The sequence below is a fragment of the Rhinoderma darwinii genome, chromosome 2, assembly GCF_050947455.1.
Source record: "Rhinoderma darwinii isolate aRhiDar2 chromosome 2, aRhiDar2.hap1, whole genome shotgun sequence".
Lineage (NCBI taxonomy): Eukaryota > Metazoa > Chordata > Amphibia > Anura > Rhinodermatidae > Rhinoderma > Rhinoderma darwinii.
Window position 1 is genome coordinate 375,706,015 of NC_134688.1, and position 122,974 is coordinate 375,828,988.

The window sequence follows — 122,974 nt, forward strand, 5'->3', positions numbered from 1 at the left end:
CGCGTCATCATTATAGGAACAGCTCCAGCACCTTCTGGAAGAATTCACGAGGTTTGAACGGCACCTTATCCAAACGTAGTAAGTTATACCCACCAGATCCACGCCGCTTGTCCGTATCCGTTCATGCCAAACAATGTTAACTATGGCGTGGTGTCACACTGTATCATCTGCTGTGCCCACTCCGATGCGTCAGAGGAGGGAGAGGCGGAGGCAAGAATTTACAGCATGGCTGTTTGTCATGGTGACGGTGTTAGCGCCGATGCTGTCATGCGTCCCCTCTGACAGTAAAGAACAAGTATATCAGGCTGAAATTCTATAAATAAATGAGTCACAAATACTAAATAAATAAATATCTCAAAGAGACGGGGCTGAGATAGATTAATCAATCAATTTCATAAATAAGTTGCGATAAATATGTTCACAAGGCTAGGGCTACATGCAGCTTTGGCCACAACACAGGTCGCATGACCTGAGAGTGCTGTGTCGCCCCCTAGCACTCCAGCTAGGTAAAATTAGTGCTTTAGTGCCATCTAATGGAGAAACATTAAAATTACATATCTGAAAAAAGTGCTTGAACCAATCTTTATAATATAATAGCTTGGTCATCAACAAGGCAACTATGGAGATTGGTTCAAGCACTTTTTATCAATTACAGCACATGTATTTATTTTTTGTTCCAACTCCCTTTATCGTCAGCACTCCACTTTATTATTCCGTTTTCCATGTAGCTATATACATGGTCGATGTAGATTGAATCTGGATCCTTAATAACTAGCATCCATTAGAAATGTAGTTTTAAGGTTTCTCCATTAGGTGGCACTTTCAGCTGGAGTACGATGGCATAATGACAGTTGCAAGAAAAATTACGTCAACCCTTTGGAATTACCTGGATTTCTGCATTGATTACTATAAAATGTGGTCTGATTGTTATCTAAGTCACAATTATAGAAACACGCAATCTAACTAAACTAATAACACAAACACTTGTACTGTTCATGGTTTTTATTAAACACATTGTGTAAACATCCACAGTGCATGGAGAAAAAGTAAGTGAACCCTTAAATGTAATAACCTGTAGTTCCCCCGATCCCCTCCACCAAATGTTTCCTGTAGCTGCAAATAAGATTTGTACGACGTTGAGGAGGAACTTTTTTGTACTTGCATTGTTATGAACTCCTTTACAGGTGTTGGAAGCCAACAATTTTTTTAAATAATATGTCTATTGTCAATGGAAGTATCTACACTGTATATAGTGAACATGCTGCTCTATTTAATGTGCAGAGTATCTATATACAGATAATGCTGAGTATTTATACCGTTGCGCCCTCCACACTGCCTAATGTGTTTGAGTTTATCAATATTTCTGTGATATCTTGTGTGCACAGCCCTCTTCAGGTCACGCAACAGCATCTCAATAGGGGTAAGGTCAAGACTCTGACTTGGCCATTCTAAAACATAAATCTTATGTATTACAACTTATTTATTTACAAAAAATTCTCAGCCCCTGTCACTTTGAGCGATTTATTTCTTCATTTATTAATTTATTTTGTATTTATTAATCCCGTTTAGTTCAGACGGCTATACTTGTTTTTTTACCGCTAGATGGTGCTTGTCATCATTGGATCTAAAACCGTCACCAATGTACAAAGCGTTATTGTAGCATTGGAGTGGACGTGGCAGACGCTACGGTGTACCATGGCACAGGTTGACATTGTTTGGCCCCAATGTATACTGACAAGCGGCATGGATCTGGTGTATATAACTTACTAGGTATTGATTGAATAGGGCCATATATTTAAAGGGGTTGTCCACTACCAAACAACTGATGTTCTATCCACCGGATAGGTCATCAGTATATCATTGGTGCGGGTCTGATACCTGAACCCCGCACCAGATGTTATAGCACATTACGCAATGTACGGAGACAGAAGCAGTTGGCTCCGTACATTGCATTGGTGCCGAACTGCAGCTCTGCTCCTATTCTACAGCTCGGCCAATATTCCATGACCGGAGCTATCTGCTTTCGGCATGGACGTCCGGTGCCCAGAGGCAGCCGGAGCGGCTTAACGGTGTGGGGTCTAGGTGTCAGACCCCCAAAGATCATCTACTGATAACCTATCCGGTGGATAGGTCATCAATTGTCCGGTAGTGGACAACCCCTTAAAGGAGTATAATACTTTTGATAAAGCCATAGGCGAAACATCAAGAGCTCGACGAGTCTCTAAGCTGTAGTGTAATATGTAGTTGGAATTAAGTCTAATAAATATATATTTTGTTTTATTATTTGTTCTCCTTTAAAAATACATTGTATAGTTATCATTCAAAGAAAAAAAACTTTTCAATTTTGCAGCAAATCTACTAACTCTCTTGATTTTCTGGAGAAGAACTTGTGGACTTTCACCCTCTTGTCGTTGTTACATGATGGCAATCGCTGTGGCTGATACAATGGTCCTCATCCATATTGTTATTCTTGAGCTAATCCTTAGGTACCACACTCTTGAGCCCTTCTGGAATAGAGAGCCGTGGTGCATGATCCGGGATGTGCTAAGTTATGGCGCGTACAACGCTTCTGTCTGGCTGGTTGTCTGCTTTACCATTGAACGATTTGTCGCAATCCGAGCTGTCTATGTCAAACCCAAGATGTGTACTAGAACATACACGCTCTACATGATAGGGACTGTCTTTTTCTGCAGTCATTTGCTATCTATACCATATTTTTGGTCAAATCAGTCAATGCCACTGAATGGGACTAATGGATCTATATGTGTTTACAATGCACAGTTGCCAAAGCTGTATGTGGATGGTTTGGTATGGTTTCAGAACACTTTTGTATACATCATACCATTTATTATCATCTTTACTCTCAATGGGTTCATTTTAAAGCAGATCTGCCAAAGCAACAAAGTGCACAGTGAAACGCAGCAAACCCGCAATCGTTTTACAGCATTTGTTATGGTGAAGAAGCAGCGGCTTAAATCAATGGTGCTATTAGTGACCGTTTCAATGACCTTTTCCTATTTGTGCACCACACGCTTTGTGACCCAAATCATTATCAAAACAATGCACTATAAAATAGATAGAGAAGACTACAACAAAAGCATTAACATTGCTGCAGACATCGGCACCATGCTTGACCTTACCAATACGGCAGTAAACATGTATCTGTATGCTTGTACACAGTCCAGATTTCGTAAGGAGTTTATACAACTATTCAAATCTTTAATAATCCCTTGCCAACATGAGCAATTACAAACTAATATTCCTGTCATATCTCATATGCTTTCCTAGAACCAGATGCCAAATCTGGGGCATCCACAAGATGCAAAGCGGCCTCTAACTTCTAATATTTCCACACAAATCCTCCATCTTTCTGCAGTCTCTTACATGAGGCACGTCCTACCATAAGTAGAAGTCATTTGAAGACTTGAATGGTCTTTTGTGAAAAGTTCACCAACTGGTGTTATTCTAGAGAGTTTCTCTAGATGCAATGATTAAAGTGTTCCTCCAGCAGGAAATTAAAAATGTTGCGATTCTATAGAATTCTCATGGGTGGTAAGTGTATGAAGAATTGTTCTCCAAAGTCCCGCGGTTTCTTCTCCATATCAGTCAATGCCTATGAATTTAAGACAATGAAGTGTGTATCAAACTTAGGGTATGTGCACACGAGAACTGTCTTTTACGTCTGAAAAGACAGACTGTTTTCAGGAGAAAACAGCTGCGTCGTTTCAGACGTAAAAGCTCCTCCTCGCATTATGCGAGGCGTCTTTGACGGCCGAACATTTGAGCTGCTCTTCATTGAATGCAATGAAGAACGGCTCAAATTACGTTGCAAAGAAGTGTCCTGCACTTCTTTGACGAGGCAGTCATTTTACGCGTCGTCGTTTGACAGCTGTCAAACAATGACGCGTAAATGACAGGTCGTCGGCACAGTACGTCGGCAAACCCATTCAAATGAATGGGCAGATGTTTGCCGACGTATTGTAGCCGTATTTTCAGACGAAAAACGAGGCATAATTTGCCTCGTTTACGTCTGAAAATAGGTCGTGTGAACCCAGCCTTAATATCTCAGCTGCAGCCTTGGTCTACCAGTTTCTTTGTCAGCCCTACAAGCCTGAGTGATTTTTTTTTAGCATGTCCCTTGGGCTTTCCTATGTCTGTAACTCAGTTGGTGCCCTCCCAATGTTACCCCCTTCTGTTTCCTGTGGGTAGAGAATGCTCACCCAGCACAAATGGTCACCTTCCAACACAAAGGAGTGAAGAAAACCATCGAGGAGGAAGGTCCTGGCAGGGCTGTACTTAGATATTATGTCTACAGAAATCAGTAGAGCTTACAGAAAAAAAAAGAAAAAAAAAACAACACTAAAAAACACCAGTGAGAGACAGATTTGCTTTAAAAAAAAATACCCAAAAATATAAACCTTCTGGGGTTTTTAGTATTCTTTTTATTGGAAGTCCACTTTTAAGAACCAGGCTATTATATGCCCTATTGTATACGCTACATCAGTGGTCCCCAACTTTTATATCTTTTGAGGCACATTCCATTTTTCAGTGATGGCCGAGAGCCACATTTAAGTAAAATATGTTAACATGTTAAACATAGAGAAACACAAAATCATAATATTTCAATTTGAAATTTAACATACTGGTATTCCACCACCCAACTTGGCACTTTTCTGGGGATAGGATATGTCTGTAATATTGTTAATGTGGATATCATACTGTAGCAAGAGCATATGGTTATAACTCAAAGTTCCTATGGTGAGCCACACAGCAGGGGGTTGCGAGCCACTGGTTGGGGACCACTGCCCTACATTATGTAATTTCACAGCTGCCTGCGGGTTGTTTGAGATCCCCTGTCGTCACATAACCCACTGGTGAGGGGTGTTGTTTCTGAATTCAGTTACGACGGTCACCTCAGTAAAAAAAGACTGACGGCATGTTCTTCGGGCAGGCAGTGCTGGGCAACAGTGATTAAATGGTGCGATATACTGACTTTGGTTGTGCACAGCTTCATTAGCAACTGTTGAGTTATAGTCACAATTATGCAGCTTGCAAGTCACTGGGTGTTTTTTTTTTTTTTTTATATTTTCTTGTATGGCCTTTGCATGTACATGTGGCAATCTCATGAATAAAAGTATTCTCATGGACTGTGATGGTACCCCAACAGTTCTATGTATCCCTTTGGTGTCCGCAGCAGATGGGGAACCTCAAACAGCCCAAAAGAAGCTGTGAAATAAAAGTCACAATAATAAGCGTAGATAATAAATTTCCCAGTCAATCATTTGTGACATATAGGATGGAGTAAAACTCTTATATGAGGGATATGCATTATTCCATATTTCTATGAATACATATATTATTTTCATTTTAATACACAATTCTGTATTATATGCTGTTAACTAGGAACTTAGGCAACTTTTTGTTGCTACATATCTATGTCCTCATTGCTCAGAGTTGCAATTGCATCAGTTTAGCAATTTGTTTAGCTTATTATGTTTCTTCATATTGTGTTGTCAGTTTTGATGGTAACCAGATGAAACTTGTACACAATATCCGTGTCTTAAAATTGTGCTGTAATAAACTGCTTTTACAATGCATGAAAATCCACACTTATACTACACACTAAGGCTCCATGCACACAACCGTAGAATTCGTCTGCAATTACGGACCTATTCATTTCTATTGACCACGGACACCTTCCCGTATATTCACGGGAGTGTTTTCGGGCCATAGAAAGCCGCCGCAAAAGATAGGACATGTCCTATGTTTTGCTTTATACGGACCGTGCTCCCATACTTTGTATGGTAGCACGGGCCGAAAATGCGGGTGGCTGTCCGCGGCCGTCGACCATGCCCGCAATCATGGGCAGTGATTACCGGCACGGCCGTGTGCATGAGGCCTTACAGTCATGCAGTAGAATAGCCCATTTCCATGTTAGTGCTATGCTGAAACATCAAAGATGCAAAGACATATTAACACAGATAAAAGATGGTTAGAAATTAACTATTATACCATGTGTGTATTTGAGGAAGGATTTACTTGTATTGGATCAAAACATATATATTTAATCAAGTCTTTATTTTAATTGACTTTTGCCATACTCAGACAATTTTTCTCATTATAAAAGATTGAAAAGGATACAGATGCAAAATGTAAATATTTGCTTCGATTCAATTGCAAATTTTAAATATTGAATATGAATTTCTGTTGTAGTTCAATAAAAGGCAAGTTGAATTTATACAGAAAATCACTGTTGTCACTGTCATGTGTTTCTTATTCTTTATGTTGTGTTGTGCTTATTTACCATTATTGTAGCTGTTGTATGGCCAGGTAATGACATACATACCTGATAAGAATGATTTTGATTTCATTGTTATTGATCAGTGGCCAAATTTTGCCTTTTTGACCAGGTTGCAGGGCTGGAATAGAGAGAAGGAAAAGAGGCAATGGCCCAGTGGCCTCCACGACCTAGCGCGGCCATCTCCCTGTTCCCTCCAGCGCTTCGTAGATGAGAAATGGTCGTTTGAAACGTGTTTAAGTGTACCTCTAATCATATGGATTGGGGTTCCGTTCTTGTCCTAAGCTCTCATGCCGCATCTGCCTACATTGCTAACTAGACTATATCCGTTGTCTGAGCATTCATGTTTGTTTCCATACACATTTCCTCGATGAGTTATCAGCCTCCACTAAACAACGAGAGAGGAGGTGGGAGAACAGAGGTGTCACTTAGGTAAGTATATATCAAAAGTTTTAATTTTTTTGCATTTTGACCTCAAATAAGCACCTTTCAAGTTCCTGGCGCATCCCTTTAAAGAGGTTATCTAATGTAAACAACCCCTTCTCTAAAAAAAAAAAAAAGCCACCTAGGCGATCAGTTGATCGCCATGTGTCCAGTCACTGGTACCTCCAGTAATTAGCTGATATTGTTGGATGCAGTTTCATATTGCCACACATTTCCATTCTGATGAATTGGCAATCATGTAATATATGGATATATGGTTGGGTTAAGTTTGCCGGAGCAGGAGCTGCTCCTATTCAGTAGTTCTCTGCACTGGCTAATAAAAAGCTATCCTGAGAAAAGGCATCCCACGCCTTGACGTCCAGAGCATATGGGCAGTGGTTGTCCTAATGGGATCACCCCTTTAAGTTAGGGTCCATTTTCCATTTCCGCTGGTAAACAAGAGCCAGTCGCTGATAGGGCATGCCAATCAGTGCTTATTCAGCTACTTTACATGGAGCAATCATTGTACTGTATCAAGATTTTTTTATCCCTATACAGTTTGCATCATTGTCGGTAGCACATTCCCTGTTTACACGGGGAGATGTGCTGCTGACAACGATTATTTTTAGTGATGCATAAAATATGCGATCAGCTGAGCCCTTTTACATGATTGATGATCTGCAATGAGCGTTCCATTCCCCCCGATGATTGGGCCATGTAAAAGGGCCTGTAGAATGGGACACCACTGTATTTTTTTGCCCAGGGGTCTCTACCAACCGCTCTGTGCATATAAACTTATACAGCTACTATTGAATTTATTGGAAGCTGTAAAAATATCTATATTTTTTTTCTCCTTAAAGGGAAGGTGTCGTGAATTGATTTATTTATTTATTTATCATATTGCTTTTAATATAATATTTTAAATGTTTTTATTTAATTGTGTTCTCATGTTTTACTTTTTAATGTTTTCTGACTTTTACTTCTCTATGGGGGCTGCCATTTTTTTTCATCTCTGTATGTGTCGATTAACAACACAAACAGAGATGGAATACGGCACATACAACCCCATAGAGTATGCGAACGGGAGCCGTTCCATTCTCAGTTGCGTGCGTGCATGCGCCGCTCCCACACAGACCAAAACGAAGCTCGTTCGTAGAGCAAAATCCGGCGCCATTTTCATGTGGACCGGAAGCCACTGCCGGACAGTAAGATGACGACTTCCGGCCGTGGATTCCGGCCATATGTTCAACGAATTGAAGGCGCAAGGAAGAGGAGCGTAGGACAGCGGAGGCGGCAGGAGCAGGTAACTTATATTCGTGTATGTTTGTGTGTATTATGTTCGTGTGTATTATGTTCGTGTATGTTCGTGTGATACTGTCTGCTGAGCCCTGTATCTAATCCTCCTACACTGTGCAGTCGCTCAGAAAATGGCGGCACACAGTGTAGGAGGTTTGAAGACATTCAAACCCTTCCTTCTCCTGGCACTAGCCAGAAGAAGGGAGGGGAATTGTGTGAGGACACTAGAGGAGAGTGTGTTCACCCCAAATTTGCAGCATACATCAATGAGGTTGCTTTACCACAGTAACCATGCTGCAATTTTGGGAACTGCTCCCTCTAGTGGCCAGCACATGGAAATGTTATAAATTAGAATCTAATTTATAATATTTCCTGACTTGTGTAAAAATTAAAACAATGTGTAATCACTCAAATACTAATTGTTTAACTGAAAAAAAAAATTCTAGCGACACATTCCCTTTAAATTACTGTTTATTTTATAAAAGTTACAAAACATCTTGAACAGATCCAAATACCAAACAGTATCTACTGTACAAACATAAAAAGATAACATTGTGACATTATATCCCTTATCCAAGAAATCCCACCCCCATACTCGACCCCATAAGGAAGTGACAAAACGAGGGAGAGAGAATCTCGATTTGATTTTAATAGAGTGCTAGTTTCTCATTGACTTAAACAGAAGAACATGAATTATTTTATGTGGTAATGGTTGGTTCTCACTATCAATCATCCAAAATTAAGTTCATTCCCCAGCAAATCCTGGTAAATATATTTTATCGATTGTATTTTGTATATACAATAGCTCAGGGCGATTTCAAGTACCTGGAAACCCGCCTCTGAGCAATTCACGAAAAGCAGATAAATGATCAAATGTTTTCTGCCACCAATAGGGGGAACTCACTGTATATAGATTTATTATACTGTACATTACCTAGTGGTTGCTGCAGGCACACTCGATTTTATTATAAGAAACCTTTGGCACTCCAGCTCTTGGTAAACTACAATTCCCACAATACCCTGATAGCCTTTGGCTGCCAGGGCATGCTGGGAGTTGTAGTTTCACAACAGCTGGAGTGCCAAAGATTGCTGACCTCTTTTTTTTTTCGTTTATGGCTGTGTGAGGAGAAGCAGAGCTCTGACCCTTATAAAGAATTTTAGACCTATATAGATTAAATATAATTAAATTATAGGTAAATTCACTAGCCTGAAACTACCTTCACTAACCCCTACACTATCCCAAACCACATATTAGGTGAATACCAGGGTTACCAATTGTCCATAAATTCCTAGACAGTTTGTATAATGGGATGAGGGGAATTTTGCCATCTCCACCATGGATAAATTTCCTTGGAAACCCCTTTAATAATATTAATTTCCTGTTTGTTGCTGAGTTTCAAGGTTCGGTAGTTCTGGCTGGTAAATTAGAACTGTCCCGGAAAAAAGGGCACATTTCAGAGCTGTACTAAGACTCATACCCCATAATGCCACAGTAAAATCCAGAACCTCTATATTTTCTCATGCAATTAACAACTGTGGCTCTTCTACCCAAATATGAATTGAAACATTGCGGAAAAACAGCTTCCGTGTATAAATCATCTTTGGGACCATGACGTTTTGTGTCCTATTCTGAATTCAGACTTATCTTAGCTCGGCCTGGTCTTCCACTTGGGCTAAATTTCCCAATACTCCCAAAAGGCCAGAGGCAGGCAGGGGTTTTAGAAAGTGCCACCTTCAACCCCCAATTGGAGTTCCCTAGATAGATGTCCAATAAACTAATTTTCAGCTGGCATCTATGAGCCCTGGTTCAACTAGTCACATTCAGATAGTGTCCAATTGATTTCTAGATAGAAAGTTTAAAACAAAGTTGTTGTTTTTTTACATTTTCCCCCCTCCATCCATGGCACCCTAGGCAGCCACCTACTCTTTCTACCCCTCGTCCCAGCCCTGGACCACTGTGACTAGTTTCACGCCTAAATATGATGTCATGTCATTAAATGTTACAAAACATCCTGAATGTAGTACAAACAAGTAATCTAATTCACACTCTGGACATTATATTATTACATTTTATATTTCTTTACAAGAATCGGAGGCCACTAAATGAGCCAAATTATTTTTTTTATGTCTTCATACTAAATTTCCTATGTTTTTGAAATGTATGCCTGTGATGAATAGTTCGTCTGCGCTGCCATTGGCGAATAGAATTCTGGGCCTCCACACTAAGCTGCCGTGACACTGTGTTAAAGCTGCTAATATGATACAATGCTCCAAACAGCGTAGTCAGATAGTAACCACCTGAGAAAAGAAAGAAGAAAACATTATTCCTACATTATCCTTTATAGAAATCTATATAGTCTTTACTTCACAGGATGGCAATTGAGTAGAAGCATGCATAAATATTCAGAGTAAGGGTATGTTTTTTTTACGCGGCCGTTTTTAAAAATGGAGAGTAAAAAAACGCCCTGTAAAAAAGAGGTCCTTGTCGCTTCTTGATCCATTTTTGGATCCGTTTTTCATTGAGTCAATAGAAAAACAGCTAAAAAAACGGCCATAAAAAACGCATCACAATACACTTGATGCTTAAAAAAAACGACTGAAAATCAGAGGCAGTTTTCCCTTGAAAACAGCTCTGTATTTTACAGCCGTTTTTTGTTTGCCGTGTGAACATACCCTTTCAGGCGATAATACTGCTTCATATGTTGGCCGCATGATATAGGGAAGCTGGGCTGGTGGGGGGATTTGCAATGCAGAATAAGTCTGTATTAAAAGCTGTAAATATGCTTGTATCAGCACATTGAGTCTCGAAGCTGTATCACATGGATATTGAGAAGGGTACGACAGGTCTCTAGCTCATGAGCTGAACGTTTAACGTGATTATTTACAGTTTATAATACAGATTAGGCTCTGTTCACACTACTGTCAGATATTTCAGTCAGAACCTCCAGTTTTGTCAGATTTGACAAGAAGAATAGCGCTGCATGCAAAACATGTAAAAACAACAAACATCACGACGGACCCAATTGTAAGTCAATGCAGTCCATCGCGCCGTGGTTCTGCCATACAAAGGATCCAGCAATGTGTTGTGGTTTCTGTTATAAACTGACAAAAGTGTAAACAGAGCCTTATAGCTGTATTGTTCTCAAATTATTCCCTCCTGCCCAGTTTTCCTTTTTTTATTAAAAAGGTTTTCCTACTAAGCACATTTATCACCTATAGGTGATAAATGTACGATCACTAGGGGCCTCACCAAAGGGACCCACAATGATCGCTAGATCAGGGGGCCTGACTGCCCGACCGCATGTACACTGCTGCTCCCGCCGAGTGTACCTGTGGATAGGTGAAAAATGTGCTTAGTGGGAAAACCCCTTTAACATTCTTTCTACAGATAGGACAACATTGTTTTTAGCATCTCGCTAAACCATGTGATCCTGCTGGGCCAATCAGCTGAGTGAGATGTTCAATTAACAAATAAGGCACAATTGTCGGTGCCCTAAACAGGAGTTTTGGGGTCTGTTCAGCATGTGCAGGAGAACCCGTTTGGGTTTTTAAGGTCACCTGTTATTTGGCCGTAAATTAAGTCAGCCAACAGGTATCTGCATTAGACATGAGATCTTAACAAGAGACAGTCAAAATCAGAGGGTTGTCTTATGTCCATGGCCAGAGGCTTTGTCACTACATTATAAGTTCCCTATCTCCTACATAAGGAGATGAGACCTACAATGTAGGTGATAGCAGTGCTTTTTATTTAGAAAAACGATCTATTTTTACCATGTTAGGTGCGATTTTAGCTTTATGCTAATTTATTTCTTAATACCCAACTGGGCGTGTTTTTAATTTAGACCAAGTGGGCGTTGTACAGAGGAGTGTATGACGTTGACCAATCAGTGACCAATCAGCGTCATGCACTTCTCCCCATTCATTTAGTCAGCGCATAGTGACACTGCGTTTTTCAATATGTGCTGTCTTATACTGACATATTAACGTTACTGAAGTGTTTAGACAGTGAATAGACATTCCTTCCAGCCAGGACAGGATGTCTATTCACAATCCCGATATTTTGTTAACGTTTCTGTGGTACTTACAGCAGAGCAAGCGTAATCTCGCGAGATCTCGCTGTAAATGACAGTTTACAGCGAGATTACGCTTTGCTCTGCTGAAAGTACTACAGAAACGTTAACAAAGTGCCGGGATTGTGAATAGACATCCCATCCTGGGTGAAAGGAATGTCTATTCACGGTCCAAACACTTCAGTAATGTTAATATGTCAGTATAAGACAGCACATAGTTAATAACGCAGTGTCACTATGTGCTGACTAAATGAATGGAGAGACGTGCATGACGCTGATTGGTCACTGATTGGTCAGCGTCATACACTTCTCTCCACAACACCCACTTGGTCTAAAGTAAAAACACGCCCACTTGGGCATTAAGAAATGAATTAGCATAAAGCTAAGATCGCTCCTAACGTGGTAAAAATAGAATGTTTTACTAAATATAAAGCACTGCTGTCACCTACATTATAGCGCCGATCTCCTTATGTTGGAGATTGGGCACTTATAATGTGGTGACAGAGCCTCTTTAAGCAGTGGCGTAACTACCGCCGTAGCAGCCGTAGCTATGGCTACTACAGCGTGACGCTACTTAACACTACGGCAGAGCAGGGAGGTATCTCCCCGCTCTGCCATTAAACAAAAGACATGTATCCCCTATCCACAGGATAGGGGATACATGTGTGATCGCTGGCAGAGATAGGGAGAACAGGGGACTGAAAGTCCCCTGAAGTTCTCCATCACAAACCTCGGACTTCCGGGGTCTGTATCGGCAGCTCCGTAGAAATTAATGGAGCGCCGGTCGCGCTTGTGCGCATGCGTGACCATTTTTATTGAGCTGCGCAGACGCCGGAAGTCAGAGGTTAGTCATGGAGAACTTCAGAGGACTTTCGGTCCCCCGTTCTCCTTATCGCTGCCAGCGATCATACATGTATCCCCTATCCTGTGGATAGGGGATGCATGGCGTTACCTACAGGGGGGGGGACTCTGCATGGCGTTACCTACAGGGGGGGACTCTGCATGGCGTTACCTACAGGAGGGGGGGGACTCTGCATGGCGTTACCTACAGGGAGGGACGACTCTGCATGGCGTTACCTACAGGGGGGGGGACTCTGCATGGCATTACCTACAGGGGGGGGACTCTGCATGCCTTTACCTACAGGGGGGGCTCTGCATGCCGTTACCTACAGGGGGGGGGACTCTGCATGCCGTTACCTACAGAGGGGGGACTCTGTATGGCGTTACCTACAGGGGTGGACTCTGCATGCCGTTACCTACAAGGGGGGGGGGACTCTGCATGGTGTTACCTACAGGGGGGGGACTCTGCATGGTGTTACCTACAGGGGGGGGACTCTGCATGGTGTTACCTACAGGGGGGGGACTCTGCATGGTGTTACCTACAGGGGGGGGACTCTGCATGGCATTACCTACAGGGGGGGGACTCTGCATGGCATTACCTACAGGGGGGGACTCTGCATGGCATTACCTACAGGGGAGGGGACTCTGCATGGCATTACCTACAGGGGAGGACTCTGCATGGCATTACCTACAGGGGGGGACTCTGCATGGCATTACCTACAGGGGGGGACTCTGCATGGCGTTACCTACAGGGGCTGTATGGCGTTACCTACAGGGGGGGGACTCTGCATGGTGTTACCTACAGGGGGGGACTCTGCATGGCGTTACCTACAGGGGGGGACTCTGCATGGCGTTACCTACAGGGGGGGGGGACTCTGCATGGCGTTACCTACAGGGGGGGGGACTCTGCATGGCGTTACCTACAGGGGGGGGGGACTCTGCATGGCGTTACCTACAGGGGGGGACTCTGCATGGCGTTACCTACAGGGGGGACTCTGCATGGCGTTACCTACAGGGGGGGACTCTGCATGGCGTTACCTACAGGGGGGGGGACTCTGCTTGGCGTTACCTATGGGGGGGGGACTCTGTATGGCATTACCTACAGGGGGGGGACTCTGCATGCCGTTACCTACAGGGGGGGCTGTTTGGCGTTATCTACGAGGGGGCTGTAAAAAAGGCACTATCTACAAGGGGGGGTTGTGTGACACCCAGGGGAGGGGGGGCCCCAGTCAAAAGTTTTCTATGGGGCCCAGTCTTTCCTAGTTACGCCCCTGTCTTTAAGGTTAATCAATTGCAAGATTATTATTTGCTCTGGGAAGGAAAGCTTTGCTATGGACTATCCACCATCATCTGACATACCTTCTCCTTGAAGCTGAGTAGGATCCAGGAGTTCCATCATGTACTCCACATCTAGCTGTACAGCAGTGAGGTCACAACCCAACAAAATATGGATGAGAACTGGTAAGAAGTCATCAGCACCAAAGGCTTCTAGAGAATGCAAATATGACACTTTATCAAAATAGTCACTAAAGTTTGTGGAAATGCATGTACACAGAAAATAAGATTTTGCCACTTTTCGTGGTTTTTACGTCCACACAATACACATTGCAGCACAGATACCTTTCTTTCCACTGGTGGTCTCCATTGCCTCATAAATGAGTTTGCACACTTTCAGCAAGAATCGTATCTTCTTCTCTGGGGAATAGGCCATGTGCATGAGGGACAACTTCTGTTGAATCTTCTCCATAGTACTGGACCCAGGTAATCCCGCACGTGGTCTCTGTTCTTTAAGACTGCTGGCCTTCATCTTCTTTTGGTTATCTAGCAACTTGGCCAAGGAACCATCTCTGTTGTGCATCTCCAGGAGTTGTGAGTAGATTACATTTTTCAGAGGTTTCAGCAGACACTTGTATAGTGATGTTTCGATGATAAAAGCTAAAATAAATAAATATTTCATTGGTAATTTAGATAAAAAATAAAAACTGTCAATAACAAAGTACGTTTCTCCTCAGAAGCTTCTGCCAAAGTGACAACCAACATAATAGTAGATCTAATCACTTTTGGAAAAAATGGTGGCCACTATGGGATAGAAAACTGGCAATATTTTTGTAAGGTAAAAATCTTTGGCTGTCTCCTTCATATCTTAATTACTTATGTATGTCCATTTTGACATTTTGGGTGGGACTTCTCTTTACATAAACGTTTATAGTGTATTCTAAACATGCTATATAACTGGAAGACTAGATGATTTGTGGTAGCATCTGTATCTACAGGGAATACGCGCATTGCTGATATGAAACCCTTTATCACCGAGACTGTATGAACTTAATTTATGACACAGATAGCAGATTGAGGAAGGATGAGGAGAGAGACAATGAGACAGGTGCAGTAGAATATAGAATAACATAGCTTGAGTGACAGGAAGAATAATCATGCTCTGATATTTATGTACTTCCCATTATATTCCATCAATGTGCCTTATTTTTGTTGCAGTGAAAGAGAAACCTCCAGCATGGCAATGAACGTTTATGCCCTAACCTAACTCTTATTATAACGCTTCGATCTCTTTTTTTTTTGTTCAAAAAAAGATCTAAGCTGTTAATCTGAATGTTGTAACCCAGTTTACAGCTGCCAAATAGCTTGTGGAAATCACACTGGTCTGCCATAGCAAGAAGCAAAGGGCAGTGTAATGTAGCTTGGATGAAGGAGTAGCTGTGAGGAGGGAGATAGATGTCTGTATGTCAATCCAGGCCCGGCTCCAGGTCTATGTGGGCCCTTGGGCGACACAGACATAGTGGGCCCATTTGTGGGGGAAATCAAGGCGGAAATAAAACGCAGAAAACAGCAGTGCCCCCATATAGAAGTTAGGCGATGTTTATGGCCCATATAGAAGTTAGACAATCAGTTTGTGCCCCCATATATTAAGTGCCCTCTGTAGGTAGTGCCACACAGCCTCCCTCGTAGGTAGTGCCACACAGCCAGCCTCGTAGGTAGTGCCACACAGCCCCCTGCAGGTAGTGCCACATAACCCCCCTCGTAGGTAGTGCCACACGGCTCCCCTCCTAGGTAGTGCCACACAACACCCCCACATAGTGCCACACGGCCCCCTTGCCAGGTAGTGCCACACAGCTCCCCTCCCAGGTAGTGCCACACAGCTCCCCTCCCAGGTAGTGCCACACAGCCCCCCTCCTGGGTAGTGCCACACAGCCCCCCTCCCGGGCAGTGCCACAGAGCCCGCTTCCCTGGTAGTGCCACACAGCCCCCTCCCTGTAGGTAGCACCATTGGGGCACCCTCTAGGAGTGGGATCCCCAGCCAGAGCGTTGGCCGGGGATTCTGCTTCAGGAGGATCCCCTGATGTCACTGTCCATATATGGATAGTGGCATCAGGGACTCCTCCCGAAGCAGAATCCCCAGCCAGGGCATCGGTAACGCTCTGGGGGGATTGCGCTCCTAGACAGGGGCTCCCTCTAGGAGCGAAATCCCCGGCAAGAGCATCGGCAACGCTCTGGCAGGGGATTCCACTTTTGGAGGAGCCATGACGGCAGCAACAGCCGCTGGCGGCCGAGTGGGCCACCTCAAGGGTAGTGGGCTCGGCACTTGCCCAGGTTAGCTGGGTGCTGATGCTGGCCATGGTCAATAGCCATAAATTATCTGCAGGTGATAAGAAGGGGCTTAAAGAGGCTCTGTCACCAGATTTTGCAACCCCTATCTCCTATTGCAGCAGATCGGCGCTGCAATGTAGATAAGAGTAACGTTTTTTTTGTTTTTTTTAAAAACTAGCATTTTTCGCCAAGTTATGACCATTTTTATATTTATGCAAATGAGGCTTTCTAAAGTACAACTGGGCGTGTTCGAAGTTAAAGTACAACTGGGCGTGTATTGTGTATGTACATCTGGGCGTTTTTACTTCTATTACTAGCTGGGCGTTGTGAATAGAAGTTTATGATGCTGACGAATCAGCATCATCCACTTCTCTTCACAACGCCCAGCTTCTGGCAGTGCACAGACACATAGCGTGTTCTCGAGAGATCACGCTGTGACGTCACTCACTTCCTGCCCCAGGTCCTGCATCGTGTCGGACAAGCGAGGACACATCGGCACCAGAGGCTACAGTTGATTCTGCAGCAACATCAGCGTTTGCAGGTAAGTAGCTACATCGACTTACCCGCAAACGCCGATGCTGCTGCAGAATCAAATGTAGCCTCTGGTGCCGATGTGTCCTCGCTCGTCCGACACGATGCAGGACCTGGGGCAGGAAGTGAGTGACGTCACAGCGTGATCTCTCGAGAACACGCTGTGTCTGTGCACTGCCAGAAGCTGGGTGTTAACGAAGAGAAGTGGATGATGCTGATTCGTCAGCATCATACACTTCTATTCACAACGCCCAGCTAGTAAAATAAGTAAAAACGCCCCGATGTACATACACAATACACGCCCAGTTGTACTTTAACTTTAAACACGCCCAGTTGTACTTTAGAAAGCCTCATATGCATAAATATAAAAATGGTCATAACTTGCCCAAAAATGCTCGTTTAAAAAAAACAAAAAACGTTACTCTTATCTACATTGCAGCGCCGATCTGCTGCAATAGGAGATAGGGGTTGCAAAATCTGGTGACAGAGCCTCTTTAAAGCAATTGTGGAAATTTGAATGGAGATCTGCTGTTGTCACCTGATGCATGCAAGGATGTTGCTATGCCACGGTCTAGGCATATTCCAGTGGATAACCCATTATGCAGAAAGCCAGAATAAACTGCATTAGGATCAGCCCATCGGCGCCCACCAGTGACCTAACAAAGGCCCGCAGCTCTGCCATTTGTACACTTCTATTAGGACATACCAGAGTATAACACTGAAAAGCAATAATGATTTGGAATACTGAATATTTCAAAGCATTGTAAATGCGATTAACTGACCGCAGCTTTAAGTCCAATAGTGGGACTGATAAAAAAACGTGGAAAAAAAATTCCAAAAGAAAAAAATAAAATAACCTTTTTTTTTTTACTAAAAATGCATTTAAAATAATGAAACATAAAAAAAAAAACCATATATGGCGCAATCTTAACAATTTGTAAAACATACATAACATGTAGTTTATACCGCATGGTTATGGTGACGGAAAAGAAAAAAATTTATGACTCTAGGAATGTGGCGAAACAAAACAGATCTTAAAATATGCTTTCAGTGTGCAAAAGTAGCAAAACTTAAAAAATATGCAGATTTAGTAATGCCATAAAATATGTTATTTATACCGCACAGTAAGCAGCACGGAAAAAATCCACCAAAGCAAAAAAGTGATTTATAGTTACTTTTACTGAGATTATATGAAGTTTAACCCTATATTGTATATGATATTTATATGAGAACAGCATGCATTTTCGAGTGCTTTAAGGTGTTTCTATATACATTTTAAGATGTCTAGAATGAGAACGGAAGTCTCAGTTTGCATTGTTAAACCACATTATTTCTGAGAAAGATCCTCCTAACTTTACACGTAGAATTCTCTACAACTAACCAGAGCAAACATTTATTGTACTTGTGAAATGGTATTTATAGATCACTCATAGACAATACATTCTAGTCAAAGCTAAAAGGAGAATGGGAAGAACGTATGTATTACCGGATTTCTGTGCTGCAATGCAACAGTGTTATCCACCCTAGCACTGCAGTGCCACTGATACCTCTTAATAAATTTGGCACATTTTGAACTCTCTAAAAGGCAAAAAATATTTATTCGCCTGTTAGGAGCAGACATAGTTTTGTGCCATGTTTCCTTACCCCTATTAATAAATATAGCCTAAACGATGTCTCCTAGGAGACCCCACCTACTAGAGATGTTGCAAAAATTCACAAGAACCTGTACTCTGCTGATGGCGCCAGGAAGGAAACTGAGGGATTTTGATTTCTGTAAAAGACTTAAAGAGACTCTGTCACCACATTATAAGTGCCCTGTCTCCGACATAAGGAGATCAGTGCTGTAATGTAGATTACAGCAGTGCTTTTTATGTAGAAAAACGATCTATTTTTACCACGTTATTAGGGATTTTAGATTTATGCTAATTACTTTCTTAATACCCAACTGGGTGTGTTTTTACGATTGACCAAGTGGGCGTTGTAAAGAGAAGTAGTAAACCTACATGAAGAACACCATGAAGATTATCCCCCGGATACATTTATTATAGTCACAAATATGACTTAATACATAATAGTTTATGGGGAATGAGGCATGGTAATAACGGTGAACCCGCTGAATAAATGACAAAACCTAAAGTTCGGAGTCTGACACACCAAAATAATTTAAAACAAAAGTATCTTTATTAAATACATCTAAAAAATATAACATGAATTAAAAACAGAGATGAATTCCACAGTGCAGAAAGACAACCAGATCACAAGTATGTAATATATCCAAATATATGGGTAATAGGCGACACTGTTAAGATACAGAAATGCAAAGATACATCAGTGTTATATTACATTTATATGATGTGCATATTCTGTTACATAGCCAGCATGAAAGAATAATAAATAGCAGCAGAAAAAAGGGGCTATTCAGCAGCAGGACAGCTCTGTATATCTATCTACACAAACAAGGTAGAATCAGAATAGATGTAAATTACAGCGTGTATTGCAATGTAAGTACCCCTGATAAGAGCCAGACAAAGAAACCAGTATTCATACTATGCACACAAAATACGCGCACAAAATATATGGCTCAGCTAGACCCCATAAATAAAGAGCACAAAACAAAATCAGAGCTGTGGCTGCGTTGTCAGCCACAAATGCAAACAGCCACTGCCCATTGTATTAATCTAAATGCAAGACTCATAATGCTGAAGGTAGACATATGCTGGAAACGGAGCTCATACCCATTTGAACAGGTCACTGGCGTCACCCCGACGCGCGTTTCGGCCCGGAAGCCTTCGTCTGGGGGTGGTCAGACGAAGGCTTCCGGGCCGAAACGCGCGTCGGGGTGACGCCAGTGACGGTGACCTGTTCAAATGGGTATGAGCTCCGTTTCCAGCATATGTCTACCTTCAGCATTATGAGTCTTGCATTTAGATTAATACAATGGGCAGTGGCTGTTTGCATTTGTGGCTGACAACGCAGCCACAGCTCTGATTTTGTTTTGTGCTCTTTATTTATGGGGTCTAGCTGAGCCATATATTTTGTGCGCGTATTTTGTGTGCATAGTATGAATACTGGTTTCTTTGTCTGGCTCTTATCAGGGGTACTTACATTGCAATACACGCTGTAATTTACATCTATTCTGATTCTACCTTGTTTGTGTAGATAGATATACAGAGCTGTCCTGCTGCTGAATAGCCCCTTTTTTCTGCTGCTATTTATTATTCTTTCATGCTGGCTATGTAACAGAATATGCACATCATATAAATGTAATATAACACTGATGTATCTTTGCATTTCTGTATCTTAACAGTGTCGCCTATTACCCATATATTTGGATATATTACATACTTGTGATCTGGTTGTCTTTCTGCACTGTGGAATTCATCTCTGTTTTTAATTCATGTTATATTTTTTAGATGTATTTAATAAAGATACTTTTGTTTTAAATTATTTTGGTGTGGCAGACTCTGAACTTTAGGTTTTGTTGTAAAGAGAAGTGTATGACGCTGACCAATCAGCGTCATACACTTCTCTCCATTCATGTACTCAGCACATAGTGATCTTGCGAGATCATGATGTGCTGTCACTTACTCACACATTAACTTTACTGAAGTGCCTTGAGAGTGAATAGACATCGCTTCCAGCCAGGACACGATGTCTATTCCCAATCCCGACACTTCGGTAACCTTTGTGTGTCACTTACTCACACAGCACATCGAGATCACGCTGTGCTGTCATTTACAGCGTGATCTCGCAAGATCACGCTTGCTGTCATTAAGTCCCACACAAACATTACCGAAGTGTCGGGATTTTGAAGAGACATCGCGTCCTGGCTGGAGGTGATGTCTATTCACTCTCAAGACACTTCAGTAAAGCGTGAGTAAGTGACAGCGCATTGTGATCTCGCAAGATCACTATGTGTTGAGTACATGTTTGGAGAGAAGTGTATGACGCTGATTGGTCAGCATCATACACTCCTCTGTACAACGCCCACTTGGTCAAAAGCTAAAAAACGCCCAGTTGAGCATTAAGAAAATCATTAGCATAAATCTAAAATAGGTCATAACTTGGTCAAAATTGATCGTTTGTCTAAATAAAAACCACTGTTGTTATCTAGATTACAGCGCCGATCACATTATGTAGAAGATAGGGCACTTATAATGTAACGTTTCTGTGGTACTTACAGGAGAGCAAGCGTAATCTCGCTGTAACCTTTACAGCATGATCTCGCGAAATTACGCTTGCTCTCCTGTAAGTACCACAGAAACGTTACCAAAGTGTTGGGATTGCGAATAGATATCCCGTCCTGGCTGGAAGGAATGTCTATTCACTGTCTAAACACTTCAGTAATGTTAATGTGTGAGTACATGATAGCACATAATGATCTAGCAGGATCCCTATGCGCTGAGGAAATGAATGGAAAGAAGTGGATGACGGTGATTGGTCACTGATTGGTCAGCGTCATACACTCCTCTGTACAACGCCCACTTGGTCTAAAGTAAAAACACGCCCAGTTGTTCATTAAGAAACTAATTAGCATAAAGCTAAAATAGCTAATAACGTGTATTTTTCTAAATAAAAAGCACTGCTGTGACCTACATTATAGCTCCCATCTCCTTATGTAGGAGGTAGGGCACTTATAATGTGGTAACAGAGTCTCTTTAAGAGGAATTTACTAAGACAAAATTCAGTTTAAGACGCCTGTCGTGTGCTGGAGGTTGGCGCATCTTTGGCTGTCTGTGCGCCAGAAATTTAAATCTACTCCTGCTATGAGTACACATAATTTGTGCCATAATTTACCCCAATTTCTGACGTAAGTGATGGTAAGTCAGTCTGCTGAGGCCACGACCCTCTTGCTAAACTCCACCCACATTTCTCACTACTTTTAAAATGTAGCAAGAGGTGTGAAAATTCACAAATTACAGCACAAATTTGGTGAGCGCCATAAAAGTGGCGGAAAGCCTATGATAAATTCCCCCCATACTGTGTAACTTGTTTTTTAGCATTCTTTTTTTTTACTTCTTGGCTTTAATAAGTGGCCGGATTTTCCAAAAATAGTTATAGATAGTTGCTATTGAAGCAGCCATGCGGGTAACTCTATGTGCAGCCTAAGCCTAACAAGAGTATGGATTTCTACATAAATGTCATAAAAATACCTGCCCTATAAATGATTTCCCGAGTGGGCCTATATTTTGATGTCAAAGCCTATGGAGATCTATTCTATCATAGAAAGTTATATTTCATATGTAGCAAAGCTGAAAATATCATCATGATATGTCTGTGTTTTAATATAAGAATGTATGAAAAACTGCTCCTTCTGTATCGGATGCAACAGGAATTTATGTTAAAGTTAGAAAAAAATACCCCTAAAATGTGATTCTACTATACCTTTCCCACCAATGTCCCAATGTAACAAATAAATAGATATAATACATGATATATAATATAATGTCTAATATTTATCTATCATACCGATTTTTGAATCATCCATTTCTTGATGTTCCACAAGTTCCCAAATGTCATTGCTCACAAGCAGATAGTCCTTGATACTGGTGATCTGTTGACGTAGGGCTTGTAGCATTTCTATGGTCGAGATGTACTGTACAGAATCCTTTTTCATGTGGCATATGAATGTATGAACAGTACTTCCAAGATACGTTGTTGAATCTTCTGCAAGCAGCTGGATTCTGTTTCCAAGATGTTTCTCAGTGGAAATAAGTCCTGTCAGTGCAGTACTAACGGCTAGAAGGCTATGTCTGACCATATCCCCAAGTCCATGTGAATGCTTCCTCTTCTGCCTTAAGGAGCTGCACTCCCCTTCTTCTTCAATACTGCTGATGGAAACAGAGTCCAGTTCTGCCAATGGTGGAGGTAAAAAGCTGTCCGATGAGTTAAGAGAAGAGTCAGAGCGTGATTTAGTCAAAATGGGGCCTGAAATATGTTCTTGATCTTCAATCCATGAAACTCTATGAGGAACGAGTGAATGTCTCTTTCCATGGGATTTCCAAAGTGTGTTATCCCTATCTCCGGAACCTTCCTCCGGATTTTGTAATAGTTTTAGGTGCTCTTGGTGTGATCCACTCCGTCTTTTTACAACAGATTTCCTGATAAATTCTGACTTCTGTAAATGTGACCCTGAAGAGTCTTGAACTTTACAACAATCCTCTTCAGTTTTCTCCTTCATTAAGGTGTCAAAGTCTTCTGTGTTGGCTTCTCCTGTATCACTGTCATGATGGCCATTTATATCTATAGAATTAATATTAGATTAATAGTTACAATTCAAAGACGCAGATACACTACCAAATGTTTAGCCATACTGTCTGCACCAACACCAGGTCAAACGCTATCAGATAATGTGCCTGCAAACTGAAAAATAATTGCAGTATATGTTAACCCATCGAACAACGAGAATAGTGAGTTATACATCTATGAACAATGTCTAAAAATGCTACTTTTATTCAAGGAGTTGTCCAACAAGGAAATATTACATTTATCTTTTAGATGATGCAAAACATTTTCAATTGGAATATTTAAAAAGAAATGCTCCAGCATCTAGATACTGCTGTTAACTACTTGTAATGGTATTCTTTTCTCGTCAGGGCGTCCGCCTAATGTGTCACACATGCCCAGTAGCTCCGTCCTCCTATTGTTCAGGCCAGCCAATCAGAATCGTTGTACTAGAAGCGGCTTCTTCTCACCACCACTGAATACATTAGTTGGACATTCTGAGAGGGTGTCTGATCCAACTAAGAAAGTAATTATTAAAGTGTAGCTAAACGTTAGACAAACTTATGCCCCATATGGAAGTTAGGCCCTCAGTTTGGATTGTTGGGGGTGTTAGCACTGAGACCCCCACCAATCGCTAGAACGAAGCAGGTGAAGTGCTCGTGTGAGCGCTCAGCCGCTTCGTTTCTGTTCGGCTTTTTCCGGAAATAAATGTATCGTTGTACGGACTCAACACAAAGTCCATGAGCCCGTACAAAGCTACATCGGCTTTCTGGAAAAAGCAGAATAGACACTAAGCGGCTAAGCGCTCAAACGAACGCTTCAACTACTTCGTTCTAACGATTGGTGGGGGTCTCAGTGCTCGGACCCCCACCAATCCAAACTTCTGACATGTCACTATGAAATGTCAAAAGTTTGTCGAACGTTTAGCTACACTTTAATCATTGGACAATCCCTTTATTGTTGCTGCTGACCAGGGATTTGTGCAACATTAGGCTATGTTCACAAGGAGTATTTTGCAGGCAGAATTACTGCCTCAAAATTCCGTTTGGAAGTTTGAGGCAGATTTTCCTCTCCCTGCACGCCGTTTTTCGTGGTGTTTTTCGCCCGCGGCCATTGGGCGCTGCAGGCATAAAATGCCACGAAATAAGCTTTCTCTGCCTCCCATTGAAGTCAATGAGAGGTCAGAGGCGGAAACGCCCAAAGATAGGGCATGTCGCTTCTTTCTCCCGCGAGCCGGTTTCCGCGTCAAAAAACTTGTCAAAAAACTCAGTGTGAACTTATAAGTCAGCCCTATAACATTTGATAAAGTGATCCCTAGCGTCATTTCTTAATGGCAAGGCTGCGAGTAATAGTAAGCCTATGACCATTTAATTCGAAGCCACAATACAGCTCATACATTTAAAAAACGCTTGCCTTTTTTTTAAATGCGTTTCTTTTGGCTGCGGTTAAAAACGCAACACACACGCGCAATGAGAACCCAGTCGTAGGCAGTAAGTTAACAGTCAGTTCTTGACGTTGATGTGTTGGAAGCTGGAAAAATGGGCGAGTGTAAGTGTGAAAGTGTAAGGATCTGAGTGACTTTGACAAGGGCTAAACTGTGATGGCTAGACAACTGGGTCAGAGTATCTCCAAAACAGCAGGTTTTGTGGGGTGTTCCTGATATGCAGTGGTTAGTACCTACCAAAAGTGGTCAAAGGAAGGACGCCCATAACTCATTGATGCGAATGAAAAGTGAAGGCTGGTCCGATCCCACAGAAGTAAAATTGATGAAAAAGTTACTGCTGGCTATGATAGAAGGGAGTCAAAACACACACAGTGCATCACAGCTTGTTGCACACTCACAGAACGGTCAGAGTGCCCATGCTAATACCTGTTCACCACCGAAAGAGCCTACAATTAGCATGTGAGCATCAGAACTGGGCCATGGAAGAAGGTGGCCTGGTCTTTTACATTATGTGGACAGCCGGGTGCGTGTGCTCTGCCTACCTGGAGAAACATGGCACAAGGATGCACTCTGGGCAATGTTCTGCTGGGAAATCTTGGCTCCTGGCCTTCATGTGGATGCTTCATTGACACGTTCCACCTACCTAAACATTGTTGCAGACCAAATACACCACTTAATGGCAATGATAGTCACTAATGGCAGTGGCATCTTACAGCAAGATAATGCGTGCTGCAACACTGCAAAAATTGTTTAGGAATGGTGTGAGGAACATGACAAGGTGTTGACTTGGCCTCCAAGTTCCCCCAGATCTCTATGTGATCAAGCATCTGTGGGATCTGCTGGAAAAATAAATACGATTTATCAAAGGTCCCCCCTCACAACTTATAGGATGTAAAGGATCTGAGGGTAATGGCTTGGTGCTAGATACCACAGAACACCTTCAGAGGTCTTGTAGAGTCCATACCTAAAATGGGTCAGAGCTGTTTTGGCGGCACGAGGGGAACCTTTACAGTATTAGGCACGTGGTTTTAATGTTCAGGCTGATCGGTGTATATACAGATTCTTTTCCTATTAATTGGCATTTAGATATGTTATGAAATTAGTAATTCTATGAATGCTCTTTCAATTTTATATTGAATGTTATATCTACCTACCTTCCATTGCTGGTGCATGGTTTATTGTTTCAAGCTTTTTTTGAAAACTCCAGGGAACACTCATTCTTTTCCCTTTATCGGATCTGTCTGACATATGTGTGAGCCATTTGTCTCCATGTTCATGCAAAAATAGCGGATTGATGATAAAGAGGGCACCATTTTCTGATGTCACCTGTATAGAACAGAACTGCGGCTCCTGTTTGTTGCTCTGTGTCAGATCCAGTTTCATGCTCTATATGTAAAATTCTCTAGGTAATTCATACACTCTCTCCAGATTCCTGAAATGAAGTATAGAAAAGTGACAGGGAAATATGGCATGATTTAAAGCATAATATTACAGACCTGGTTTTATTTAAATGCTACAAATTTGCTAACATCATGTGCAGATTAAATATTCAAGAACATATAACCGCTCCAGGAGCAATTTCACTTGAGCAGGCGTAGGTTGTGGCATATTACAGTGGCAATGGCTTAACTAGAGCACAAGTCTTTACATCCAAAGTTACCCAATAATAGAGATAGATAGATAGATAGATAGATAGATAGATAGATAGATAGATAGATAGATAGATAGATAGATAGATAGATAGATAGATAGATAGATAGATAGATAGATAGATAGATAGATAGATAGATAGATAGGATACAAAAGTTTGATCAGCACATTCCAACAAAATATGTATACAGGTACAAGAACTCCTATGACTGCAAAATTATACCGCACACAAGAAAATGGCGACAGCACACTGCGAACACCAAAACACTAAAAATAAATAAATATGCATTACTGCTAAATCTACTTACAATAGGGAGGTTCTTAGCGCACATTTTGATCAAATTGTGTGAGCCCACCTGCCACGACAAGGCATCCTCTATAAGGTGGGAACCTACTCTGCACATACACCCAGAACTGGGACTATGCCTACATATATCTGGGGATGGTAGGAACCAGCATTGGGGTAGGAACACACACAACGTATTCAGTGCAGATACACTGCGTTAAGCTGCGCAGTGTATCCGCCCTGAAGACCGCAGGAAATGTCGTCCGGAAAATGGCACCACATTGTTATGCGTTTTTCCGACAAAATTTGCAAAGGGGCACTGGAAAAACAAAAAAAACCCGGTCATACTTACCCCCTCCCTCTTCTCGGCACATAGTCCGGCCTCCTGGGATGACGTTGCAGGCCATGTGACCCTGCAGCTAATCAAAGGCTGCAGTGTCACATGGCCTGCAACGTCATCCCGGGAGGACGGAGTAGAGAAGAAGCAGGGAACTCTGGATATGTATAACTGTATTTTATTTTTCTTACTTGCGATCTTTGCGGCGCATCGCTGTGATTCCGCCGCAAATATCGCAACACACACTGCTTTGTTGCGGGTTTAAGCACCCCATTGAATTCAATTGGTAAACCCGCAACAGAAGAGTTGCATATCTGCAGAATTAATTGACATGCTGCGGTTGAAGTAACCGCACCGCAGGTCATTTTATGTGCGTTTTTTTTTGCCGGATATTTACCACGGTGTGGGGGACAAGATTTGTTGAAATCTCACCCAGACTGCTGCTACTATAATACGCTGCAGATTTTCCAGAGTTTATCCGTTGTGGAAAATCCGCAGTGTTTACGCCGTGTGTGTTAAACCCTTAGGCCTCATGCACACGACCGTATTTTTTCGCACCCGTAAATACTGGCGTAAATACGGGTCCGGTGTCACACGTATTCGACCCGTTTTGCACCAGTATTTACGAACCCGTGCCCGTAAATATGGGTCCGGTGTCACCCGTATTCCACCCGTATTTACAGGCACGTTTTTGGCGGCAAAATAGCACTGCACTAATCGGCAGCCCCTTCTCTCTATCAGCGCAGGATAGAGAGAAGGGACAGCCCTTTCTGTAATAAAAGTTAAAGAAATTCATACTTACCCGGCCGTTGTCTTGGTGACGCGTCCCTCTCTTCACATCCAGCCCGACATCCCTGGATGACGCGGCAGTCCATGTGACCGCTGCAGCCTGTGATTGACCTGTGATTGGCTGCAGCAGTCACATGGCCTGAAACGTCATCCAGGACGTCGGGCCGGATGTCGAGAGGGACGCGTCACCAAGGCAACGGGCGGGAGACCGGACTGGAGGAAGCAGGAAGTTCTCGGTAAGTATGAACGTCTTTTATTTTTATTTTTTACAGGTTTATTCTGATCGGTAGTCACTGTCCAGGGTGCTGAAAGAGTTACTGCCGATCAGTTAACTCTTTCAGCTCCCTGGACAGTGACTATTTACTGACGTCGCTTAGCAATGCTGCCGTAATGACGGGTGCACACATGTAGCCACCCGTCATTACGAGAGCTCCATAGACTTCTATGGACTGTCCGTGCCGTTATTACGGCCTGAAATAGGACATGTTCTATCTTTTTCAACGGCACGGGCACCTTCCCGTGAGAAAACGGGAAGGCACCCGTCGCCAATAGAAGTCTATGAGCCCGTTATTACGGGTCGTAATTACGACCCGTAATAACGGGAGTTTTTACGGTCGTGTGCATAATTTAAATCACACAGGGCAGAATGGGAGGAGTGCAAGATCAAAAAAATGGAGGCAGTCACTAACCCCACATATATGCAATACATAAGAGACACAAAAGTTTGATCAGCACATTCCAACAAAATGAAACAAAACGTGGATACAGGTGCAAGAACGCCTGTGAATGCAGTGTACAAGTTGGCAGTTTATAATCTTGTGGAATGGTTAATGGTGATTACCTTTACTTATAGCAAAATGACGTACATGTATGTCAGGCTTATCGCACGGGAACAGAAGACCATAAGTGACACCCAGGCTCTCGCTCGAACGGCCGGGATTGAACATAACTTTGATCATGGCCGTTGAACCCCTTAGATGCCACAGTAAATAGCAACTGCAGCATCTGAGAATTTTGACAGAAAAAGTGGGCTTCCCATCAGCATCCCGCATGGGTTTCCATGGCAACAGGTGTCTAACAAAGGTCCCCGGGTATTTATTTAAAAAAAAAAGTTTTCAAAGTAAAATAAAAAATCTTTTATATAAAAAGTGGTTTTATTTTGCAAATGTTTTTTTACTAAATACACATGTGGTATCACCGCTATCCCAACAACACGTATAATAAACTATAAACTTAATTTAAAATGCACGGTGAACACGTAAAAAAACCATCAATGGAATTTCTTTTATTTTTCCATCGCACCCCCAAAAAAAGAACAAAAGTTTATCAATAATATATATGTACCGAAAAATTATTCTATTAAAAAATAAAACAAAAAACAAATCGCACGTTTGGCTACATCGGCAGAAAAATTAAAAAGTTATGGCACTAGGAATGCAGCGACATAAAAATATTTTTTTTTCCATTTAAAGTGCTATTATTGTTCAAATGTAGTAAAAAAGAAACATATTTGGTATCGCATTAAAAAATTGTTTGATTTTAGGGTGCCCATACACATACCGGTGGTGTGCTGCGCCGCTTAAGAACCACATGGGAAAACAGCATGTGCTTTTGCAATGAGCTTTTTGGCCATGCAGCTTGTACGGGCGAATCACATGGTTAAAACGTATTCCACCTATACAAGAAATCGCATTGCAAAACCGTGGCAGTAAAACCACACGCAGTATTGCCGCATGGCACACTACTGTAGCATGTATGGGCAAGTCTTACTTTAGCCACAGAAGAAAATAGCATAACTGTGAATTTTTGTATAATAAAGGAGTGAAAAATTAATTTGTTTGTGTTATTTTTTATTGAGTTACGTCACCTTAATCTTTATATACTGTTTGAACAGAGACCATATATTGATTTGTCCGCATACGTTAAAAATAATATACTTGATGAGGATGGACATGTGTCTTTTTTCAACCGTACGAACTATTTAACTATGTAACTAAGATGATAGATAGATAGATAGATAGATAGATAGATAGATAGATAGATAGATAGATAGATAGATAGATAGATAGATAGATAGATAGATAGATAGATAGATAGATAGACATGACATGACATGACATGACTATAATATTTTCCCATAATTCAGGCATGGTTTTGAGGTCAGTGAATTTGAAGAAGAAGCCAGAAGAGAACTTCTTAACCACTAATATTAACCTCTGCTGTAAAGTTGTTAATAATATTTTTTACTTCTTCTTTCCAAGTTAGTTTAAGGAAGCAACACATTCTATATTTAATGGGCAATCTCATAATAAATTGTATATTCATTATGTAACAAAAAAAAGAAATACTGTTTTGACTATTTGCTTGTTACTTGCTGTGTGAGAACAGTAAAAAATGTGTCCTAAATGCAAAAAAGAAGATTATTTTTCATATTTCAATGTATTAACTATATTTCATGCTAATTATACGCTACCAAAATTAGTTTCTGGCAAAAAATTGGATGATAAAATATTATTCACGTTCAATTTCCTGTGCTTCTCATAGGTTTCTTGTCAAACAATAATATTGTGCAACACCTGATAAAGGGGCTGGCCACAATTTTTAACCCCTTCCCTCTTTAGCCACTTTTGACCTTCCTGACAGAGCCTCATTTTTGAAATCTGACATGTGTCACTTTATGTGGTAATCTGGATGCCTTTATTTCCAGTCAAGCTATAGGAGTGTGTGATGTATATATAAATAAAATATAACTTTTAATGGTTAGGATTAAATATAGTTTGAACAAAGACAAAAATCAAAATCTAAAATTTAGCCAGAGTTCACTGACAGGTGGATTTGTATCGATCAGATACAAACAGTGTGTAGTGTAAACTGTCTGCCTTTGTGTCTCCTACGGCGTCTGCAGAACACCGGGCGGCACAATTGAGTGGCGTATATATCTTAGTCAGTGAAGACTCTGAAGTTTAAAAATATTACGGAGGCCCCCCCGACATGTTTCGCTGCATACGCAGCGTCTTCAGGGGTTCAAATGGGGCATCTAACACTTCAGAGTCTTCAGTTATATTTTATTTATATATACATCACACACTCCTATAGCTTGACTGGAAATAAAGGCATCCATTTTGCCTCATTGCAAATCTGTATATTTTTTTGTGACAATTTAATGCCTGCCAGCCTGCTGGGTCTCTTCTCATTCATACCTGCCACTTTATGTGGTAATAACTCCGGAATGCTTTCACCTATCCAAGCGATTCTGAGAATGTTTTCTCTTGACACATTGGACTTTATGTTACTGCCAAAATTTGCTCGATATGTTCAGTATTTAATTGTGAAAAACACCAAAAATGAGCAAAAAATTGCAAAAATTAGCATTTTTCTCAATTTAAATGTATCTGCTTGTAAAACAGGCAGTTATACCACACAAAATTGTTGCTAATTAACATCACCCATATGTCTACTTTAGATTGGCATCGTTTTTTGAACATCCTTTTATTTTTCTATGACCTCACAAGGCTTAGAACTTTAGCAGCAATTTCTCACATTTTCAAGAAAATTTCAAAAGGCTATTTTTACAGGGGCCAGTTCAGTTGTGAAGTGGTTTTGAGGGCCTTATATATTAGAAACCCCCAAAAAGTCACCCCATTTTAACAACTTCACCCCTCAAAGTATTCAAAACAGCATTTAGAAAATGTCTTAACCCTTTAGACATTTCACAGGAATTAAAGCAAAGTAGAGGTGAAATTTACAAATTTCATATTTTTCTGCAGAAATAAATTTTTAATACAATTTTTTTTATAACACAGAAGGTTTTACCAGAGAAATGCAACTCAATATTTGTTGCCCAGTTTCTGCAGTTTTAGGAAATATCCCACATGTGGCCGTAGCGTGCTACTGGAATGAAGCACCGGCCTCAGAAGCAAAGGAGCACCTAGTGGATTTTGGGGCCTTATTTTTGTTAGAATATATTTTAGGCACCATGTCAGGTTTGAAGGGCTCTTGCAGTGACAAAACAGTAAAAATCCCCCAAAAGTGACCCTATCTGGGAAACTAGACACCTCAAGGAAATTATCTAGGGGTGTAGTGAGCATTTTAACCTCACAGGTTTTTTACAGAAATTATTGGAAGTAGGCCGTGAAAATTAAAATCAACATTTCTTCAAAGAAAATGTAGGTTTAGCATTTTTTTTCCTCATTTCCACAAGGACTAAAGGAGAACACCGCAAAATTTGTAAAGCAATTTCTCCCGAGTAAAACAATACCTCACATGTGGTAATAAACGGTTGTTTGGAGACACGGCGTGGCTGAGAAGGGAAAGAGCGCTATTTGGCTTTTGGAGTTCACATTTAGCAGGAATGGTTTGCGGAGGCCATGTCACATTTACAAAGCCCCTGAGGGGACAAAACAGTGGAAACCCCCCACAAGTGACCCCATTTTGGAGACTACACCCATTGAGGAAATTATCTAGGGGTATAGTGAGCAATTTGACCCCACAGTTTTTTTGCAGAAATTATTGGAAGTAGGCCCTGAAAATAATAATCTACATTTTTTCAAAAACAATCTAGGTTTAGCTAATTTTTTCTCATTTCCAGAAGGACTGAAGGAGAAAAAGCACCACAAAATTTGTAAAGCAATTTCTCCCGAGTAAAACAATACCCCACATGTGGTAATAAACGGCTGTTTGAACACACGGCAGGGCTTAGAAGGGAAAGAGCACTATTTGGCTTTTTGAGATCACATTTAGCAGGAATGATTTGCGGAGGCCATGTCACATTTGCAAAGCCCCTGAGGGGACAAAACAATGAAAACGCCCAAAAAGGGACTCCATTTAGGAAACTACACCTCTTGAGGAATTCATCTAGGGGTGTAGTGAGCATTTTGACCCCACAGATGTTTCATAGAATTTATTAGAATTAGGCAGTGAAAATAAAAACAGTCCTTTTTCTTCAATAAGACGTAGATTTAGCGCAAATTTTTTCATTTTCTCAACAAATAAAGGAAAAAAAGAACCCAAAATTTGTAAAGCAATTTCTCCCGAGTACGGCAATACCCCATATGTGGTCATAAACTGCTGTTTGGGCAAACGGCAGGGCTCAGAAGGGAAGGACCGCCATTTGGAGTGCAGATGTTGCTGGATTGGTTTCTGGGCGCCTGTGGGCCCAAAACAGTGGAAACCCCCCAGAAGTGACCCCATTTTGGAAACTACACCCCTCAATGCATTTACCAAGGGGTGTAGTAAGCATTTTAACCCTGCAGGTGTTTTGTAGAAATTAGTGTTCACTCGATGTTGCAGAGTGAAAATGGGATTTTTTTTCCATAGATATGCCAATATGTGGTGCCCGGCTTGTGCCACCATAACAAGGCAGCTCTCTAATTATTATGCGGTGTTTCCCGGTTTTAGAAACACCCTACATGTGGCCCTAATCTTTTGTCTGGACATATGACAGGGCTCAGAAGTGAAGAGTACCATGCGGAGTGGAGGCCTAATTTGGCGATTGACAAAGTATTGGTTCACAACTGCAGAGGCTCAGATGTGAAATAATAAAAAGAAACCCCTGATATGGAAACTGCACACCTCAAGGCATTTATTAAGGGGTGTAGTGAGCATTTTCACCCCACAGGTCTTTTCCATAAATGAATGCGCTGCGGATGGTGCAAATTAAAAATTTATATTTTTCCCTAGATATGCCATTCAGTGGCAAATATGTAATGCCCAGCTTATGACACTGGAGACACACACCCCAAAAATTGTTAAAAGGGTTCTCCCGGGTATGACGATGCCATATATGTTGAAGGAAACTGCTGTTTGGAGACGCTGTAGGGTTCAGAGCCGAGGGAGCACCATTTGGCTTTTGGAGAGCGGATTTTGCTTGGTACTATATTTGTTTGAGTATTGCTGGTGTTTTATAATGTGGGGGTACATGTAAGCGGGGAGGAGTATATAAGGCGCATAGTCAGGTGGTCTAAAAAAAAAAAAATAATCCATAGATGTGTGTTACGCTGTGAAGCAATCCTTTCCGCACAGGCCAGTGTCGCACTGATAAATGGTGTCATTTCTTATCCCCCTTTTGGTCCACACTCCGCACCTTTTGTAGTTTGGGGAATTTTGCTGGGAAAGTGTTGTCCTGGTATAATACGGGCACCGTCGCTTCCAGCGGATATGTTTGGGCTCTCCCCTTCCTGGTTCCCTAATTTTAGGTCCTTGATAAATCGCCTCTTGAAACAGAAGAAATGTTCCCTTCGGGCACAACTGCATATTTTTTTATTTCCTGACTTATTGGATTGGAGCCATAACTAATTTTATTTTTCATAGACGTAGTGGTATGAGGGCTGGTTTGTTGCGGGACGAGCTGTAGTTATTATTGGTACCATTTTGGGGTACATGTGACTTGAAGGTCCAACGGTCAGATTTATTTTTTTTCTAATACATTGCACTACCTATGTAGTACAATGTATTAGATCTGTCAGTCATTCACTGACAGCAAGCTGATTAGGCTTCGCCTCCCGGCGGGGCCTAAATCGGCTTCCGTAATGGCAGAGCAGGAGACCATTGTGTCTCCTGTTGCCATAACAGCAGTCGCCAGTCCCGATTGCCTCTCAGGGCTGGCGATCTGCTAGTAACCGCTACAATGCAGCAATCGCTTTCGATTGCTGCATCGAAGGGGTTAATGGCAGGGATCGGAGCTAGCTCCGGTTCCTGCCGTTACAGGTGGATGTCAGCTGTACAGTACAGCTGACTTCCACCGCTGATGACGCCGGATCAGCTCCTGACCCGGCGCCATCTTGCCGGCAGCTACGGAAGCTGATCCGGCTCCGCCGCCGGGCGGATCTTGACCGGCTTCGGTGCTAGGCAGAACGGGAGGCCAGTATTAGGCCTCCGGTTGCCATTGCAGCCACCGGAACCCCGGCAATTTCATTGCTGGGGCTCCGATGAGCTGCAAACACCTTAAGTGCAGCGATCGCGTTTGAGCGCTGCACTTAAGGGGTTAATGGCGGGGATCGAAGCTAATTTCGGTCCCCGCCGTTACAGTCGGATGTCAGCTGTAAGATACAGCTGAGATCCGACGATGATGGCACCGACTCAGCTTCTGAACCGGTGCCAAACATTTGACGTAAATGTACGGCATTTTGCGGGAAGTCAATGCTTTCCATGACGTACATTTACGTCAAATGTCGGGAAGGGGTTAATCATAAAAAACCAGCCCAAAATAACCTTGGTTTTCCATCATTCTACTGTAAGGTTCCTGCTAAAGCAAGCTGCCTCCCAGTCAGAGCTGATCTGAGGGTGGGGACAAAAAGGGTGAGGCAAAATGCATGCCACCAGTTGAAGATTTCATGGCCACAATAGACAGAATCAAAGAAGAGTATAATATAGTAAATGACTAGGGGTGTAGCTATTGGAGGTGCATAGGTTGAGGTCACATACCATCCTAGGAGCCCAAGGGCACTCAAAAAGACCCCCTGCTCTATAGCCATAAGAACGATTTGTGATAGTTGGAGGGCCCTGTTACAGATTTTGCATTGGGATCCAGGAGCTTCAAGTTATTTAGGCTGGGTTCACACGACCTATTTTCAGACGCAAACGAGGCGTATTATGCCTCGTTTTACGTCTGAAAATACGGCTACAATACGTCGGCAAACATCTGCCCATTCATTTGAATGGGTTTGCCGACGTACTGTGCAGACGACCAGTAATTTACAGTGCAGGACACTTCTTTGCAACGTAATTTGAGCCGTTCTTCATTGAAGTCAATGAAGAGCAGCTCAAGATTACGGGCGTCAAAGACGCCTCGCATAATACGAGGAGCTTTTACGTCTGAAACGACGCAGCTGTTTTCTCCTGAAAACAGTCTGTCTTTTCAGACGTAAAAGCCTCTCATCGTGTGCACATACCCAAACTCTGTAAATGATCCTTGTATTTTTATATTCTTGCTTATATTTTGCATTCTGTGTTCTTTTTCCCTTTTTCTTTTCATGTTAAACAACTCTGTTTAGCTAATCTGTTGCAACCAAGTTCATTGTCGCAAGCAATATTTCAAAATAAAGTATTTACTTCTTCAGAATTTCAACTTATAATACATGTCAATTTCTAATTTATGTAGGAAGTGTTACCTTTTGACTTAAAGGGGCTTTACACTTCTATAATAGGTTACTGACGCATGTCAGAAGATAAAATGTATGTGCCCCCCTGACCTATGACCACTACTGGCACCTCAAAGAGAATTATTCCTCCTCAAATATATCAAGTAAAGCTATTAAAATGCAAACAAATATACCACAGAATAATGGTAACCTTAAATATTTGGATGTAGCAGTCAATATCCTATATTCTACATGCGCTACACACATATACAGTTCACAACACATACGCTACAGCAGGTGGGAGATACAGACCCCCCCCCAGGAACTATTGGGTATGATGGTGGACACAGGAGGGGGGCATGCACATTCGTTTTTAGCGCAGATGAGCAGCTGGTGCATCAGACGTCAGACGCTAATTGGCTATGGGACAGTTTGAAGCAGGGACCAAAGCATCTCAAATGTGCCCTATCCTGCGGTCAGCGATTGACAGCAGTACAGGTCAGCAGAGCGGGATATTGCCAGCAACCGGTCCTGTGATCCATTTTTAAGAAAGAGAAGTGCTTCAATCTGATGCACACCAATGAATGCCAAATGAGGCTCCATGCACACGTCCGTAGTTTTTATCCGCAATTACGGATAAAATACTGACACATTAATTTCTACCGGCCACGGACACCTTCCCTTATATTTACGGGTGTGTGTCCGGGCCATAGAAATGAGCCACAAAAAAAAGGACTTACAGAATGTGCTCGTTTACTTATTACTGTGAGCACGGTCCACAAATGCAGATGACACTCCGCGGCCTGTCAATTGCCTAACGCTTTATTATCTCCAGTATTTAAAAAACCTATACAGCAATATAATGTGATGTCCTATACCAATAGATCTTTTATTCATTATGATACATTTTGGATCATAAGGGCTAAATAATCGTGAGGATCCAGATCCTCAAATGAATGATATACACAACGCATGTAAAAACATTCAATACATGCCAACGATAATCTTAAATAAAGAAGAGCCATTAAAAAAGTCACCCCCCCACCTTCTACAGTCTGTCAATTCTGCTCTGTAACCAGGGACAGTGGCGTAGCTATAGGGTTCGCGACGGACACTGTTGCGACCGGGCCCCTAAGCCTGGTGGGCCCGCAGGGCCCCCTTTGCCACACAGCGCGCCAATGATTTAATCAATTCTCTGTCACGTCGGCACTTCCTAGTAATGGGCCGGGCTCCTTTAATGTCACAGACACATGATATACTCAGTGTACCATGTGACCGTGACGTCACGTGAGGGGCGTTCCAGCCAGTGTGGGAGATGCTGGAAGACACCAGGTGAGCTGCAGAAGGGGCCCATAATCTATATGTATTGTATTGTATTGTCTGTGTTTGCGGTGGAGAGTAGAGGGGGGCCTTTAAATTACAGGCCTACCTCTCCTCTCTCCACTGCAAACTGCACAATACAAAACATTACAAACTGTGGGTCGCGACCCCCTGGGAGGTCGTGTGAACCGAGGTCTCGGTTCCAATTGTATCTGCGTCCTGAGGACACAGATACAGTTGAATTCAATGCTGGAGCAAGGAGCTGACGGCTTCTTTCTTCAGCATTCACTGTGCCGTGAGCCTTGATGCAGACAGGCATTAAGTAGTGATGTAATCACGCCTGCCTGCACGGAGTCACGCACAGCACAGAGGAGCAGAATGATCTCCTCCACCCTTCGCGGGAACGGGGCTAATTTTATTATTTTTCTATTATGCACATATTCGGGCATAATACTGTATGGGGAGCTGATATTGGGGCATTATACTGTGGGGGCATTATACTGTGGGGGACAGCTATGGGGCATTATACTGTGGAGGCATCCATGAAGGCATTATACTGTGTGGGGGCAGCTATTGGGGACATTATACTGTGTGGGGGCAGCTATGGGGGCATTATACTGTATGGGGCAGATATGAGGGCATTATACTGTGTAATGGCAGCTTTGGGGGCATTATACTGTGCGGGGCAGTATACTGTGTAGGGGGCAGCTATGGGGGCATTATACTGTATGGGGGCATTATACTGTATTGGGGCAGCTATGAGGGGCATTATACTGTATGGGGGCTGCTATGGGGGCATTATACTGTATGGGGCAGCTATGAGGCATTATACGGTGTGAGGGCAGCTATGGGTGGCATTATACGGTGTGGGGCAGCTATGGGGCATTATACTGTATGGGGGCATTATACTGTATGGGGGCATTATACTGTATTGGGGCAGCTATGGGGGAATTATACTGTGTGAGGGCAACTATGGGGGCATTATACTGTGTGTGAGGGAATCTATGGGGGCATGATACTGTATAGGTGCACCTATGGGGGGCATTGTACTGTATTGGGGCATCTATGGGCAGCATTATACTTTGCGGGGGCAGCTATGGGGGTCATTATACTGTATGGGGCAGCTATGGGAGTTATTATACTGTATGGGGGCAGCTATAGGGGGCATTATACTGTATGGGGAGCAGCTATGGGGGCATTACACTGTATGATGGTAGCTATAGGGAGCATTATACTGTGGGGGCAGCTATGGGGGGCATTATACTGTGGGGGCATCCAAGGCGGCTGGGCATAGGCATGGGCAGGGGTAGGTGGGCCCAAGCTGAATTCTTGCACCAGGGCCCATGAGCCTTTGCTATGCCCCTGACCAGGGAGGAACTTTGCTTGATAACAGGGTGGACAGCAGATTACAGGAAGGGAGACCGCTAATTGCAGTAACTTCACACAGAATTTGCATGGATAAAACAACTACATTTTAACAGTAAGTAAATTACAATGTTGATCTATATTAGGTATACTATTAGATCAGCATAAGTTGTTTGAAAAGTTAGTGTCCATTTAAACCTAAGCAAGTAAATTATTACTGCACGTATTTAAAAAACAAAAATTATTCAACTCCCATAGCCAATGTGAAAAAGTAACTGCCCTCACTAAAGAAATTATCACTTTTAGCAGGAATAATTGCATTATTTAATATAATAAATATCATGAACAAGCCAACAGTCATTATTCTCCAGTATTTACAGCTGAATAGTTGTCAGTTACTATAAACACTTTCTATAAATTGCTATTAGTCTTTCACATCTATATAAACATGCTCTAATCATGTCACGAGGGTGGGGTCGACTTGGAGTCCTTTTTTAGTCTATTGCCAAAATGTAAGGAGATATATAGTATTATACTCTGTCTAGAACCATTGAATATCACATGCTAAAAAAAAATCTTATAACATTGTTATATTTTCTGTTCCTAATAGAAAAAACTTGAATCGGACCTCCACTTAGCCAGTGGTGCCAAAAGACCATAGGAAGTCAAGGCCGGTTTAGGGGATGGCAAACTGCCAAGGGCTCCCCTTTGCTAGTGCCCCCTTAGGATAGGAACCCCAGGAGCAAACTAAAGCCACCCAGTATTATTTAGTAGTGTATGGTGGTGTACTTTGGGATTATGTTGGCTTTATATGGCAGTATTATGACGCCCTTATGATGGTGTTATGTGGGCTATAATGTATTATATTGGTGAATGGTCACTGTACCATTATAAACCTTGCCACCAGGTACTTTGTACAGTACACCTACCTACTCAATCATAATAAGAAATGATAAAAACAACTACAGAACCCAACAAGTTAAAAATATACATACAGAATATGGCAAATAGAAACAAAACAAAGTCTATCAGTTTATATAAGACTGGCACAGCAGAGATAACTCTTTATTGACCTCATAAAAATGCTATATATTTCCAATATTCTAAAACTGACCACTATTGTGTCTCATAAACAATATATAATGTGTTAGATATATTACACTGCAGGGCAGTACCAGTAGCACATTTTTAGATGATACAAGTTATAGATATGCTTTTTCACTTACCCAAGACTCTCGTGTTGATGTGTCTGGAGAAATGAGTCCTAAGTAGGATGCTGCATTACAAAAGAACAATGCTTGACTTCCTAAAACCCTTTAACAGGAAGGGGTCAGTTTATGAAGTCCACTCTCCCTCCTCTCTGTGTATTTCCTTTCCAATACATTGTACTTCCCTCTGTGGTTTGACTCACTTCTGTCTGTTGATATTATATATTTACTAAGTATTACTGGAAACAGAAAGTTACTTATTTGCTGGCATACTTGGCTTTCCAAACATTAACCAGGTAATAGGTTAAAAGAACAGCTTTGTGCAATGAATGGGTGTTACCCAGGGGTGGGATCCGGCCGGTTCGCCCCGGTTTTCCCGAACCGGTTGTTAACTGGGTGAAGCGAGAAGTCGGAGCCAGTCCCCTGCACTCAATTGTATTCGCGTCCTTAGGACGCGGATACAATTGACTTCACTAGCGCTGCCCTGGCGAGGCACATGATGCCTCGCCATTCAGCGCTTTAGTGATGATGCAGTTGGCGCGATGACGTCATCGCGCCACTGTATCGTTCCGCTGGAGGAGGACTGGCGCCGATGGAGGACGGAGCGGGAACGGGACAGGTGAGAAATGTTTTTTTTTTCCTTCTATCGTGGGCAGCGTTGCGGGCCTTATCTATAGGGGACTAGACAGAGAACAGAAACTACAAAACTACAGAGGACTATATAGGGAACATAAACTACAGCGGACAATACATAGGTAACAGTAACTACAGGGGACAATATAGGTAACAGTAGCTACAGGGGACTATATAGGTAACAGTAACTACAGGGAACTATATAGGTAACAGTAGCTACAGGGGACTATATAGGGAACAGTAACTACAGGGGACTATATAGGGAACAGTAACTACAGGGGACCATATAGGTAACAGTAGCTACAGGGGACTATATAGCTAACAGTAACTACAGGGGACTATATAGGGAACAGTAACTACAGGGGACTATATAGGGAACAGTAACTACAGGGGACTATATAGGGGCCCTTATCTACAGGGACCGCCACAGGGGGCTCTATCTACAGGGAACGCCACAGGGCACCCTATCTACAGGGGACACTATACAGGGATCGCTACAGTGAATGCCACAGGGGGAATTATCTAGAGGGAATGCTACAGTGGGCCCTGTCTGCAGGGAACGGTACATGGGGCACTATCTACAGGGAACACTACTACCTACAGAAGGCTCTATGGGGAGCACTATCTACAGAGGGCTCTATAGGGAGAACTATCTATAAAGGGCTCTACTGGGAGCACTATCTACAGAGGGCTCTATGAGGGGCACTATCTTTAGGGGGCACTGTGTGTGGTGCATTACTTTACAGTGTTTGACACAATTTTATAACGCTTGGTTGGGGCTTCAACTCTACATGAATTACTGCATCAATGAGGTGTGGCATGGGGGCAATCAGCCTGTGGCACTGCTGAGGGGTTATCAATTCGGCGTGGCATGGAGGCGATCAGCCTGTGGCACTGCTGAGGTGTTATCAATGAGGCGTTGCATGGGGGCAATCAGCCTGTGGCACTGCTGAGGTGTTATCAATTCGGCGTGGCATGGAGGCGATCAGCCTGTGGCACTGCTGAGGTGTTATCAATGAGGCGTTGCATGTGGGCGATCAACCTGTGGCACTGCTGAGGGGTTATCAATTCGGAGTGGCATGGAGGTGATCAGCCTGTGGCAATGCTGAGTTATTATCAATGCGGCGTGGCATGGAGGTGATCAGCCTGTGGCACTGCTGAGCTGTTATGGAAGCTCAGGTTGCTTCATCACAGACTGTGGAAACTTCACAAAGTAAATTTTGCATTTAATTTGGAAATATCGGTCCCAGAGTCTGGAGGAAGAGGCACCAATCCAAGTTGCTTGCAGTCCAGTGTGAAGTTTCCACAGTCAGTGATGGTTTGGGGGCCATGTCATCTACTGGTGTTGGTCCACTGTGTTATATCAAGTCCAGAGTCAGCGCAGCGTCTAGCAGGACATTTCCCATCACTTAATGCTTCCCTCTGCTGACAAGCTTTATGGAGATGCTGGTTTCATTTTCCAGCAGGACTTGGCATCTGCCCACACTGCCAAAAGTAGCAATACCTGGTGTAATAACCACAGTATCACTGCTCTTGATTGGCCAGCAAACTCGCCTGACCTAAACCCCACAGAGAATCTATAGAGTATTGTCAAGAGGAAGATGAGACACCATACCCAACAATGCAGACGAGCTAAAGGCCACTATCAAAGCAACCTGGGCTTCCATAACAGCTCAGCAGTGCCACAGGCTGATCGCCTCCATGCCACGCCGCATTGATGCAGTAATTCATGCAGAGTTGGAGGCCCGACCAAGTATTGAGGGCATATACTGGACATACTTTTTAGTAGGACAACATTTAGGTATTAAAGGGAAGGGGTCATGATTTTTTTTTTATTATTATTATATTGCTTTTAATATATTGTAAACAAAAATTGTATTTATTTTTGTTGTCACTTCCTACTTTTTAATGTATTCATACTTTTACTTCGCTATGGGGGCTGCCATTTTTTTTTCATCTCTGTATGTGTCGATTAACGACACATACACAGAAGAAATACGGCAGCTACAGGGCATAGGGCACAATGAAAGTGAGCCGTTCACTGCTTCTGCTATCTGGCTCTGTACTGCGCAGACGCAGGTCATAGTCACACAGCAGAGGAGCTGGTTTGTAGGGAGATAGCAAGCGCCATTATGAAGACCAGCTGCACTGCAGGTAAGGTGTGTGTCTCTGTCTGTCCCTCTCTCCCTCTCACAGACCCACGCTCTCATGACCCCCGACGGGCCCCCCGCCCCCCGATATTTTTCATAGTACAAAGGGTAATTCAGGATATAGGCAATGCCATTTGGTGTGTCCTATAGCTTCTGCCAGCTGCAGAATCACACCCAAAATGGCAGCCGGACACTGCTTAGCAATTTGAAGACACCTTTTCCTGGCTTGTAGGAGGGGGGGGTGAGTTTCCTTCCCACATTTACGGCAGTTATGAGTCAGGTTGCTTTGCCTTATTCACCTTGCTGTAATTCTGGGAAGTGCTCCCTCTGGTGGCCAACATAGGAAAACAAGTCAAATTATTATTTAATTTTTAATACTTTCCACCATGTAGAAAAAAAAATAGAGCAAAAAACGTAAAAATATAATAGAAATAAGTAACTTACTTAAAAAAAAAAAGGTTTAATTCGTGACACATTCCCTTTAAAGAGAACCTTTCACCTCCCCAAACATGTGCAGCTGAGTGTAGCATGTTATAGGAGATGCTTCACAAACCCTGTCTGTGTGTGTTCTCGCGGGAGGGAACACAGAGCAAGCCGCCCTGACACTGTCCGCAGCTGATTGGACCGTGTCAGAGTGGAGACATCACGCCCCCTTGCCTTTTAGTTAGTTAGAAACGCCTCATTAACTGTTCAGGGGCTTATTTACATATCGGGCACCAAATATAACATATAACAGTACCGATATGTAAATAACGGAGGGAGTTAGAAAAATAATTTCACGTGAGACAGGGTTTGTGAAGCCTTTCCTATAACATGGTGAACTCAGCTGCACATGTTTGGGGAGGTGAAAGGTTCTCTTTAAAAATATTTTTTTTTAATTGGGCTTATATATTATTCTAATTTTCTGAGTGACTTAAATTTTGGATTTTCATTAACGGTTACCATAATCATCTACATTAAAAGAAAAGAATGCTGGAAATAGATCCCTCTGTGTGTAATGAATCTATATAATATATGAGAGACAATTTTTAATTGAATTACTGAAATCAATTAACTTTTGATGATATTCTAATTCATTGAGTAGGACTAGTATACATACTGAACTTTGTTCTGCTGTTGTATATATGTACTGAGCTTGGTTCTGGTGCTGTATATATGTACTGAGCTTTGTTCTGGTGTTGTATTAATGTACTGAGCTTGGTTCTGGTGTTGCATATATGTACGGAGCTTGGTTCTGGTGCTGTATATAAGTTCCTTGCTTTGTTCTGGTGCTGTATATATGTACTGAACTTGGTTCTGGGTTTGTATTTAGGTACTAAGCTTGGTTTTGGTGTTGTATATATGTACTGATCTTGGTTCTGATGCTGTATTTATGTACTGAGCTTTGTTCTGGTGCTGTATTTATGTACTGAGCTTTGTTCTGGTGCTGTATTTATGTACTGAGCTTTGTTCTGGTGCTGTATGTATGTACTAAACTTTGTTCTGATGTTGTATATATGTACTAAGCTTTGTTCTGGTGTTGTATTTATGTACTGAGCTTGTTTCTGGTGTTGTATTTATGTACTGAGCTTGGTTCTGGTGTTGTATTTATGTACTGAGCTTGGTTTTGGTGCTGTATATTTGTACTGAGCTTTGTTCTGGTGCTGTATATATGTACTGAGCTTTGTTCTGGTGCTGTATATATGTACTGAGCTTTCTCCTGGCGCCGTATCTGTTCATTAGCCGGGAGAGTTGTTGCGGCTTACTGCGCACGCCGCATTGTCCTCCACCCTTCTCATGTGCACAGCCTAAATAAATCGGCGGAGCACGCTTAGGATATTGAATCTGCGCAAATAGGCCTATAGGTAATGGGTGAGTTTAATATATGTGGGTAGATCTGTACGCTTATGTAATTATATACATAATGTGGCAATCAACACTAAAGCATTCTGGACATGGAATTTCTTTATTTAGAGTCCACTTTAATGTAGGGGATATTTGGAATATCATATTTGTTTTATTTTATTATTATAAGAATCATTTTCAGTGGCGCGATACACCGCAAAACACCGTGACACCCCCCCCCCCCCGCAGCGCATATGTCTTTGTCCGAAAAACAGGGAACCTGTTGTTGAAAATTTGAATCCCACCCCTGGTGTTACCTAAAAACATCAAGTGCGTCAGAGTTTGGTGCAATGTGCTGGCAAAGAAAATTTAGGAGAAATGCCTATGCTTCTTGTCAGAATGTGTGGGGATTTCATTTAATATCGGCACATGCTCAATCGCTAGAGGTTTTTGCTTCCTTATCTTAACACAAGCTTTGATATATTATATACTCCCTACTGCCTCCCTCCCATTCTTTTTAGTATGCGAAAGGAAAAGGATAGGGGTTGGGGGAGCAAAAGGAGGTGAAATCACTTATCAACCAGGATTCTACACATAAGACACTGAATCCAATACTCCAAAATCATCATTTTCAGTGAGTGTTTTATGGAGTAATTCTCTTTTATCTTCAATTTAGGTCTACAGATGTTTTATCCTTCACCTTTGTTTGAATATCGATAAGGACTCATACATTTGATACATTCTCACACCATCCAGTAAAAAACGTTTACTGCATACATATATGTTCTTCAACATAGGATACTAGGGGCAACCAACAGATGGCATCCATCGAGACATCTGTAGGGGGTATACTTTTTTTTAAATTTAACATGGGAGCCTGTGTCTTCTTGTGCACAGTAATGTTAACGCGGATTAAGTGATGTACTCTCCTTCCTCGCAGTCACTCTTTGTTAGGGCTCTCTTTCTACAATGACGTATAAAGAATGAAAAGAACCACAATGTTTTTAGGAATCCGGGAAAAACATAGCGAAATATCGTTAAAGCTATGCTGGTATTCACACACACACACTATATATATATATATATATATATATATATATATATATATATATATATATATATATATATATATATATTGTGAGACAGTGACAGGTAAAGTCATTGAGGGAAGGTACATTTCCCCTAGAGTCCTGTCATATGTATCCTAGGCTCCAGGGAATGAGTAGTTCTTGCAATAGAAAGCTCTAGCTTTCCAATCTCGGCTTAAGGAAAAGCCGGAAAAAGGGCCTGGAGTTGAATTGGAGAAGAGCAGGGCGGGTTCCCCAATCCCTAGTCCATCTCTGTTTGTAGGACAAGGCTGCTGCTCAATTAGCTGCACCTGTAGCCTGTGTATAAAAAGCTGCAGACACAGTGTGTGTGACTCTCACCCCTGACTCAGACTGGAGACTACTAAGGCTGGAGTAGGCTGTATTCTATGTGAGTAAAGACCTGTGTTAGGCTGGGTTCACACGACCATGTTACGTCCGTAATGTACGGAACGTATTTCGGCCGGAAGACCCGGACCGAACACAGTGCAGGGAGCCGGGCTCCTAGCATCATAGTGATGTACGACGCTAGGAGTCCCTGCCTCTGCGTGGAACTACTGTCCCGTACTGTAATCATGATTACAGTACGGGACAGTTGTCCTGCAGCGAGGCAGGGACTCCTAGCATCGTACATCACTATGATGCTAGGAGCCCGGCTCCCTGCACTGTGTTCGGTCCGGGTTTTCCGGCCGAAATACGTTCCGTACATTACGGACGTAACATGGTCGTGTGAACCCAGCCTTACTTTGTGTCCAGTGCCTGGTAGGAAGGCACTCGGTATAGTTAGATAATATCTTGTTTAGTTAGTGCTCAGACGAGCAGGATTTATTTTGTATTTTGCCTTGTTGTACAAGAGGCTGTTTCTTTGACAAGAATAAAACACAGGCAAAGCCCTGTTATGAACTTTAATGCACGGTGTCCCTGTCTCTGGCTACAAAGAAACCGCTGTACCAACCTCTCCTGATGCTAAACCCTCACAATATATATATAATGGATCCATATGACATTATATATTTTGTATAGGTTTATATATAAACAGTAACAGGTGTGTGATTTCAGCTATGCATCATATTTACTTTTACTTATCCATACATTATTTATATGATTGCTATGTAGAGACGTGTCCTTTTAAATATTCTATGATCACTAAATCACTAATTGTAAAATAAATGCCCACTGCTATACTATATATCTGGCTTCCAGTTGTGAGAAAATGACTACCAAAACACTAAAGATGCTTACCTTGTGGGGTCGGGAGCGTGGCATGAATGGGAGGTGTGGGCTATATCATGTCACAGAAAAAACTTAACCTTTACTGGAATCTACAAACGGCATTTCCACCGTCTCATTTCCTATGCTGTGTTTTGGCTGCTGTTGGTGTAGTAAAATGCACACTGTATATTAACCACATAAAAGACACAGAAAATAGAAAGGCGTAGAAAACGTTGAAATCTATTTCCACTGTTAAAAATTTTTTAGCTCAGGAGATAGTAAAATATAATTAAAGAGGACCAGCCAGCTGTCCTGATATGCATGTTTTGGTAAATACTTGTATTCTCCAGCATGGTGCCGTCCCTCTGTTAATCCTTTTGGAAATGTATGAATAAAAAGACAACAGGGTGTAACTATTCCCAGTATAAGTGCCCAATGAGTGCTGACATTATCAGACTGTGTAGGGACACACGCTGTTGTCAAGGGGAATGGTTACGCCAGCTGACAATTTATTCATACTTTTCCAGTAGGTGTAACAGAGGAATGGCATGATACAGAGTTTTTAAACCAGGTGCTCCAGCAATGTTATTTCATGTGGAATTCAAGTATTTGCTAAAACAGATATGTCAGGAGAGTGGACAGACCTCTTTAATGCAACAGATTGCTTCACCTTCCCTGGAGCAGGCAGACTCTCGGACATATACGGTTATTCATTTTTTTAGTTTGCTTACTGTCTAAGAATAGAAGCATAGCTCAGGCCCCAGTGAAAAAGCGAAACCTAGTGCCTTCATGTATCCACCAGTGAGTTCTCTGGCCACTATACCTAAGATGAAATATAGAGTATACATACATGATAAAATATAGTGATTTTTATACTGAGCTCCATATAACATTATTAAGTCAATACACCTGATTCCAAAGGCGCTCTATTGGATAGAGATCTGCTGAAGGTGCAGTACATTGGGTATTCTATTGTAATGTCCATGGAAACAGCTTGATAAGACAAGAGCTTTGTGACATCTTGCATTATCTGTCTGGAAGTCGCCCTCAGGAACTGGGTAGATTGTGGCCATAAAGGGATGCGCACTGTTAGGCTGGGTTCACACGAGCAAGTTACGTCCGTAATGGACGGAACGTATTTCGGCCGCAAGTCCCGGACCGAACACACTGCAGGGAGCCGGGCTCCTAGCATCATAGTTATGTACGATGCTAGGAGTCCCTGCCTCGCTGCCGGACAACAGTCCCGTACTGTAATCATGTTTTCAGTACGGGACAGTAGTTCCACGGAGAGGCAGGGACTCCTAGCATCGTACATAACTATGATGCTAGGAGCCCGGCTCCCTGCACTGTGTTCGGTCCAGGACTTGCGGCCGAAATACGTCCTGTCCATTATGGACGTAACATGCTCGTGTGAACCCAGCCTAAGGAACAATACTTAGCTAGAAAATATATTCCACAGCATTATACCACCACCAGCCGCTTGAACCATTAAGATCCTCGCATTCTTGTCATTTTCTAAAATTCTGACCCCACCATCTGCATTATGCCGCAGAAATTGAGATTTGTGAGACCAGATGTTGTTTTTACGATCGACTGGCCAGTACGGTGAGCTTTTGCAGCCTGTTTCCGTTCTTAGCTGTCAAGTATCGAACTCTATGGCTATGTTCACACAGGGCGGATACGCTGCGTAAAAGCACACAGCGTATCCGTTCTGGACGCTGAAGGGAATTCCCGCAGAAAAACCGCACCAAATTTTGGTGCAGTTTTTCGGCAAGAATGTCTGTTGCGGAAAACTGCACGTTAAGAAAAAAAACAAAAACACATACGTAGGCCCCTTGCACACGACAGTATTTTCATCTATCCCGAAATACTGACCGTAAATACTGTATCTGCATCTGTATTTCATCCGGAAGGGTGTCCGTAAATACGGTCCGTATTGCATCTGTATATACGGTTCCGTACGAAAAGAGGGAGGTTGCAAATGATGTCATCAACATGTTGCCTAGCAACGCTTCCGTAAATATGGACAATTTACGGATGCACATCAGTAGTCGTCCATATTTACGGAAGCTCCCATAGACTTCTATAGGAGAGTCCTTGCCGTAATTACTGACAATAGGATCGGTTCTATAATTTTTTCAGCACAGACACCCATCAGTAAAAATACTTAAAGGTGTTCGTGGCCAATAGAAATGAATGGGTCCGTAATTACGGTCAGTAATTACTGATGAAAAATACTGTCGTGTGAATGGGGATTACCCTCTGACGTCCTGCAGCCCGACCTCCTGAGAAGACGTTTTATCCCATGTGACCGCTGCAGCCTGGCTGCAGCGGTCACATGGGATGAAACATGGAGGCCGGACTGGAGAAGATACACAGAATTCTGGGTAAGTATAAGATTTATTTTTTTCTGAGTTGCGTTTTTTGCGATGGAATCACAGGTTTTCCGCTGCAAAAAACCATGACATCTACTAACATGACAGCAACACAAAAGCAGAAATTATGCAAATACAATTGACATGCTGCAAATTAAAAAAACAGCACCGCATGTATTATGCTGTGGATTTCCAGCAACTAAATCCGTCGTGGAAAATCTCCAGTATTTTCCACGCTACGTGTGAACTTACCCTTAAACTGGGTTCACATGGAGTTTTTTTGACGCGGAAACCGCATCGGAAAACGCGCCAAAAAACGGCCGAAAATGCCTCCCAATGATTTCAATGGGAGGCGGAGGCATTTTTTTCCCGCAAGCGGAAAAAGCGGCTCGCAGGAAAAAGAAGGGACATGACCTATCTTCGGCGTTTACGCCTTTGACCTCCCATTGACAACAATGGGAGGCAGAGAAAGCATATTTCGCTGCGTTTTATGCCCACGGCTCTCAACGGCCGCGGGCAACACATGTCGCGAAAATCAGCGTGCAAGCAGAGGAAAATCTGCCTCAAACTTCCAAACGGAATTATGAGGCACATATTCCGCCTGCAAAAAACTCTGTGTGAACCCAGCCTTAGAGTTCTTCAGCTGCTGCAGCCAATCCACCTGAATGTTTTATATGCTGTGTGGGTTCACAGATATTTCTTGCTATGACACTGTTGTATTACAAGGCTATTTGATTTGCTTTTACCTTCCTGTCTCATCATGAACTAGTCTGGCCATTCTCCTCTGACCTGACTTTAACAAGCCTGTTCACCCACAGAACTGACAAGGTGCTTTTTTTGTTGCTCACCATTCTCTGTATATCTATATCACATTTCCACATACCGCTTTTTGGTCTGAGAAACTACTGAATGTCTCAACCTCGCTGACATCCTTTCTGGTGATTAGAATCTTGTGGTCGCTGTCTTAAGACGTGACTTTAGTTTTGCCCCAAAAAATTTTTTGGTACATTTTTTTATTGAATCATAGAAAGGTTACATTACACTTTATAAAACCAATCGACAGATGCAATACAACTGACACATACTGAGAAAATAGTGAATCGCCCACAAAGGCGAGGTTTAGGCAACAATGTCCTAACAAATTGTCTACATCATAGATATGGGCAATAAGCGGCAGTCTAGGGTTGAAAGTAAGTAGATGACAGTATGTGCAACATAGAAATGCATGATAACAAGGTAAGTAAAACAAACATCAAACACCAGTCCAGAGCTAGGGTCGATACAAAAATGCGGCGTATGTAATACAGTATATGCTTCTAATGGTAGTTATAATATGAATGACAGTACACACATATATCAGTGAGGGAATAATAGATTACAGAGGAAAAAATACCACCTTCCATATACTCGGAAAAATAACGTCACCCAGTATTATTATATTCATGTACCATGTCAGAGGGAGGGTTCTCCAAAATTGTCCTAAAAGGTAAGTACCTCGTAAGTTATAAGCCGCTAGGTCATATAGAACTGTGTGAAGGCTATATGGGTAACGACCAACACTTGGAATGGCAAAAAGCTGTCTCCCCTAGAAGGCAGAAGGTAAAGGCGCAAATTATGAACTAGTCCTGCTCAACCTCCCATGCTCCGAGGCCAGCCAATGTCCCCACACCCTCAAAAAGGTAGTTCTAGTATTTGTCACCCATGCTGCCAGTTCCTCAAGTCTACAAAGTTGTGCTATTCTTTCGAGCCAGAGCTCCAATGTAGGAGGATCCTGCTGTCTCCAAAGAGTAGGAATAAGTAATTTGGCTACGGATAACATAAGTGTGGAAAGATTATTATGTGATGGGATGTAACCAAGTTGCGGAAGCCAGAGCATAAGCAATCCAGCTGAAAGTGTAAGAGTAGTAGTAGTCTTTCCAAAATGTATATATTTTGGGGCATGACCACCAGATGTGTAATATGGAGCCTACATCTCCCTGGCACCTCCAGCATCTATCATCGGATATTAGACCTATAGAATGGAGAAAATCAGGGTTGCGATACCATCGTGTGATTATCTTGTAGGAGTTCTCATTCAGACGGATACATCTGGAGAAAACATGAGAGTATCTCAGAACAAAATCTAAGTCCTGTTGTGTGAGAGATAAGCGCAGGTCTTTTTCCCAGTATCTAATGTAATGAGGTTTCTGTGAGGGTACATCTAGAAGGGTCTTCCCCAGAGAGGAGTCCCGGGCAGAGCGCTAGTATAGGCTCTGCGCCAGGACTCTGTGGAATCCCCTGACATCTCTGTCCATATCGCTAACCACCCTGACATCGCTAACCACATATAGACAGCGATGTCTAGGGCTTCCCCAGAGCTGGACAGTGATGTCAGGAGCACAGCTGGAGTCCCAGGCAGAGTGCTAGAAGCGGCTCTGCTCCAGGACTCCAGCTCTGGGCAAGCCCCTGACATCACTGTCCATATATGGCACTGTGGCAGCATCTACAGAGGGCACTGTGGCAGCATCTACAGAGGGAATTTTGGCAGCATCTAGAGGGCACTGTGGCAGTATCTACAGAGGGCACTGTGGCAGCATCTACAAAAGGCACTGTGGCAGCATCTACAGAGGACACTTTGGCAGCATCTAAAGAGGGCACTGTAGCAGCATCTACAGAGGGCACTGTGGCATTATCTATGGGTGGGTGTGTGGCAGTATCTACAGAGTGCACTGTGGAAGCATCTACAGGGGGCACGGTGGCATTATCTATGGGTGGGTGTGTGGCAGTATCTACAGAGGGCACTGTAACAGCATCTACAGTGGGCATTGTGGCAGCATCTACCGAGGGCACTGTGGCATTATATACAGAGGGCACTATGGCAGCATCTACAGAAGACACTGTGGCAGCATCTACAGAGGGCACTGTGGCAGCATCTACAGAGGGCACTGTGGCAGCATCTAAAGAGGGAACTGTGGCAGCATCTACAGAGGACACTGTGGCATTATCTATAGGTGGGTGTGTGGCAGTATCTACAGAGGGCACACTGGCAGTATCTACAGAGGGCACTGTGGCATTTTCTATGGGTGGGTGTGTGGCAGTATCTACAGAGGGCACGGTGGCATTATCTATGGGTGGGTGTGTGGCAGTATCTACAGAGGGCACTGTGACAGCATCTACAGTTGGCACTGTGGCAGCAGCTACCAAGGGCACTGTGGCATTATATACAGAGGGCTCTGTGGAAGTATCTACAGAGGGCTCTGTGGCACCATCTTAAAAGGGGCTGCCCAATCTTGACATTTGTGTGTCTGCCAAACGCTGCCAACTGAGCCACCGGACTGCATTTAGCGACACAAACTGGATTGTTGAAATGCGGCCCGTTAACTTCTAATTTTTTCTATATGTGGCCCTCTTACCCGGCCGAGTTTGAGACCCCTGATCTATAGGTAACGTAAGTAGCAAGTAAAGTATTTGTGGCAAAACATAAGTTGCCAAGAGGTTCTTCCTGCCAAACCATGAGAGATACGGTAGCTTAAGAGATGTTAGGAATGTACCAATTTTTTTAAACAAAGGTGTGTAATTGAGCTGAAAATGGTCGCCAGGGTCAACTGAAAGCACCACTCCCAGAAATTTAATTGTTTTGGGAGGCCATTAAAATAGGGTTAAGTTTTGCACTTGGGTAATAACATGAGGAGTGTTAATGTTTAAAGCTTCAGATTTCTCTAGATTAATTAAAAAAATTTATATAAAGCCAAATGTGTCCAAAAGTGTAAGAATAGTGGGAAATGCCGTCAACGGGTTCGTGATAAGTAGGAGTAGATCATCCACGAAGGACACTAATTTGTATGCTCTTCCATTGACTCTTAATTCCCTAAAATCCCCTAATGTCCTCCATTTGCCGGATATGTGCCAATAGAGATTCAGTACAAAACTTCATCACACCAGAATCTAAGCAGTCAAGCAGAATTTCAAATGTAAGTACATTTCAAAGTTTATTATTTTTCAATATGAGGAAAGGGGTCTTCTTATTCTTGGAAAACCCCTTTAACCCCTTCAGGACCAAGCTTACTTTGGCCTTCAGGACCAGCCCCATTTTTTCAAATCTGACATGTGGCACTTTATTTGGTAATAACTCTGGAAAGCGATTCTGAGATTGTTTTCTCCGGACATATTGTACTTTATGTTAGTGGAAAAATTTGCTCGATAAATTGCTTATTTGTGAAAAACATCAAAATGTAGAGAAAATTTGCAAAAATTATGATTTTTCTAATTTTACATGTATCTGCTTGTACAACAAATAGTAATACCACACAAAATAGTTACTATTTCACATATTCCATGCGTCTACTTTATGTTGGCATCGTTTTTTGAACGTCCGTTCATTTTTCTAGGACGTTACAAGGCTTAGAACTTTAGCAGCAATTTCTCACATTTTTAAGAAAATTTTCAATAGGCTATATTTTCAGGGATGAATTCAGTTTTGAAGTGGCTTTGAGGGGCCTATATATTAGAAACCTCCATAAAACACCCCATTTTGAAAACTGCACCCCTCAAAGTATTCAAAACAGCATTCAGAAAGTGTTTTAACCCTTTAGGCGTTTCACAGGAATCAAAGCAAAGTAGAGGTGAAATGTACAAATTTCATTTTTTTTTTTGCCAAAATGCATTTGTAATAATAATAAAAAAATCTGAACACAGAAGGTTTTACCCGAGAAATGCAACTCAATATTTATTGCCCAGATTCGGAAGTTTTTAGAAAAATCCCACATGTGGCCCTAGTTTGGTATTGGACTGAAACTCCAGCCTCAGAAGCATAGGAGCACCTAGTGGATTTTGGGACCTCCTTTTTTTTTTTTGAATATATTTTAGGCACCATGTCAGGTTTGCAGAGGTCTTGTGGTGCCAAAACAGTAGAAAAGTGACCCCATTTTGGAAACTACACCCCCCAGGGAATTTTTCTAGGGGTATAGTTAACATTTTGACCTCACAGTTTTTTTGCTAAATTTAGTTGAATTAGTCTGTGAAAATGAAAATCTACCTTTTTTTCTGGAAAAACATAGAATTTTCTAATTTTTGAAAAGAATAAAGGAGAAAAAGCACCCCAACAGTTGTAAACCAATTTCTCCTGATTACGGCAATACCCCATATGTAGTTATAAACTGCTGTTTGGACCCACGGAAGGGCTCAGAAGGGAAGGAGCGCCATTTGGATTTTGCAGCGCAGATTTTGCTGAATTGATTTCTTGGAGCCATGTCGCATTTGCAGGGTGTGATCCCATTTTGGAGACTATACCCCTCAAAGAATTAAATTAGAGGTGTAATTGGCATTTTGATCCCTCAGGTGTTTTATATTATAGATTTTATTAGAATTTGACAGTGAAAATGAAAAAATATTTTTTTTCCAATAATATGTAGATTTAGCTCATAATTTATCATTTTCACAATGAATACAGGAGAAAAGACACCCCAAAAATTGGTACACAATTTCTCCTGAGTAAGGAAAAACCCCATATGTGGCTGTAAACTGCTATTTGGACACATGGCAAGGGTCTAAAGGGAAAAAGCGCAATTTAGTTTTTGGAGTGGAGATTTTACAAAATTGTTTTTTGACGCAAAGTTACACTGCGCTGAGAAACCAGTACAGTGAAAACCCCCGAGAAGTGACCCTATTTGGAAAACTACACCCCTTCAAGGAATTGATCATGAAGTGTAGTGAGCATTTTGACCCCACATGTTTTGCAGAAATTAGTACACAATAGATGTTGCAGATTGAAAATTATCATTTTTCCACAGATATGCCATTTCAGTGACCAATATGTTGTGCTCAGATTGTGCCACTTTAGATACACACCCCATAAATTGTTGAGCGGGTTCCCCAGAGTACAGTGATACCCCATATGTGGTCATAAACTTCTGTTTGGGCACACGGTCAGGCCTAGAAAGAGAGCCATTTGGCTTTTGGAGCGCAGATTTTGCTTGGTAGTAGTTTTGTTTGGAGTATTAGTGGTATTTCAGTTTATAATGTGGGGGCATATGTAAGCTGTGTGGAGTACATCAGGGTATATGTAAGCTGTGCGGAGTTCATCAGGGTGTATGTAAGCTGCGCGGAGTACATCAGGATATTTGTAAGCTGTGCAGAGTACATCAGGGTATATGTAAGCTATGCGGAGTACATCAGGGTATATGTAAGCTATGCAGAGTACATCAGGGTATTTGTAAGCTATGCAGAGTACATCAGGGTATATGTAAACTGTGCGGAGTACATCAGGGTATATGTAAACTGTGCAGAGTGCATCAGGGTATATGTAAGCTGGGCAGAGTACTTCAGGGTATATGTAAGCTGGGCGGAGTACATCAGGGTATATGTAAGCTGTGATGAGTATATCAGGGTATATGTAAGCTGTGATGAGTATATCAGGGTATATGTAAGCTTGGCAGAGTACTTCAGGGTACATGTAAGCTGTGCAGAGTACATCAGGGTATATGTAAACTGTGCAGAGTGCATCAGGGTATATGTAAGCTGTGAGGAGTATATCAGGGTATATGTAAGCTGTGGGGAGTACATCAGAGTATATGTAAGCTGGGCAGAGTGTATCAGGGTATATGTAAGCTGGGCGGAGTACATCAGGGTATATGTAAACTGGGCGGAGTACATCAGGTCATAATAGGATGATGTAATAATGTTGTAAATGAATAATAAAATTAATTCCATGGATAGTGACGTACGCTTTGGACCAATCTTTTATGCACAGGCCAGTTTTTTTTTAGGGCATGAGTCACACTTATAAAGGGTGTCCGTGGTATTGTACAAAATATCCGCAGTCCAGTATTGCCTAATCTTTGACATCTTCTCTAGCCCCTATGTAGCACAAGACCCCAAAATGTCATAGTCTCCGCTGCATTTACAGGGTCTGCCAGTGGGGTCTCGCAAATGATGACGTGGGATTTAGATGAAGAACTGCTGCACATATAAATTAGTCTGGGCCGTCGTTTTGCATTATTGCGTTCCGAGTCATACGTTTTTATTTTTCCGTTGACGAGCTGTGTGGGTGCTTGATTTTCATGGGACGAGCGGTAGTTTTTATTAGTATAATTTTGGGGTACACGCGTTTTTTTGATACGTTTTTATTCAATTTTTTGGGCGATGAGGATACCCAAAAACTGAAATTCTCAGTTTTTTATACATTTTTTAATGCCGTTCTCAGTGCAGTATAAACAACATGTTTACTTTATTATCTGGTTCGATACGATTACGGCAATACCAAATTTATGGAGTTTTTAAATGTTTTACTACTTTTACACAATAAAAACACTTTTTTCTAAATAAAATGTTTTAGTGTCACCATATCCTGAGAGCCATAACTTTTAAAAAATTTTTTTGTCGACGGAGTGAAGCGTGGGCTTGTTTTTTGCATGACAAACTGTCGTTTTTATTGGTACCATTTTGGGGTACTTGCGACTTTTTGATCACTTTTTATTCAATTTTTTTTTACCCAATGTGACCAAAAAGAAAATTCTGCCATTGCTTTTTTTTTTTTTTTTTTTACGGTATTCACCGTGCAGGATTAATAATATGATATTTTTCTAGTTCATGCCGATACAAACGCGGTGGCACCTATTATGTATAGTTGTTTGTTTTCTAATTATAATGGACTTGATCAGGGAAATAGGGCGATTATTGTTTTTATTACATAAAACTTTTGTTTATTAATTTTTCTGAAACATTTTTTTTTTTTCCACTTACTAGGGGACTTGAAGATCTGATCTTCTGATCCCCAGTACAATACACTGCACTACGTATGTAGTGCAGTGTATTGAAACTGTCATTTTACAACAGACAGTCTATTAGGCTTCCGTACCTGGCTGACCAGGAAGCCGTTGCTAGGCTTGCTGGTTGCCATAGCAGCCAACGGCACCCCGCGATTTTTCACGGGGGGGGGGGGCAATGGGGTACAGAGGGAGCGCCCTCCCTCTGTGTCCATCACTTAAATGCCGCAGCTGCATTTAAGGGGTTAAACGGCGGCAATTGAGATAACTGTGATCACCGCCGTTGTAGTGAGAAGTTGGCTGTATATTACATCCGATACACGCTGAAGATGAAGCGAGCACAGCTCCTGTGCCCGCTTCATCCTCAGGGCGTTACTGTACACCCATTTGCGGGAATACACCGCTGAAAAGGATGGGAAGGGGTTATATAACAGATCCAGCAATGCTATATCGGTATACACTGCACACTTGGTATTTGGTAAGGTTTCTAGTATAGTGCGGTTTGTGGTTGAGCACATCCAGAAATGAGGGGGTCTCATGGGTTACATTTCTGGATAACAGTTGGCTATGGGTCTAGTGAATCACAGCAGAACACAACTGGTTGTTTCTACTAAAGAAAAGACACCTCGCTTAAAGGGGTTATCCCATGAATACTTTTTACACCAAAATCCCAGAAAATATGTGAACAGCTGTTTTAAATAAATTTGCAGTGTTTCTAGTATAAAATACCTTTTTTATATATTTTTTGCTCCCTTGTATGAGTATGGGCTCTGAGCCGAATAAGTCTCCTTCCCCCACACTGCCATCTGACAATATAGTCTCCTCTTACTTCCCCTGCAGATAGGTCACATGGAATACAGAGTAGTGAAGATATATAATGTGTGACATCCACTGTAAGCACTTCATAGTAAAACGTCCAATCTTGATTTCTTATAGACTAAAATTGTACAGCGACATCAGGGGGTGGGTGTAGAGAGTCTACGCGTTTCTGACGGTTCCTCCGTCCTTACTCCCTTACAAACCAATGAAAATGTAAGGAAATAAAACAATAAAGACTGAGTGGGCATGTAAAGGATTCATATCAGCTGTCAGAATGCAGAGCTTTACGATTATAATAATACTGGTTGAAGAGGGGAAACAAGGACCGCACATCCACAATATTAATCAATGAATGTTTTTAATCAATGAATTAATGAATTAATCAATTAATGAATTAATGAATTAATCAATTAATGAATTAATCAATGTTTTTAGTTAACATTTTGATCAAATTGTATAAGCCTACTTGCCACTTCACGGCGACCTCCGATAAGTTATAATCCGTAACCAGTATATTACGATTATAATAAGCTTTACAGTCCTAACAAGCTGAGGAGTCTTCTCAGCTATACTGCCATGCTACTATAGAGGCTCCTCTTCTTACGACAAGCAGGGCAAAAGCTCTTTCTATTGGCTGCTCTGCAGTGAAGAGATGATCACTAGGGCAGCACGGTGGCTCAGTGGTTAGAACTATTGCCTAACAGCGCCGGGGTCCTGGGTTCAAATCCAACCAAGGACAACATCTGCATGGAGTTTGTATGCGCCCCATTGGGGCTCACAATCTAAGTTCCCTATTTTTGGGAGAACCCCTGTGTTTGCGTGGGTTTCTCCAGGGTACTTGTTTCCTCCCATACCCCAAAAATAGGGAACTTAGATTGTGAGCCCCAATGGGGACAATAGAAGCTCATTAGGAGGACATGTACATAGCTTTATACTTTGAATATCGGGTGGCGCCATAATTCTTGCCTGGATCGTTTTTTCAACGGCATATAAATGGCAAATATCCATAATTTAAATTATCTATATAATTAAAAGATATTTAATGTTTGGACCAGCCCTTTAAGGGCCATAAACTTTAATAGCACCAGAATTGTGTTCATACAGACAAAATAATAATTGTCATTTTGAAGATTTCCAGTTCTTGCTTTTCGAAACTCCAGACAGAAGCTGGAGGTAACCAACAGGATGTTTTTTCTACTTTGAAGGCTATATAAACCTTGGTAAATTTGTATTGTGATTTTATTAAAAATAATTTTAACTTTTTCAAATACAGCTTCTATGTGTCCTGGATACATAAAAGTTGTAGCCTGTGCTGAAACTTGAATCCTTCAGGTCAGCGGGACTGACTGCTTCGGTGCGAGCGGATCGAGACACGCAGGATCCAGCTGTTATCGATCACATCGAAGTGCATAACTTAAATGTGATCGATAAAAGATGGATCCTGCATGTCAGAGACACGCAGGACACGCTGTCACCGAAGCCATCAGTTCCACTGACCTGACGGATACAGGTTTCAGCGCATGATACAGCTTCTATTTATCCAGGACACACAGAAGCTGCATCGGAAAAAGGTCAAAATTTTTTTTTTAATAAAAACACATTACAAAGTTGCACAAAACACTAATACACGGTTTTAGTAAAAAAAAAAAAAAAAGTCTTGAAAAGGTTTACATATCCTTTAATATCAGCTATAGATACAAACGTATGTTGATCACTTTAAAGTAAAAATGTTTGCATATACGCATTGAAAGGGTGAAATCCACAGTGAATTAACATGCTCCGGATTACAAAATCCACAGCATGCCCTCAAAACCCCACCCATATGTATTGTACTGTAAAATGCTGCAGATTTTCAGTGCGTAATTCACACCGAAAATCCAGGACAATTCCGCAGTGTATGAATTCACCAGAGACCGCGATGCAGATTTTGTTGCAGAAATTTCTGCGTCTAAAAATCCGTTCCATTCGTCTGAATTGGGTTGTTTCTGCAGCGAGTTCAAAATCTCCAACAAAATCTGCAGCGTGTGCAGGTCCTAGGGCTAAATTCATACTTGGCGTAATTGCTGCAGATTTTCCAACCGGATTTCCAGCTTATAACAGCAGCAGAAAAGTGGATGGAATTTTAAAAATCTCATTCACACGCTGCAGAAGATTTTCATGCAGTTATTGACCTGTAATGCAGGGTTTTTTTTAAAAAAGCAGCATGTCAATTTATGCTGCGGAAGCGTTGCAGATTGGTTGCAAACTTTCCCCATTGAGTTCAACGAGCAAGTGAGATTCCGCAGCAAAGAGCAAATGTTGCAATTTTTGGAGCAAAAAGGGTGCAAATTTACAGCCAAAATCAAAAGAACAGAATAAAAAAACAACTTTTTCAACTTTAAAATGAATAAAATAAAAAATACTCACCTCCCCTGGTGGTCCAATAGTGACACCTCAGTCCTCCCCCGCCTGGTCTCAGTGCTGCCGGTCTCCTGGGATGATGATGTTTCATCCCACGTGACCACTGAAGCCAACCAAAAAAAAAATTCATCCCTAGAGGACGATAGCACAGACACTAGCCCTGAGTGAAGTCACATGTTGTTATGTTGGCTAACTTCAGCAAATTATCCAAGAAAAAACAGCTCTGGAGCAGGGAGACCGAGCTATTCAGGTCAGGTGACCAGTTTAACTTAAAGGGAACCTGTCACCAGCATTTCACCTATTGAACTTTACTTATCCCGCTGGTATCAAAATTTAATTGCCGTTATCCCCTCTCCTAAACTCCTCCTCCGACTGTAAGTAACGGTCTGCAAACATTTTGCGCCTTTTATCGTAATAATCCGGTGTCCCATTGTTCGCACACCCCAGCAGAGGAAATCAATGCACAAGCGCGGGATTTTGTGTGCTGGGGGAAGGCGAGGAGCTGTCAATCAACAGTAAGGAGGCGGGGTAAACCCGGAAAGACTTGAGGAATGAAGATTTGACTCTTTTCAAACGAAGATTTGACTCTTATGCTCATTTGCATACGGTGTGGGAAGACTAAAAAACTGAATACTAAAGCTACAGAGCCGAGTAAGAAGACAATTCTAGGTTATATAGAAATGATTTTTCACCCACTACATCCAGGTATTGCTGGTTTAATAGGTGAAATGCTGGTGACAGGTTCCCTTTAAGGTCCTCTTAAAGGAAGGTATGTGCTTGGCCAACAAGTAATGATGGAAAGAGGTAAAACCACACATACATTTTTATGGCAGTGTAATAAAACCAGACAATATTACGTTTAAATAATTTTAATACAACACATATTGAAATGACACAGTTATTTATATTAGTTTCCCTCACATAATCAGAGATAAGCTAAACCATATGGTTTTATGTTTTAAATGATTAAAGGAACACTCCAGACAAAACTAGTACACTGTGTTGTGACTAGTGCAGGGTCTGAGGGGGCGGAGCATGACATCGGGATTCTCTCTTTGGTTTTCTTTGAATCACTGCTTCAGACCCTGCACTTAGCATGACACATTGTATCCTTTTGCTTGAAGTTCTCCTTTAAAAATAAACTCATGAAAAGCAATTAAATAGCTGAAATATCTTTATCTTATATCTGCAAGTTTTGAAAACAAACCAAAAATAATTAGTAAGTGGTCTCATTTAGGGTAAGTTATTATAAATGTTGAAACAAATAAAATCCAGAAATCCCGAGCATTCCAGATAACAGATTCCCTAATAAAACAGAACAATGCAAAGCACAGAGTTCGGTCAGCAGGATATCTAAGTGTAGTTCCTACAATGGTGAACCTACCACACTTGTATATTAGGTGGCTGTAAAGACACTACCATTACCCTACAAATTGATTATCAGAATACAGACTGCAGGGTCTCAGTGGGGAATATGTTGTAAATGGCAGCCTGCATTCTGCCTACAGCACAGCTAACATGCATAGGCTATCATAAAGCAATTTGTGTTGACATACTGCAGAATAGAGCACCACAATTGAACCAAACTTCAAATAAAATTAGGCAGTCCTACTATTAAAAAACATAAGAGGCAATAAACACTAAACATTTTATCTTGATTTTAAAGAGGAGCTGTCAGCTCTCCGCATCTGGTCCCAGAACTTTGTGTTTCTTTGCAGTTCCTCTGTTATTCCTCTGGGAAATGTATGAATATATTGACAACTAGGTGTTACCATTCCCCTTGTCAATAGGGTGTATCCATAAACAGTATTACACTGTCCACTCTATGCTTATGTCAACAGTTCTTCAATAATGTCTATTATTCAATTTATGGTCAATGGAAGTAATAAGCATAGGGATTTTTAGTAAATTAACTTATTATCAGCATGGAAGATGATTACATAATCTCTTTAAAAATTCCAATACAGGGACTTTTTACAAAAGAACAATAAGGTTTCTGATGCACAATGTCCACAATGAAGTTCCCATTTGTCACAGTTCTCTAAAGTTGGTGATTTTATTTAAGATGAGCTACTGAAATAACCAAGTTATTACATATGAAGTAAATCTGTAAGAACTAGCACAGTGCTTAAGTACATAAGCTTGGAAGATGTGGAAATTGCATGTCTGTAAAATCACCAGTAGTGCTGCATTGTAAATGCTGGGAGCAGAATGGAAGGTCAGTTGCTAAAATTACGGCTTTTCCAGATGGATGGCATTTACATAATGTGCAACTGATACATATGTATAAACCTGGGCATATACTATCTGTATAACAAACGAGTTATGAGATGTTTTACTTAGAATCTGACAGTGTTGTCTTCACTTAAAGGGGTTTTCCAAAGATAGAAAGTTTATAGCCATCCTCAGGATAGGCCATCAATATCTGATCAGTGGGAGTCCGACTAATTCAAGTGAATAGGTGAAGGCTGTTATAGTGTGAACGGTCGCTACATGTGTGTCAGTATTTGACTGTATTGCGCAATAAAGGGAATGAAGGGAAAGCTGCGGCCCCTTCAAAATGACTCAACGACGGGGGTGCCAAGAGTCAGACCGCCACTGATCAGATATTGAAGGCCATCAATTTTCTCTCTCTGGTAAACCCCTTTAAAGAAGATTTCCACCTAAAACATAACATTAGTCAATCAGATGTCGGTTTTACTTTCAGACTTATTGGCTTTTTCTACTACAGGTAAAACGGTCACTTGTCATCAGGGCCACCATGAGGGCAGTACGGGCTAAGTACGATCATCAGAAGCCCTGCCACAAAGATTTTTAAAAAAAGGAGGCCCGCCCGCTGCCACTGCATGGTAACTATAAAAACTTGTGAGTAGGGCCCTATGCTAGTGACTTTGGAAAAAGGAACTTGACCCATTACATTGCAGGGCCCATTCCTTTCACCAAAGTAACTACTGCTGGCCAGCGCCAGAACATTGTGTGCGTCTTCTGTAGCTGGACCTTCAGCCGGTACCCGGGTCTAGTCTGGGGTCTTAGTTAAAAAAAAGGGGTCTGAATTGATTTCGGGGTCTGGTCTGGGGTCTGAATGAATTTAGGGATCAAGTAAGTGCTCTGATTTAACTTAGGGGTCTGGTCTGGCGTTTGAATTAATTTTGTCATCTGGTCTGGGATCTACGCAGGTGACATGGGTGTTGCATGTGTGGAAGAAGCAGAGACTTCGCCCAGGCGTGGCACAGCAGTGGGAGATCTCAGAGCCTGCAGGAGCCAGAAGCAGCAGCCAGCGCTGTATCTTGGCGCTGGCTGCTGCTCGGTACACGCAGCAACTTCAGTGAAATCATTTGTTTCTTGTATCCCCTACACCTGTGCACAGCCGCTTCACACCTACTGTCTTCCCGTTGGCTCCTCTCGAGCCCCTGCTACTTTCTGTTCCCCCTGCCCTTTCCTCACCCCGCAGCCACAGAGACCTGCCACCTAGTCTCTTCTCCTTGCCCCATGACAGAGCCCCTCCAATCTACGGTCTTCTCCTTGCTCTTTCACAAAACCCCTGCCAGCTTGCGTCTAACCCCCACCAGACACTTTCTTGTCACTCCCTGGTAATGAGGGCACTGTTTGGGTAAAGAGGTGAAGGGGCTGCTGCACTATTATGAGTGACGCGGCTCTGATAGCCTATCTAATCTATATGCCTTTAATGCACTGTGTGTGAAAAACGCTTTAAATCATTGGTAAGAAATGTGCGTTATAAAGGATTGTCAAACCCACTAATGTAATATGTATATAAAGAGACACTATGTACGGGGCCACTCAGTTCTCCTTTTATAAAGTCATATAATTCCCAGGTAACTTCAACCATACAATGAAAGTATTATTTCATATATGCTCTTCTTTCCGTAGTCAGAGTCCTTGTGTTTTTTTCTCTATAGAGTTACTAATATATGGCTATTCCTGCACTCCAGCATTAACAGCTGGTGTGCTAAATGTCACTATTTGGAAATGTAGAAGTTATAGGGAGAGGGTGATTTTTATCGCTTTCTAACCTTGTCATAATTGCAGAGATGAACCTCAAATCTGCAATATTCTTCCAGAATTCTGTGCAAAAAGTGCCAATAACAGTCCGCAGGTCGTGCCCTATTTAAAGAGCCAGAACTGTGGCAGCAGCCGTGTTAAAGATGCATTCATGAAGATGAAAGAGATCACACTAAGGCAGTTACTCTGTTGATTTTTCCCCCTTTTTCTCGGGTGACGACTTCTCCTCTGTCTCTTTAGGGGTGCTCTTCTGTAAAGCTGCATCAATTGCTGCGTGCTCTTTCGTCACCATTTCTTCCAACTCGGCCTGAAATAGAAGAGCATACCAGAAGGAGCTCAATGGAGCAAACAACATCTAAAGAAAGAATATACTGTCACAATCACCCGCTTCTCATAAAAGCCAGCAATGCATGTTATTGGTCACTAAATGCTCTTTTTAGTACACTTAGAAGCTGAAATGACCAGTTGTCAGATACACAAAACAATCCTATGATGATCACAGTTAGTGAATGTGGCCTTTTGGTAAACTAACATCCTCCACCACATCACCAGAAAGCCAAGATTGACATTACTTCTAGAAATAAACTGTAAGTTAAAGATTTAATAAAGGTTAATGGTGACCGAAGTATCAAAATGTGACAATCCAGCATCCTAGGACTGCTGAGGTGCTGGATCACTGGATGATGAAAGGTCCGACCTCACCCAAATTTCACCCTTCTGGCAGAGGCAGATACTTTTGTAGATCCTTTTTTCACCAAATGAGACGCTGTTGTGCATTTTGTCTCTTCTGACCACACGATCTTGTAGCTCCAATTACACTTTGTACAGTTCAGATGCTGCATTTCATGTCGAGTTGTCGGAGAACTTTCTTCTATCGAGCTTGTGGCCATGAAGGTGGCGTGTGACAACAGGTTTGTGCAGACTCCAAGATCCAACTAAACTGTACCATCCTCTGCATTAAATGTGAGGGCATTAGGCTCATGGGTGCTCCTCCTGGCAAATTGTTCCATGCTTTTTAATGTTTTTTATCACGATTGTGTTTATTTTCAGCTGATTATTAATTTCCTAATCCGGGCAGGTCCACAACCTTCTGTTGCATGTGAGTTGACAGCTCTTTGAATTGACCCATTCTTGATAAAGTGTGTAACCCCATACTTAACAGGAAATGGCCAACAATGGAGTTTCTGAAGACTTAGAGCAATACAAAGCCCCAAAAAATTTTTGCAAAATTTTTGAGGATTTATTTAAAATATTATTTAATGGCACCAATGATTTTGAAAGCATAAACTATTCAGGAACATTTGAAACATTATGTATTCCGTATGTATAGTTTGTTTTATATGACTTATTTTGTACAAGGAGCGCCATAAGAAACAACTTGGAATGAAATGTCTATACAATAGCATTCCATTGTGTTCTAAAGAATTTGTATACAGTTGTATGCAGATTGTTTACATCTGAGGTGAACAGGTCATTTCAGAGCTTTATATGCGGCAAAAAGTTATTAGAACTAATACAGGATAGTAAGAAAATTATTTTAGGCATGTTTACTATACATGAAACATTTATATGAAAGGTACGCAGTTTACTGGACTCAAAGACTCCCACTAAGTTACAAAAATGTAACTTTTTTTTAAAGAACTGAAGTAATTGAATGTACAGTCACTAGATTAGGTGGAAATGTTACAACATTCAGACGTTTCTAAAGAAGTTGCACAGTTTTCTTCAGTGCACAGTTTGCCATATGTATACACGACTGGAGCCGGAGTTCCAGGGTGAATATCTCTGTGGCAGATGTGAGCATGTTGGTCACCTGGAAGCTCGCATTAGAGATCTGGAGGAGCAGAATGCAACACTGAGGAGGATAGACAATCTTGAGCTGAGCTTGCTGCTCACAGAGCATGCAGTTAGTGGGTTAGAACTGGAGGGTGAAGACATGGGTGAGCAGGATCAGGCAAGTAGCTGGGTTAATGTAGTTAGGGGCAGTAGAAAGGGGTCAAAGACAAGGAAGGCCGATCCGGTTTCTGGCATTCCAAGCAAAATTGCCAGGTTGTGTGATGATGCGAGGGTGTCAGTCTCAGAAAAGGCAGCCCTAGTGGATACTGATCTCCCTAACAGCCGGGAGAACAGCCCAGCTAGTAGTCGGCGGGATGGTAATGCAGGTAAGCCAAGACAATTGATAGTTGTAGGGGATTCTATAATCAGGAAGACGGATAGAATAATTTGTCGCCAAGACCGCCTCAACCGAATGGTTTGCTGTCTCCCTGGTGCCAGGGTTCGGCATGTGGTGGAACGGGTGGACAAATTGCTGGGAGGGGCTGGTGATGATCCAGCTGTTGTGGTCCATGTCGGTACCAACGACAGAATAAATGGTAGGTGGAGGAGCCTTAAGAATAATTTGAAACAACTAGGCTACAAGCTGAAGGGAAGGACCTCCAAGGTTGTATTCTCAGGAATACTGCCTGTGCCATGCGCATCACAGGAAAGACAGCGGGAGCTCAGGGAGTTAAATGCATGGCTTAAGTCTTGGTGTAGAGGAGAAGGATTTGGGTTCCTAGAGCACTGGGCTGACTTTTCATTGGGGTACAAACTGTATTCTGCAGATGATTTGCACCTAAATGGAAGGGGGTCCGCTGTGCTGGGGCAGAGAATTCTAGCTGGGGTGGCGGAGTGTTTAAACTAGGGCTGAGGAGGGAGGCCAATGTAGGAAATAAAGGGGTAGTTAGGTTAGAGAGGGGTCAGACTATATTGGTGGGGGGAGAAACAGACGGTGGGGAGAGGACTAGGCAACAAGATAAGGAGATCCTTTCGTTACAAAACAGCAGTGAAAATAAAAAGGCCCAAATGTCAAATAATCACATTTCTGATAGTGAAAGTGAAACATTTAAAGGCAAGTTAAAGTGTATGTTCACAAATGCAAGAAGTCTAGCAAGCAAAATGGGGGAGATGGAGGCCTTGATACTGGAAGAAGATATAGATATAGTTGGTGTTGCTGAAACATGGCTGGACTCTTCACATGACTGGGCTGTAAATCTACAGGGTTTTACACTGTTTCGGAAAGACAGGGCAAATAGGAAAGGCGGTGGTGTATGTCTGTATGTGAGAAGTGATATGAAGGGGAGTGTAAATGAGACATTAGAGGGTGAAGATTGTGGGGAGGTTGAAACCTTGTGGGTGGAATTACAAAGGGAAGTAAACACTGAAAAAATTACTTTTGGTGTAATCTATAGACCCCCCAATATAACTGAAGAGATAGAAGGTCAAATATATAAACAAATGGAGCGGGCTGCACAGGCGGGTACTGTTGTGATAATGGGAGATTTTAATTATCGGGATATTAATTGGTGTCATGGTTCGGCTTCAACTGCAAAGGGGGGACATTTCCTCAACCTGTTGCAGGAAAATTTTATGGGCCAGTTTGTGGAAGACCCGACTAGAGGCGAAGCTCTGTTGGATCTGGTAATTTCTAATAATGCAGATCTTGTTAGGAATGTCAATGTTCGTGAAAACCTCGGTAACAGTGATCACAATATAGTTACATTTTACCTATACTGTAAAAAACAAACGCAGGCTGGGAGGGCAAAAACATTTAATTTTAAGAAAGCCAATTTCCCCAGGATGAGGGCTGCAATTCAGGGTATAGACTGGGAAGAACTAATGTCAAATAATGGGACAAATGATAAATGGGAGATTTTCAAATCTACTTTGGGTAATTATAGTGCAAAATGTATTCCTATAGGTAACAAGTATAAACGACTCAAATTAAACCCCACATGGCTTACACCTTCTGTGAAAGGGGCAATACATGACAAAAAAATGGCATTTAAAAAATACAAATCTGAGGGTACATCTGCAGCCTTTGTAAAATATAAAGAGCTTAATAAAATCTGTAAAAATGTAATAAAATCAGCAAAAATACAAAATGAACGGCAGGTGGCCAAGGATAGTAAAACAAATCCTAAAAAATTCTTCAAGCATATAAATGCAAAAAAGCCCAGGTCTGAACATGTAGGACCCTTAGATAGTGGTAATGGGGAGTTGGTCACAGGGGATCAAGAGAAGGCAGAGTTACTAAATGGGTTCTTTAGCTCTGTATATACAACAGAAGAAAGAGCAGCTGATGTAGCCGCTGCCAGTGCTGTTAATATATCAGTTGATATACTGAATTGGATGAAAGTAGATATGGTCCAAGCTAAATTAAATAAATGTACACAAGGCCCCGGGACCAGATGGGTTACACCCTAGAGTTCTTAAAGAGCTTAGTTCAGTTATTTCTGTCCCCCTCTTCATAATATTTAGAGAGTCTCTCATGAGTGGTATAGTGCCAAGGGACTGGCGCAGGGCAAATGTGGTGCCTATTTTCAAAAAGGGCTATAGGTCTTCGCCGGGTAATTATAGACCAGTAAGCTTAACATCAATTGTGGGGAAAATGTTTGAGGGGCTATTGAGGGACTATATACAGAATTATGTGACAATAAATAGTATTATAAGTGACAGCCAGCATGGTTTTACAAAGGACAGAAGCTGTCAAACCAACCTGATTTGTTTTTATGAAGAGGTAAGCAGAAGCCTAGACAGAGGGGCCGCTGTGGATATAGTGTTTTTGGACTTTGCAAAGGCATTTGACACTGTCCCTCATAGACATCTAATGGGTAAATTAAGGACTATAGGTTTAGAAAGTATAGTTTGTAATTGGATTGAGAATTGGCTCAAGGACCGTATCCAGAGAGTTGTGGTCAATGATTCCTACTCTGAATGGTCCCCAGTTATAAGTGGTGTACCCCAGGGGTCAGTGCTGGGACCACTATTATTCAACTTATTTATTAATGATATAGAGGATGGGCTTAATAGCACTATTTCTATTTTTGCAGATGACACCAAGCTATGCAATATAGTTCAGACTATGGAAGATGTTTGTGAATTGCAGGCAGATTTAAACAAACTAAGTGTTTGGGCGTCCACTTGGCAAATGAAGTTTAATGTAGATAAATGTAAAGTTATGCACCTGGGTACGAAAAACCTGCAAGCATCATATGTCCTAGGGGGAGCTACACTGGGGGAGTCAATTGTTGAGAAGGATCTGGGTGTACTTGTAAATCATAAACTAAATTTCAGCATGCAGTGTCAATCAGCTGCTTCAAAGGCCAGCAAAATATTGTCGTGTATCAAAAGAGGCATGGACTCGTGGGACAGGGATGTAATATTACCACTTTACAAAGCATTAGTGAGGCCTCATCTAGAATATGCAGTTCAGTTCTGGGCTCCAGTTCATAGAAAGGATGCCCTGGAGTTGGAAAAAATACAAAGAAGAGCAATGAAGCTAATAAGGGGCATGGAGAATCTAAGTTATGAGGAAAGATTAAAAGAACTAAACCTATTTAGCCTTGAGAAAAGACGACTAAGGGGGGACATGATTAACTTATATAAATATATGAATGGCGCATACAAAAAATATGGTGATATCCTGTTCCATGTAAAACCCCCTCAAAAAACAAGGGGGCACTCCCTCCGTCTGGAGAAAAAAAGGTTCAACCTGCAGAGGCGACAAGCCTTCTTTACTGTGAGAACTGTGAATCTATGGAATAGCCTACCGCAGGAGCTGGTCACAGCAGGGACAGTAGATGGCTTTAAAAAAGGCTTAGATAATTTCCTAGAACAAAAAAATATTAACTGCTATGTGTAGAAATTTTTTACTTCCCCTTTCCCATCCCTTGGTTGAACTTGATGGACATGTGTCTTTTTTCAACCGTACAAACTATGTAACTATGTAACATTTCAGTTTGTAAACCTGAACACCTACAAGACAGTAAGGCTGGGTTCAAACGACCTATTTTCAGACGTAAACAAGGCGTTTTACGCCTCGATTTACGCCTGAAAATACGGCTCCAATACGTCGGCAAACATCTGCCCATTCATTTGAATGGGTTTGCCGACGACCTGTCATTTACGCGTCGCTTTCAAACAACGACGCGTAAAAAAGACGGCTCTTCAAAAGAAGTGCAGGACACTTCTTGAGACGTAATTTGAGCCGTTTTTCATTGATTCCAATGAAGAACAGCTCCAAATTACGGCCGTAATTGATGCCTCGCAAAACGCGAGTACGAGCAATTACGTCTGAAATTACGGAGCTGTTTTCTCCTGAAAACAGCTCCGTAATTTCAGACGTAAATGCAGTTATCGTGTGCACATACCCTAACACTATGATAGATGCAGCGCCACATTTACCAGGCCGGCTTCCAGCAATCACTGTCTACAGAAATAAGAACAATGTTTCATAAAAATTATGTGAAATGCTGGAATGTCCTTTCTTTTTCTGCAAGAAGTAAGGTATTCCCATAGTAATCACATCAGACTTCCATTATTCTTCCTCTGCAGAGTCGCTAGTCAGTCTTCCATTTTTGTATGAACGTGCTACTCTGACATAACGCTACTCCTGGCACGCAAAGAGCTGCTTGTTAGAGGGGTTGTGTCGTTTAATCTATGGTCAGTCACATTGCATTCTACCACTACACTAATAATTATTAATTGTAAGACTGTTAAAGATCGGGGACAGGCAAACCCCAATATTGAAGTGAAACAACAGGAAGATTGGTTAAAAAAAACAACTAAAAAAATTGCATAAAAAAAGTTTACGTTTAATTACTGTATATGGACCATGTGAACTGATAAAAGCAAACACAAAAGATGTAGTACCCCTATTTGCATTTTATAATAATGACATTACTATAGACGCTCTGCAGTGACAGAGCCTCTTTAGAGGTAGAATCAGGACGATAGGATTGTCAAACCGGTCATAAATGTGAGATCACATTGCAATCTGTGATCCCGGACCCTCAATGATTTCCAAAATGAAAAGGCTCTATAGAGCACTCCTACCTCTTTGACAATGCTCAGACGTCGGTCACTGGTAAACTGACGCAATGTAATTGATTTGAATGGCCCTTTGCCTAGAATATGGTTTCAGATTTTTAGCAACAAATCTCGGAGTAGTGCCAAAAGATTCTATAAAAACCTTTTTATTCTGGTAACCAATGGACATCTGAGATCACAGAAATCCCCACTGTGATCTTCTCACATGTATCTCTAACATGTCTATCTAATCTAATGTATCTAGGTTTTTCTGCTACACATAGACTTTCATATGCCATCTTGAGGCCACCTACTGAAATACACCTACATTCAGTGCTTCATCACTGGAGGACCCAACACCTACACACAGCACAAAGAATGACAAGTAATGAAGTAGCTGCAGGGTGTATCCACCCGTATATGACAGGAAGTGTGTCAACAACATAGGCACAGACTGCTTCACAGGCATTCTCAGGTTTTCCCTTTAGATAAAAGCATTTTGCATATATTTACCAGAGAATATTGATCAGGAGCCTATGAAACGTCTTGGATGTGCGCACACAAAACTGTAGTGTTATATCTTATACATCGCCTGCAAAAAATCCCAACATACCTTCCATCCTAAGAAGTCCGCTAAAGCGAGACAACCATCATCACAGCTTCCGAGCCATGCTACATCCCTAAAAGCAAACAAGATTGGCAATTACAGTTAGCAAAGATAAATTCATAGGCCATGTCTTCAGAATAGAAGGGATACCTTTTTGGATACATATAGGACAATCTGGAAAACTGGGCATAAGCATTTGTCTATGGCTGCAAAAGGATCATCAGTTTTGAACTGAAGGATCGATCCACTTTTGTTTTCCTCAAGATCAGTGGAGCCACTTTACCCACGTCCCTTCATAGAAATAGCCTGCACATTCAACCTGACCAAACAGACATGTTACACAATTTGAAGGTTTGGGCTTCCTGACGTTACAACAATAGGTCACACTTACCAGTCATCAGCTGTTTTTGCCAGGGGAAGCTTTGGGCAACTGCACATTTCCCCAGTAGCGGCCAAATGATGATGTAACAATATAGTGATAGACCAAAGGGGTTCTTTTTAAAAAGTTAAAGAGCAGACAATGCAGACATAGACCCAGTGTATGAACCAGGACAGAATATTCTATATGTAAAAAAACGAAGGCAGCAGTATAGCTTCAATGGTCGGGTGCAGCAAGTCCAGAAAACTCAAATGCCAAAAAAGTAGAGGCAGAACTCCAATGATGTGAAAAAAATGGTGTGCTTTAATTCACCCCACTAGCAACGCTTCAATCCATCTCAATAGGATCTTTGTCAAGCATGGTTGACAAAGATCCCATTGAGACGGATTGAAACATTGCTAGTGGGGTAATTTAAAACACACAACTCTTTTCACATCATTGGAGTTCTGCCTCTACTTTTTTGCAATATATATATATACACACGCACACACACACACACACACACACACCGTAATATAGCCAATTCATTTAACATACAAATAAAGTGCAAAGGAGGTGTCTTGTCACAAGTCAGGAAAGTCCTGCAAATTCATTAAGATATGAACGCATTAGACTTAGGCCTCATGTCCACTTCAGTTTTTTCATCAAGGGGCTATCCGTTATTTTAACTGATAGCAGCCTGACACATTCATTTCAATGGGGCCATGCACACTTCCGTCGTTTTAACAGAACCATGCGGCCGTTCCGTCAAAAATAGGGCAGGTCCTACTCCTGCCCGTTTTTGACGGAACAGTCTCGGCCTTTGCATTGATTTGGTCCGTGAAACAATGGACTGCATACGGAAGCCATCCGTGTGTGGTCCGTGATTCACGGAACCATCATTAGCGGCCGTTCAACGGCACACAGAAGTGTACATGAGGCCTTATAGGTAAAGGTTTATAAATAAAACAAGATCTCTAGTAAAAGTAAATATAGTGGAAAGTGGAGAGGGCAGATAACAAGAGGCTGTTTCTGAAACGCCAATATTATGAGGAAGGGGTAACTACAGGACGGTTGTTAGCCAAAATGGCCCAGAGGGAGAATAATTATATACATACAATAAGGGGGAGGGGGGTAGGCCAGAGACTGATACAGGAAAGATACTACAAGTATTTCAGAAATTTTATTCGGATTTATATGCCACTAAAGCAGAGCACACGCCCTAACAGATGGAGGAGTATCTAGGGGAGGTTTGTCTTCCTAGCTTGGGAGGGGAGGAGAGAACGAAGTTGGAGGAGCCTATTTCTCTGCAGGAACTCCAGGAGGCTATAGGGATATGAGCAAACAAAAAGGCTCCAGGGCCGGATGGTCTTCCGGTAGAGGTTTTCAAGGAATATGTGGAGGAGCTTACCCCTCAGTTACTGGCTACTCTGCTGGAAAGTTTTGATAGGGGACGGCTTCCGGATTCAATGTATGAAGCCACCATAGTGGTTCTGCCTAAAGAGGGAAAAGATATTCAACTGCCTGAATCCTATAAACCAGTGTCCCTGTTGACGGCAGATATTAAAATTATGGCGAAGGTCTTGGCACTGCGGCTCTCTATAGTGGCTGGGGTGCTACATGGAGACCAGGTCGGCTTTATGCCATCTAAATCAACGGCGGTAAACCTACAGGTGCTTCCAGATAATCCCATGGGAAGAGCCATTGGATGCTGCTACGGCTTTCGACTGTGTGGAGTGGTGATATTTGTGGTCAGTCCTGGATAAAATGGGGTTCGGTCCTAACTTTATAAAATGGATTAAGCGGTTATATGTGGCCCCAACTGCAAGAATACAGGTGAATGGTGCGTTCTCGGATTGGTTTGCATTGGCTAGGGGAACGCGTCAGGGCTGTCCCTTATCACCATTATTATTCGCTCTAGCAGTGGAACCATTGGCATGCACGGTCCGCCAATATAGAGACATACAGGTGCTGAAATATGGGATGGTGGAGGAGCGAATTGCATTATATACTGATGATATGTTGTTGTTTATGGCAAACACGGAACATACTCTGCCGTTAGTTATTAATCAACTGGTCGAAATCGGCTCTTATGTCAACGGATCCAGGGGTCATCCAGACTGGAGACGATGTGGTTGAGATACCGATTGTTACAGAGTTTAAATACCTAGGGGTTCGGGTGACGGCGAGAGTGACGGATTATATGTCCCTTGTTATGTCAATGTTGCCAAAAATAAAGGCCAAAGTGGAGGCTTGGAACGAGCTCCCACTTTCTGATCTTTCAATCTTTTGAATACTTTTGCAAGATGGACGGCTGAGGGGTTGCGGGGGGGGGGGGGAGATTGGTGATAGTTAGATTTGTGGTGATGGTGATACATATTGGGTCTTTGATGTACTGATTTCAATGCATTAAAGATTGTATGATGACCTGTAACACTGTCGTTGTTTGTTGAATAAACTTGAGCTGATTTAAAATTAAAAAAAAATGTAGTGGAAAGAAACATGAAGATGCTAAAGTAGTATATGCCCGATAGTATTAAAGTTGGGCTGAGCTCTTTGATAGGCTTGCTTTCTGAAAATATCCGGAAATTCCAGTGTGACAGCCACGATCTGACGTTGAGTGTGTTCTGTTACATGACATAACTACATCCCTATGCACATGCACTGGCGTCTGCAGACATCAGAAGGATGAAATACAACTCTAGCAGGTCTGTTGACCTGCTTCCGATGTTTTAGTTATATATGGGATCTATGATTGGTGTACGTACATTTAAAATGCCAGTCAATTTGAGCTACCAACCACCCCAGACGAAGCCCTTAGCAATACGTGCGTCGGGTGTCCGAAGGACATTATCATCTTCATGTTTCCTTGAATTATATCTAACAGTTACTAAAGAGCTCTTTTTCTTTTGTATACCTTTACCTATAAGTTTTATATATATATAAAAAACGTTGTGTCCTGCTTCAGCCACAAGGTCTATGTCTGCATAGTCTGTTCTGATAAATTTTTTGTCTTTTTTGTACTCATGAAATAAAGATTTAACCTTTTAATAATAAGCACTTTGGTCTGGCACGATCTTGTTTTGTTGGATTAATATATAGTTTTGGTGAAGCTAGAACACCACTCCTTAATGGGTTTGCCAAGTTTAGGTTTACTATGGTGTAACGTGGTCAAGGTGAGTCCTCCGGAATGGGAGCTGCTCTTTGCACTGGGTCTCCACTCTGGCATCAAGTGGTAGACCACCCTCTTTGATGACCATATGTCCTAACAGGGCAATAAGGACAGGGGTTGGACAAGTTAACTAAATACCCTCAGGATTATATATGAACATTTGTATTACCTGTAGGCTTTTTCTGAGTCAAAGTCCATGCCACCTCCTAAACCGAGGAGTCCAAAAAGTGAGTCTCCCTAAGGTATCAAATAAAAGAAAAGAATGAAACTAAACTCATGGAAGCTGTTGATGAACAATTACATTTTCTTGTTTGCCAACCTCTCCGGTCTTTTCTTTGTTGATTAGCAGACGCGGTGTTTTACTCGGAACCCTGGAGACAGAAAACACCATTACTTCTGAATGTGGGTTATTTTTCCAATAAACTCAGTGCTTCGCTGTATGACCAAATAATTGAACAATATAATTGTAATGAGACATGAGTATTTTATTACAAGTGGTTGAGCTCACAGCAAATGTTTTTGTTATCTTTCACAGAAAGTGCAATGTTACTAGCTAGTGACTGAATGTTTAGTAGTACAAGTGAGAGGAGAGATAATGAAAGGACAGTACTTCATGCTTCTGACCTAAAGGTTGCACTTTTTGGGTATGTTTACTCATGCTAGCATACTGTACACTTTCTCACCAGTTTTAAGGAGGTGATACATATTAGACTTACATGGCCAAACCTGCTGATTTCGGCAGGACGGTCCGGTTATGTAATGTGTATTAGATCCGTTTGTTCTCAAGGGCGATAGGCCGCCCTCAGAGATGTTCTCCCCATTGATTTGCTTAAAATTCCATGTTTACATAAAATGTGCCGGAAAAAATGGTCATTGATTACAGTAGTATATATATATATATATATATATATATATATATACATATACACACATACACACACATACACACACACACACACACGCAGAAAGACAAAACAGTCCTTACTTGCCAACAAGTGAGGCAAATGGCTGCACCTGAAGAGATGTTCCCATCACAATAAGGAGATCAACTTTTTGAAAATCCTAATAAAACAAGGAAGACTTAATTCAAATCTTACAAAGCATTTCCAGCAAAAACTTACTCTCCATGGGAATATATCAATAGTTAAAGCAGTATCTGAAGAGTATTGTTTTTTTCACTTACAGAGATAATGGCATTTTTATATTCAGTTGCTTTAGACATTTTTCGAAAACTGATAACAGGAAGTGCAGCCATATTAGTTGTTACTTTTTAAAGGAGTTTCTTTGAGATTAGAAAAACAGCAGCACGCTTGTCCTTTAAAGTAAATAGGGCGAACACCAGAGACAATCCATGGGCAAGAGTGCTGCTGTTTCTGGAAGAAAGCAGCCATGTTTTTCGAATGTCTTACAAACCATTTAGTCAGCTTCTCAGAAACAAAAAAAGCCAAACCATCAGTATGATATTGATAAAACATGGTGACAAAATAATCATTTGCTCTCTGTTTCTCAGAAGCCAATTTAAAAAGTGGCAAATCAACAATGCTAAACTTTTTGTCATTGCTACAAACATGGCAGCCACAACTGTACAGAAAAATACTGAAACATAGCTACCAAAGTCTGGCTGCTGCTCCACCTTCTTGATTTGCTGAAATATGGCCATTATTTTTTGGGTGAAGATCCTCTTTATAAAAAAAAACCCCATTGTCAGGCTCTGTTCACACTGCCATCATGGTTTCCGTTGCATAACAGAAACCATGACGGCAGTGCCGGATCAGTCACTTGATGGACACCAACGGCGCACAATGTACCGCATTGACTATAATGGGCTCCGTCGAAGGTTGTCCTTAGTTTTGACTTGAAGAATAGTGTTGCATGCTGTGCTATTCTTCCTATCAACTATGATGGAACTGCCGACCGGGCCGCTGACAGTAGTGTGGACCTAATATGACTAAAGTTTATCTGCTAGAACTGCCTCTGGCCTCCTTGAAAAAGGATGCAATACATATTTGTAATTCGACAATTTTTAGCCTCTGTAGCCTCTATTTAATGGTATTGCTAATCCAATTAATCCCTGAGGCATCAATAGAACTGGAGCCAGAGGTTGTATGAAATATATTTCATCAGAGTAAAAATACTATTCTTAGCATTGTTAAGAAGTATCACCTATGGAGGGAATGTACTAAGACTGGTGCTGCAGTAAGATGCACCAATTTATTTCAGAAACTGAAATCTATGGCAGCAATGATTAGGTGTAGATTGACATTATAATTGTCGTAAATTTCTTGCGTAAATTATGGTAAATGTGTCAAGTCACGGGTGGCCCCGGCCACTCCCACTATGCTCCGCACACTTTTTTAAAAAGTGGCGAGAGCGGCGTGAAATAGAAAAAAGTTGCAAATTCCAAGGCAAAACAGGCGTGCGCCAAAATTTGCTTAAGAACTCTTTTTATATGTTTTTCTAGTTTGTTTTCAAAACATTATAAAGTGTACAGAAGGAAAAAAGTAGTGAGCAACCATATAAAAGGCATAATCTGCATGCATATATATATACAGGGTGGGCCATTTATATGGATACACCTAAATAAAATGGGAATGGTTGGTGATATTAACTTCCTGTTTGTGGCACATTAGTATATGGGAGGGGGGAAACTTTTGAAGCTGGGTTTTGACCATGGCGGCCATTTTGAAGTTGGCCATTTTGTATCCAACTTTAGTTTTTTCAATGGGAAGAGGGTCACGTGACACATCAAACTTATCGAGAATTTCACAAGAAAAACAATGGTGTGCTTGGTTTTAACGTTACTTTATTCTTTCATGAGTTACTTACAAGTTTCTGACCACTTATAAAATGTGTTCAAAGTGCTGCCCATTGTGTTGGATTGTCAATGCAACCCTCTTCTCCCACTCTTCACACACTGATAGCAACACCGCAGAAGAAATGCCTCCCGATCTGACCCCCTCGGACTTTTATCTTTGGGGTCATCTGAAGGCAATTGTCTATGCTGTGAAGATACGAGATGTGCAGCAACTGAAACTACGGATACTGGAAGCCTGTGCTAGCATTTCTTCTGCGGTGTTGCTATCAGTGTGTGAAGAGTGGGAGAAGAGGGTTGCATTGACAATCCAACACAATGGGCAGCACTTTGAACACATTTTATATGTGGTCAGAAACTTGTAAATAACTCATGAAAGACTAAAGTAACGTTAAAACCAAGCACACCATTGTTTTTCTTGTGAAATTCTCGATAAGTTTGATGTGTCACATGACCCTCTTCCCATTGAAAAAACTAAAGTTGGATACAAAATGGCCAACTTCAAAATGGCCGCCATGGTCAACACCCAGCTTGAAAAGTTTCCCCCCTCCCATATACTAATGTGCCACAAACAGGAAGTTAATATCACCAACCATTCCCATTTTATTTAGGTGTATCCATATAAATGGCCCACCCTGTATATATATATATATATATATGAATATAGAGAAAAACTAAAATTATATATATATATATATATATATATATATATATATATATATATATATATATATATACACACACACACACACACACACACACACACACACACACATATTAAATCTTTATGGAGCATTTTTAACCAACGAGAAGTATATAATTTGCCATAATTCAACTTCACAACACTTGCTCTATACTGCGACATACATGACACTTGCTCACTTACAATCGATTACACTGGCACTGCATTGTGCATGGGTCAGAATATTGCACCAGTAAAATTAATGTCGAGTATGAAGCCAATACTTTTCTATGTGATACAGAAGTACAATATTGGTGCACGTACACGGATCGAATACTTTTCTATGCCATATAGTAGTAGTATACTGGTGCACATACATGCCTATGCTTTGTTCACATCAGTGTTGTCTTTCCATTGAGGGGGAACCCCTCAACGGAAAGGCAGACGGAAACCATAGCTTGCCTTTGCATCACCATTGATCTCGACTACGGTATTGATTCCGTCAAAAAAAAAGGAACCCTTTCACAACGGTAACAAACGAAAACCTTTAGCAAAGTATCCGTCACCATTGAGATCCATGGTGATGCAAACGGAAGCTTTGGTTTCCGTTTTCCTTTCCGTTGAAGGGTTTCCCCGACGGACAGCTCAGACGGAACCCCTCAATGGAAAAACAACACTGAACAGTTGAAAGAAAGGTGGCAGAAGGTGCCTCCTGGGCACAGAAGTCAGTGAAGTACACCTTGCATGGGTCCCCTTGTCGGGGTGGACCCAGCATCAACGTCTTGTGATGTGAAAACGGAGAGCAGCAATAAATGCAAGCTTCTTATTAGGATGCTTCAGTGTACTCCTCCAATCACAGAGCCTCCTGTATACTCTGCGCTGACCTCTGAGAGACTCATTCACTTCCTGGTAATAGCGGTTTTCAGAGCTTTAGCTGACCAGAGAATGAGAGCCCTCATGTAGTTTGTTAATTACAGAGCACTTCCCCCAATTAACTGTGCCGCACCTCTTACTCTTCTCTTAGGCACCTAAGCAAGTTCATTCATATGAATAGAAATATGTATGTGACTGATTTTAATGCGTGCCACTGCATTTAAAGGCATCTGTGAAGCCCGTAGAGGCATTTGTCTGCTAATAGATGCACCAGCCTTTTCTAGTACTAAAAGAAATACGTTTTCTTCGGGCCTAGGTTTCAGCCCAAATGATGAAATACAATGTCATGTGCCATTGATAGATTATTTGAAATCCAAGCACATGTCTCATTGCTGGACTAACATACCTGACGAAGACACTAGTCCAGCGTTGAAACAGTATTGTACTTGGATTCCCCCAAAAAATAATTTTAACTTCACGCCTTGAGCAATCCGTCAACATTTTTTTCCAAGGTCTGCAGAGGTGCCTATACTAAACCTTGATATTGCGGTGCGTGAATATATATATATAATCATGACAATGTTAACGGCATATGTATATTTTAAAGTGTATCAAACATTCTAACTAGTTTTGCATGAATTAGTAGTACATGTAAATACATGAAACTTTGTAACATATCTCACGGGTGTAAAGTACCAACTTTCTCAGCCTTCAGTTCCCCTTTTCCCAGCCTGCATGGAAATGAAGCTGCAGTTTCTCTCCCTCAGCGTGTGTGTCTGTATGAGACTGCACACTGTGAGAGGGGAGGAGGAGCAGCAAGCGGAGACATCCTATTGCCTCAGCACAGCTCTTGCATCACACCAGGAAGAGACCGTCCACTGGCAGGCATGAAACCAGCCGATCGAAGGAGAGAGATCCAAAAGGTACAGATTACACATATAATTTCTGTCTGGACTAGATATAATATATATCTACAACTGTTGTAACAATAGGTGTGCATTAAGTCTTTGACGTAAAAAAAAACACCATGAAAAATACAGATTATACAGCCAATGACTACAACACTATGTAAAGCATGTTAACTTGAAGGGTTGTCCATGATAAGTAAGAAAAAATATCAGGTTTTTTCCCCCCTCAGAAACAGTAACACGGCTGTCCATGGGCTGTGTTGGAAAAATATCGGACCCTCTTTTCAAATACTGGACAATCCCTTTAAACTTCCACCGGCTGGGTCTCTATATTATTTACATCCATGTTATTGCCACATAGCCTATATTATAGGTCTTCTGATGACATAAAAAAAAGTATGTAGTTCTTAAAGAGGACCTATCATTTCTGAGAAAAACACTGAAGCCAATCAGACGGCTAAGTGGGGCTCAGCGGTGACTAATCGTTTTCCTGGCAAAATGCAGAAATACAACACATGACTGCTGAGATTGCTCTGCTCTGATTGGCTCCAGCGGTCACATACAATGTGCATGTAAACTATCACCAGGACTGCCGCCAGAGCGTCAGCGCTGGATCACCAGGTGAAAGGATAGGTAAGTACTGCTTTTATTCACATTTACAGCCATTACAAATTTTCAAAACCAAGATAACCGCTTAAAGATAAAACAATAATAAGTAGATTTGTTCTGGGGGGGTTTTCCACTAGTATGTGTTCTGCTATCAAAGTAAACTTTTACATTTACTACAGGAAATACAGTTTGTGTGAATGCTTCTCACATTTTCATCATTATAGAAAACCCATGACTATCAACTTACAGACTTTAGGGCAGAAAAGAATCGGGAAGGCAAGCTTTCTCCAAAAAACACAATATCTGAAAGGAAGAATACAATAAGTTTTAACAATGAAATCTCAAGTCCTTATTTTGTTTTTGTATTTATATATGGGATACATCCTAGTTTCCTAACAAACAGTCTACAGAAACATGGAAAGCTTTGAGGTCAAATATGAAGACCATTGTCTGACCACACAAATGGTCCTCTACTGGATTTCAATTTAAGCCATATCATGTCTAGCAATTTCAGTTTAAGTTTTTTTAACTGACATTTCTACAGCCCATGATTCCACTCCCTCCCCTGTAAAGTCTGCTGTGAGTTCTTTTCTCTCTCTCTCTACACTTCACACAGCCTGTGTGACCCTCCTTCAGACTGCAATGTGCTCTTTCCTCCCTATCTACACACTGATTCAGTACAGCCTGTTTGACCTGCCCTTCATGAATAATTGGATGCTTTACACCCACTACACACTCTGATCTGATGTGTACAACCTCCTTCACCTCCCTGCTGAGAGTGGAGAGAGCCACACTGCCTGGAGCAGTGTGGTGTGGTATCTATGTCAGAATCAGCAGGACCACCAGCTATGTACAGGAGTTACACAGTCAACAGCAAAATGGTAGGGCATTTTTAATGAAGACAATTTATTTTAAAAAACAATTTAGATGGTTGCTAATTTTTAGAAAGCAAATGAACAACAAAAAATATTTAAGTGCAAAAGTGTCACAGCCTTTAAAGCACAGGTGTATATTTGATCATAATTTAACAGTATATGGTTAAAGAGGCTCTGTCACCAGATTTTGCAACCCCTATCTGCTATTGCTATGACAATTTTTGTATTTATGCAAATGAGGCTTGCAAAAGTACAACTGGGTGTGTTGAAAAGTAAAAGTACAACTGGGCGTGTATTATGTGCGTACATCGGGGCGTGTTTACTACTTTTACTAGCTGGGCGCTCTGATGAGAAGTATCATCCACTTCTCTTCACAACGCCCAGCTTCTGGCAGTGCAGATCTGTGACGTCACTCACAGGTCCTGCATCGTGTCAGACGAGCGAGGACACATCGGCACCAGAGGCTACAGTTGATTCTGCAGCAGCATCAACATTTGCAGGTAAGTAGCTACATCGACTTACCTGCAAACGCTGATGCTGTTGCAGAATCATCTGTAGCCTCTGGTGCCGATGTGTCCTCGCTCGTCTGACACGATGCAGGACCTGTGAGTGACGTCACAGCGTGATCTCTGGAGAACACGGCTGTGTCTGCACTGCCAGAAGCTGGGCGTTCTGAAGAGAAGTGGATGATACTTCTCATCAGAACGCCCAGCTAGTAAAAGTAGTAAACACGCCCCGATGTACACACATAATACACGCCCAGTTGGACTTTTACTTTTCAACACGCCCAGTTGTACTTTTGCAAGCCTCATTTGCATAAATACAAAAATGGTCATAACTTGGCCAAAAATGCTCGTTTTTTAAAAATAAAAACGTTACTGTAATCTACATTGCAGCGCCGATCTGCTGCAATACGAGACAGGGGTTGCAAAATCTGGTGACAGAGCCTCTTTAAGGTGGAGGATGTGATCTCTACCACTACTAAATGGCTATATTTGTCTCATTGCTATGTAAAGTTGTGAACTGTTACAAAGGTGAATAAACCCATATATAAAAACCAAACAAAAAAACAACCTTCCCCATTGTGAACTTATCAATCACTTTCCACCGCATCTCCATTAAGGCCGGATTCACACGAGCGTGTTCAGTTCGTGATATACGGACTGTATGTCGGCAGTATTTCCCGGACCGAACATACTGCAGGGAGCCAGGCTCCTATCGACATAGTTATCTATGACGCTAGGAGTCCCTGCCTCGCTGTGGGAAACTGTCCCGTTTTTCGCAGCGAGGCAGGGACTCCTAGCATCATAGATAACTATGACGCTAGGAGCCCGGCTCCCGGCAGTGTGTTCGGTCCGGGAAATACTGCCGACATATGGTCCGTATATCACGGACTGAACATGCTCATGTGAATCCGTAACATTGTTTTACATACAGATGTGTCCTCCTTTAACTTATCTCTAAACCCGACATATCCCGAGATGTATGGAGTGAAATGTTAAACAAACATGTAAAAAAATTATAGACTCCCATGCTAAATAAACGTATACGTTTAACATATACTTATTTTACTAGATGGCTGTGATGGATGCCTCTGACAGATGCCATCCGTCCCTCATAGACACTCATTTATAAAAAAATAAATAATACACTAACATATACTTTTTTTTTTAATGGATGGCGCAGTAAGGGTGAACACATTTGTATCCATTGAACCTGCTGCAGAGGAGTAAAAGAATTCGATCAAACATAAACCATTTCAATTTACAATATTGATAATTCATCTTAATTAAAAAAACAAAACAAAAAAAAACACCTGTATCTGATGCAGATGTGAACAGACCCTAAGACTATTAAAGAGGACCTACCATGGGTTTTTCTTAAACAAAATACCTCCCCACATTCCTAGCGTCCTCTCGATTCCGGTGCCCTTTTTTTTGGCCCTCCTGTTGCCCCGCTATGGCCCCTGCTCCGCTAGGCACCTAATATGCTAATTTTGATTAAAAGGTACAGAGAGGAGGAGACCATCTCTCCTCAGTAGGTGTCCAATCAGAGCAGACAGCCTCACAGTGATGCAGGAGGCAACGCCTACTGGGGAAGATGAGGTCTCCTCCTCTCCTTAAAAATAAGCATATTAAAGAGGCTCTGTCACCAGATTTTGCAACCCCTATCTGCTATTGCAGCAGATAGGCGCTGCAATGTAGATAAGAGTAACGTTTTTATTTTTAAAAAACGAGCATTTTTGGCCAAGTTATGACCATTTTTGTATTTATGCAAATGAGGCTTGCAAAAGTACAACTGGGCGTGTTGAAAAGTAAAAGTACAACTGGGCGTGTATTATGTGCGTACATCGGGGCGTGTTTACTACTTTTACTAGCTGGGCGTTGTGCATAGAAGTATCATCCACTTCTCTTCACAACGCCCAGCTTCTGGCAGTGCAGACACAGCCGTGTTCTCCAGAGATCACGCTGTGTCGTCACTCACAGGTCCTGCATCGTGTCGGACGAGCGAGGACACATCGGCACCAGAGGCTACAGATGATTCTGCAGCAGCATCGGCGTTTGCAGGTAAGTCGATGTAGCTACTTACCTACAAATGCTGATGCTGCTGCAGAATCAACTGTAGCCTCTGGTGCCGACACGATGCAGGACCTGTGAGTGACGTCACAGATCTGCACTGCCAGAAGCTGGGCGTTGTGAAGAGAAGTGGATGATACTTCTCATCAGAAAGCCCAGCTAGTAAAAGTAGTAAACACGCCCCGATGTACGCACATAATACACGCCCAGTTGTACTTTTACTTTTCAACACGCCCAGTTGTACTTTTGCAAGCCTCATTTGCATAAATACGAAAATGGTCATAACTTGGCCAAAAATGCTCGTTTTTTAAAAATAAAAACGTTACTGTAATCTACATTGCAGCGCCGATCTGCTGCAATAGGAGATAGGGGTTGCAAAATCTGGTGACAGAGCCTCTTTAAGTGCCTAGCGGAACAGGGGCCATAGCGGGACAACGGGAGGGCCAAAAAAAGTGACAGCGTTGGAATTAAGAGAATGCCAGTAATAAGGGGAGGTAGGTGGTTTAAAAGAAAAGAACCCCTGACAGGTGCTCTTTAAATAGATTGAAATATGTTAAAAAGTAAATGGTTACGCTAGGACTTTACACCCAAAATCTCTTACCTGGTTTAACCAAGCTATTACACTTATCACATTGTGGGGTCAGATCAGAAAAGATCTTTTCTGAAAAGAAACATCAATATTATATTAAATCATTACTATGTGTCATTCACATTTTTAAAGCCGTGGATATGCATGTAAGGGTATGTGCACACACACTAATTACGTCCGTAATTGACGGACGCATTTCGGCCGCAAGTCCCGGACCGAACACAGGGCAGGGAGCCGGGCTCCTAGCATCATAGTTATGTACGATGCTAGGAGTCCCTGCCTCGCTGCAGGACAACTGTCCCGTACTGTAATCATGTTTTCAGTATGAGACAGTTGTCTTGCAGCGAGGCAGGGACTCCTAGCGTCGTACATAAGTATGATGCTAGGAGCCCGGCTCCCTGCACTGTGTTCGGTCCGGTACTTGCGGCCGAAATCCGTCCGTCAATTACGGACGTAATTAGTGTGTGTGCACATACCCTGAACCGTAACAAAAAAGTAAGCTTGCCTTAGAAATACCTGTAATCCTCATAAAAATGTTTCATTAACCCCTTAAGGACTCTATTTTTGGCATTGAGGACCATAACAATTTTTTCATTTTTCCGCTTTGCATTCCGGCGGTCATAACTTTTTTATTTTTTTGTTCAATGTAACTGTATGAGGCTTTTGTTTTCTTTGCAGGACGAGTTGCACTTTATGTGGGTGCCATTTTTTAATACTTATACATTAGCATTGCATATCTATTCATTTTTATTTTGGTGAAAATGCAGAAAAAACAATATTACTGCTGTGTTTATTCTTTTACAGCATACCCCAATCAGATATGATGCTATACATTGATTGTACAGGTATGTGCATATTATTTTTGGACTTCTACTTAATAACATTTATTTATTGTAAATAAATCATTGTTATTTATTTTAGTTTAATAATTGAACATTTTTTTTTTTTTTTTAAATCCTACAGGGGGATTTTTCATTTTGATGTTGTAACTATAATGTACTGGCACACATCTATATGCCGGTAAATTAGCCTGTATACTAATTGTAGACATGCAGTTGTTAGGGCATAGCTAATTATGCACCAACCACAGGAAATCTGGTCAGACGTCCCTTGGATACTTTAATGGATCCTGGGCGGTCTGCCCATAATAGGTTTGGGCCTCAATCAAGTCACAGGAATTCTCTGTGATGCTATCAAAGGGGGCTCCACCACTCAGTCTATCCCTTTTAATGCTGCTTTCAAACAGTTAAATGGCACAAATCGGAGGTTCCGTTCCTGCCCCACTCCTGATCGAACACGTAATCAGCAGGACGAGTCTGCCGCTCAGGATGAGCATACTCTTTCTGTGTCCTCAACAGATTAAATATGCCTGTTAAACGAGTACAGAGGAAAAATAAATCAAGATGTTTACACTTCTAACATAAAAACAAAAACAGGAAGTCAAAATGTCATATGAACAAGGTAAATGTTCATGTAAACAGACTGAATAACCATAAATGTGGCCCATTAGGCCTTATTCACACGAATGTGTCCGTTTTGTGCGCGTAAAAAACGCAGCGTTTTTCCTGCATTGCAGTTCCGTGTGTCATCCGTGTACGGTGCGTGTCAGCGTTTTTTACGAGCGTATGTCATCCGTATGTCACGCGTTTTTTACGTCAGCAAAATAAACTGAAGGAGGTGGTTTTCTTTTTCTCATCACTTCTTTAGCAACTGTTGCGTGAATCACACACAGCACACGGATGTAGGTCCGTGTGCTGTCCGTGATTTTCACGCACCCATTGACTTCAATGGGTGCGTAATACGCAAAAAATGAACAAGTATAGGACATGCAGTGAGTTGCACGCAGCGGACACACGCTGCGTGAAAAACACTGAATGTCTGAATGGCCCCATTGAATTTGATAGGTCCGCGTGACGTCCGTTTTTTTAACGAGAGTAACACGGACGTGAAATACACTCGTGTGAATAAGGCCTTAGGTTCAGACTTCAAAAAGTTACATTGAGTTGCACAATTTGGGTAATTTTATGCGTCTGCAAAATATGATGGTACCAAAGTAGGAGATGACTGCTAGTACAGCTCGGACACCCTTTCATAAATTTTAATGGGAGACATATGTGACTTTCAGCAAAGAACTTTATTTTAAGAAAAGAAAATAAGCTGGAAAACTCGAATCGTGCATCAAAAGTGGTCCTAGCTTTCAATTGGTTGTCTCATCTCACCAACCCTTTTACGGAGGCCCCATTAGGGTATATGAACATCATAGGGGGAGGTCCCCCGCTCAGGATCCATCTGTATAAGTCAGAGTGGACAGCCACTAACAAGCAGCGGTTCTCACTCTGGCGAACCCAGCCCATCCATGTATTATATAGACGGCCATTTATTTGAATAACCACATGTGATACTACATTTTCCCTGTGGTGGCGCTGCAGAGGAAATCAGCAGCAACTTCTGCTTGGCTCCTATTTTAACTCCTTCCCTCCTCAGCCATTTTTCGGATTTTCACTTTTGTTTTTTCCTCCCCACCTTCCAAAAGCTATCATTTTTTTCTTTTTCCATCTATATAGCCATATGAGGGCTTGTTTTTAGCGGGACAAGTTGTAGTTTTTCATGGCACCATTTATTGTACCGCATCATGTACTGGGAAGCTGAAATTTTTTTATTTGTGGGGTGAAATGGGCAAAAAACTGCGATTACGCCATATTTTTGGGGGTTTACTTTTTACGGCATCCATCAGGCGGTAAAAACAACATATTCACCTTATTCTACAGGTTGATACAATTACGGCGATACCAAATTTATAGGTTTTGTTTTATGTTTTACCACTTTTAAAAAAACAAAACTATTTGCTACATTAAAAAAATCTTTTGTGTCGCCATGTTCTGAGAGCCATAACTTTTTCATTTTTCCATCAATTTAGCGATGTGAGGGCTTAAATTTTGCAGGACGAGCGGTCTTTTTCACTGATACCATTTTGGGGTATATGCGACTTTATGATCACTTTTTATTAAATTTTTTTGGAGCGCTAAAGGTGAACAAAAAACAGCAATTTGCGTGTTTTATATATATTTTTTTACGCCATTCACCGAGCGGGTTAAACAACGCTATATTGTGATAGTTCGGATTTTTATGGACCCGGCGATACCAGTTACGGTATATATATATTTTTTTAAACTTTTAATACTTTTTTGGAACATTATTTAAACTTACTTTAACTGTTTTTTACTTTTTTCATTAGTCCCCCTAGGAGACTTGAAGCAGTGATCGTTGAATTGCCTGCATGATATACTGCAATACTAATGTATTGCAGTATATCGTGATTATGACAGTCTCTTTCGAAGCCCTGCCGGAGGCAGAGCTTCAAAGGAGTACAAAGATGGCGGACCTGGGGGCCTTTGTTAGGACAGCCGTTGTTAACGGCCGATCCTGCCGCGGGGGGGCGCGATGGCTTGTTTCAGGAGGCGCCCCACTGATTCTAACACTTTAAATGCTGCGGTCGCGATTGACCGGAGCATTTAAGGTGTTAAAACGGGTTGTCTGATAAGTCAATTTAAAGCTTTATAAAGTTGAGGAGGATAAAGATTTATTTGATTGCCTTTCAGTGGCACGTTTAAAGCGGATCTCAGCTTTAAATTCTGCCCTATGTAAGGGCAGCATATTACAGCTACTCCTATTAGCCCAAAATGGCATACATTTTTTTTGTAGTGTTTGGCTATTAGAAGCACTGAAAGAATACATCAGACTCAAAAGTAAGAGTCCAGCGTATTCATAAGGGGAGCACCCCCGTGCCCCTGCTTTACAGTTCAGTGATTGGCAGGCTGTTGTGTATACATTTATACACAGCAGCCTGTCAATCACCGTAAAGAGGAGTCCAGTGTATTATTTCAGTGTTCCTATTAGCCAAACCTCACATAATTTTTCAATGCCATTTTGGCTAATAAGAGTACGAACCTGTAATTGTACTATGCTGCCCTATCCGCTTTAAACTTCATCACTAGATAATTATAGCTTTGAAACTCAGTTCAATTCCTAACCAATGCCAATCTGTAGCTGGTGCAGGATGCACAGAAATCAAACATTGGTTTTCCCTTATCATAAAGCAGGTTTCGTTTTCCAGGATGGTATTGAAAGGAACAGAAGGAATAAATTGAGTGATGATCAATAAAATACCTTTCATCCAAGAAAGTGGATACTCAGCTTTACAGAACGTCCCAATACAGTGAGAGGTGTGGAAAGTTCCATGAGCCTCAACCAAGTCATCAGAAGACAGACCTGCCACTCTCTCCAAAGTGTCAATGTTCTATGTGAAGAGAAAAAACTTATTAAGTCCATGAAGTTATGTACGAGTACTGAGCAAACAATTGTAGCGCAGTCGTATTACCTGAGTGAAGCAGCGAAGGAACAGACCCTTTTCTTTCATTAGCCGCATGAAATAATGGCAAATAGTTGGCTGAAAGAGAATAAAACATTTTATTGAAAGACAATCAGGTAAATAAAAAAATTAAGTATAAATTAGAGTGTAAGAAAGTAAATTCACAGGTTAAAAATACGCCATTTTTGGGAAGGGAGCAGTAGAATTCTTCAGCCAGGAAACGCTAACATCTATAAGGTAATGCATAAGGTCTACTCTGGTGCACAGTGAACAACAGGCATCTAAAGTGCTGTCTCTCATGCTAGGAAACTAAAACAGCAAAAGTGAACCCACACTTATATACAGTATTAGGGAACTGCATGTACAGCCATTCCATTATTATTACTTTATTGAATGGTTCCCATTATAAGAGAAAGCTATTTCATAATCAAGCAAATAAGCATGTTATAGTCTGCCATCAGAACCGTATATAATATGTAATTTTCGCATATACTCCTCAACATTGAAACTGCAACCCCAAGAATGGCAAGCCGTAAGGTTGTACAAATCGTGGAAGTAGCAGGTGTCGCTAAAATCTGCAAAGTATCACATTTTCAAGCGCCTAGCTCCAGTCTGTGGCATGTGGGAGGGAATAAAAGCCAGATTGAAAGCAAAGTTTTTTAGCCACATGAATCCTCAAAAATCGGATCAAGTGATGTGGGATGATTGAGCGATGCCTCCTGACCTTAGTTATCACTCCGGCAGATCGCTACGTGCCTGGGCCGAGATATTAGAACTGTTCAACACTGTGTGTCCCGGAGTTTGGGAGAACAACAAAAGGGAATGACAGCAAGTGGTGCACGGAGACTAACTTCTGCACGAACAGATCGTCTGATTGGAAGAATGGCGCGTAGTGATCCATTCTATACTGCTGGGGCGGCAACCAGTGTCGACACAAACTATCAGAAGGCGTTTGCACGACATTGGGCTACGAGCCAGTCGCCCAGCTGCAAACGTTCCATTGACCACATACCACCGCTATCATGGTGTACAGCAAGACAGCAATGGAGCTCTATCCTCTTCAGCGATTTTGCTTTTGTCTCTGATGCAATGATAGCCGGAGATTGGTATGGAGACCACGTGGGCAATGCCATGAAGGTGCTTTCACAAGGTATGTCACACCAGTCCTACTCCAGAGATTATGGTGCGGGGTCGCATAAGGTACAGTAGCTGGACCCCAATAGTATTCATTTCAGGGACACTAACAGCTTGGCGTTACATTGATTCGGTCATGGAACCAGTGGTACGGCCATTTCTCCAGTGTCCCAGAAGCCTTTTTCAACAGGACAACGCCAGGCCGCATGTAGCTCGTGCTACTGTGAGCAGCCTGCATGGCCTAAACATGGTACAATAGCCAGCAGCGTCTCCATACTTGTCTCCAATCGAGCACATCTGGAACGTCATTGGTCGACAATAGCAAAGGGAGCTCCCAGCAGCCAATCTTCATGATTTGAGTGCCCAAGCGCATTTAGCATGGCATAACATTCCTCAGACCACCATTAATAGCATGCCAAGGCGTGTAAGTGCATGTATTTCTGCGCGTGGCGCTCATACTCGATGCTGAATAAATCAAGATGTTTGGAATATTTGGTTTCCATCCTGTAATTTTCACAATTCCAAAACTTTTCCTTCTTGGTGTTGCATTTTCAATGTTGAGCAGTGTTCGAAACATGTTCTTATGTAAACATGCAGAATTTGATGCAAGTAAAATCAGAAAGATCTAAATGTGCAGGTAAGAAGCAATGAGTAGGATACAGATGTTGACTGCAGATCTGCTCCCTTATCTCTATTTTCTACTAGTACAAAGGCTAACCATGGACTGCAACTGCCAGAGAAACATCTTCCCATCCTCTGGGTGGCAGCAGACAGTTAGTTTATGAGAAAAGGAAAGGATCATGTATCACTTGAATTAGATTGAGCGCTACTAGTCTTGAGAAGCAGTCAATATTTCCCACATACATAGGCTGATTAGAAAAAGTGTGTCACCCATAGCCAGTTTCACTTACACAGATGAGTCATAATCATCAGCATGAACTCATCATAATATCACTACTACATACCTCTTAATATTAAATCAGCCTATGTATTTAGATGTGGCATATATTTGTCCAATATAGAGAAGGGAATGATGGAATTGAATGTAGACGTGACAGTTTGACATCTGACCCTCTAGAATAGGAATTGCAGCACATAGTACAGAGTGTCTGTTCCCTTCTATAGCTCACTGACAATTACTCAAAGACTGACATGGACTAACCTTGAATTGCCCCGGGTACAGTTCTCTCGCCAGAGCAAAGAATGGTTCTGGGTTTTGCTACCAAAAAAAAAAGAGAAAAATATAAATTCAACATTAGCAGAAGTCACATAGGTTAAATGTTGGCTTTAAACCAACCCCTGTGCATTACGTCCTATTATTGAGGTCATAGGGGGGGGCTCCACCACTTGGGAGTCCCCTCTATCAACAGAGCAGAGAGTCGCTTATTCATTTGTATGTTGAAATGTGTGCAAGCCCACGGCTACATTTGACGAGTGCAATGATTTTCAATAGGTGGACCCCAAAGACTTGATGATTTGGGGGACTACATTTAGAAAGGGTGTTTTCCGGGTTGGATATATCTATGTAATAAGTATTGTGCCACTATAATAAAATGCACTGATCTGTAAGTTATATGAAGGCCTGTAGCCTGTATGCATGAGCCTTTGTATGGTCGTGATCAGTACTGTATCATTTACTGTAAACAGAAATTATCCCATATTTAACCCTTTCATGACCAAGGACGAAAATGAACGTCCTGGTCGGCTGCTAGTTCCTGCTCCAGGACGTTCATTTTCGTCAGTATTTAAAACGGTCACTCTGTGTAAACATCTGACACATCAGTCTCACCGGACCATCGCCGCTGCTTTGGGCAATTAACCCCTTAAGTGCGGCGACGGATTGCCGTCGCCGCATTTAAGTGGTTTGAAGCACATCGGCAGCCCCCACAAAGTGATCGTGGGGGCTACCGATGCTTGTCGTGGCAATCGGAGGTCAGATAATGACCTCCGGGTTGCCATGTACGGAAGCCTCGTAGGAGCAGCCTCCGGCCGTTCCTCCTCTGCTTCCTGTCAGAGTAACAGTTACGTCACAATGACAGTTGGAGTACATCACACTACGTGTGTAGTGTAATGTACTCTAGCAGCGATCAAAGCTGCAAGTCTAAGTGTCCCCTAGTGGGACAAGTAAAAAAAGTAATAAAAATGTTTTAAAAAAAGTGTAAAAATAAAAGTTATAAGTGATATAAACATGAACTGCTTTTTTTTTTCCTATAATAAGACTTTTATTATAGAAAAAAAATGAACACGTTAAAAAAGTACACATATCTGGTATCACCGCGTTCGTAACGACCCCAACTATAAAACTGTAATGTTATTTTTCCCACACGATGAACACCCCAAAAAAAATCAATAAAAAACTACGACAGAATCACAATTTTTTTGGTCACCACCGCTCCCTAAATAAAGAATAAAAAGTGATCAAAAAGTCGCATGTACCCAAAAATAGTACCAATAAAAACTTCAACCCGTCCCGCAAAAAACAAGCCCTTACACAGCTTTTTTTACTAAAAAATAAAAAAATTATGGCTCTCAGAATATGGTGACACAGAAATTATTATTTTTTTATAAATAAGTCATTTTATTGTGCAAACGCAAAAAAAAAGGACCAAACCTATATACATCTGGTATCGCCGTAATCGTACCAACCCGCAGAATATAGTAAAAATTTCATTTATAGCGTACGGTGAGCGCCGCAAAAAGAAAACCTAAAAAACGGTGTCAGAATTCCTGTTTTTTGGTCAGGATTGCAAAAAAATTGAATAAAAAAAGTGATCAAAAAAAAAATCGCATGTACCCCAAAATGGTACCAATGAAAACTACAGATTGTCCCGCAACAAATAAGCCCTCACAGGGCTCCGGTGCAGAAAAAATAAAATAGTTCTGGCTCTCAGAATATGGCGATGCAAAATGTGCAGAGTGTCCAAAAGCGGATAAGATCGGGCGCCATTTATCAGTGCGACACCGGCGACACATCTATGAATTATTATTTATTTACACCATTATTATACTCTCTTATTATACCCCTGATGTTCTCCGCACAGATAACATATGCCCCCACATCATAAACTGAAATACCAGCAAAACGCCAAACAGAACTATTACCAAGCAAAATCTGCGCTCCAAAAGCAAAATGGCGCTCCCTCCCTTCTGAGCCCTGCAGCGTGCCCAAGCAGCAGTTTGCGCCAACACATATGGCGTCGCCATACCCGAGAGAACCCGCGTAACATTTTATGAGGTATTTGTCTTCTGTGGCACAAACTGGGCACAACATATTATGCACTAAAATGGCGTATCAGTGGAAAATTGCAATTTTCACTTTGAACCATCCGCTGTGCATTAACCCTTTTGCGCACTATGACTTAATTGCCCATCATGGTGCGGCGGTTGATGTATGGAGCCGGCTCACGTGCTGTGCCCGCTCCATACGCTGCGGGTGTCGGCTGTGTATTACAGCAGGCCCCGTCGGTACTAACGGACAGGTACAGCGATCGATCTGTTACAGAAGCCTGTAAGAATAACAATATACTGCAATACATTAGTATTGCAGTGTATTGTACCAGTGATCCAATGATCGCTGGCTCAAGTCCCCTAAGGGGATTGATTAATAAAATGTGTAGAAGAATTATAGTTATTAGTAGTGAGAATTATTTTTTTTAAAGTAAAAAAAAAAATCAAATCACCTTTTCGCATTTTTCTTCTAAAGTAATGTCAAAAAATGAACAAAATTGGTATCGCTACGTCCGTAAAAGTCCGAACTATTACAATATACCATTATTTAATTTGCACAGTGCACACCTTTAAAAAATGTAATAATTGAAACCGCCAAAATCACTATGTTTTTTTTTTGTCACCTTCGCTCTAAAAAAAAAAATGTAATACAACTTATGAATCACTTTTTATGTACCAAAAAATGTACCAATAAAAACTGCAGCTCCTCCCGCAAGAAATAAGCCCTCACACCGCTCTATTGATAGAAAAATAAAAAAGTTATGGCTCTTGGAAAGCGGGGAGTGAAAATCTAAAATATGAAAGCAAAAAATGGATCAGTCCTGAAAGGGTTAATTCATTTCTAATGAAAAAACGTATGACCCCATGTGGGGTATTTCTGTACTCAGGAGAAATTGCTTTATAAAAAATGGTTGTTTTTTTTTCCTCCTTTATCCCTTGTGAAAATGAGAAAATGCAACATTTTAGTGGAAAAAATTTTGATATTAATTTTCGTGCCCTAATTCGAATAAACTCTGCAAAAGACCCGTGGGGTGTAAATGCTCACTATACCCCTAGAAAAATTCCTTGAAGGTTTTTCCAAAATGGGGTCACTTTTGGTGGGTTTCCACTGTTTTGGTCCCTCCAGTGCATTGCAAATGCGACATGACACCGAAAACCATTCCAGCAAAATCAGAAATCCAAATGGCGCTCCTTCCCTTCTGAGCCCTGCTGTGGGTCCAAACAGCAGTTTATTACCACATATAGGGTATTGTCGTAATCGGGAGACATTGCTTTACAAATGTTGGGGTGCATTTTCTTCGTTATTCCTTGGAAATAATAAAAATTTCTATGTTTCAGAAAAAAAGTACATTTTAATTTTTACAGACTAATTCCAATATATTTAGCGAAAAACCTGTGTGGTCAAAATGCTAACTATACCCCTAGATAAATACCTTAAGGGGTCTAGTTTTCGAAATGGGGTCGTTTATGGGGAGTTTCTATCGTTCTGGCAGCTCAAAGCTTCTCCAAATGTACAGTGGGGCCTAAAACATTTTCAAGCAAAATAGCCTGAAAGCCTCCGGGTGCTCCCTTCCTTTGGGGCCCTGCCGTGTGTCTAAACAACACATTAGGGCCACAATGTGGGTATTTGTGAAAACAGGAGAAAGAGGGTGATAGATTTTGGGGTGTGTTTCTTCATTTTCATGTTCGCTTTACAAAGAAATCGGTCTTCAAGCTACTACTTTTATGAAAAAAGTGAAATTATTTATTTTTTCACCTGATATGCATTAAATTTAGCAAAGAACTGTGGGGTCAAAATACTTATTATACACCTAAATAATTACGTTATGGGGTCTAGTTTTCTAAATGGGGTCGTTTATGGGGAGTTTCTATCGTTCTGGCAGCTCAAAGCCTCTCCAAATGTACAGTGGGGCCTAAAACATTTTCAAGCAAAATATGAGTCCTGAAAGCCTCCGGGTGCTCCCTTCCTTTTGGGTCCTGCGGTGTGTACAGGCAGCGCATTAGGGCCACAATGTGGGTATTTTTGAAAACAGGAGAAACAGGGTGATAGATTTTGTGGTGTGTTTCTTCATTCTCATGGTCGCTTTACAAAGAAATTGGTCTTCAAACTGATACTTTTATGAAAAAAAGTGAAAAAAATTATTTTTTCACCTGCTATGTATTCAATTTAGCAAAAAACTGTGGGGTCAAAATACTTACTATACCCCTAGGTAAATACCTTAAGGGGTCTAGTTTTCTAAATGGGGTCATTTGTGGGGGTTTCCATCACTCTGAGACCTATGAGCCTCTGAAAACCTGGCTTGGTGCAGGACAACAAAATGTACTTCAAAATTTATAAAATTATTATTCAATTTGTAAGTCCCCTAAATTGCTGAAAATGTATTTTATTTTTTCAAAAGTGCTGCCAAAATAGAGTAAAGAGATAGAAATATATATTTAATTTAAAAAATTGTACAATATGTGTGTACATATGTGACATATTGCAGTTAAAAATACGGAAAAATTTTAATTTTTACAAAATTTCTTCCATTTTTCTATTTTTTAATTCATTTCCGCAAATCGTATCAGTCTACTTTTACCACTAAAATAAAGTACAACATGTGATGAAAAAACAATGTCAGAATTACTTGGATATTCAAAACTTTCACAGAGTTATTCTCTGATAAAGTCACACATACCAGATTTGACAAATCTGGCTTGGTCATTAAGGTACAAACATGCCCGGTCATTAAGGGGTTAATACATATAAAAATAACACAAGTTACTAACATTTACCCATTATTTCCTGTGACAGTGTTAAATTATTTGTTATCATTACCTTAAAAAATCCAATTTCAAATATGGCCTCTGGATATGGCAAATTGTATTTCTGTAGATTAGCGTACAATCCACTACCTGGCGAACGAAAATCCGGAATTCCTGCAGCTGTGGATAAAGTAGAACAGATTAATGGACCTGCGCAAGAAATGAGCCTCCTATTAACTGTTATTACCATTAGTGAGAGATTTAGCTACCACCCATCATACTTACAATCCACCCAGGTCTTGAAATGGTTCACAAAAAAAATAAAAAATAAAAAAAGACAGCAGGCATTGTGCCCTCATTTACGCGCTGCAATGTAGATTACAGAAACGTTTTTATTTTTAAAAAACGAGCATTTTTGGCCAAGTTATGACCATTTTTGTATTTATGCAAATGAGGCTTGCAAAAGTACAACTGGGCGTGTTGAAAAGTAAAAGTACAACTGGGCGTGTATTATGTGCGTACATCGGGGCGTGTTTACTACTTTTACTAGCTGGCCGTTCTGATGAGAAGTATCATCCACTTCTCTTCAGAACGCCCAGCTTCTGGCAGTGCAGACACAGCCGTGTTCTCCAGAGATCACGCTGTGTCGTCACTCACAGGTCCTGCATCGTGTCAGACGAGCAAGGACACATCGACACCAGAGGCTACAGATGATTCTGCAGCAGCATCGGCGTTTGCAGGTAAGTCGATGTAGCTACTTACCTGCAAACGCTGATGCTGCTGCAGAATCAACTGTAGCCTCTGGTGCCGATGTGTCCTCGCTCGTCTGACACGATGCAGGACCTGGGGAAGTGACGTCACAGCGTGATCTGCCAGAAGCTGGGCGTTCTGAAGAGAAGTGGATGATACTTCTCATCAGAACGCCCAGCTAGTAAAAGAAGTAAAAACGCCCCGATGTACGCACATAATACACGCCCAGTTGTACTTTTACTTTTCAACACGCCCAGTTGTACTTTTGCAAGCCTCATTTGCATAAATACAAAAATTGCCATAACTTGGCCAAAAATGCTCGTTTTTTAAAAATAAAAACGTTACTGTAATCTACATTGCAGCGCCGATCTGCTGCAATAGCAGATAGGGGCTGCAAAATCTGGTGACAGAGCCTCTTTAACTATACTGACATTATTTTCCTTCTGGCCCCAAATGAATCATGTTTTACACATTCTGCCTGTTACTGCCACTTATTTCTTCAAGCGAATACTTTTGTAAACGATTGGTTTTGTGTTTTATTTTTTATTTTAATACATTGAAGTTAAAGTTAAACTATTTTAGCCAAACAAAAAAATATTAACAATTACTAATATGGTCATGGAATTTGAAACAAGTAATACAGGCAAACCAATTAATTCAATTGTGAGGAGAACCATCATTCCTTTTGGGGAGGGAGTGATGGACTTGATTATTATTCTATATGAACTATCACATGAAGAGAAACACACACACAAAAAACTGTACCGTATTTTTTTTACTTTTAGACGCACTTTTTGTCCTAAAAACTATGCTGTAATCTTGTTCTGCGTCTAAGGGTATGTTCACATAGCTTATTTTCAGCCGTTTTTCGGGCCGTAAACGCTCCGAAAACTGGCTAAAAAGCTTCGGAGGGTGAAGCTCCCTGCTTCAGCATTAGTTCAGAGAAGAGGAGCAGAGGGAGCTCCTCTGCTCACCGAGGACTCCCCGAGCACAGCGCTACTTTAATTGCTGTGCCCGGGGTAGCCCTTGACGTCACTGTCCAAATATGGACAGTGACTTCAGTGGCTGCTCGTGGAGCAGAATCTTTGTTGCCGACGCTTTGACAGGGGATTCCGCTACAGGAGCAGCCCCTGACGTTACCGTGGGGGTGGTAGCTCTATCTACAGAGGGCACTGTGGCACTATCTACAGAGGGCACTGTGGCACTATCTACAGAGGGCATAGTGGCACTAAGAACGTTGACATTCTTGTGTCTGCCAAACGCTGCCAACTGAGCAGCCAGACTGCATTTAGCAACACTTAAAGAGAACCTTTCACCTACCCATACATGTGCAGCTGAGTGCAGCATGTAATGGGCAGGGCTGCACAAAACCTGGGGCACATTAAAAAAAAAAATCTACCCTCCTCCGCTATTTGGATATTGGTACCATTATATATGTACTTGTACATGTCTGCCGAACTGGCAAGGGAGCGTGTAATGGCAAGGGGGCGTGTCACTGCTGCGGACAGTGCAAGAGCTGGAGAGAGGAGAGCGCACACGCTCTCACTCTTTAGCTCTCGGCAGACAAGGGCAAGACTGATCTCTTGCGAGAGATCACACAGTCTTGTACTTGTCTGCCGAATTGGCAAGGGGGCGTGTCTGTGCTATGGACAGTGCAAGAGCTGAAGAGGAGAGCGTGCCGAGAGCTGAAGAGTGAGAGCGTGCGCGCGCTCTCCTCCAGCTCTTGAACAGTCCGCAGCAGTGACACGCCCCTTTGCCAGTTCGGCAGACAAGTACAAGACTGTGTGATCTCTCGCGAGAGATCAGTCTTGTCCTTGTCTGCCAAATGCTGAAGTATGATAGCGTGCGCGCGCACACGCTCTCCTCTCTCCAGCTATTGCAGTGAAACTGTCCGTAGATGATTGGACAGTGTCACAGCCATGTTACACTCCCCCTTGCCATTACACGCCCCATTGACAGTTCAGTTGGTTATTTAAATATCGGGAGCCAAATATAACGGCACCGATATCTAAATAACGGAGGAGGGTAGAATTTTTTTTTTTTTAAGTGCCCCAGGGTTTGTGCAGCCCTGCCCATTACATGCTGCACATGTATGGGCAGGTGAAAGGTTCTGTTTAAACTTGAAAACTGGATTGTTAAAATAAGCACGTGGAGTAAACTCCCAAATTTCCGGTAAGTTTAAACCTAGCAGTATTATTATAGTAATGTAGTATTATTATAGTAATGTAGTATTGTTATAGTAATGTAGTATTGTTATAGTAATGTAGTACTGTTATATTAATGTAGTATTATAGTAACGTAGTATTGTTATAGTAACGTAGTATTGTTATATTAATGTAGTATTGTTATAGTAATGTAGTATTGTTATAGTAATGTAGTATTGTTATAGTAATGTAGTATTGTTATAGTAATGTAGTATTGTTCTATTAATGTAGTATTATTATAGTAATGTAGTATTGTTATAGTAATGTAGTATTGTTATATTAATGCTGTATTATAGTAAAGTAGTATTGTTATAGTAATGTAGTATTATAGTAATGTAGTATTGTTATAGTAACGTAGTATTGTTATAGTAACGTAGTATTGTTATATTAATGCTGTATTATTATAGTAATGTAGTATTGTTATAGTAATGTAGTATTGTTATAGTAATGTAGTATTGTTATATTAATGCTGTATTATTATAGTAATGTAGTATTATTATAGTAATGTAGTATTGTTATAGTAACGTAGTATTGTTATAGTAACGTAGTATTGTTATAGTAATGTAGTATTGTTATAGTAATGTAGTATTATAGTAATGTAGTATTGTTATAGTAACGTAGTATTGTTATAGTAATGTAGTATTGTTCTATTAATGTAGTATTGTTCTATTAATGTAGTATTGTTATATTAATGCTGTATTATAGTAATGTAGTATTATTATAGTAATGTAGTATTATTATAGTAATGTAGTATTGTTATAGTAACGTAGTATTGTTATAGTAACGTAGTATTGTTATAGTAATGTAGTATTGTTCTATTAATGTAGTATTGTTCTATTAATGTAGTATTGTTATATTAATGCTGTATTATAGTAAAGTAGTATTGTTATAGTAATGTAGTATTATAGTAATGTAGTATTGTTATAGTAATGTAGTATTGTTATAGTAACGTAGTATTGTTATAGTAATGTAGTATTGTTCTAGTAATGTAGTATTGTTATAGTAATGTAGTATTATTATAGTAATGTAGTATTGTTATAGTAATGTAGTATTGTTATAGTAACGTAGTATTGTTATAGTAATGTAGTATTGTTCTAGTAATGTAGTATTGTTATAGTAATGTAGTATTACAGTAATGTAGTATTGTTTATAGTAATGCAGTAGTATTATAGTAATGTAGTATTGTTATAGTAATGTAGTATTGTTATAGTAACGTAGTATTGTTCTATTAATGTAGTATTGTTATAATAATGTAGTATTGTTATATTAATGTTGTATTATTATAGTAATGTAGTATTGTTATATTAATGTTGTATTATTATAGTAATGTAGTATTATTATAGTAATGTAGTAGTGTTATAGTAGTTCTAATAACTAATTAACAATAATTTTGGATTGTATCAAATTTGAAAGTAATGCGGCCCATTTAGCCGGCCGAGTTTGAGACTCCTGATCTATACTCTATTGTCTGATTAACTGCACACTTCTTAGGTAAAGACAAAACCATTTTTCTCCTCTTTTATGATACAAATTATGGGTGCGTCTTATGGTCCAGTGTGACCTATAGTCTGAAAAATATGGTATATATAAAATTCTTACTCACATGTTGAGATGCCGGCTCCAACCATAAACACAACATTTTTACCTGCAATATGTAACAGATGGATTAAAAATTATATAGGAAGGAACTAAAGGCACGACTGATGCAGCGGGTAATGCCTAGCGCAGGGCTTGAATGGGTGGGGCATGATTCAAATAACAGAGAGAATCTTTGTGTCATGCCCTGCCCCCCTGAGCCCATGCACTGTTCATTAAAATGGGTTGTACAACAGCCTCATCGGTACATGGTATGAAATTGTAGTAACAAAAATAATTTAATTTTCATTATACTCACCTATTGATTTCCCTGCGCACCCGCTTTTCTTCTACCGGGACTTGCAGTTTCAGTGCGGGCTAAATAACTACAACTCCCGGAGTGTCCGTGCACAACCTATTACATTGTGCATGCGCTACTGTGCTGTACGAGATTATACTGCGGAGAGAGTCTAGGCTGATCACGTGACCACAAGGGACTGGCCGTCTGACCGTTCAATAACTAAACCAGCCACCTGCGTTAAAGTAATTAGTGACGTGCTAATACGAACAGGAGAGGGAGGCCGCACTCAGTCATGAGCGGCTGTGCCGGCATTTCACTGAACACGAAAACACTACACAGCATGTGACTGCGTGGTGGAACAGCGGGTCTGTGGGGCTTTAAAAGCAAAAGATTATTAGTATATGCTTTCATTTGAAGTTATGTTTTAAGTCAATGTTTATACATTTTTTGCCTCTGGGAAACCCTTTTAAAGAGTATCTGTCACCAATTTGTGGGGTGTAATCAGTATCAGTTTATGATATATTTCCTTGTGGAAATGCAGGTACATTATTTTATTATCTATTTTCAGTGTCTCTTTCAGTAACTTTCACTTGGAAGTGAATGAGTCTAAGGCCTCATGCACACCACCGTAGCCATGTGCACGGCCGTGATTTTCGGGTCGGCCGGGAGTGGAGTGTCACCCGCAAGCCGCCCGCAAATCGCGGGCCGTGCACATGGCCACGGCCATTATTTGCTATGAGCCTGGACCGCAGAACACGGCCGTAATAAGACTTGCCCGTTCTTTCTGCGGTCCAGGCTCCTGGGCCATGCACGGACCATGGAAACCACGGTCGTGTGCATGGCCCCATAGAAATGAATGGGGCCGCAATTCTACGCGTGGATTTTTGGGGGAATTGCGGCCGCAAAAGCACGTTCGTGTGCATGGGGCCTAAGTCTGTGTTCATCTGTTCAGCACTGTTGCGGAACTTCTGCTGCAATTTTGCAAAGATCATGGCACAACATGTTAAATATGTTGGCTTATATCTGAATGGGTCTGTAGGCTGGAGCTATAGTGAGGTTTCTGGCAGAAAATCACAGTCACACAGTGTGGTATATACTTATATGATTTTATAATGATTGGTCCATAGACAGAGTAAAACAGCATTTTGGTGACTTACCCGTTTCAGATTTTAAAAGGCACTAACTTCAAAACAACTTTTATAACATCAGTGGTTCCTAATTCATCTTCGTGTGGTGCTCAGCAGTAGAACATATCGTCAAAGTTAAGCATGGTAGTGGTAGAAAAGAAAAACATGCGCCACTCATCCAGATACAGTAAAAGTCCTTTATTATGGCATCAAAAAAGGACTGTGGAGAGAGAGCACACTGCATATACATGGAAGTCAAACATCGACACTGAAGTCCAAATGGAAGTATCAGGAGTTCCGCAAGATTTGGCCCTCAAGGCAGGAAGGGAGGACACAGACGCATTTTTTTCCACAGTGCAACCTCATAGAGTAATTGCAGGTAATTAGTACAAAGGTTCTTAATACTTCATGTCACAACATTATAAGTGGCCTATATTTGTACAGCAGGCGTAGTCTCGTTGTAAATGACAGTTTACAGCGTAATCTCGCGAGACTACGCTTGCTGTGCTGTAAATCAACCACAAATGTTAGCGAAGTGTCAGGATTCTGAATACGTATCCCGTCCTGGCTCGAGGTAATGTCTATTAATTGTCAGGACACTTGAGTAACGTTAGTGTGTGTGTATGTGGCTGCACATAGTGATCTAGTAAGAACACTATATGCAGAATAAATGAATGGAGAGAAGTGCATGAGGCTGATTGGTCACCGATTGGTCAGTGTCATACACTTCACTCCACAACGCCCACTTGGTCAAAAAGTAAAACACGCCCAGTTGGGCATTAAGAAACTCATTAGCATAAAGCTAAAATAGGTCATAACTCCGTCACAAATGATCGTTTTTCTAAATAAAAAACACGGCTGTAATCTACATTACAGCGCCGATCACATTATGTACAAGATAGGCCACTTATAATGTGGTGACAGAGCCTCTTTAAGGGCCTATATAGAATGCAATCGCACCAAGAGGACTAAGAGCTTTTAAAGAAGCATCTATTTATCAAGATGATCTCTCTTTTCAGGCTGAATGGAAAGAGGCACACCTAATCCACTGTATGAATTTAGAAAAAAATATCCTAAAGTGCAATGAAAAAGAATACGATCAGATAACATCCGAGTTAACTCAAGACACGTTTAACAGAAGCACAAATGGAAGACTTCCTAAAAAAAAATATGAAAAAAGGCTGCTACCTATTCAGGCTGAAGTTAAAGAGAGAAAGAAAGATAAATTCTTTGGGGGAGCAAACGACAACAGCAAAAAAGGAATCGCTATATAGGAAAAAGAAAAGAGGCCAATAGTGACGTCTGGACCACAGACAGATTCTAATGGGTCTGATGACCCCACTAAAAATCAGGGTAATATCCCTCTAGGAAAACTTACTAGACGAGGAAGACGGAGCAAAAGAAAGAAGAAAAGTGAGACCTGGCCGTGACGTGGAAGAAATGATTGACACCACAAATGACTGCCCCCTCAATATCGGCAATTTATCTCCACTGACTCTAGACGAGGGTTGTAGAAAACTCCTCCAAAAGGGACTAATTTTCAGCACAGTAGACGACTTTGATGTATTAGATTCTGAAATCGATTCGTTTTAAAGACAAAAATTTAAATTTGTGTAAAGTCTTCAAACATGATAAGATAATTCCAGATGCTAGAAAGGAGGAAGAAGTCCCCTGTCAAATTGGTCCCTTGGGCTTCTGTGTAAGCAAAAATTTCTCAGAATTAGAAAATTAGTGTATTTTGTCAGTAGCCGAGGAGAACGTTGTTTCTGTTGCTCAGGATACAGATTAGGGCTGCGATTTTACTGGAGGGATCAAGTATACTTTCTCCCCACCGATAATACCTGGGAGTAGTTTAGATATTTTCTCCACCAGAGTTAAAAATGACCTGAAATTTCTTATCCAGCGAGGCGTGTCTATCCTCTCGAGAGGAAGATATAGCATTAAAATCACTCAAAAAACTAGAGAATATAGTAGTGAAGAGAGCTGATAAAGCCGGGAATACGCTACTCATGACCAGAGAATACTATAGCCATGAGGCTTTGAGGCAATTGTCCGATCAAAACATTTATTCCAAGTTAAGTAGCGACCGCACTGTAAAATTTCAGACCAAACTTCAATCTTTTCTACGCAGCAATGTACAATTAGGGATCCTGTCAAGAAAATCTGCTGAGAGGCTCCTTCCCACTTTCCGAAAAAAGCCAAACTGGTATTTTTTGCCAAAGATCCACAAAACATTAAAACCCCCACCCGGTCGCCCTATAGTTTCCGGAGTAGGATCCCTAACTAAGCCTATGTCTAAATATATTGACTTGCTCTTACGACCTATTCTTGACACCATCCCCTCTTTCCTTAAGGACACTAATGATTTCCTAAACGCACTTAATTTTTCCTGGGAGGAAAACTTTCATTTAGCGTAAGACGTAGAAAGCTTATACACTAGGATTCCCCACAAAACAGAATCAGTCAAACGTGTATTAGCGGATTCTGGAAAGAGCTTAAGTTGTATCGATTTCACTTGTGATGCTCTGTATTTATCATCCTCGAACACAACGCCTTTCAGTTTAACCCATTAGTGACCGGCCCATCGTGTTTCTACGTCGGTCACTAAGGGGCCTTATTCCGATGCCATAGACTTTTTACGTCGCGGCATCGGAATAAGTAAACAGAGCAGGGAGCTGTCAAATCTCCCTGCTCTCAGCTGCCAGAGGCAGCTGAGGGCTGGGAGCGTCCCTACTCTGCCGGGTGAGATCGATATTAGTATCGATCTCATCCGTTTAACCCCTCAGATGCGGTGCACAATAGCGAGCACCGCATCTGAGTTGTTTTGGAGAGAGGGAGGGAGCTCCCTCTCTCTCCCACCGACACCCGGCGATACGATTGCCGAGTGTCTGTGTCTGCGATGGCAGCCGGGGGCCTAATAAAGGCCCCCAGGTCTGCCTGGAGTGAATGCCTGCTAGATCATGCCGGAGGCATGACCTAGCAGATGCCTGTCCGTGTTAAACGGACAGGCAGTAATACACTGCAATACAAAAGTATTGCAGTGTATTATAAATGCGATCGCAGAATCGCATATTATAGTCCCCTAGTGGGACTAGTAAAAAAGTGAAAAAAAAGTTTAATAAAGTTAATTTAAAAAAAAATGTGAAAAAAAATGAAAAAACCAGCTTTTCCCCTTACAAAATGCTTTACTATTAAAAAAACTAAATAAAGTTAAAAAGTTACACATATTTGGTATCGCCGCATCCGTAACAACCCCGACTATAAATATATTACATTATTTAACACGCACGGTGAACGGCGTAAAAAATGTAATAAAAAACTCTGGAAAAATTTTCTGGGAATACTGACTTTAAAAAAATGTCTGACTTTAAAAAGTGATCAAAAAGTCGCATCTACTCCAAAATGGTACCAATAAAAACTACAAGTCTTCCCGCAAAAAAAAAGCCCTCATACAACCACATCGGCGAAAAAATAAAAAAGTTACGGCTCTTCAAATATAGAGACACAAAAACAAATAATTTTGAAAAAAAAGCGTTTTTACTGTGTAAAAGTAGTAAAACATACAAAAACTATACAAATTTGGTATCGTTGCAATCGTAACAACCCGTTGAATAAAGTTATTGTTATTTATATCACACGGTAAACGGCGTAGATTTAAGACGCGAAAAAGAGTGGCGAAATTTCAGGTTTTTTTCTATTTCCCCCCAAATAAAAGTTAATAAAAGTTAATCAATAAATAATATGTCCCCCAAAATGTTGCTATTAAAAAGTACAACTTGTCCCGCAAAAAACAAGACCTTATACAGCTATGTCAACGCAAAAATAAAAAGGTTATAGCTCTTGGAATGCGACGATGGAAAAACTTAAAAAATGGCCTGGTCATTAAGGTTTAAAATAGGCTGGTCATTAAGGGGTTAATAAGGTTTGGCAAATTCAAAAAAACGGGACTGCCATGGGCACCCCAGTTGCTTGTACCTATGCAAATATATTTCATGGGGTAGTCGAGGATGAATACATCATCTTATTGAATCCGTTACTAAAGGAAATTTGATTTTTCAGATTTGTGAACGACATATTCATTATTTGGTCCGAGTCCGAAATGTTGTTTAGCCATTTCGTTGACCATTTGAACACAGAAAATAGAATGAACATGAAATTGACATGAAAGATAAGTACTAGCACCATGGAGTTTTTAGATTTCAAGGTTAGAGTGACAGGAGGGACCATACACACAGTTTTAGGAAGTCACCAGCTACTAACATGCTGCTTCACTATAATAGCTTCCACACCCACCATGTAAAAAAAAGTGATCCCTTATGGACAATTCATAAGATTAAGGAGAATCAAATGATACAGACAAAACTTTTATGATACAAGCCCGAGACCTTAGGAATCACCTGTTAGTCAGAAGTTATCCAGCCCATTTGCTAGATAAGACCCTTGAAAGAGCTCTTCAGAAAAATCAGAAAGACCTCTTAAAGAGGTTCTGTCACCAGATTTTGCAACCCCTATCTGCTATTGCAGCAGATCGGCGCTGCAATGGAGATAAGAGTAACGTTTTTATTTTTAAAAAACGAGCATTTTTGGCCAAGTTATGACTATTTTTGTATTTATGCAAATGAGGCTTGCAAAAGTCCAAGTGGGCGTGTTTAAAGTAAAAGTCCAAGTGGGCGTGTATTATGTGCGTACATCGGGGCGTTTTTACTACTTTTACTAGCTGGGCGTTCTGACGAGAAGTATCATCCACTTCTCTTCAGAACGCCCAGCTTCTGGCAGTGCAGACACAGCGTGTTCTCCAGAGATCACGCTGTGTCGTCACTCACAGGTCCTGCATCGTGTCAGACGAGCGAGGACACATCGGCACCAGAGGCTACAGTTGATTCTGGAGCAGCATCGGCATTTGCAGGTAAGTCGATGTAGCTACTTACCTGCAAACGCTGATGCTGCTGCAGAATCAACTGTAGCCTCTGGTGCCAATGTGGCCGACACGATGCAGGACCTGTGAGTGACGTCACAGATCTGCACTGCCAGAAGCTGGGCGTTCTGAAGAGAAGTGGATGATACTTCTCATCAGAACGCCCAGCTAGTAAAAGTAGTAAAAACGACCGATGTAGGCACATAATACACGCCCACTTGTACTTTTGCAAGCCTCATTTGCATAAATACAAAAATGGTCATAACTTGGCCAAAAATGCTCGTTTTTAAAAAATAAAAACGTTACTCTTATCTACATTGCAGCGCCGATCTGCTGCAATAGGAGATAGGGGTTGCAAAATCTGGTAACAGAGCCTCTTTAAGTTCCTCTCTGAATAAAAGAACGAAGCGGGAGGAATAGGAAAACAAGGCAAAGGTTCACGTTTGCCTTTAATTAGAACACTCAAGCACAGGCCATTAAGAACGCCATTTTCAAGCATTGGCAAATAATAGAAGACGATCCCACTCTTAGAGAAATTTCTGTCAATAAACCTCTTATCTCATTTTGGAGAAATAGAACAATTAAAGATCAACTAGTCAGAAGTAGCTTTGTAGATTATGAAGATAAAAAGAGAAAGACCTGGCTAGAAAAATCCATTCCGATAGGAAACCATCGCTGTGGAAATTGTGCTTTTTGTAATTTCAACCTTCAAGCCAAAATGCTAGAATTTGGGGGTTAATCCCTTAGGGTTCGACATTTTATTAGTTGTAAACTAAATTTGTGATTTACGTGATCTTCTGTCCTTGTGGACGTTTTTACGTAGGTAAAACAAGTAGTTACTTATACATTCGGTTCAGGGAACATTATAAATCAGTGGAATCAGGCGAAGGAGAACCACGCCTTATCAAACACATACGTGAAGAACATTGGAGCGATCCAAATGTTCTAAGATTTGCAGGGATCGATCAGGCCCATTAGCCAATTAACGGAAGAGATCGTCATAAAATTCTCTTAAGGAAACAGGCGGGCTGGATCATTCGCACCAATGCGATGGGCCCAGCAGGTCTAAATGACCAGAATGATATGGCCGCATTTCTTTGAATCACTGTATCTTTGCACCTAGAGCTGGTCTATTCAAGGCAGTTGAAGTTGTTTTAAATCAGGGGAGACATAGTGTTTTGCATGCCTCCTCTGTTTTAAAATAAAGGGTGTTGAACATTTCTCCCCTGTATATTAGAAGTGTAGGGTTACAACCTAAATTAAGGTTTCTTTTATGTTGCTAGGGACGCTTGACCGACAGTCATGGTTCCATCCCTCTGCCACGTCAAATGACGCGTTCGGGGGGGATGCAGCCACCATTTGTTTTCCCCCCTGCCATTTCAAGTTCTTTTCTCCCATTGATATAAACTAAGCGAGATGTGGCTCGCTGTTAGAGAGAAACTGCCTCTCTTGTCCTTTCATCCCAGATTGGCTGTAGCGTGCGCTTGAGCGGCGTAGGTTTAGCCTGCAAATGTGCGCCCGGCAACCAATCAGGGGTGAGGACTTACGTCACGAAGGGCTTCACCCCTGTGACGTCGGGAATCTTTTGAGCTCCCCGATTGGCCCATAGAGTGGGCGCTAGCCGTTGTGTGTCCGAGTTGAACTGCTCAATCACGGCATTAGGTGCGCTATTTAAAGCCCCGGTATAGCCATGTTTTTAGGTCAGAAAAAGCGTCTTTAAGCGCGAAACAGTCTGTAACCGCAGTTGTCTGTTCGTCCTCCCTCCACAGTCCTTGTTTGATGCCATAATAAAGGACTTTTACTGCATCTGGTTGAGTGCTGCATGTTTTTCTTACATAATTGAATAGTATACTTTGTTTTTTTCCTTCCTGTTAAAATGTAGTAGTTTTATCCATGCACATTCTGTGTGAAGTTACTGCCACTAGGTGTCTCTCTTCCTGTTATCTGCTGTCCACCCCGTTGTCAAGCAAAACCAGTCCCTAGTTAGAGCAGAGGAGACAGACTGCAGAAAGTAGGGGTTTGTCTCTTCACAGCATTTCCATAGAAGTCTATGGAGAGGGGAGCAGGAGCAGAGATAGAGACACAGACACGCTGCTGATACAAGTCTAATTAAAGGGGAGTGGGGAGCAGAGTGAGAAAGACACAGACAGATGTGCCGCAGCTTTTAGAGAAGTATTATTTCTCACCCCAGTGCTTGATTCCCAGCTACACTGCTTATTACTGCTGTATAATGTCCTCCTCCAAAATAGTCTTATTCCTCATTTACACACATATGACAGCTTATTCTAGAAAGTCACCTGAAAAGTTAGGTAAGCTTTAAGTGTCTGTATCCTAACAGTGTATACTTTTTTTTACAGTGATCACAACTGGGTGAAATGCAGTAACACTTTAAAGATATTGGGGTAGGCTAATTTCCTCTTCAGTATTTAAAAGCAACAAAAACTTGTACTTAACAAAAAGATGGACATTTACATGTTCACTGCATAATCTGTCATATTGAATTTTCTGCATATTGTTTGCAATAAAAAAAATTCTATGCAATAAAAAATAAATAGATATGACTTAACTTACATTTACCACTAAGCAAGAACCTGCCTACACCTTCCAGGCTCAGTTCATCAAGGACTTTTTCTTGGGTTCCTATGCCCAGGGTCCGGGAGAAAAGATTACGAAGAAAGTCCACTAAAAAAATAATAAACAAGGATGTAAATATTTTTCAAAATTTGAGAATGTGTCTATTTATAAGCAACATGGACTTCTATGGAAAAGATACAGCTCAATTACGGACACCAAAAGAACATGCGGTGAAATACATATGTAAGAAAATATGCCTGTTTTGTTTTAGGACAGCCTGTAACGTGCCTATTAATTCTCAGATCAATAGCAGGAATTCCATACAAGGGAGTGATTTTCCCGATAACTATATGCTTGTTTTGTATTTCCCGAGAATAGGTTTATAATGTAGATTTACTACAGCTGAAGCTTAACAAAGTTTTCACACAAAAATATTTTATGATAGATCTATTCGATATGCAATAAAAGACTTATCGGTGGTGGTCCAACCACTATGAACCTAGAACCACTGATTCTGAAAACTAGTGCCATTCCCTGCAGATGTGGCCACTCTCCATTAATGGGGCTGGTAAATACTACGATAGTTGTATGGGGACCAAGCATTCCTGCTATCAGGCTTGATATGAGCTTTGCAAATGTGGTGCACAACTGTAACATTTTTGGCCACCACCAAACAGAAAACTGCTAGCCATAAGAGGGAAAAAAGTGTCAACTAAACTGCTAAAATAAACATGGCGCATGTGTTTGCACAACATTCTACACTACATCTACTTTATGGTCTGTGCCATTTTTTTATAGATGTCCTAAAATATTGCAGGGTTTAAGGACTAAAGCTTATAGAACTGGTCACGCAAAAAAAAAAAAAAAAGACAATGGGGCAGATTTACTTTTTAAATTGAACAAAAATTCTGGCGTACATGCTATGCGGCAAATTTTTGGTGAGCCGGTCAAAAAAAAAAAGTGTCTAAAACCGTAAAAAAAATTGCTTAGCTGGAAAGGGACGTGGTCTAGCAAAAAGGAATGTGGATTAAAATGTGAAACTGCTCCAAAATTTGGGCGCTAAAAACTGGTGTAAACTAAGCCAATTCACAGGTGGTATGTGGAAGAGAATAGTGTCTGGCAAGAAGCGCCAGATTTAACAAACAGCATGCACCACTTGGATAACTTTGGCGCATTTTTTGACTGCATTGTCTAAGTTTACACTCTCTAAAACTTAGACTGTATTAGTAAATCTGCCCCATCGTGAGAATTTGAGTTTGATGTAGCTTTTGTTAAAAACAGGTTCAGCGTATGCAACAGGAGATGCTCCTGGTGCATAGTCTGAACATATCCAAAGAGCCCTATAAATCAGAAGCATGCAAAAAAAAAAAAAAGTGTCCTTTTGGCACTCCTGAGCAGTTATATGTCTGTACCGCTGAAAACGATATACCGCACAGTATATTTTTGTTAACATGGGGGGTCTATGTATGAAGTAAACCACTGTATGTTCGGCATGTACACCAAAGGCAAACTGAGGTGTGAACAGAGTCTGAGTTCCATCCAACATTGAAGTGTGAAGGTCACACATTGTGATTCTGACCCAAAAAGCTTACTTTCTGATGCACTGCTGTTTTCTTCACTGGAATCCGAATCCTGGAAAATAAATAAAGTTACATTTCCATCTGATCAGCCAAATGATAGATATATGTAATTTAACCTTTTCTCGCCAAGCCTATGTAAATTAACACGCTAATTACAGGCTACCTTTGGTGGCACTGCGCACTACTGCACGCAGTGCCATTGGCAGAATTGAGATGTCACACTAAACATCCTGTACTGTAAAAGGGAACTGAAATAATCAGTTCATTGACCGTATTAAAAATAATACTGTCAGGGATCATTACCATGTATATTGTTTGCAAAAATATTATCCTCACACATATGTATATACATTTCAGTTCTTTGTGTAATATACTGATATATAACAATGAATACCCATAACTGAATGTGAGGACATATCACACCTCCACTGAGGGAAGAATAACACCAAATACAAATTGTATCTGCAAAAATGTATAAATACTTTATTACATTAAATCATAAAAACATATTGGCCATCAGGACCTAAAAATGGAACAAACAATTAAAATACACGGATATAGAGAACAGAAAGGCTATTCAAAAGATGACATATACACAAAAGTGCTGTATATATAGCAGCAATGCGGGTCACTTAGTCAAACTAGCTGTATGTGTATAATATGAGGAAATCTGCAAACCACACAAGGTTCAGACACCCATGTCGTCGCACAACAACATGAAATTGACCCACCAATGTATATACAGGGAAGGCAGCAGACATAAAGTACCATGTGTATAAAGCTAAATAGAAACCAGGAAGTCACCATAAATCAAAGTACGGTCCCAGAGACTATACCAACCCATGTGTAGCATGAATAGCCTAAAATGAACTCCACACCAGGAGCCCCGACGCGCGTTTCGCGGTAGCTTTTTCAAGGGGTTCAAGCTATTTAGCTTTATACACATGGTACTTTATGTCGGCTGCCTTCCCTGTATATACATTTTGTGTATATGTCATCTTTTGAATAGCCTTTCTGTTCTCTATATCAGTGTATTTTAATTGTTTGTTCCATTTTTAGGTCCTGATGGCCAATATGTTTTTATGATTTCATGTAATAAAGGATTTATACATTTTTGCAGATACAATTTGTATTTGGTGTTATTCTTCCCTCAGTGGAGGTGTGATATGTCCTCACATTCAGTTATGGGTATTCAATGTCTATTCTCTTTTTGATATGTGCGGACGTTTATTATAACGTGTATCGTTTGGCCTGTCTCAGTATAGGTATCTGATATATAACAAGTTCTTCGTTCATGTCGGACACGCGTATGGAGACACCGCCCCTGGAATGCAAGAGGAGTGTACAGAAGAACTTACAGCTGAGGAGCCAGTGGTGCTTGGGCACGTCCCACATCTCTAGGGAGGGGGCATGTGTCTTTTTCTGTGTTTCTTTGTTCTGAATAAAGTTAGTGGACTTCCTGTCCTATCTGAGGAAAGCTGTGTACCAACATCTCTCTGGCTGGTTTACTTCTTTCCAGGCATGCCTTCAGCTTTCAATTTACAGAGGTGGTTATTCGGTGTGAAATAACAGGGAGAAGGAAGCTACCCTGAAATTCGGACTTGACAATACGAACACCCACAAAAAAGTGCACAACTCTTTGAAACCACACACCCCAACATTAGAAATCCTTTGTGGCATGAACACATCTTGGATGGGCGTTAGGTGCCGTAACGTCTATGGCCGCGGCCCGTCGTGCTGACTTACCCTCTAACGGCTGTGGCCATGGACATGTGAGTTCTCGGCGGCATCTCCCTCCCGGGAGACGCCGGCACTCACTTCCTGCTTCAGAGACTGTCTACCGCAGGGCGCACGCCCGCGCAAGCACGGCCTTAAAGGGCCAGTGCGCGCACAATTGCAGGTAATCTGCAATCAGTCCAGAATGCTGCTGGACTATAAAAAGAGCTCTGCCCCCTTGATCATTGCCTGAGCGTTATATACCTAAAGTTTGTCTTGCAAATGGTTGTCTAGTGTTTTCCAGTTCCCAGTGGTACCCGTTCCTGCTGCCTGTACCTTGTATCCCATGCTACCGTGCCGTCTAGAGTTGTGGTCGAGCTGTGTCTTCCGCTGCATCTGCTGTGTTACACCCACCGGGTGTCTGTCTTCTGCCGGAGCCTTATCTTAAGCCTGAATCACCGCTACTGTCTACATTGCCTCCGGTACCCTTTCTGGACTATAGACATTGTATTGTACCTGGTTGGCCAGCTGCCTATCCGCTACGACGTACGGCCCAGTGGGTCCACATCCCGCACCGTGGCAGGTGCTCAGGAATTAATACATTACTGTCACACAAATTGTATTTTACGCCAAACATACAATAACTGCCCCGGCCACCAATTTGTGGCTTTTGTACCCTAGCCCTAACTTAGAGCCCGACTTCAGCTAACACCGCCTCTCTGAGAAGAGCTGAGGATAGCCGAAGTGATACCATCTCAGCCAAAGGAGCTGAGCGCTTCTGCCCCTTTGTTTGGGCTTGTCCACATGTAACGGAATTGCTGTGTATTTTCCGTCCGGAATTGCGGTCGGAAAATATGCAGAATACAGCAGCAGTAAAGTGGGTGTGAATGAACAAATGTCATGCACACGCTGCGTAAAATTTCAGTCATGAAATTCACCAGCGGTGCATAATTTTTGTTCCGCAGCATGTCAATTCCTGCTGCGGAAAGTGAACTGAATTTCTGCGTTTTTCAGAGGAGATGTCACCATCTCACAGACTTGAAAAAAAAAATCCAAAATCCGCACCATATTCTGCAGTAAAAAAAACACACAGGAAATGGTGCATTTTTTCCCGCAGCGGAATGTCTGCTAGTTATAGCAGAAATACTGCAGAAATTTTCTGCAGCAATTCCGTTACCTGTGGACAAGCCCTTTCTGTGATCGGTGGGAGTCTCAGCACCCGGACACCCACCGATCAAAACTTTCTACATGTCACTATGGTATGCCAAAAGTTTTATGAAACAAAGGTCACTCTTTAAGCCAAGTTCATACTGTGCAGTTTTTGAGGAATCTTTTTTTTTTTAGCCAAAACAAGGAGTGGACACAAAAAAAGAGAAAAGAGAGAAGAGAAAGAGGAGGAATATAATTCTTTCCTTTATAGTATCCACTCCTGGTGCATCAAATACTGCACAAAACTACCCTGTATGAATCTGGCCGAATAAAAACCACAAGTGTGTATGTTTTGCCTTCGAGTCACATTTGCTAGAGTAAGAAAATATATGTAAAGGCGTCAATGATGGGAGAAATGTGATTCCACAGATAAAAAAACAAATTAACTATGTAAACTAGTTACCTCTGAATCTTCCAACTTGGTGGGAGGTTCCTTGACTTCTTTTCCCTCTAAGCCCAGAAATAATAATATTAGTATATTAATAATTATTTAAAAAAAATCTAGTATATTGTTTGTAAAATGCAGGGCTTATTCACACGGACGTGTCCGTTTTGCACGCGCAAAAAAACCTGCGTTTTGCAAGAGGCACCCGGAAGTGCTTCCGTGTGCCGTGCGCGATTTGCACGCACCCATTGACTTCAATGGGTGCGTGCTGCACTAAACCACTGGCAAGTATAGGACATGTCGTGAGTTTTACGCAGCGCACATACGTTGCGTGAAAATCACCGACAGTCTGAACGGCCCCATTCTCTTACATAGGTCCGTGCGACGCGCGTGAAAAACACACGCGTAGCACGGACGTATAACACGTTGGTGTGAATAAGGCCTCATTTGTACATTTTAATCTTTGCATCCTCTTGTTAGAGACTAGTTTTTATTTTAATCAAATCTTTATTATATATTTGCAATACAAATAGGGGGAATTTATTAAATACTCTGGCCTCAGTGGGTATACGACATAGGACCGCAGAGGCCAGTGATTCCCTGCAGCGATCAAATGGGTTTTCACTTCACAGGGGCGTGGAGCACTGGAGTAATGCCTCTTTTTTTGCTTTATTGCATCCCCCTCCCTCCACATTTTTGATGAACTTGGAAAACCTCTTCATGTTTTTTAAAATGACAAGTGACCCTTTAACTCCATAAAACACACAGAAGAATGAGCGGACCATGTCTAAAGACTGGTCATCATGTTGCGCGCCAAACAAAGTGTAAATGCTGGTCAAGTTAAAGGGGTTGTTCAGCAATAAACCTATTTTTATTTATCAAATGGGAAGGGAATAGAAGATCAGGCCACTTACCAGTAGAAAGTTCTAACTACTAGATCTGGCACTGTGCTCTATCTATTGGAGAATACAGAGCATTGCGTTCATTGTGAGGCGATAGTGTATGTGGCGACCCACAGCTGCACAATGTACGCTAGTCTCATTAACCTTTCTCATACAGGTAAGTAGATTCATTTTCTGCTAAAAAATTATATATTATAATCCCAGAACACCCCTTTAACCTTTTCAATGCCAAGGGCATATGTAATACTTGTGCGCTTGTCTGCGACTAGAATATAAGGGCTAAAGCTTAGATCTTGGTATCATACTAAAGCCTTGAAGCTTTCAAATGATACCACAATCTAGGTGCTGTAATCGGGGAGCAGAACTCACTTAATCCCTTCGTGACTAAGCCATTTTTTTATTCTTCATTTTCATTATTCACTCCCTGCATTCCAAAAGCCATACATTTTTTATTTTTCCGTCAGTAGAGTGGTGTGAAGGCTTATTTTTCACGCGAGGAGTTGTAGTTTCTTTTGGTACCATTTATAGTTCCATATAATGTATTGGGAAACAAACAAAATTGTTTGCGGGCTGAAGTTGGAAAAAATTGTGATTCCTCAATTGTTTTTTAGGTTTAGTTTTTACGGATTTCACCATGCGGTAAAAACAACAACAACTTATCTTTATTCTTTTATTCTTTATAATTGTATTTTTATTGGTACCAGTTTTTGGTACGTAGAACTTTTTGATCACTTTTTATGAAAATTTTTTTAGAGCTAAGTTGACCAAAAAACTGTTAATTTGGCGATTTAAATCTTTTATTTTTTACGGCGTTCACCGTGCGCACTAAATAACCCTATATTGTAATAGCTCAGACTTTTACGGATGCAGCGATACCAATTTTGTTTACTTTTTACATTACTTTAGGGGGGAAATGGGAAAAGGTTTTTTTTCAACTTTTTAATATTTTTTTCACTACTAAAAACTTTTTTTACACACTTTATTAGCCCCCCTAGGGGACTTGAACCAGCGGTTGTTAGATCGCTGGTACAATATACTGCAATGCTAACGTATTGCAGTATATCGTCACTTTTACAGGCTTAACAGAGGCAGATTGAAGGCAGCTCTGGGGGCCTTCATTAGGCCCCTGGGCTGCCATAACAACCGTCATCACCCCCCGATCTCACTGTGTCAGAGTGGGCTGCCCCCCTCTTTTCAATGCCTCAGATGCTGCCGTCGCGATTGACTGCAGCATTTGAGGGGTTAAATGGCCAGGAACAACGCGATCGCTGCTTCCGGCTGTTAGTCCCGGGTGTCCGCTGTAAAATACAGCCGACACCCGCAGCATATGGAGCGCGCACAGCATGTAAGCTCGCACTACACATCACCCCCCCCCCCCACACTTGGACGTAATAGCACGTCTGGGTGCGTGAAGGGGTTCAAGTCTGGGGGAGACATGAGAGGTTTTACTTCCTGGTTCTGTGTCTCTGAGAGGGGTAGGAGGCTGAAGCTGCAAGTGAGAGCAGGAAAAAAAGATCACAGCCTGATACTGCCAACCAATCCGAGAGGATATGCGCTCTCTGGTTGACACATTTAGGGAGTCTTTATTTTTCCTACTGGAGGGGAGAGAGGATGAGGATGAACTTGCACATCTAATCACCCCCTCCGCCTAATCAGGACATTTGTCTGTCACCGTGACGTGTTTACCACCATCTGGATCAGGGAGATTTTTGGTCTCATCAATTTTGCTGATTTTGGGAATATGTGCATGTTGACATACAAATAAGTGGCATGTATGAACTCTGCACATCCTGAACTTTTATTTTTAGGAGGTTTTGTGCATCTAAACTCTGCTTGGGCCCGACTTTTAAGCCACAAACATGAATTTGTATGTATTTTTCCCGCAATGTAACACTTTGATGCAAAATTGCATAAATGTGAAAATTGAAGGATGAATGTAAAGTGCCAAGTGGCATTTTTACAATGTGCCAGGTGTTTACTTTCATAAAATATATAGGTAGAAGGATATAATAAGATTTTAGGGATTTTATAATTCAGGTTTTCTTTATTTAGTTTGGGACAGTGAAAGGTGCCAGAAATAAATATACAATTTGGGTCGCTCGTATGGTGATGTGTGTAGAACTCGCAGCGTGCGTCCACACAGGACAGAACATTCTGCAGGAAATAAGCCTGCAGAATTTGCCACAATCTGCATGTTAGAGATTACAGATTTTTTCACTGCGAAATTCACCCCTCTCATTGGAAAGAGGGAAATTTGCAGGGAACATACGCAACATGAATTAACATTCTGCAGATTTCCGTAAGGAGTCTTAACCAATTTGCTTCTCCTGTAATACGCTGCAGCATATCTGCCACGTGTGGAACGTGCACAAGTTGAGAATTTTGGTGCCGCAAATACACACCAAAACCACAGAATACGCAGGGAATTTGAAGGGAAAAAAATGTCTGCGTCGTGCTGCGTTTTTCGGTGCGGTTTTTAAGTTTTGCTGCGTAAATAGCTGTGTTTTCATGCTGCGGGCTTTGATGCGTATTTCTCCAGAACTAGGCGATAGAATTTGCAAACGGAATTGCACGATAAATTGACATGCTGCGGCTCCGAAAATACGAACCGCGGGTCCATTTACATGCAGAAAAAAGCGCATGGTGGACATGAGATTTCAGGAAATCTCATGGACGTCACTGGTACTGTTTTGCCGCACATAATACGCAACGTGTGCATGCAGTCTAAGGCCTCATGCACACGACCGTAGCCATGTGCATGGCCGTGATTTTTGGGTCGGTCGGGGGCGGAGTGTCACCCGCAAGCCGCCGGTAAATCGCGGGCCGTGCACATGGCCGCGGCCATTATTTGCTATGAGCCTGGTCCGCAGAACACGGCCGTAATAAGACTTGCCCGTTCTTTCTGCGGTCCAGGCTCCTGGGCCATGCATAGAAATGAAAGGGGCCGCAATTCTCCAGTGGATTTTTGGGGGAATTGCGGCCGCAAAAGCACGTTGGTGTGCATGGGCCGTTACAGTTCAACATGCTGCACAATAATAGATGGCATAGATTTACGCCAGAAATGATCATAATTATTCATATTTTTGGTAAAGGAACCCTATAACTAGCAATCCTCGAATACAAGCAGGTGTAATGTGACAACCACGCTGGGAATTCCAGTTACGGCAGTGCGTGCCAATGGTGATTGAGTCTATGTTCACACAATTATTTGTGGGGTGGAATGGGAAAAAACAGTGATTCCTCCATGTTTTTTGGGTTTAATTTTTACGCCACTCACCGTGCAAAAAAAACGACACGTTAATTTTATTCTGCAGGTCAATACGATTATGGAGATAACAAATAATTCTTATTTTACTACTTTTACAAGAAAGAAAACGAAATTGTTAAAAATTACGTTTGTGTCGCCACATTCTGAGAGCCATAACTTTTTATTTTTCTGTCGATTGAGCGGTATGAGGGTTTACTTTGTTGCGTGACGAGCTGTCGTTTTTATGGTACTATTTTGGGGTACATGCGAGTTTTTGATCACTTTTAATTCCATTTTTTGAAGGAGATGAAGAGACCAAAAAACAGCAATTCCGGTGGATTCAATTTTTTTACGCCATTCACTGCGGGTTAAATAACGTTATATTATAGACGCAGTGATATCAATTATGTTTATTTTTTTTACAATGCTTTAAGTTTTTTTAAAAACTTTTAATATTGTTTTGTTTACTTGAACAAGCATCCCTTGCACGATATACTGCAATACTGATGTATTGCAGCTATCACGATTCTGACAGTCTCCTATTAAGCCCTTCATTAGGCCCCCAGACTGCCATGCCAACCATCGGCACCCCGCGATTGGGTGGCGGCGATGGGCTGTCAGAAGGTGTCACCCCCTCTTTCTAACGCCTTAGATGCCGAGGGCGCTATTGACCACGGCATCTAATGGATTAAATGAGAAAGATTGCGCTCGAGTGGGATACCGCTCATTACCGTGAAGCGTCGGCTGTAACCTACAGCCGACATCCATGTTGTATGAAGCGGGCTCAGCTTGCGGGCCCGCTCCATACGTTCCCTACCCAGCTTTACAGAGGATTGCCCACACTGGATACAATTCTAGCAAACTCAATATCAGTTCTGTACATGCAATTCAGCTTCTGGATTGCCAAAGAATGTTCCGATTCACTGACAGCAACCATAGATTTTAAAAAATGGGAAGGCACTGAAACGGGAACACCTACAATACTTTCGTAACTGTTGGAAACATTGTGTCGGTGGCTTCAAACTCTTGTCCACCCCATAGCGGCAGATTAAGGGTGTAGTCAGACATTGCGGCAACCACATCGAAAAACCGCGGGCACTTTTACAGCAATTTGATAACGTTAAAAACATATGAGATTTTAGGATTTGGTTTTAACTGCACATTCTGAATACACCCCTACTAAGCGCTCTATGATTTAGGCAGCATAAACTTAAACCAGGCAGTCTAAATATGCGCCAAATTTATCACAGCACCGCAGGCTATATGAGAAATTTGGCACGTCTCGCTAAATACTTTTCTCTTTAGGATACCAGTCTAGTTGGCTTATCTATATATTCATGTAATAGAACTTTCTTTACAGTCTTTATAGTGGGGGAAATATTCTATTTTCCATCCATTACAGCAGCTACTTCATATTCTCATAGACCTGCATATACAGCTGACCAGGCACATATGGAACAACGACCATCCACACTGCTGCACTGTCCCTGCCTTCAGCCTCCCCCTGCATACGGGTACGTGCACGTGTACCCCCCCCAGCCGACAGTGACGGCAGGAAGTCAGAGCCCCCCCAATACACTATGCTGTACCTGCAGCCATGAAGACTCCTGTAGCTTACGACTCTGAGAGAACTATGGATCAGCTGACCAAAGTAAGCCCCGCCCCCGCCACAATTACAGGGGCCGAGAGGGTGACGATCCTGATTGGCTAAGCTGTGTGATTGGCAGATAGCTCGTCTAATAGCTGTGACTGCTGTGTGTTGTGACAGATACTGTTCTGACAACGTGTGGTTGTCGCTTCACAGTTTGCTTATGAGACGTGTGCAGTGATGTCAACTAGGTGGATAGATCATAGAAAATGTAACCCTTTGAGGGCTGAACCAATTTTGGTATTGAAGACCAGAATTTTTTTTTTAAAAGATTTCAGTTTGCATCATAGCGGTTATTATTCTTTTTTTATTTTTCAACATAGCTGTATAAGGCTTTATTTTTGGCATAACTTTATGTAGGTACCAATTTTGGTACATATACATTAGCATTTCACTTGCAGAAAAAAAATCTATTCCGCTGCAGTTTTTGTTTTTAGACGGTTTACACCGATCATCATAAATTTTGCTATACAGTTATTGTACAGGTTGTTAGGTTCATGACGATACCAAATATGTGTATATTACCTTATGTTTTAAGACTTAGATTTAATAACATTTATTTATATTTAAAAAAAAAGGGCATTTGAGGTGTTTTTTTTACCGATTTACAATTATTTTTTTAAAAGGAGCTAACCCACAAAAATTGGCACACAAATAATACCACTCATTTACAGCAAACACTTATCTAATAATAATGCTTAAGGGTAAGGACACACGGAGCGGCACCATGCTCAGTGCGGTTGTCAAGTAGCCTGTTAATAGCCGCGTGTTGTTGCAAGTAAAACGGCCCTTTAAATGCAAAATTGTGCGGCCATAAAGGGTGTATTAATTAATTTTGTAGGTAAAGGGCAACAACGCAAGGCCATAATCTGGCGATTTAACAGCCACGCTGGAGCGGTTGTTGGCCGCGTCACGGCTGGGTTAGTGCTGCTCCATGTGACTTTACCCTTAAAATCACTTCCTCCCCTGCTCCGTTGGTGGTTTGTGGGTGGGCAGCAGCCCAGCATCATGTGACGCTCCTGCCGCTCTAGCTTCCAGTAGTTATTTGCAGTCCTGCTCTTATAACCCTGCCCCCATGAAGTTGGAGCTTTGTTCTGAAGAAGCATAAGTATATTCAATTGGCTGCAATACAGGGTAGATCACTGAGCAGAGCTGAGGACAGCTGCCCAATGTAGAAGGTGGTAGCAGATATCAAGTCAAAGAATAAATACTAGGTGGCGCTATCACTGCCACCAATGTAAATTGCTGCTGCACAGAAAATCTTTTTTTAATACATTTATATTGAAAATATTACTTTTATATATAATCATTTTCATGGGATAACCCCTTTAACATGGCGTTTTTTATTTTTTTAATTATTTAACTTTTTTATTACATGGAGGGATTTTTTATTTAGATTTTTATAGCTATAATGTTCTGACATATATCTATATGCCAGTAAATAAGCCCATATCCTAATAGTACAGTGGTTGGGGCATACCTAAGTATACCCTTACAACAGGAAATATATTCAGACATTTTTTTTCTTTAAAAGTAATGCTCATCAAGAATAGCCCATACATAAAAACATATTTCCCACAGTATGAACAATTTTTCCCATAAAAATTGTAAGATGTATTTTTCTCAGAAAATAATAAAGTATATGATAGGATTGCAGCGTTTACAGCTAAAGACTTTTTTTTATACATTCCTAGTTTTGGCTACAAAAACGGTTTTAAAATGTAAAATGTGAACTGGGCCCAAGAGATTTTGTAGTGTGCAAAGCAATGATCTAATAGCTGTGATTATTTGTTGTGATAGTGCTAAGGGATAATAAGTCAATAAGTATATAAGGATAACCTTCTCTTACCTATTTTCATCTCAGCCATGCACATGAGAAGGGTCAGGTATGTTTAGGGAGGCATAAAATCTCAGTGCAGTCATTCAAATCTTCTTACATTTAATCTGATTACATCTGTCCATTTGCATAGGATAAACCATTCAGATTTATGTACTGGACTGAAGCAGAATGGGGACAGGCTCTATATTAGGATGAAGTGGCGGATTCAGTAGACCTCACGTTGTTCCCCAAACTTGCCCCCCTTTTCCCACCGCCACCCTGCCACGCCGTGTCTATATTTAACACATCCTTTCTGTACTAGGAATGACAACTGGGTGTTACCCTTCCCCTTGTTCAAGGGCTGTATTGGGACATACGGGACAGCCTAGGGGCCTAATGATGGCCCCAGGTCTGCCATCTTTGTACTCCTTTGAAGCCCTGCCCTGGGCTTCAAACAAGACCGCCAGTATCATGATATACAGGGTGGGCCATTTATATGGATACACCTAAATAAAATGGGAATGGTTGGTGATATTAACTTCCTGATTGTGGCACATTAGTATATGGGAGGGGGGAAACTTTTCAAGCTGGATGTTGACCATGGCAGCCATTT

At 41.4% G+C, this 122,974-nt stretch overlaps 2 protein-coding genes across 2 annotated transcripts; both read right to left on the bottom strand.

Annotated features, from left to right (window-relative positions):
• Positions 1–8,475: 8,475 nt before the first annotated feature.
• On the bottom strand, positions 8,476–26,157 carry LOC142741366 (ras and Rab interactor 3-like). Its single transcript, XM_075850746.1, has 5 exons — positions 25,885–26,157; positions 22,531–23,304; positions 14,548–14,862; positions 14,287–14,415; positions 8,476–10,315 (listed from the first exon to the last, which is right to left on the bottom strand). Exons 1-5 carry the CDS (start codon positions 26,111–26,113, stop codon positions 10,140–10,142), a joined length of 1,623 nt encoding a protein of 540 aa, XP_075706861.1. The 5' UTR covers positions 26,114–26,157; the 3' UTR covers positions 8,476–10,139.
• Positions 26,158–60,856: 34,699 nt separating this feature from the next.
• Positions 60,857–120,552, bottom strand: SIRT2 (sirtuin 2). The gene is made up of 16 exons (XM_075853895.1): positions 120,484–120,552; positions 114,764–114,810; positions 111,448–111,487; positions 109,853–109,963; positions 100,967–101,008; positions 96,483–96,589; positions 91,599–91,655; positions 89,312–89,380; positions 89,101–89,230; positions 84,946–85,005; positions 81,141–81,196; positions 75,995–76,071; positions 75,329–75,380; positions 75,179–75,246; positions 71,486–71,552; positions 60,857–64,330 (listed from the first exon to the last, which is right to left on the bottom strand). The coding sequence occupies exons 1-16, from the start codon at positions 120,491–120,493 to the stop codon at positions 64,205–64,207; spliced, it is 1,119 nt and encodes a 372-aa protein (XP_075710010.1). The 5' UTR covers positions 120,494–120,552; the 3' UTR covers positions 60,857–64,204.
• Between the last annotated feature and the right edge of the window lie 2,422 nt (positions 120,553–122,974).

What these genes read in the sequence shown, in the direction of transcription:
- LOC142741366 (XM_075850746.1), bottom strand. Translation starts at nt 26,113, where the DNA reads ATGAAACTGGATCTGACACAGAGCAACAAACAGGAGCCGCAGTTCTGT. An exon ending in CCATGCACCAGCAATGGAAG is followed by an intron (nt 23,305 to 25,884) that starts GTAGGTAGATAT and finishes TTAATTCTATAG; the next exon opens with ATATAAATGGCCATCATGAC. An exon ending in GACCACCAGTGGAAAGAAAG is followed by an intron (nt 14,416 to 14,547) that starts GTATCTGTGCTG and finishes TGCATTCTCTAG; the next exon opens with AAGCCTTTGGTGCTGATGAC.
- SIRT2 (XM_075853895.1), bottom strand. An exon ending in TAATAGCTTGGTTAAACCAG is followed by an intron (nt 81,197 to 84,945) that starts GTAAGAGATTTT and finishes TCTTCCTTTCAG; the next exon opens with ATATTGTGTTTTTTGGAGAA. An exon ending in ACAAAGAAAAGACCGGAGAG is followed by an intron (nt 75,247 to 75,328) that starts GTTGGCAAACAA and finishes TTGATACCTTAG; the next exon opens with GGAGACTCACTTTTTGGACT.